This window comes from Centropristis striata, chromosome 17, assembly GCF_030273125.1.
Source record: "Centropristis striata isolate RG_2023a ecotype Rhode Island chromosome 17, C.striata_1.0, whole genome shotgun sequence".
In the NCBI taxonomy this organism is placed as follows: Eukaryota; Metazoa; Chordata; class Actinopteri; order Perciformes; family Serranidae; genus Centropristis; species Centropristis striata.
Window position 1 is genome coordinate 9,482,603 of NC_081533.1, and position 144,179 is coordinate 9,626,781.

Genomic DNA, 144,179 nt, shown 5'->3' on the forward strand with positions numbered 1-144,179 from the left:
TCAGTTTTACAGAGCTGGAGCTAGTTTTTCAATACTTTTTTTGCTACTTTATTCTTCTACTAAACTACTTTAAGAATAAACAGGAGTCTTATAACTTGAGTTTATCTTACGTAATAGCGATTAAGATGCTTGGACATTCTTTCCAGGATATTGTATTTAAAACCGATGGAAATGACATTGTTGCGGCAGCCTGGCATGAAAACAACCCGCAATATAAATCAAAGTTTATTGCTGTGTTTACTAAAGTAAATGACATGAGTGTTTCTGCTATAAATGCAAAAGCGTGATTTGTTGCTGGGATTATTGCCAAAAGGATACGCGTGGTGAAGTAACGTTATTTTCCCCAACCGTACTACGATTATAAAAAAAGAAAAAAGAAAAAAAAAATACAAGTGTGGGCTTGTCCGCTGAGGGGTTTGTTGGTAGCCCAAAGTAGGCGGGTTTTTACTCCACCTGCCAAGAAGACCGCTGGGACAAATTCCGCTCTGCTGGCCTGGAGAAACACTCAAGACTTAAAAAAAAAAAAAAAAAAGAGAGAAAAGAAAGAAGCAACAGTGGGTTTCTTCTCCGTTTGAATAGCTTGGTTGGTGTTGAAGCGTTCAGTGCTGCGTGTCAGTGATTGGCGTGAGAAGGTGGAGGAGTCGCTCTTCAGCCAGCATGGTGGCGCTGCTGCGGTCAGAGGCTTGATGCGGAGCAGAGCAAAGGGATTAATGCTGATCTTGTTGGTGGCTGAGGGAAAACTTTTTCTTTTTTGGGTCCTGCGTGGAGTCCTAAATTGCATCTTCTTAACCTGGAGAATTCAAGCAAACGGAGCGTTGTTTTGCCCGACGAAAACATGACACACAAATGATGTTTAACATTTCTATAGATGGAGGTTCATTATCTAAAAACTTGGAGGACTTTGACTCTATTCGCAGCGTTCTCCTATACAGGTCAGTAAAGTTAAAAAAAAAAAAAAAAAAAAAAGTTTTTTCTTTCTTTTACAAGTGCTGTATTTGGTCAGTTGCTGAATACCAAAGGGGATTTAACAACCTCGTGAAAGTCTACAGGGAGGTGGAGATTGTGGGGGCAACAAAATAAAAGCCCAAATTTGCATTTGATTTAAAATTCAGTAGACGCTGATAATTAATGGTCATTGCATCCTCAGTTGCACATTCTTCTGGGATCCTTTCATTGTTGTGGCAGTCAGAAGTCAACGTGGCTCCCACACATGTAACAATAATCTTATTTATTTATGTATTTTGTAGGATTTTTACAGCCTGATATTAATTATTAAATAATTCTTTATTGTCATACCAACAACACATGCATGCACCTGATGAGGCACGACATTAAGTACTGAGGCCCGGTCAAGCCAAACATACAAAATAAAAACACAACACAACACAACACAGTGAAATATGAAATCTAGTTTAAGAGAAGTGTGCGATATTTACAACTATCTGTATAAATATAGATATATAAATATAGTACACAGCAGTCAAAGCTAATCTAACCAATATTGCACCTGTCCATGAGGGGGCATGGTGTGTGATTATTGCACATGTACTTATACTAGTAAATGTTGTATATCAGCCCCAGTGTTTATTTCTAAAAGGTTAAATATGATCAGATGTTGTTGTAAATATAATATGAGCAGGTTTGTGGTGTTGTGTGTGTAGTTGCTGCATTATTGAACGGGATGAGACCACAGACTGCATATAAATAATGAGACTAGGTAAAGTGGCACACCGTCGCCAATGCCAGACAGCCAAAAAAAAAATGCTCAGAAAGCTTCTGCGTTGTCAATGGCAACTGCGCCGACCACCAATCATATTTGGCCGTTCACATCACGTGACAACACCAACCAGCACGTCGACGCTTCCAACATGGCGAGTGAACATCACCGTTTGTTTTACTAAAAAAAAAAAAAGTTCAGCTTTTAAAGACGCATTTCGCGGTTGCACGAGGGATAAAAACGGCTCGTTTGTAAAAGATGGCCCGCGAATGTACTGAAAAAAGTATTTCTCTCGGTCAAACGGAAGAAGAGGGTGCTGAGCATGACAGCGACTCCACATCATCGAGTTTCAGCGGCTCCGAATACTCTGAGTAAGAAGATCATTTGACTCTAAAACAAACAAGCCGTCTACACGTGTTGATGGCAATTTAAGACCCAGACACGCTGCTTGAAGCTGTACAAGATGGTTAAACATGCTAGTGCACAGAAAAGTTTTTAGAGGAGGAGGTGGTGTAATTCGACACTTAAACTGTCATTTCATGCTGTTTTTGCATAACGTCACCCTGTTAAAATAATCGCCTAACTCATTTTTTCAAGTTTTGCAGGAAACACAAAAAACAAAAAAGTGTAACATATGACATTTATTGATCATTTCACTCAAAAAGGACGTAACAAAGGATGGCTATTGGCGTAGTAATAACGCTGTGTGTAAATTATGTAACTTAAGAGAAATAAATGACGTAGGCAATTTTTTGAACATGCCTTTGTGACTTAAGCAAGATATGGTAACACTTTATTTTGAAGGTGTCTACATAAGAGTCACATAAGCCTGTCAGAAACATGACATGACAAGTATCATGAGCATAAATTTTACTTCAAAGTGTCATTAATGTTCATGACACATGTCATGTTTATGACACGCTCATGTCACTCTTATGTAGACACCTTCAAAATAAAGTGTTACCATATCTTGCTTAAGTCACATTTTATTTTGATTTAGGCATAACAAATCCGCTTAAGTCACACACTTGACATAGGCCATTATCTTAAAGGGGTAAAACACATGATCTGATCAACTGAGGATGTAGGTGATTTTACCATAGGTGGTCATTAGGAGATGATTTAGGCAAAAACAACAATTTTGACAAAAAAATGATTTAGGCGATTATGTTAACAGTGTGACAATAAGTAAAACGTAGGCTCAGGCTGTGGTAATTGGCTGCTTTAGATAGTTTATATACACATATAATCAAAAAATAATTGTTTGGTTAATACAAGTTCATGTAACTACATGTGCACACTCCTGGAAAGGTTACACAGCTCCTTCCCTCATTTACATAACATCATATATGTACATATCATCTCTACTGTTTATATTTTTATGTATTAAAAAAATATTTCTTGCATGTTGACCTTTTCTGTTCTGATTTTCTATCTATTAAGAGCTCGACAGATTTATTTGGTGATATTGGCCTATCAAAGGCCTATCAGTATCTGTGTATATGCTGTCTGATATTTGCCTTTAGGGGGAAAAAATAACACAATATATATTGTAGAAAACATTGCTTGGTGCATTTTAGAAATGGTTTTAGCTATTCATTTTAAATCTTTTTTTTTTTTTTCTTTTTTTTTTAAATAGTCACCAAATGACTGAAACTGAATAGAAGTTATCTTTATTTAGCTATTTATTTTATTCCTACTTATTCTTTATTTTCTCAGTTATTATTTATAGAATTGGCTGATAATGTAATTCATTGTTTGTATAATGTATAACAATGTTAAATATTATTTAATAAAGTTTTATGTTTGAGAAAGTAGCTCTCTGGGTTTAGAGTGTTAAAAAAGTCAGTGTTCAACCCACCTAAAAAAATATTCTTTACAAATAATAAAAAATTTTTTTACTATATCGGCCATCATATCTGTTATTATATGTGAACCCCCCCTCAAAAAAAAAAAATCAAATAAAAAAAAAAATCCCATATTGGTCAGCTTCTGATATTCAGGGTGCTGTTTTTGACTTGCAGTACTAGCCTTAATCTCTATTTATATTATCAGTTATAACTATTAGTAGTAGTACGTTTACTTGTATGTGAGAACCTACTTGGCAATAAAAGTGATTCTGACTCTAAATGTCAGGCAGTGGCCAGCTCTGCCAAGGAGGGAGTGTCTCCCCCAGCACACAGTTTCCATCTCTCTTCCCTCGTGCTTTTCATAGCCTTTTTCGGGAGTGTTTTCAATTTGGGAGGTAAACCTTCATTTCATAAGTAATTGTATGCTTCTTGCCATCCTCAGTAAATTTATGGATATCGCGTCAAAGCTGCCCACCACAGGTTCTTCAAAGCAGGTTTAAAATCAGAGAAACCAAGAGAAAAAATATCTCCCTTTTTACTCCCAGCCCTTTGGTCAAGCAAATGATTGTGCTTTTTAAATATAGTAGTATTTGATTTAGCTGTTCTGTTGTATTTTATTTTTTATTACAGTATAAACACAGGCAACAATTTTAAGTAAAATGTAAACAAAAACATTTATTTTGAGTCAGTATCAGGAAACAAATGCTTAAACAGCATGGATAATATTTTATTCCTCCCGCAACAGAAAAAATTAGTTATGGCATTTTTTTGTATATTTCACTCAAAAAGAAAAACTGAATTATTTTTGAACTTCAGAAATGTTAAAAATGCTTAGTTTTAGCTGTTGTTCTCATGTGTTCAGGTGTTTCCTGTATATATATATATATATATATATATATATATATATATAATTTATTTGAATATACTCCTTGAAAAAAATGGTGTTTTGGAGACACAATCATTCAAAACAAGACAAAACATACAATCAAAGATAATATCAGTGGTGTTCGTTGTTTGAATGGCTCTGTTTGTTTCCTCTCAGTGACTTGGAACCAGAATGGCTGGATCACATCCAGAAGAATGGCGAGCTCTTCTACCTGGAGCTGAGCGAGGGCGAGGAAGAGGCTGCATTGGCTCAAGCCACCGCCAATCAGGGCGGGGCCACTAATCATGTTCGCTTTAGTGAAAAGGAGGCCGAGATCTTCACGGAGCAAAACAAGAAGCACCGATGCGGCTCACAGACGAAAGGTGCGCCCACGCTTAAAAAGCTAGCCAGCATCCTGAGGAGAAAACAGCGGCCATCTCAGCACAGAGCAGGAGGAGGGAAGGACGGGAGTAAAGACGCCTCCACTCCAGCATCCATCCTGAAGAACCAGCCGGGTCAAAGCCAGGGCGTGAGGGTTCGGCAGTTGAAGGAAGTGTGCGTCTACCTCAACCCTAAACGTCTCGGAGGGTCATCAACGCCTCTCTCTGACGGTGGCGGGCTGCTGGAGGCGCTGCTGGGGGTTGTGCACCGCCCCACCTGGAGCAGAGGACAGGGAGACCCCGCAGCGGTCAGACAGAAAGAGAGACTGACTGTTCATGGATTAATACCAAACAGCCCCGCCATCAAATGTGGCCAAATCCTCATTGGTAAGACCAGAAATTCCAACAGTTTGCTGTTATTACCTATTATACAAAACAAATTTTTTCATGTCAGCATTCATATTTTCTGTACAGTTTGAAAGCGAAATGATAGATATCCTAAACTAACAATATATGGATATTCCTTATGGTACGTGTCCACAAGGGTGTTCTCAGGCACAAGGGGTTGCACCGCTTCCTAGCATTGGACGCTGGATGGGCGTGACAGTAGTCTGTAGGCCCGTTCATAGTGCGGTCCCGCAAAAGTCCCGATATATTGCCGGAAAATTTGTGCCCTCTTTTCACCATAGGGCGTTCATAGTTGTCCCGCGAAGGTGCGATATTCGTGCCCTTTCATAGTGCAGTCCGACATCGCGGAACGAGCTGCTAATAGGCTACACAGTTAGCTCTGTAGCAGTACAGTGTGTATGTGCTGCAGCAGCATGTGTTCAATTAGCAATCTCCGTTTGTTTACAACAAGCACCGGACACTGTGCACGGTTAGCGATGCCGGTTTGTTTACGATCAGCGGTGGACACCACCGGTACAGTTAGCATGCCGGTTTGTTTACGATCAGTGGTGGACACCACCTGTACAGTTAGCATGCCGGTTTGTTTACAATACGCGGAGGACGCTGAGCACAGTTAGCGACGGTGGCCGCAGTTGTTGTGCCGCTGAACATGATTCGATGACTGTCGGACCAAGTGGGAGGTATGTGTTAGACATCATGCGCGACGTCAAATATTCCGTCTGGCCGGGATGGCCCTTTCATAGTGGTCCTGCTTTCAACAGTCCCACCAATTTTCCGCATCTGTTACTTTTTCTGAAAGCGGAAATTGGTGGAATCATTTGATCCTGGCATCCCGCTTCTGTCGCTTTCATAATGCAGGCAAGACGTTACAGAGCCGTAAATGTCGTAGCAGGAAACGGCACTATGAAAGGGCATTGTGTCACAATAGATGACTGAATGATTCTCTAGTTAACTTAAACAGTAAATGAATACACAGTGGAACATTTTCTGGGCTTCATTTCAAGCATTGAAGGGATATTTATCAATTTCTCTTCCATGACTACTGACTGACTGCACCTGATTGGTTGGAAAAGTTTCACTAGTGGTCTTCCGGATGTCAAACCAGAGCAACACGGCGGCTCGTTTTTAGAACTCTCTATTAAATATCAATATTAGTTCAGTGAAATGTGTTTCTGAAAACTTTTGAGGCAAGAGATATGCAGCCATGTGGTTGCTGAATCTGTCTTAATTTTAGATAGACCAGGGTCAAATTTCCGGCTGTTTCTAGTGATGGTAAGTTGTGCTGGATGCTCCTGATTTGCATTTAGTTGCCTAGACCTCGACTTAATCAATTGAGGAGCAGAATGCTTTGCACGGCTGTTTACATAGACAGTTAATGGGGAGATTTATTCACTAAGGGATAGAAATAGAAAACCTTTATTGTTATTGTACAACAATGTACAGTGAACTTTGGAGCACTTCTCCTCATTTGGTACCTTTAAGACTCAACACCAGTGCAAAAAAATATATTTAAAGGCAGTAATATACTAAAAGCAATATAACTAACTAAAAACACATCATTTAAAAATGAAACATTCATTGAATAGCAGCAAAAGCGTGTTATCAGCCTTTTTCTGTTTATTCTAGCCTGCTAAAAAAGGTCTGGGGTTTGGCGATGACATGCACACACACCTCATTGGAGGAGGAAATAATCTGAGAAGTTTAAGAGGAACATTTTATTTGGATTAAACTAAAAAAGCCCTTTCTGTAACTGACCTTTTGTAGAAGGCAGTCTCTCCAGCCTCAAAGAGAACCAGTTGCCTTCAGGACAGGAAAAATGCAGCCATGCAGCACTTCTGATTTCAATAACAGTCATCTGTAGAGTCATGAACCAGCACTGACTCATTCATTTCCACACCACACAATGCACTGCCAAAGCATGGGCTACAATTATTACAAAACAGTCTTAGTCAGACAGAGATTTCTTGTGAAAAAGAGCCCAAAGCCAAAATAACGAGCATCATGTACAACACCCAATCAAGTCTGTGAGTGGTGGCCATGTAGCTAAAGTAGCTGGACGATGATTTGTAAAGGTAACTGGATAGGATTGTTGTTATTCTCCAGGAATATATTTCATGAACTAGCCGGCTGCATCATGTTGTCTAGATATAGCCAAGCTCTTTCAGTGTGTCCAACCATAGCAACAACTACAAACTGACACAAATCATTATCATAGTTTCAATTTTTAGCTCTGCGTTGTGAAGCCGCAAACCTCATGTTAAAAATGTCTGTAGGATGTTTAATGGCTACTTCTCATGGCCAACTCTTAGAACCAATTATACCCAGTTGTAGTGAAACTTTCAGCAGAGTTCTTTAGAGTGAATTAAACCCTAAATGCAGGTCTGGTGCTGCAGAAATCTGTTTGAAAGCCCGGCTTCTCTGAAGTGATTTGCTTCTATCAGGGCTAATGATCGGACAGCTTTTACTAGCAGACGGAGGAACGCCAGTCGTGCTTCACCACAAATGAATACCCACATGAGTTACTGTTTAGAGAAGCTTTTATGCAGCGCGGCTACATGCTTAAACAATTAGGGTGGTTAAATACCTGAAATAGCTCCGTTACTGAGCCTCCCTGCACACAAGCAGGTGAAGCTCTTTATTGGCCTTTTTACTGGGCCTGTACAGCCAAGTGCACAGGTCAGATTAATATGAGCAGTCAAAAATATTCCAAGTAGTACTCTTACTTACCATAAAAGCTGAGTTGATATGTAACCTTTTATTTCTCGCCTATTTGGCATACCCAAATGGAAAAGCTTAAAACAGAAGAACTGTGTGGCTGAAAGGCAGGTATGAGGCGTCATTTAAAAGATATATTCTTCTAGTTTTTACTTGTTTAGCATGTGGCTAAAACATAATTTAAACTACATCAATTCAAACATTTCTTTGTCATGTTTTTTTTGTAAGTTCATGACATGCTTTATGCCAGAACTGTGCAAATCACCACATAACTGTCAACCACACCTGTATAAAATTACAGACCACTCGCACTAACCTTACGGGAAACCTCTCCAAAACGAAAGTATGTATTTAAAAAACAACAACCCTGGTATGAGTAACTACATACAGTAGCAGCTCATCCTTTGTGGGCAGAGCTTAAAGCAGATCAATTATGGGTCTAAATTTTACATTAAATACTGCTTGATATTGGATAAGTCAGTATCAGCCAGATACGTTGTCTCTTTGAATAATACGCAGGCAAAGTTTGAGATGATTTATAATACTATATATGTGCAAGTAGTCACAAATGACAAGAAACATAAGCCCCTTTCACAGTGTGGTCCCTCAAATCCCGCTATATATTATATATCTATAAGTGAATTAATGTGTTTATTTCAATTATGGATCATTATAAATAAGCTGTTATAAAAGTAGCAAGTAGTCACACGGTGAGGAAAAATAAATCATGTATATAAATAAAACATATATATATATATGTATATATGTACAGTACTGTGCAAAAGTATCTTATCTTAAATCTTAGTTAATGCTGGTTTGAAGTCACAGCAAATATTGATTTAATTTTGTTAATTGATAAAAATAAACTACTAACCTTTCTATTTTTGAAAGCATTCTTATTTTACAGCAGATTTTCAACCTGCCTAAAACTTTTGTGCAGTACTGTGTATAGGTGTTTTTTTTAATTAGCATTACATATTTTACATTTTTATGTTTGGACAGCTGTGCTTCTGATAAATGTCCCTTTTCTTCGTGCTGTGTTCAGGTGATGTGCTTGTAGCGGTGGCCGATGTGGACGTGACCTCGGAAAACATCGAGAGAGTTCTGTCCTGCATCCCGGGACCAACACAGGTCAGTGTGTGTAAATCTGCCTAATAAAAGCTCAGGAACACTTTGCAATTTATTAATAGTCACCAATATTTATTAGGCCCCCCTTTAATTCGAGGCCAGACGTGAGAGTTTTGGTTTCTTTTGGTAAGGCAGCATTAATGTCTTAAAGATCCTGGCTTGTCTTGAACTGCAAACTTGGGCAGTAAATATAGACATTAAATGACTTTGAAATGCATGGGTTCCTCTGAGCTGCTAAAATGTGAGTAGAAAGCAGCAGTCAGCACCGTTTAACATCAGAAAACCCTCAATTACTGAGAAATGATCCTTTTGATCGGCAGCTTAAAAAACCCATCGTCTCAGCCCCAGTCGTGCGTTTTTTACCAAAAAGCAGACCATCAAAAAGGAGGAATTTGCAAATGACAGAGTGTACGGGTTGATGGCGAACACGGCGGATAGACGGGACTGTGGTGCGACTCTTTTTTCGGTGCCACAGGAAGCTGTTGTGGGATTGGAAGCGCAGCTGATTAGAAGATGTAGTCGGAAACTAAATTACATTGCAGGGAAAGAGCAGGGGAGATTTTTTGGAAAAACACAAGGTTCCCCGGGCACCACGATGACTCTCGAAAAACTTGAAATAGAGTTGTATTGCTGACAGAATGATTGTTTTGTGTGAGTGTGTGAGTGCTCGTGTGTGTTGGAGGATGGTTTTTCTGTTTGCCAGCCCTCCCAGTTGGACAAAGACAGTACTTATTATGTTTGGAGGAACAAATATTAGTATTAAAGTCAGTCCACCATGCCCTTAAAGCTGCACAAGCCTCAGTTACTCCTCCGTTGGTGTGTGTGTCCATCTATCCGCGAGTGCTAAATGACTGACATCAACAGACTGGAATTCCAGTGAGAGCACACTCTAGTCTAACCACATCCTTATTATTTATGATGAGAGAAAGTGCTGCAGTTAGCCCACTCGGCCTCGGCCACCTTACCCAGTGATTTCTCAAATTTAGGGTTTGCCTGTTTGAAAGTTTTCTACCGTTTGTCACATCTCAATTTCCCCTCAGCTCAATCTAATCGAAGCTATTCCTTTGTGAATCCTAAAGAACTGAGGATATCCCTTTCACGATTTATACCTTTCACTTCACAGACTGACTCAGTGAGCGAGTCACCAATTGAAAGGTATATCACATCTACTCCTCTCTTATTTAATAATACCCCTAAAATTGGCAAAAATGGGCCGTCAGCCCAGATGTAGGCGCCTGCTGGGGAGGCGGGTGGCCTGTGGTTACTGCTGACAGACCTTGGAGAGCTCTGGGAGTGATCGCTGGATTAGAAAAATACAGTTTCAACGTTTTTGACCAGGGAATATGATCTCTTTTTTTTCTTCAATATATTCGGTAGGCACCATATGATCCAGACTACCCACGATTTTGAAAAGTAATGACCGCAACACCTCATTTAGTTCTTGGAGCAGACTAAAAGGCTTTCTTTAGGTTAGCTGCAGACACAAACAATGACTGTGTTAGGAGCTGGACTTGCCTCAAGGTCTTCCATTCCCCAAACTATGTGTGTAAAACAATGTAAAGTGTTCAATAAATGGCATGTTTCACATTCTGTGTTACAGTCAAACACCAGTGTAGTTGGGGTGTGTCCAGTTAACATGTAGTGGATAAAACTTATAACTGGATCTGCAAGGTCCCCAGTGGTTTGAGGTCTCTGTGAGGAAAACTCCTCAGGCTTACTGTACTGTCTCTAAAGGATATTTGTCTCAGAAAGAAAAAGAAAGAAAACCAGCATCAAACCAAAAACCAATGATTATTATTGGTGCGTTTTTGCAGCCCAATGGATAAAAAAATGCACTTTTCAAGCCAATAAACAATGTTTTTCAATCACACATCATGTTCTACCGTTTGGCTCAGCTCAAAAGAAGTGTTTGGTCAGAATAGGCATATTTTTGTTTCTAAGCTTTTTTGTGTGTCCACCTCCTCCAGTATATATTTTTTTATTTTGTAAAAAAAAGTTTCACTTAATTTCTTTGATGGCTTAAATGTGCTGTATGCTCTTGTCGATTTTACATTTTTGACCATTTGTGAACTGCGTTAAACTTGTTCCATGCTTTATGGTTGTTGTATTTTGCTGTGTCATCACCATTCATATGTATACAACAATGTGTTCATGATTGATTGATTGATTGATTGATTGATTGATTGATTGATTGATTGATTGATTAAAGAGTATATAGTTCTTCATAGATAAAGCCTCTTAATTTTGCTCTGAAAGTCCAGAGAGGGACCAAGACCCACCCACCACAGCCTCATAAAAAACCTGTGGGAAAACACTGAAAGATCCACATTTAATACAGTTTCTACATGAATATTATAATTCAAATCAACCACTCCATTTGTATTAATTTAGTCACAGCAGGGTTGTAGAGTCAAAAGCAATCCATTGGAGGTGGAGAAAAAAATCGATACAGCATAGTATCGCGATATTTTGCGTGGCAATATTTTATCGATTCATGGCCGTAGTGGGCTCACTTTTGGAAATATACTGGAGAAACTAGTATCATATGAAACTAGATTATCATATAAGGAATCATCAGGATTGAAAATTGAGAGCCGTGAAGCTTAAAGTTTGAAAGTTTGATAAAATGCTGCAGCTGTTGTCGTGCATACATGTTTGATATCAGTTCAGTTTGACTGAATACTTTGTTGGTCAGTCTGTGGGTTTGACTCTCATTGAGGAGAAATAAAAAGGCTGAAGTCAGATGAACAGACTGAGAATTTTCTCTTATTTGACAAAATAATTCTCGACTGAATTTAATTTTGTGGACACAAAATGCAGTTAAACAGTTAAATCACAATATATTGTATCTCAATACTCACCTTATCGCAAAAATGCTTAAAATCACAATAATATCGTGAATCAAGTATCGCAATAAAATCATACTGTGGGGCCTCCTGGGATTCAAACCTCTACAATCCATGGTACATAATATTGGCTTATTTTTAGAATCGATATTGTGGGGGAAAAAGTTGTTTTGGTGCATACCTCATTTAACAAAAAAAAGAGGAGAAAACTTTGTTCTGCGTCACACCTGTCAGCCACCAAGAAAATATCAATACAACTGAATTTGACAAAGATTTTATCAGATTTGCTGAAGAGCACATGCAATTCTTGCTGCCCACTGATTCCACCCAGAGATTTTAAAAGCTCATTATTTAACCTTTAGGATCCAGCTGCTCTTTTACACATCTGGACTCTGGCTCTGATTTTCTTGAATTAAAATCAGCTCAGCTCTATAGACGGCCTCCCTTGTGCTGACAGGTTTCGGCCCCGAGTCAGCACAATGTGTGAACAGGTATGCCACCATGGCGTGTCTGCAGTGTACAATGTGAGTCTTTAAAGTGTGAGTGAACATTTAGTCTTAGAGAACTGGGTTTAAACAATATAATGCACAGATGTATTTTATGCATATGTAAGCAGAATACTAGTATATAATCACTGAATTCTGGTGTATTTATAATTTATACTATCTAAATTTAGGAGGAGTATATTTTTATCAGAAGCTGAGTGCAGATTGGCGTTCTGTACATCTTGACTGCATGTGTTTCCATGTGCGTGCTTGTTGTATTTGTTCTGTTTCCACTGTGACTTTCTATGAATGGCATTGTAAAATAGAGCACTGGGGTATGGAAAGTTAAAAAAAATAATAAAATGCATGAACAGAAGAAGATAGGCTTTCTGTTGTCTTGCCACTGTTTCCTCGTGTTGCAGAGGTCTGGTTTTCATTTTGTGAAACATTCAGAAACACACACACACACACACACCCACACACACACACACACACACACACACACACACACTGATGCCTGCTATTTGTTATGCTGTGGTTTGGTCTGGCTGTCAGTGTCACTTTCTCTCTGACAATCACCATCCCACTATTCACTTTTCAGCCTTTTCCTGTGTAATGATTGAAGTTTTTCTCCCCTTTTGGCAGAACGGCACATGTGCACACCTTTATTTTCCTACAACAGACACATGAGCACTGTTAAGATTTCTTGCCAAGTATAATCATGTGTAGCCAAAGTGGCTGATTTTTTAGAAATATATCAACTCTTGAGAGGCTGATGCAATGATATTCTAACAAAAAAAATAGTTTTAATTTTTGAGTTTTTCAAACCCACTGCTCCACGTTTTCCTGTCTCATTTCTCTTCTCTCCTCCTGCCGCCCCTCCAGGTGAGGCTGACGTTGGAGTCGGTGGCTCAGGTGGACGACAGCAGTGCACAGGCCCGTAAGGTGAAGGCTGCTCCGCCAGTCAGCCAGCTGGTGCGTCTGCTGTGGGGGGAGGACACGGTGGAACTTCAGATGTCCATAGGACACATCCCACACATTGTCCTGTACCTCTCGCTCAAACTGGACTCTGCATCACCGCAGGACGAGGTCAGTTTGAAAAAATGTATTATGGAACCTAATTCATGATGAATCATAATTAAGACCACAAGCCTTGATGAAAATAAAGACTTCAGAGTAAACTTACTTTTAAACCTCATCGTAACCAGTCTTTTAGTCCAGGAAGTCAAAGGTTTCATTGACCCTGCAAAGATCCTGCTCATTAGGTAGTTGATGTATCAAAAAGTGACATCTGGTCATAATTTTACACGCAGCTATGCAGCTATAACAATGGTGGCATTAAAAGTTATGGCTTTTTGTGGGACCCGATGTTTTTGTGCCTTACCACAACAATACAATATTGCTTTGCAACTATAAATTAGTGTTGGAAAAGAGATGTGCAGCAGAAGAGAGAGAGAGGACTTGAAAATGCCAAAATGCAGTCCAAGATCTCCTGTTTTGCTCTTTTATGGTTATCTTATTACCTTGGACTCAAAGCAAACATCTCTAAACAAAACATAGTGCTTTGTGTGGAAAAACTAAGTGCAAGGTTGTTAATTTTGTTAATGTAAACTGTTACAAAAATGTTGTAACTTATCAGCAAAGACATTTGATGCAGGAATGCAGCTTAATTAAAAAAGAAAAAGCAGACAACATTAACACTGTTGTTAGCACAAATGCAGTTTCCAAGCCTAATTCTCAAGATTAAATCATAAATACAACTGAGTAGGACCAGAGGCGTGTACCCACACTCTTCTTAGTGGCAGGCAGCGCAGTCTCTGTGGCGCAATCGGTTAGCGCGTTCGGCTGTTAACCGAAAGGTTGGTGGTTCGAGCCCACCCAGGGACGCAGACTTTTCTGTTAAAGGATTCAAGTAAACGTGCAAAAGAACAAGCTGTTGCCACGATCACAGATAAAGGACTGAGGAAGGAGAATTAATTTTAATATCCGATTTCAGTTTAGAGTTTGAAAAATAATTCAGCCTCTGCATTTCTGCTTAATGCTTCCACTTTCGAAATTAAAGATGTCCGCAAACTAGAGGATTATTTGACCAATTCGGTCTGATTACCCCCCTGCTGACTCATGTGTGTTCCAGGTCTGAGGGTTGTGTGTAGGGATGCTAACTCAAACACCTATAATGTTAACGATCAATTAATCGATTGTTTTTATACCGACCCCAATATGTATATATACAGTTGAAACCAGAAGTTTACATACACTATATAAAAAGACACATATTCTTTTTTTCTCACTGTCTGACATGAAATCACTTTTCCTGTTTTAGGTCCGTTAGGATTACCAAAATTATTTCTATTTGCTAAATTCCAGAATAATGAGAGAAGGATTTTTTTAGACAATTTTTTATTACTGTCTTCAAAGTCAGAAGTTTACATACACTAACATTATTATGCCTTGAAACAATTTGAGAAAGCCCAGATGATGCTGTCATGTCGCTTCTGATAGGTTCATTGACAACATTAGAGTTAATTCGAGACACACCTGTGGATGTATTTTAAGGCAAACCTGAAACACACTGCTTCTTTGTGTCAAGTCATGGGAAAGTCAAAAGAAATTTTCACTAAGTACTGATACGCAGTCAGAGATAAAATTAAAATTCCACGTGATCGACCAAATTCTTAACGACCATTAATCGATCATCAATTAATTATTCTAGAGATGTTCCGATACCATTTTTTCCCGCCCGATACCGATCCCGATACTTGGGAATCGGGCGATACAGAGTACCGATCCAATACCAGTATGTTATAAAAAATATATCGTACTACACCTTAATGACAGTGATAATGATTACCATTGTGGTAAGGCCTGGCTCAGGTTAAACCCTTTGTAAAACATGAATAAATACAGCAGATTCAAGCCATTTATATTTTTTTTTTTTTTTTTTAAGTATAATAAACAGTAGTACAACAGCAATCTGGGGGTCCGGGGGCATACTCCCCCAGAGAAATTTTTTGCCCTAAAAGCCTAAATTTGGTGCCTCTCACACATTCTAATGCCACTATTCCATCTTAATCATTGCATATTTAAGAGAATTATTGTAAAGCAGAATTAATGGATCTTCTATGTTTTATTTAAGGCATCTTATTTTGGACTCTGCTAACACATCCATGTGCTGTTATTTTAAAAGCTACATGTGTTTGCTTGTATTTTGAAGGAGGGTCTAACACGTTCTTATGGTAACGCCGTATGGTGTGTTTAATTTACACTCAAAGTCAGAAGTTGAAAGTCGGAACTTGGAGCTCGGAACAACGTCGAAAATTCTGACATTCATGCAGACCTTGAACGCACCATTAGCAGCCGGACTCTCTGTGCTCTACATAGAGCACATGTTCTTCTTCGCCGCTCTTTAAATAGAGCGGCGAAGAAGAACTGTGCCAGAGCTTAATGGAGCGAACCAGTAAATAGATTACTAATTTAATAAATTACGTGGTATCGGATTGTTGCTTGGACACCAGTACTCGCGGATACCGATGCCAGCATTTTCTTCATATTAATGTTACTGACTGGCTTCGAGGCTCCCTGATTTCAAATCAGATTGACCAGGAAGCATCACTGTCACATTCACGTTAGCTTTTAGCATTAGCTTGCACTGGCCCTGTTTGAAGATTTGGTTCTAGCGCTGCAAAATGTTTAAGCCATACTACTTTATGTCTTCTTATTTTAACCTGGTTCAAACAGAGCACATACAAGTGGAACCAGCTGGCCGATGCCTTGTTTGTTTTATCTGAACTCACAGTTGATAATGTGAGTTTCTGTTAGATGCCAGAAAATAACCTCTCTGAGATTTTTCAAAAGTGTGTAGGGCTGTGTGTCACCTGAATGTGTCTGGAAATCAGTTAAATCTGCCATCATGTCTGTGATATCCCATGTGTTTAAAATCTGATAAGATCTGACAATTCTTTAGGCTTCTGTAGGCTGATCAGGACTAGAAGATTGAGTCCACACCCTGAATTTCCTGCACACAGCCTGTCTCTGTGGCGCAATCGGTTAGCGCGTTCGGCTGTTAACCGAAAGGTTGGTGGTTCGAGCCCACCCAGGGACGCAGTCTTTTCTGTTTTAGTAGCCTGGTAAAGTCATGTAAATGAGTAGCCAAGCTTCCAACCTACAGGGTAAAGGGTCAGAGAAACAAGGGCAGGTTGAGTTGAGCTCCTCGGGTGGAAACTTTTATTCAAAATCAACAGGGAGAGAGCTGGGAACACAGCAAGACCTCTCTGTGACCGTCAGTGTGCAATGGGTGCTGATAGTAGACAAGCAAAGTAAATTTAACATAAACACAAAATGACAGAAGAAACCGAACATATAGGCTGTTGTTGATATCTAAACCCTGGACGACCACTTGTTTTTCCATTCCTTTGGAAAGATAATGGGTCTCGGGGAAACCTGATCATGACTTTGTGGTCTGAGCAGCCCCTATAAAAACTGGATCTGAAACACTGAACTGTACTGAAGTTTAGAGGTGTACGCTGATAATTGAGTGCTAAGAATGACCTGAGTTGAGTAGGAAATCCCAAGTCCAGGGGTGGAAAGCTTTCTCTGATGTGAGTCAGACCTTTTACAGAAAACTACTGCTCTGGACTAGTCCCAACACCTTTGGGTGCCTCTGAGAGAAAACAGAGAGGAGTTGCAGCTCCTGTCAATAAATGATCTGTCATTTCATCGCTGTAAACTTTAACGTCTTTAGTGCTCCCTTTTGGCCGAAGTGCAGCAGTCTAAACAAAATATTTCCTGTTTTTTAATTAGATCCATGCACAGGGCTCTGTTTTATATCTTTTATACGTGCATGTTGGGAAGTGTTAATCCCAGGGTGTGTGTTGTCTTGCTCTGAGAAGCAAACTACACTCATTTCCTGACCAACACCTCCTACACTGTAATCACATTTTCCCTGTGGACGACTATTGGCGGGTTGATGTTTTCTTTATGGTTGTGCTTCATGGTTCTGCAGTTCCTTTTTTTTTGTGAATCTGCAAGCCAGATTTTTTTTTCTCTCCCCTGACCTAAACAGCAGTGGAGAGCACGGGTTGTCTGGAGCCACATCAGCCAGTGGTTGATTTTCTAAATGACAGTGTCGTGCAAGAGCTTTGACTTTGATTTTTTAGGCCTTTGATTGCAGGGTAGCAGAAATTGGAGAGGTTCAGCCGTGGTATTTCTGAGCCTCAACTGTGTGATGATTTTGTGATCCGAGCATTTTTTTCGCTTGTATGTACAGGCGAGATGTAACTGAAGTGTTGTACCGTGTTGGCTCTTGTTTCTTTTTCTGGTTGGCAAGGTTATAAGAGTGTTCATTCAAGGTTTTTATCCCCTCGCCCGCCACTCTGTCCTCTTATCCTCTCAGCAACTCGGCTCTTATCCCTGTATCCTTTAAAGGTGCCAGCACGCTGTGAGGAATACTAATATCACAAACTAGACACTCGTTTCTGCTTTGTAGATTGTAAAGAAAGGTATTTTCTTGGTTTTGTAATTCTCTGATTGTACACGTATTTGTTTTTCACCCCGGGATAATCACAGTACATTTGGTTAAAACTATTTGAGACATTTCCAGATGAGAGTTTCTCTGAGCTCGGGTTGAATTCCTGCATTTCCTGAATCTGCTTCTCTTCACTCCGTAAAAAGTCAAACGTGAAATATTTGAGAAAGATTCATTTTTTTAAGTGACATTTGTGTGTTTGCTCCAAAGTTTAAAGTGGGTTGGCCAGTAAAACTGAAACCAAACTAACATTTTTGAGGTGACAGAATAATCTTCCAGCAGTTTATCTGTTCATTCTTCTTTGCTGTCTGTAAATCAGAGGCAACCTCATTTTGGTGACTTTAGCATCCAACAACATATTTCAGAAATTTATGTTACATTGTTGACTCGTGTGTGAGCCCATTTCTGTCAGTCAGTCTGTCAGTCATTATAATGAGAAACATTCTTGAAACAATGACTAAGGACATCAAAATAATGACACTTTCTCCGGATATTGACTTGATACTTCAAAATAATGATTTTCTATCTCAAAATAATGAGAAACCTTCATAAAAAATACCTCAAAATAATGAAGCTTTTTCCAGAAAATTACTTAGTACTTCAAAATAATGAAGCTTTCTCCAAATAATGACATAGTACTTCAAAATAATGAGAAACGTCCTCAAAATAATGACTAAAAACATCAAAATAATCAAGTTTATTTTTCAAATAATGACTTAGTACTTCAAAATAATGTGAAACTGCTGAAAAAAATGACTTAGTACATCAAAGTAATAAGACATTTCCACAAAATAGTGATTTATTAACTAAAAATAATAAGAAAGGTTTGCAAAAAAAAGACATAGTACCTCAAAATACTGAGAAACTTTCTTAACAAATATTGATGTAGTTCCTCGAAATAATGAAGCTTTGTCCAACGATGACTTAGTACTTTAAAATAATGTGAAACTTCTTCAGAATAATGAAAATGTTTGTGGGTAAAATTACTTAGCACCTCAAAATAATGAAACTTTCTCCAAATAATGACTTTGTGCTTTACAATAATGAGAAACTTCCTCAAAATAATGTAAACGTTTGTGGGAAATATGATTTAGTACCTCGAAAGAATGAAACCTTCTTAACAAATAGTGACTTTAAAATAGTGAGAAACTTCATCAAAATAATGATTTACTGTCTTGAAATAATGAGCAATCTGCACAAAAAAATGACATAGTACCTCAAAATAATAATGCTTTCTCAGAATTATGACTTAGTACCTGCTTGATTACACAAAGCATGTTTCTTTCTTCTGAATATGTAATTGTCACAACACAGCAACACCCCACCAGATCTTCTTGTGTGAATGTGTGTTTGTGTGTGCAGGAGGAGATCCTCTACCAGTACCCGCTGTCTGAGGCCTCCAGCCAGCTGAAAGGAGTGAGAGGGATCTTCCTCACTCTGTGTGACATGCTGGAGAACGTCACAGGAGGCCGGATACTCAGGTAGGAAAAAGACAAGGTAACACTTTACAATAACCATCATTTATAAATGGTAAACAGGTAGTTTATTAATGTTTAATCATCATTTATAAACTGTAAATAGGCCATTTAGAATGGTAAATGCATAATTTATGAATGTTTAACTAACTAAATCATTTATAAATGACAAATAGATGGTATATTAATGTAAGTTTATAGTTACTTTACCATTATCAAACAATTAAATGATCATTAATAGTTTATCGATAGTTTTAGTTGCACTCATTTTAACATTTTTAACACCATATTAAGTATGTTAATGATTTTGAAATGATTCATATACCTTTAAGAAATTGATTGAAAACATTTAAAGATGAACTATGTATAGCACATTGTAAATGGTTAATAATTGGTCTATAAACTATCTATAAACATTACTTAGTTGGTTATTGTAAAGTGTTACCAAAGACAATAATGCAACATTTTTGGGGGCGTTTTTAATCACTAATCTGTATCTGTAGTGCACTGGTCCCTACAGCTATTAGTGTATGGGACCAGTGCTCGGTGCGATTGCCCCGAGGCCCTAATAAAAGGCAAATAGTCTCATACAAAGGTTCTTTATATACAAATCATAATAAGGCATCAAAATGAATGTGCCGATGATACATTTCCAAATTGTTTTTATTGTAGCTCCTTCAAATTCCTCACTCTTCCAGTTCACCGCTGAAAGTTTTGAAAGTCAACACAGTTCAGTTTAAAACAACAACAGAGAGTCTGGAGAAAAGTTTTGCGACTGGTGGATTTTAAGAATAAAACAGTTGCGTTTTCTTGTTCTTTGCTTTTTGTATTTCACCGTCTCCTCCATCTTTTCCCCCATCAGCTCTTCTCTCCTGCTGGGGAAACATCTGGTCCATGTGGGCTACTGGAAGGAGAGCAGCAACCTGCTGGTCATCGGTCTTCCTGCTGACATGTACGCACACACACACACACACACACACACACACACGCCGCACACAGATTATCACACTGCGAGGTCTGAAACCGACAGAATAGAAGTTACGCCGCAAGTTGATTTCACATGGCAGATGTAAAAGATTTTCGGGACATTTTTAAAACCATGATACATTTTCTGAGCGTGATGTCTGCTCAAGAAATTTTTGAAGAAGAGGAAACATATTTAAGAGCAGGATCTGTTGAAACAATTTCAACGTGCACATGTGCTTCTTTTTGTCCTTTTTGTTGGCAGGATGAATACCTCTTTGAGCATGTGGTTGTTCATGACATGAGTCATATTATCCACCTTTTCTTTTTAAGCAAACCAGGTCAACTGATCACTCGTCATCTCTGCTGAGAAATAATCTCCTTCATGCTTAAAAGCACATATATTGACTTTTTAAGGAACCCCCACATGGTGTTTTTGCTCTCTGGCTCCTGGCTGTGAGTGCAAATATTTGATAAGCAGCAGATCTGCTGAAGCTGAAGTTTATTCATGTCCGTGTTTGATTTTTTCTTCTTCTCCGTTTCCCTCCAGTGTTCCACTGCTGTATCTGCAGACGGTGGTGGGAGACGTGGTCCGGACATTAAAAGTGATGTACGGCTCCTTAGACAGGTGGGCTGCTCTTTGCTTTCCTGTGGTCCTGCTGAGCGAGCTGGTTGAGACTTCCCCTCTTTGGCTGTCATTTTTAATGCATAATGCTAAATATACTGAAATAAAAACAGCATGTTTCACCAGTTCAAAGCAAAAGTAGATTTTCCAGCTGGATTTTTCACAAAGTCTTCACTGTCTCAGTCTTTTAACCCCCACCGTCAGATGACCCACTTTTGTTTATTCTCTCTTTTTTTAAAGTGAAATCATTCTTCTGTGGTACTCTGAATTACCTCTTATATATATATATACAGTCATGGAAAAAAAAATTAATTATTAGACCACCCTTTTTCTTCAGTTACTTGTTCATTTTAATGCCTGGTACAACTAAAGGTACATTTGTTTGGACAAATATAATAATAACAACAAAAATAGCTCCTAAGAGTTTAATTTAAGAGCTGATATCTAGACATTTCCATGGTTTTCTTGATAATGATTTTGGTTATTATCAAGAAAACCATGGAAAATGGTAAAAAATAATAGTAATAATAATAATAATATCTTTTCCATTTCTGTATATATATTATATATATTTTGTATAGAATTTTCCTACATTTTATTTTCCTTTTTTTAAATTTTTAATACTTTTTACTTTTACTTTTAATATTTTTTAAGATAAGATAGCAGCACAAGTACAGAGTAAAAACACATTAAGGTAATAATAATAATAATAATAATAATAATAATAATAATAATAAAAATGAAATAAAATAAAGATTTTTTTTAAATCGTATAAAATAAAAATACAAGCAAACAAGACCAAACTAAAAAACTGAACATGTAAACATTTTAAAGAGACAGTGAATTTGAGAACATATGTGCAAGTGTATAATGTTACTTTCATTGTTAATACATTTCTTATATTTCTAGTTTATACTGCTTGTCTACTTTTTATTGTTATTTTTATTGAAGCTCATCTCTATCTTGCTCTCCACTTTGCTGCTGTAATACTGGAAATGCCCTAGTTGTGGGAATAATAAAGGAAAATCTTGTCTTATATGTTTTCATGACACTCATTTGTCATCTTCACTGTGTCGTCCTCAGTGCGTTCTGTACGGCGGACCACGCTCCGAGGTTGGACCACTTCTTCTGCCTCTTCTTCCAGCAGCTCATCCAGCCGTCTCGTTTGAGGGACGTCTCCTCTTCCCCGACCCCCAAGGTCTCAGGGACACTTTTTCTCGACGGACTGCCGGCAGTCCGATGGCTCACGCTGCCTCCAGAAATCAAGGTCTGTTTATCCTCTACATCGTCACACTGTTAAAATAATCGCTTAAGTCATTTTTTTGTCAAAATTGGGGTTTCTTTTGCCTAAATCATCTCCTCATGACGCCAGCCACCTATGGTAAAATCTCCTACATCCTCAGTTGATCAGATCATGTGATTTTACCCTTTTTCTGTCTTTTTCTTTTCTCCAGTTCTTGCTTTCTGCAAGATTATTTATTTTCACGCTTTATTCCCCCTCATGTCATTCAGCCGCACACATCCACTGATTTTATGGGCAATAAACAAGCTGCTGCGGGTCTCTGGGGGCTCCGCTGTCCCCCGGCTCGTATCCAGATCACCGGCGTTGCGGTAGCGCCGGTGATTAGCGATAATAGCCCCGCTACCGGTGATCTCGCTACGAGCCGGGGGGCAGCGGAGCCGCCGAGAGACCTTTCGCCTTTCAACTTTCGCTCTAAACTAATTAAAACGCCGTCTACAGCTAAAGAGAGTTTTGCGTCTGCAGCAGCCATGTTGGATCCGTTAGAAAACTACAAGCTTCCAAGTGCCGAGTAGTACGCGTCCACGTCTTGCCGTCCCTCCCCGCTCTGTGATTGGATCCCTAAAACAGGGCTAAGAAACCTCTCTGGTTGCCAGACTGGATGGAGGTTCGAAATTAAATTTGAGCGCACAAGGCAGTCTGGGTGTACCCAAAATCACCTACATCCTCAGTTGATCAGATCATGTGATTTTACCCCTTTAAGATAACGGCCTATGTCAAGTGTGTGACTTAAGTGCATTTATTTTGCCTAAGTCAAAATAAAACGTGACTTAGGCAATTTTATTAGTTTTCCAAGTTGGAGCCTTCCATTGCACAACTAATTTCCATGATTCAGAGCGCGCCCCCAGTCGGTAAGTGATGACATTTTTAGCTATAATAAACATTTATTTCTTATTAATAAAGGCTAGGCTATGAATATTGCAAAGTTGTTTAGTCTTATTATTGAGGTTTTTTAGTCAGCTAAGTCCATAAAGCTAGCATTAGCAAGGTATGGAAAAGCTCTACAATTTGAGGCTGTTAAAATGTCAACTATTTTCTGTCTTTTCAATCATTTCTGCCACTTTGAAAATCCATGTAGCTTAATTCAACTGATCTCATTGTGACCATACACAAAGTGCTGAAATGTTTTCTTTTTCCTTTTTTGAAGATGATGACAATCAGGTCTCATCTACTGATGAAAATGTGATCAGCATTGAACCAATGCATGTAGCAATGCAAGACCCTAAGCCTTTCTACCACACTTTTTCCAAGCTTAGACCAAACAGTAAATCAACTACATCTGACATTTTGATACATTTTTCTTGGCACAATAATACATATTCAAAGTAAAATATGATTAAAATAATGATGCTTTATCCAAATAATGACTTGGTACTTCAAAATAATGAGAAATTTTAAGGAAACAATTAATTTAGTACCTCAAAATAATGCCACTTTCTCCAAATAACGACTTAGTACTTAAAAAATAATGAGAAACTTCCTCAAAATAATGAGAAACTTTAGTGAAAAAATGACTTAGTACCTCAATATTATGAAGCTTTGTCCAAATAATGACTTGGTCCTTCAAAATAATTGGATAATAATGATTTACTATCTTAAAATAATTCGAAACTTTCAAGAATAAATGACTAAGTACCTCAAAATAATGACGCATTCTCAAAATAATGACATAGTACTTAAAAAATAATGAGAAACATTTGTGGAAAAATGACATAGTACTAAAATTAATAAACTTTCTCCTAATAATGACTTAGTACCTCAAAATAATGAGAAACTTTGTCAAAATAATGATTTTCTATATTAAAATAATGAGAAACTAGCACAAAATAATTATTTGGTACCTCAAAATAATGAAGATTTCTTAAAATAATTACTTGCTACACCAGACATGTGTCTTTCTGCTGAATATATAAAAATCTTATAAGTAATTATAATTAATCAGTAATACTGATTCAAAGCAGCCACAGGTTTGTGTTTATACAGTATCTTACAACAGTTTTGAACACGGCTCAGCCAATCAATCAATCAATCAATCAAGGACTGGAACTGGATCTGTTTTATAAAGATCTATTCTAGTCTTGGAACAGAAGTAAATACAATAATAACCACTATTTGTATCTCATAGTGTCCTTGTTTTCTCAACTCTTTAAAGTGACAATGTGGTCACAGATGTAGCGATAGTGCCCTCTAGTGTTCACTGTTAAAAATGACACAATGTATCACGAGACAATATGTGGATTGGAACTAAATTAAAATTTTACAATGTCCATAAATATATTTGATCAGCACAGAAGTAAATAACACTACAGAAAACTGAACATGCTAAAGATTAAATTTATAGTATATTTGCCATACTAATAATTAAGTGATATTCATTAATGAAACCTATTAAGGTGTATAAGAGTTTAGAACATTAATGTGTTGCTATCTGAAGTTCCCATGTTCAACTATGTCCCATAAGTTGTTGCAGCAAATTTTGGGTTGATTCCATTTGTTACAAACATTTGATCCTGAATTATGCATGTTTTTCTCAAAACAAGAATGGATAAAAATGGTCAAAAACCCTCCAGAATATTACATAAATACACCAAGACCTTTGGGACAACATAGAAGAATCCATGCTGAGATTTAGGTTCAAAAACTTTGGTCATTTTGGGGATTTCTGTATTTTCAGCGAGTGGATGATGATCACTTTTGTTCTTCAAACAGCTGAGAAACCCTCTTATTGTGAATATACCTAGGAAAGATACATACATCCTCTGAATGCTCTAGGTCAGTGATTCCCAACCGGGGGGGCCCGACCCCCCCAGGGGGGCGCCAAAGATCCACGGGGGGTCGCGAAGCCCTCTTGATTTTTAGGGGTGTAATAAATCTAATGGGTTAAATATATACATCTATACCTATAAATTTGAAAAAAGTAAATCTCCCAGTGTTGCACCCATGCAATGATGACTCAAAGTCTTCTCTCTTGGCAACTTTATTTACTTAAAAGCTCGGTTCTTGTACCGGAGCATGTTGCGGACAACAGGTACGAAGATCTTCTACGATACACAAGACAGCGCACTCAAGCGTTTTCTTTAGACATTTTTTTTAAAGACCATCTATTGAGTTGTAACAGTCCGCTCTAACATTTTCTGCAAAGATCGTCAATTAAAGGAACGGTGCCACAACAAACAAACGAAAAACTACAGCCACTTTATGTCCAGCCTATAATACATGCATTTTTTCAGGGTGCAATACAAGCTCACAACACATGGCAAGGCTTCATGCAAGTTTGAATGTCTGCTTTTTCAAAGTAATTTAGCATATAAGTGTAAATTTGACCTCTTAACCCTTAATAGGGCACTCATTGAAATACTTGCAAATTCCAAATTTCAACCCTATTGGAGGATATTACATACAGCCAGAATATGTAAAAAAAAATATATATGGACCTCGAGGAGGGGGATAATATTTTGAGAAAAAAGATTAAAGTGGCAAATCTACGAGAAAAAATTTGCAGATTTATGAGATTTAAAGTGGTGAATCTGCGAGAAAAAGGGGGGGGGGGGGGGTCGCCAAAGTTTACAGTGGTAAAAATGTGGGTCCCTCAAGAAAAAGGTTGGGAATCACTGCTCTAGGTCTCTTGTTTATGGTTGTAAATGTTCATGACGCTGTTATTATCCTAGAGGTCACAGCAGCTCATTTTATACACTGAGCTCAAGACTCACTGCAATGAACTGGCTACTACTGATGACTAACATCATCCCTCATGAAGAAAACTGGGCTCATTGAATCCATAAGAGTCTCAGCTTTCCAGTGATACAGTGATACCCAGTTTATGTAATTCAAAGCCTGCTTAGGGCACAACTTTTCAAATACAGTAGGAGGAAATAGCATATTTTAAGCTTTTAAATGTTTTTTCTGTCCACAGATGGAGGTGAATTCTGTTCTTTCTGATTTTGAGTCTTCTGATTTTGGAGAAATGGTGAGAAAACACACCAGTACTGCTCAATTGTCATTAAAAGCACTGTTAAATGTGTGTTGCCTGTCACAACAAAATAGCCAATTATAAAATAAAAGGAGTTTGATTTGGCTAAAGTTTGTGTTGTGTATTGGTGCATGTTAGCTGAGACGCCATCTGTCTTCTGGCCTCAGCAGCAGAGAGGAGAAGGTTAGACTATTTTTAGAGACGTGTGTGTGTGTGTGTGTGTGTGTGTGTGTGTGTGTGTGTGTGTGTGTGTGTGTGTGTGTGTGTGTGTGTGTGTGTGTGTGTGTGTGGTCCTGGTTTGTCCTTTGTACGTGCAGCGTAACTGACTACATGAAGCTGCTTGAGGACAGAAAACAGGGGAGACAAAATCAGAGAATGGGATTATTGATGCAGCAAGTAGTGACATAATTAAATACATTTATGTTCATCTTTTAACTTGTTTTCTAATTATTATCACACCGAGCTTAAGTATAATAAGCATATTTATTTTTTATGCTCATTGTCAAGTTTTACTCCTAAAATAAGACAGAAGGCAACCAGTTGAATCATTAAAGATATTTATTTATGTCCTCTTTGATTATTCATGTTTACTAATTTATTAGGCATGTATCTATTATTCCAACATTTATTTATATGTTTATTGTTTTATTTGTGTATTTCAGCATTTATTTATTATTTTCCATATTTTTTTTACTGTTTTTATCAGTACATTTATTTGTTTATTGATACTTCAATCCTTTTTTTCTCCCTTTTTTATCCATAATGTCTCATCAGCTCTTGAAAATTTACACATTTTTCCCCATTAACAACATATTTCAATATTTGTGTATTTGCACTTTTTTGGTATTTTTATCTTTGTCTTTATTTCTTTAACAGTCCGAGGACTTTTTGGGCCTGAGGCGTCTGTATGTAATTCTTGGTTCCTGTTTGTTCTACAAGGTAAGTACACACACACACACACACACACACACACCCCTCAGTGCCAGCAGCTTTATCATATTTAGATCCTCTCCTGTTGGTCCCCCACTGTCTAGACAGCCACCCTTATATGGAGACAAAAGAAGACCATGCTAACTGAAGTTGACCTTAACACATGAAAACATAACGAGCCTGTTCTGTATCACAAATCCTCAACCTAATTACTCTGTTTAAATATTTACCAAGGCGACACAGAGGACAGAGAGCTGTAGACTGTGTTGGATCTGTTGTTACTGTGAATATGTAAGAATCAACAATCAACAATTTACAATTGACATCCGACCACAGAAAGTATTAGTATATTAGGCCTTCTGTATATTTTCTGTTATTATATGTCTTATACCACTTATACTATACTGTGTATATCCTCTGCATATATTTAGATATATTTATTAATTGATGTTCATACATGCAAAAACCTATTTAACCTATTTTTAAAAAATTCTCTAACGCAAAGTACTCTCAGGAAAACAAACAAACAAAAATGATATATATTAATAATAAATGCCAAATAGCAGCCATATAAGTAATTTATGTATATAAGGTGTATAGAATGTTTGTCCGTCTTATTTTTAATATCTTTAAAACCACAATGTTGGTGCATTTTTGAAATGCTAAAAATGACTTTATTATACGCTGTTGATACATATCAGAGCATAGTTTGTCCATAAATGACAGAAAAACACCATGGGGGGGGGGTGTCATACTATCGTCAAAAATGTCAAAAAAGTAAAAACGCCACAAAATGCTTAAAATGATCCTGCTGTATTTTTGATACTTATTATAGCACAATATATCCAAAAATGACAGAAAAACACCATATTATGGGATGTCCAAAAAGTTGGGGATAGAAAAAAAAGTCTGTCGATGTTTGCCAAAAATGGTCAAAATTTTAAATGCCTAAAACTGACTTGATTATAGTCTGTTGATATATATCAGAGCAGAGTTTGTCCGGAAATGACAGAAAAACACCATATTATGGGATGTCCAAAACAAGTTTTACTAACTGGTCCACCTTCCAGCCCTACCTGATCGCCAACCATCTGCCCAAAGAGGACCTGCTGGACGTGTGCCTGTACTGTCAGCACTACTGCCTGCTGCCGCTGGCGTCGGAGCAGCGGGTGGGTCAGCTGGTCATCTGGAGGGAAGTGTTCCCCCAGCAGAGAGCTCAGAGCAACGCCTCCGCTCTGCACTGCAGCCAGCCTCAAAGACGCCACTTCCTCCTCATCGTGGGGCTGGTGAGAAGGCGAACCAAACATCATTGCGCAATATCTATTTAAACTAAAAGTTGTTTGTCACTCACACCAATAGTATTTTCTCTGCTTGTGTTTGTTCAGAGGCACTTCATGCAGTGTGTGCTGTTGGAGGCCGGTGGCTGTGCCGCACCAGCTCTGGGCTCTCAGGGACCTGATTGTGTTTACGTAGATCAGGTAGACTTTGAAGTGAATTCCTAACATATTTGACATTCTTTCCTGCCTCGCTGTGAAGAATTACTGCTTCCTGGTGCAATAAATACTCCCCGTCGGGGAATCGAACCCCGGTCTTCCGCGTGACAGGCGGAGATACTGTCCACTATACTAACGAGGAAGGTTACAACTGGTACAACATGCTAGACATTAATACCTAACCTCTCTGGAGAGCAGACAGTAGTTGGATATGTTTTAATTGCATTACAGAGGACAAAGAGTGACATTAGTATCAATAAATAGAGACAGAAATCGAAAAATAAATGCAGAGGTTAGTACATCCTACCTTAATATATGGAAAGTTACAGAAATGTCAAAATAAATGTAAGATTCTTATTTTTATGAGATATTACAAATGTATGTCCTGTTTAATTATCAATGTTTTTATATATTTATTTTCACATTTATTAGTACTTTTATTTATTCAGTTATATTTTTCATCCATTTTATATTACTTTATTTATTATTTTTTATATTGCTTTATTTATCTCTCTAATAATCTTGTGTTTATTCCTAAATTTATATAATTATGTATTTATTTTTTCCTGTATTTATCCATCCATTTATTCATTTATTCCTGTGTTTATTGGTTCATTCATTTATATATATTTTTTGTCCTTTATAGTGACTCTCTCTTCTGTTGTGCCTCCAGGTGAAGGCCACCTTGCTGCAGCTGGAGATGTTGGAAGCAGGTATTGAGGAGCGTCTGAACGCTCCTCCTGCTCCCTGCCTGTCCTGTGCAGACTGGTTCCTTCCTGCCACCACGGCCCGCGACCGCCTGGACAGCCTGGCCTCCTCCTCCCCCGTCTTCAGCAAGCTAGCCGGGGCAGTTAAGGGCTCCTCCTCCACGGGGTCCAGGGGCCGCAGCCTGTTTGGGGAGAAGGCCCGCAGGTCCAGCCCCCAGAGGAGCCTGTCAGACAGCGGGAGTGAGGGACAGATGGATGCTGGGTCGGGGTCTGGTTCATCGGTGGCTCCAGGCCTCAGTCCACACTCCACCCCGGAGTCAGGGAGGAAGCTGGGGGGGCGACGGGACTCGCTGGGGTCTGGAGGGTCTGATGGGAGTGGAGGCAGTGGAGGCCTCTTCAAGGTACAGTTGTAGTCTTTTATTAAGTCTTGCCCTCTATTCTTCCTCTCTAATGCTGGGCTTACACCAAAAGATTTCCCCAGTCCCAGACTAAAAACTGAAAGTCTTTAGTAAATCTAGTTTTACTGGAGTCTCGGCGCTCCCCTCATCTCCATGGTTAAGTTTAAGGTAGTAATCTGCTCTGTTTCATATCAGTCTTTTCCTAGTCTTGGTTTGGATCATATCAAACATGTTTGATATTATCTCAAGTCTCAGTGACGTAACACAATCACCAACCAATAGATGAGCGAGGGAAAGGTCCCCGGTTCCAGACCGGCCAGTAAAACCACTTCCACAGGAAAAAGTAACATCATAATAATGCTAGTAAGCTCAGTCCTCAAATAAAAAATATAGTGATGTCATATATTTACCGCCAGTGGCGGTTCTAGACCAAAATTACCAGGGGGGCCGAGGTGGGCCAGTGTTTTTTCAGGGGCGCACATTTAAGGAGAAAACAGCGCAATATTTAAGCGTTCAAAATGTTTAGTTTATTTAAAATCCAAAACAAAATACATTGAGCATTAATACATTGAATGAATGAATGATTGAACTTAAAATAAAGTGTGCTCAATAAACCTTGAAACCATCATCTCTCTGAAACCAGAAAAAAATAAATTCACATACAGTGGTCTATATCACACAGTATCAACACAGTAGGCTGTAAGCAGCAGCACTTCACCGATTGTTCTTATCTCCTCTCTATTTTCTTTCACTTGTTTAGTGTGCTCCTTATTAAGGACATTTGCCAGTGTTGCATTATTTTTGACAGCCCTCTGGTAATCCCTCCATGCAATCATTGCTTGCTTGTGCCTGTCAGTGCACTGAAACCTCCCTCTCTTTCAGTTGCTTTTTTCCAGTTTTCTAAGACCCAATGGTGAGTCAAATACAGTTGCTGATCCATTTGCTGGGCTAAAATGGCGGCATGCCTAGCAAAATGCTGAGTCCATCATTACAGAATACTCAATCCAGGGGTGGGTTTCATACCAGTTGGCCCAGAAACTGCGCTTCCTGTCTCCCATCAATGTGGTAGGGAAGGTCTTTAGATGTGGCTGCACTGGAGTGTCATCCATCCTGATATCTGGAGAGAGATGAATACAGTAAACATGAGAGTGCAACTGAGAACAACATTCATTTATCATTATTAATTTAACTAGTCTACACTGCTCTCTCTCTCTCTCTCTCACACACACACACACACACACACACACACACACACCTGATGGTGCTGTACTTGACATGCATGGTGAATCTGGTTGACTTTATTATAGCCTGTTGATACATATTAGAACAGGGGTGGGCAATTAATTTTCCCAAGGGGCCACATGACCAATACCACGAAGGTTGTGGGGGCCGGACCAAAACTTGGAACTAAATTCTGCTCAATATTAATGTAATCGCTTTATAAAATATAGTAAATTATCTGGTTTTGAGCTGCTACTGATAGGAACACATGTTATAATGAGACTGTTAATGTGGAGTAAATCAAATATAGCAGTAAAGAGTAGTAAATACTCCAATCACTGTATCACTTTTCCATTTATTTTAAACACAACTGTAAATGACCTTTAGCAAGGTTCCTATTTATGTTTTTGTATTATATAGCTTGTTTTTTCATGTTTGTACATTTTCAAGGTGTTTTACAATGTTGTGATGCTTTTATTTTGAAAAGGTGTCGTCCAGTGTAAAACGGGTGCTTTAATTTTGAAAGGTAGTGACAGGAAATAACCGGTAGAACGGTTAAATGAAAAAACGAACGGTAAATAATAACGAATGCGTCGTAATTCATATAAAGTTGATATAAAGTATGAAAAGGCTTCTATAGTGGCTGACAGGACACAAGGTTTGTTAGAGTTTATTATATTCTGTCATACATATTAGTGGCTATATTTGTTGTCTTAACTATAGTAAAAGTGCTTGTTAGCTCTAGTGCTAATGATAATGTTTGCTATTTTTTTCTAAATAAAAGCACTGCGGTTATATTGATTTCTAATTTCTTGGTAACCTCATGCGGGCCGGACAAGGACAGCCAACGGGCCGGATGTGGCCCGCGGGCCGCCCAATGCCCAGGTCTGTATTAGAACATAGTTTGTTCACAAATGGCAGAAAAAACACCATATTATGGCGTCCTTTTTTATTTAGAAGCTATTTTGTTGCAATTGTATTGCTCACTTTTAGGACTTTAAATAAAATTGAAATACAATGTAAATAAATACAAATAAATAAATAAAATAAGTACTTATCCTGTGTCGCTGACTGCGTCCTGGGAAAATCAGCAGGAGGAGAATTAGATAGCTTATTATTTGCATCCATTGGGCAGCAGGGTCGTTTTTGCTTGGTATTTTGGTTTTCACCTCCATACAACTACCTACAGCTGTCGTTTTCAAACACAGCAGGCAAATCGATAATACTGTCTGCTTCGTATGGACATTATGTCCCACATTGTTTTAATATTTATTGTGATGCATTGTAATGTTCTGACACATTCCTGTTGCCCTGACTTCAGATTCCCAGGATGAAGCACCCAAACCCTTTCTACCTGGGCACCCTGAAGAAGACTCTGACTGAAAAAGAGACAGAGGAGATGTACAACACCATGAAGTGAATGATGACAAATAATCCTTCTCTTTCATTTTAACTGCATATATGATTAATGTTTGATAAAACTTGATGTCTGCTAAAAACCTAAGTTGTCTCATTGTGACAGACTGACCTCAGGTGCAGAAAACACCTTGTTCCACTACGTTCTGATGGAAACTGTTCAGGGGATCTTCATCGCTCCCACTCACAGAGAGGTGGCTCAGCTCAGCGGCTCCATCCACCCACAGCTTATCCGCAACTTCCACCACTGCTGCCTTTCCATACGAGCAGCCTTTCAGCAGAGCTTACCAGCCAGGGTGAGTCAAAGTTAGAAGAAATGCATGTAGTCACAAAAAACATGGGATAGTTACAAGAAGTGTCTAAATGGAGGCCACCCAAAAGTGCCAAGGAGGCACAAAATGACTTAATGCTACAAGAGAATGACAAAAACACTAAAAAAAACCTCTAGGAATAGATGTAAAACCACCACAAAAAGATGAATAATTAACTGTAAATAGTAAAGATTAGATTAGAACTCGCATTAATGATTGTTGTTGTACTGTAAAACCACCAGTTAAAGCTCACAGATCTCCAATGTTCACCACCTTCCTCGTTAGTATAGTGGACAGTATCTCCGCCTGTCACGCGGAAGACCGGGGTTCGATTCCCCGACGGGGAGTATTTATTGCACCAGGAAGCAGTAATTCTTCACAGCGAGGCATGAAAGAATGTCACATATGTTAGGAATTCACCTCCAGGAAGCAGTCAACAAATTTGTTTTCTGTTTCAGTGTGTTGATACAGTACATATAAAATATGTAGAATTTTAAATTTCAGTCAGAAAAACCGTGTATGATAGGATGTCCAAAAGTTGAATAAGCACCATATATTTCAGTGAAAGGTCATTACATTTTAGATTAAACAAAAAAAAAATGCCAGAAAAAAGTTCATTTTTTTAAAAGGCCACAAAATGCTAATAATGGTCCTATTATACTCTGTGGATACATATTATAGCATAATCTCTCAAAAATGGAAAAAAAACCCACCATATCATAGGATGTCCAAAAATACCAAAAAGAGTTCATCAAATTTTAAAATGGCTTGAAATCGTCTTATTATACTCTGTCGATACAAGTCATATGGTTTTTATGTTATTTTCGAACAGATTATACTATATATTGTAGGATGTCCAAAAAAATAAAAATGCCAGTCTATAGTATGGTGAAAAATGTCAAAAAGTAAAAAATAATGCAGAGCATGTCGTTTTTGTCAAAAGTGGTGACATTTTAAAATGCCTACAATGCTAAAAATGACTTTATTATAGTCTGTCCAAAATTACAGAAAAACACCATATTATGGGATGTCCAACAATTGGACATACACAAAAAAGTCATGTTGTTTTTGTCAAAAATGGTGAAATTTTAAAATGCTTAAAAATGATTTAATTATAGTCTGTTGATACATATTAGAGCATAGTTTGTCCATAAATGACAGAAAAACATTAAAGGATGTGGAAAAATGTCAAAAATGGTAAAATTTGAAAATGCCTAAAAATGCTAAAAATGACTTTTTTATAGTCTGTTGATACATATTAGAGCATACTATAGATATAGCCATATAAATGAAAGAAAAAGAATGTCCAAAGTGTTATGGAATGTCCAAAAATTGGACAAAATCAATGTCGCTTTTTGTCAAAAATTGTCAAAATTTAAAAAGCCTAAAAATGCTTCAAATGGGTCAATTATAGTCTGTTGATAGGTATTAAAGCACAATATAGCCAGAAATGACAGAAAAACACCATACTACAAAATGATTTTTGTCAAAAATGGTCAAACTCAAAAAGCCTAAAAATTGCTGTATTATAGTCTGTTGATACATATTAGAGCATAGTTTGTCCATTATGTCAAAAGAGGACAAAAAAGGTTGACCTAAAAACATTTTTAAAAATACCATTTAGTCCTTTTTTCCCCGTCGGGGCTCAAGAATCAGCTGACTGTTGGCGTGACTTTCTGCCCTGCAGGGCCGTCGGGCTGCAGACCGGCCTCAGCCCGGTGGTTGGGGTCTGGGTCCAGTGAAGGAACACGGGGTCCTGTTTCAGTGTAAACCTGAGAACTGGACCGACCAGAAGAAACCAGCTCCCACCATGACCTACTGGGTTATCGGGTACGTCGGCTTCAAATACTTTAATGGAACCTCGGCTCATTTTGGTGCAATGAAATTTGATGTTTATTTCTGTCTTTTTCTTTTCTTCAGACGGATGTTGCTGGAGCCCGTCCCTCAGGAATTCTACGTGTGTTTCCACGACTCGGTGGCAGAGGTTCCTGTCGAGATGGCCTTCAGACTCTCCTTCGGCCTGGCCCTGTGATCAATAATGGACACACAAACAACTGCAAGGTTTCTCCTTACACCAGTTCTGTCTCAGGTGTCTGAATATAACAATGTGCCTGCATTTCACGGCATAATGTGACTGTGGCCTCGCAGCAGTTTAAACCAGGTCATTTGTGCGTCAAGAAAAGCCAGTGAATACCTCAAACTCTTTGGTGCAAACCTCTCGTGAGAGCCCCAAAAAAATTCTGCTGCCACAAACTTTACTAAGCTGGACGGATAAAAACTACGCTGCTGCATGTTCACAGAGCAAATAATGTTATATTGATGTTTTCACAGATTGTTTGCATTGTTGCAAAGACATTTCATTTGTGACTTAATTTAAGATGTACAGTTTTGTATTGAATTTGAGTCATTTGTTAGAAAGAAATTGAGATTAAAGAAGCAGTTTAAAGTCTCGTTTTTTTATTCTTTCAAAACTAATTTGCTTGTCGTACTCTCTTTACATGATCTTTACATTATTCACAAAGTGAGAAGTAGTCCAAGCTGAGGTTGTCAGGAGAAATGATACTTTTTCAATGTTTAAAATTGCCTCTATGAATTATACATTCAGTCTATCAGAAGCACTGGAAAAAACAACAAAATTGTCGGGTTTACTCACTTCAGCTACATACAATTTTTCATCAAATTGAGTCAAGTAATTTGAACATAAACCAAAAGAGAATCGTTTATGTAATTAAGACAAATTAAACGGAAATAAACAGATATGTATTAGAAATGTATGTAACTACAGCTAATATAGTTGACCAATGTACTATTTACATTTATAAAGTTTATGTAATTATTGGTAAACATTCTGTTCATGTATATGACTAAGCAAAATCTTTTTATTTTTTTTAAAATAATTGGATAGAAATTTGTAATTGGAACAAATAAACATTTTTAAATAGAAAATCAATTGAAAAAATTAAATAGAATTTATAAACAGCAATTGATAAAGTTGAATAATGTTAGACTGTATACAGTATAAGCAATTTATGTAACCATAGCTAAAATAATTTACCAAATTTATTTTGATATGTTTATGTAATTACTGATAATAAATTCTATTTAATTTTGATTTGAGTAATTTAATATTCTATTTAAATGTGTTTTTGTTCCAATTGAAAAGATTTTGCTTTTTATTTGCTCGGTCACATCCATAAATATAATATATAAACAGTGATTACGTTAATTACATAAACTTTTTCATTGTAATTTAGATAAATTATATTAGCTTCAGTTACATAAATGTCTTATAATCTGTGTCAGTTTTATTTGATTTAATTAAATAAATGGTTATTTTTTGGTTTATGTTAAACTTACGTATGCAATTAATTTGAGTAAACCTGACAAAAACTATTTTGAGCGAAGGCTCCACAGATGAAACATTAGGGAAGAAAACAAACCATGTGCATGCTGTTAATTAAAAAAAATTCAACTTTGCCTAGGAATTTGTAATTAAACTGTTTAATTTTTTTTTTTTCTAAACTAGTATTATTCTATTTTAAAATGCAAGTATTATGACAACCTTAGTCAGAACTACTCTTTCTCCAAACTTATCAAAAATATTAATTTTATGTCGTCTCCAACAAATCATAAATACTGTATAATACTTGGTACACAGATCTTTAACATTTTATAATGTACATAATTGATTTGTGTACCCAGCATGGCAGCAGGGGAAAGCATTATTATTAATATGACACAACTACAAGCAAAAAAAGACAAAACGATAAAAAATAAATCCACATTCTCCGTCCCGAAAGGATTTGTTTCAAGTTCACCATCTGTGGCACCGCCAGCGTCTGTGTAGCGTAAATGTCTCACGCCGCTGTCGTTACAGATCCGTGTCCGTTTGTAAACAGTTCAGGCGCTCTGAAGCAGCAGCAGGTTCCTCTTGTAGCACTCGAGGCTGCAAAGAGGAACGCCGGTCTTTGAGCACGAGTACTTCTTGGTGTTGGTGCAGCCGCTGACCCCGCAGCTCAGCGGGGCCGCAGGCGGGGGACGGGGAGGGGCCGGGGCCGGAGGCGGGACGCCTGAGGGGAAGGAGACGGCCATGCCCTGGGCGCGGTCGCTGTACCGGATCATGGGGCACTGGTTCTGCTTGGACTTCCTCTCCCTCATGCTCTTGATCTTGGCCTTGCTGGTTTTCGTCAGCCTCTCGATGGTCTGGTTCTTGTTCTCCTCGGCCTTCTTGGCGGCCTGCAGGCGTCTCTTCCGGGCTCGTTCCTCGCGCTTCTGCATCATCTCGGCAGTCATCTCCTTCTCCTTGTAGCCCATGGGGAGCTCCAGGAGAGGCTGGCTCTGCTGCTTGTGGAGCAGGGCTTTCTGAATACAAACACACAAACAAAAACACTCAGGGACGCATGTTTACAGCTGATTTAACTCACTTTACGCCCTTAAAATAGCTGCTCTGGTGACCGGTGAGAACAAAATGTCCCTTTATCAACAGTCATAACTACCAAATATTCATTTGTTTTCAGTATGTACACCCTTTAAACACTTTTTTCTTTATATATTTACCAAAAAACAAAGCTTTGTACTGTGTCCAACTGAATGGAGGTCACAAAGCATTCGCATATCATTGAATTCTCTTCTTATTTATGTTTTGCCACAATATTCCCATTTTTTGGGTTTGGGTTTCTTGCTAAATGCTACACGGATGTCAATGATTTGACCCTTTAAAATGCCACTTTGTTTACATAATGACAATGTGGGTTTTCATGGGAAGAAAACATATATACAAACATGTAATATACTTTGGAATACTTAAATGAATGGCGATTGTTTTTATTCAGCTTTTTACATCATAATTTTAACAAAAAATATAACAGGCTGTTTTTTTACAATAATAAGTTGCCATGCAGTCATACCCATACATATAAACTACTAAACTTGCATACATATCTAAAAAGATTTTAACAAAAGACAGGCATTAAGGGGAAATATATACTATTTTTTACCTTTTCATAGTCTGGGATAAGTTCATAATGTGCTGCAATAGAGTGGAAACCAGCAAAATAGCTTGTTTATGTCCCATAGGGTGAACATGAGAAAATGGATAATCTGGTGTGAAATAGTGACATTTTGAAGCCAACGCTCTAGAACTCATGACTCTATGCTGTAATGGATACTGCATAAAGAATTGTGGTTTTAATGGGTTTCACTTCACACCGAGTGTCTATTGTGTATTTTGGCTACAAAGTTTACTATATACTTCTTGTTTGAATGATTCTAAATAAATAAACCAAAAATGTCCCTAGTGAGACATTATTTTGATGAATAGTAGACTGAAGTCCTGCTGGTCTGTCTCACCTGTCTGGCTGTGAGCAGAGACTCGTCCACCTCTTTCTTCAGCTCTCCGTTGTCGTCGAGCTCGCCCTTCTCCAGAGCGTCCAGCCACCTCTCCTCCTCGTCCACGGGCACGCCCAGCATGGAGTCAGAGTCCATGTCCGGCATCGGGGACGTCGCCAGGTTGCTGTCTTCATCTGACACAGAACAAACAAGAAAAACATGAGGAATTTATTGTCCAACCGAGGACAGAAAAGTGTCCATGAAAAATCCACTAATATGATGTTTCACCTGCGTTCACTGCAAAGGTTGTTGAGATGAATGAAAAATCACAACAGTTCAGATTTCATTAAGCACTCAGTGAAAACCCTTTAAGATACATTTGTACAAATGTTATGTAAATAGTCATATAAATGTATCATAGACAGACAACTTAAACAATTTTATGAGTGTAATAAAGTTGATACTCCTGGTTGTATTTTTCCTTCTGTTCTAGGTTGTTCTTGGTTTTCAATCATTTCTAAACAGCAGCTTTTCTCAACCTTTCAGCCTTGTTGTTGCCTTAGAATTAAATCAAGTTTAGCTGTGAACACTGAACCCCAACAAGCCGTTTCAGGTAATTTTTTTGCAGAATTTAATGTTTTTAACAGGATCTAGTTATTCCAAATGGGTTTTCTTGGTGACGTTTTCAAGACATGTGGAATAAAGTGATTTCGACACTTTCAAAAAGAACAAATGTTGACGTAATGCATAATTTTACAGTTTCTTTCTAAGAGAAACTGTATTTTTGGTGATCTTTTAAAGAAAACATGCATGTCAATCCCTCCTGCAATACATAAACCCTCAGCGACCTTCTCTAATAAGAGGATAAAACGTTTCAATTCGCTTCAGTATAACTCACCGAGCCAGGCCCGATACTGCTCCAAAGGCACAGAGGGCTCATCGTCGTCATCGTCATCATCATCTTCGTCGTCGTCGTCATCATCATCGTCAACATTATTAATGATCATCAGGGGAGTGGGAGGACAGGCCACCCCGGGGTGCACAGTGAAGGTGGGAACACTGATAGAAACAGGAAACACAAAGTCACTGAGTGGTTCAGGGGTTTTTTTGTTCACTTACAAACTGACCCCCTCCATCCATCCTGCGCCTCACCTCTTGGTGCCCAGCGTCTGTCCTCCCAGTTTGATTTTGAGTCGGAGTTGCGATGGGGGCCGAGGAACCATGATGGGCTCGGGCTCCGGGGCCTCGGCGAAGCTGTGGTGCTTCCTCTTGTGCTTCTTGTGTTTTTTGTGTTTCCGCTTGTGAACGCTGTGCAGGCTGGAGCCGCCTTCACCTGCAGAGGAAGAAAAATGCTTACCGAGTGGCTGATTGTGTATTTCAGCAGAAAGAAAGCATTACGCTGGCTATCCGACATATTCATTAAATGCTGGTAATCGTATGAACTCACCAAGAAACCTGGGGTGGATCATGTCTTTCCTTTTCCCCATTGAGACGACGACTGGGATGTAAACACCAACAACAGGACCGTCAGTCTGCAGCGCTACATGGCAGCTCCAGGGTTACCTGGAAAACTGAGCTGCTGCCTCTGCAGAAGAGAGAAACACCTCATATATCAACACAGGATTTAATGCAACATTAACAAAGGAGACAACAGCTACACTGATTTAAGTGTGTATAAATGATCTCTATTTGATGTGCAAGGTAAGCCAGGACAGCATATTTTCTTACTATTTATTTAATAAATATATCAAATAATATATCAAAATATCATTTTAAGGAGAGACAACAGGTGAAGCATAAATCATTAATTAAAAATCTAATTAATTGACCAGCCACAATTAAAAAGAATACAAATGTCATGCACTGACAGAAAGGACAAACAAAAATAACACAATTATCTCTCACTTATATGTTAAACTGTCCATCGGAGCCGTTGACAGGGTGATTTCTGATTAAAATGAGCTGAGGACCAAAATACTACTTGATTCTTGATTTTTGTTTGTGTCTTGTCTTCCTCTGTGATGCCTCTATCAATTCAATACATTTGTGCAGCTGGGAATAGGTGTTGTTAAATAAATATTGGATGCTTTGAAAGTGGTTGCTTGCTTATTTTTTGTGAAAATTGAGGACACTTCCTTCCCTATCTTTTTCTATCTTTTTGTACAGTGTCCTTGAGTGCCAAGAAAGCCACCTTCCAAATAAAATGTATTATTATTATTATTATTATTATTATTATCATCTATGTAGTGGGTCAATTTTGCCAGATTACACTAATGCTGATGTGTTTTGTTTGGACATCGTGGTGCATTTGTAGTTCTGAGCATTTCAATTCAGGTTATTTACCAGACTCATGTCCAAAAGCCACACAAGACAGGACAGATAAAAACAAACAAAACAAGACAAGCAAACAAACAAGAAAAACAAACAAAAACAAATACAAGAATTAAAATACTTAGACATTTCAGCCAATGTACTTTCAGTCTGGATGTGTACCTGGAGCAGCTCACAAAGGGATTTGAGAGCATCACCATGATACTGTTGGTGGACTCATCCAGACGCTGCATAAACTTTAAACATCAAATTTCTTAAAAGTGCTCAGTGTGCTAACTCCTACAGATACAAACATCTGACTAGCACTCCCTCCTCTGGGAACCTGCAGTAAAATTCTCAATCCCTCATTGTAGGCAACGTTTGCACATCTGTACATGAAAATGCACTTGATGCCAGTTAGTTATTGATGTATTGAGTATATTAACTGTATATTACTGTAATTAATCTTGTATTTTGCCAGATTATGGTGATTCTGGGGTCGTGATGATGGGGCCCTTGGATATTGTTGCCCAGTGTACACCAAAGTGTTAATCTGGCCCTGCATGTTATAGAAGCAAAATAACCAAAAATCTTGCAAATAAGTGAATGAAGAGCGATGTTTGTCCCTATGGTGTCCCGCTTGAGTTTGAGGCTTATTTATATACAGTCTATGGTTTGAGGTTAGCCTCATTGTAACGTTACCTTAGTTAGCCGGTAGCATCCTTTCGACGCCTAAAACAACTCCCATGGCAAAAATAGCTTCAAGTTACCAGTTTGTAAGAGAAGTATCTTGCTTTAACTGCAAACACGATTCACCCTTGACTGTAAGAATGAAGCTTAAGTTGCACAGTTTCTAAGATGTGCTTGATGGCAGCACGACCTAGCCAAACAAAACAAACCGGATGTTGCGGTGTGTCGTCATTTCCGGCCTTTCTAAGCCGTTACCGCCCTCTAACGGAGAAAAGTCACAAAACTCAACACAGATAAATAACTTTTATATATATATATATATATATATATATATATATATATATATATATATATATATTTACACATGACAACAATATATATATATATACATGACAAAAAACCTGGCAATTAAAGGGTTAATTTCCAGAAATTAATTAATAATTAGGTCAGATGTAGGTGAAAAAAAGCAGCTCAATTAAAGTAGAATATAATAATGTATACTATTTTTATAGCTTGCTTTTAAGAAGCTAATTCTTTTCACTTAGCTATATCAATGCTTGTATTTGACAATGCACAAAAATAATAATGCAAATAATCAGTACTGCTGCTAATCATTGACATGTTCCAGGCTGTAATAATTCAACCAAAAAAAAAAATGCTTTGCATGAAGCATATTGAAAATTATTCATATTTTCCGTTTTTTAAGCTAAAAACATGGTGGCATCATGACAAAAACATGGCAATTAAAGGGTTAATTTCCAGAAATTAATTAGTATTTGATATCAATAATGAGGTCAGATGTAGGTGAAAAAAATCAGCTCAATTAAAGTAGAATATAATAATGTATAATATTTTATTATTATTATTATGTTTTATATAAGTAGAATATTATAATATATGTAATACGTGTGACTTATATTAGAACCGGCCTTAAGGGTTAAAAAAATCTCAAGCGAAGTTATCGCGATACAAAATTGTGTTTTTGTTTTTATATTTTGGGAAACGTAGTTCATATAACAACCACCGCTGAAAACGGCAGTGTATAAAGAAATACATTACCCAGAAGGCCCCGGGGCGGTGAAGCCGGGATACACAAGGTCGGTTACACAGCTGAATGTGGTCGAGTTAAACCTTTAATACTGTAAAATGTTTTTATTTATTTATATGTTAAAGCGGAACATTGTTCAAAGGAGTGCACGTCCCTGTTTGCATCTGTGTTTTCTAACTTTAACATAGTTTAAAGCTGTTTTTTTATGAATCTAACGTTGCAGGGCTGCCGGTCTGAGTAACTTATACAGACATTATTGCTGTTGTGTAACATAAAACAGTAACTTAATGTCTGTACGCATGTTAACAGTGGGATTTATTATATGTTAAGTTGCCTTTGGTCACATTTACTTCATATAACATGTTACATTGTTTTACAGTAAACAAAGTAAGAAATTGCATGTCTTGATCACTGTTTTGAAGCATTGAGCAACACGTGGAAGATAAATAAATAAATCCAATGTATTTATCAGTATGTAAGTATGTTTGTTTCTATATATTCGCAGGAATCATGAATTACGCTCGGTTTCTAACAGCTGTCAGCGCAGCCAGGAAGCCCTCTGCCATCAGGATGCTGAGTAAGTTGTTTTTATTATTATTTGTATATTTATCAACTACAAGGTCTTTATATTTCATATGCACATAAGTAAAGAAAAGATCATCTAGTAAAAGTAAGTAAAAAATAAGTTCAAATAGTTAATACAATATCAAATAAAATAATTTTAATCGAACAGTAGTTGCAGCTGAGAAACTAATTTACACATGAATTAACTAAATGTACATGTGTAATATTATCACCTGTTTTTATAGAGTTATTCAGAAAAGTTTAGGTCTCTAGTGGACTGTGTTGTTTTTTTTTTTTTTGCATGGCTGGGTGAACCCTGGTGAATTTAGCAGCTGTGCTCTACTTCTCCTGTCTCAATGCAGCCTGTCATCGCCCTGGCTCCATGTTTACTGAATATTTCAAGAGATTCTTAAGGCAAAAATGTCAAATATTTACCTGTTTACCTCACTGTGTAATAGTCAACTAAATATCCTGTTGTTGACTGAATAAAATGTGCTATTTGTTACAAGTCAGTCATGTTAAAACATGTGTGAGTTACATGTTGTAGTAGTGCAGTAAAAAATAATATTTCAAATTTTATTGTAAACATAATAACCTCACCCTTCAGGTCAAAATAAAAGTAAAGAAGTAAATAAAGATAATAAAAAGAAAATATAATATGTGATTTTATGTAGGGTTAAGTGGGAGTTTAGAAAGAAAAACATCTTTTTCAATTTTGATGATTCTTTCATGCATATTGGATTTATTTCAAGCTGTAAATTATTGTAAATTTGTGTGAGAAGACAGTTTTGGTGTTTTCCGTCTCATTAGTATTAGATGTCTTAGTGACGTTGAGCCAATAATTGTAACAAAGCTGTCAGATCTCCTATGAGCCCAAGCAAAGGCTAAAATGTGCAATTTGATGACATCACCCTGGGCTTTAGGACATAGTGATGACATTTTATAAACAAAACAATCAAGTAATTCTGGGGGGAAAAAATGGCACAACTGTTGATTGCAACCCATTAATAAACACACACATTTATAAATCTGCTTGTTACTACAATATGAACTAAAATAATTTGTCTTAAAACCAAATTTTGGCAGATCTTGGAAGACTTGGTACCTTCAGAATTTGAAGATAGAGCACCATGTCAGTGTCAGTGGATGTGAGGCTTTAGTGATGCATATTTTTCTAACAGATGTCAAATATTTAGCACAAACTAGTCGACTCTCAGCAGCAAAAACTGGGCCAAAGTAGGGCTGGGCAATATATCGATATAAAAGATATATTGATATATTTTTTAATTTAGAATTAGACCATATCGTACATATCGATATTATTTAAAAAAAAAAAAAAAAAAGTATTTCTTCATATATTAATGCTGCCCTACTAGGGTTCGTCATATTTAGTTCTCTTTTAATGTTCATAATTTTTTTCTCATATAAATATATTTATTTCAGAAAAAGATTGATTTAAAAAAAGGTTCTCCAGTTGTTATACAGTATTTATGTTCACTTAAATAAACGGTTTGAATAAAACTACTTGTGACATGTCGTATTTGGCTTTGGCTTTGACTGAACATTTGCTTTGACTTTGTGATAAAAATATTGGGATATATATCGTATATATATCAATATTCAGCCTAAATATATTGAGATATGACTTTTGTTCCATATCGCCCAGCCCCAGGCCAAAGTGTTAAAAAGTGCATTTAAGTCACAATTTTTCTGTGTCCCTTCTATTAACCTGTCCTTACACAGATATATAGACAGATAAATGCTGCTAAAATACAATTCATATTCATATAAAGTGGGAAAAACTAAAACGGCAAGCCTTTTTTGAGCCTAAAAATGCATCCGTCTCATCTGTTTCTCCCCCGTATGAAGCTGAGCTGCAGCAGCGCTCACCTCCCTCCCTGATCTCTTTGGCCGGAGGAGCGCCCAACCCCAACACCTTCCCCTTCCAGTCGGCGAGCATCACGGTGAAGAACGGACAGACGGTCACCTTCGATGAGACGGCCATGAAGAGGGCTCTGCAGTACTCTGCCTCCAGCGGGTGAGAGAACAAGAGACTTAAATAACACCGGGGAAGTGTGCAGCAGCACATGGAGGTTATCTTTACATCAGCACCTCTGAGAAGTCGCTCCTCCTGCAGATTACTGTGGTTTTGTGGCTGAATGGTTGAGTAAACAGGGTTTACAGATTATTTATTTGGGCCTGCCAATTTCTATCCTTTTTTTCCTGTTACCTTTAGTATTAGTTTTTAGTTAAGTCTTTAGTTTACCTATCTGATAAACAGAGGTGTCAAAAGTACTCACATTCATTCCTCAAGTAGAAGTATAGATACTAGGGTTTAAAAAGACTTTTGTAGAAGTTGAAGTATCAACTCAAGCTTTTTACTCAACTAAAAGTATAAAAGTACTGGTTTCAAAACTACTTAAAGTATAAAAGTAATGTAAGGGGAAAAAATGCCATTAAGGACAAAAGCTTAGGTCACGGGGCCTATTAGTGCACTACCCCACCTCCCCAAAAAAAACATAATAACTATTATGTTATATTAAAATGTTAATATTGAAACATTTGGGATGCACCTGTTTTAGCTCCATTTATGCCTGTTGAAAATGAACATATTTTAGTACAGTGCAAAAACATTAAAGAACCATATATGGGTACTACTTTAGCATTAACATGTGTTTCATGGAGTGGAAGATATAATGACAAGTTGCCTTTCAGTATTGTAATGGTGCAAAAAGTCAAACTTCAGAGCCATGTTATCATGTTATCAAGCTGAGCTGCAGGAATCTGTGAGGGCAACAGAGTATGTCCTGGTGAGATTGTGTTGGATATTTACCTGGATACAACAATGCTATTTTATAATTGGATCATGTGTCGGTCTGTTATTTTTTAGATTGGCTGGTGGCTGGTTGATCTTATTGACCGGTCATGTCAAGCTCCTGTTGAGTTACGATGCTCAGAGCATCTTGCTACATGTTCCACTGCATAAATACCAGTTTAACTTGGTGTACGTTACACAATACATTTTAATGCGTGAGAAATACAATGTGTGGCGGGAGTGTTTGACAAAAGACCAAAATGAGTGACTGTCACACCTAATGGCACTTGAGAGCCTTGTCTCTACCACGGACGTCTTGTTGCTAGGCTACATACGCCTGCTTTCCCTGCTGGAGTGTGATGTGTGTCATGTGCAGGTACAATAGATGGCGTACAAACCAATAAGGTGTCAGAATGGTATATGTTTATTCTTCTCATCCAACCACAACTACAGTCACTCTATCTGGATGGAGCGATTTATCTGGACAGGGGTTTTTGTGTGTTTTATGAACGATGAAAATCCATAATGAAAACAAGCCGAAATGAAATAGGAGTAACGATCTTTAAAATGTTAGAAATAGAAAGTACAGATAATTGCTTGAAAATGTAAGGAGTAGAAGTAAAAAGTAAGCCGAAAAATAATTACTCCAGTAAAGTATAGATACCCAAAATGTCTACTTAAGTAAGGACACTTCTGCTGATAAATGCATAAAATTCTCAAAAATAATAACACAACAAGGACAAGTCATACACCTACATGCTAATGTTTTCATCTCAACAAATCACCAGTCAGTCAATCAAACAGTGTGGGCAGTGATGTCTTGTTTCTGGAATTTGGTGTTGCTGAAATTTACATTTTTGTAGATTCAATCCTGTTATTCTAAAATGTATTGTAGTATTTTTTCGGCATCATAAAGCAGCACTGTTTTAGCTTTTAGGTGAAGTTTTTTTAAATTGAGCATGTTTAGCAGTCAAGAAAGGAGGAGAAAGATGAGATGAACTCCACAAAGCTACACATTTTTAGACTAATCAGAAGACATGTCTTATTTTTATACATTCCTTTAATGACAGTTGTTAGATTTTTCTGCATTTACTGCAGTCAGAGGCATTCAATTTTCTTCATTTTTCTGTCTAAATTACTCTTTCTATTTATTCCAAACATTTTTTTCCAGAAAACCTACCCAGCAACAGTGCCTTAAAAAAGCATTGTGCAGTAAGTCTAATTTCAGTCTCTGTGCAGAATACCAGAGCTGCTGACGTGGATGAAGAACCTGCAGAAAAACCTCCACAATCCTCCGACCGCCAGCTACACTCCTGAGAAGGGCCAGATGGACATGTGCGTGACCACGGGGAGCCAGGAGGGGCTCTGTAAGGTACTGACACCAGCAGCTGCAGCCACGCTTTCTACCCTCACTCAAGCTGTTTGTCAGGCTCCCTAAGGGTCTTTAAATATCCGATCATCTGGATTTAAGGCCTTAAAATGTCTTAACTATTAGAGGTGTGAATCAGCAGAGGCCCCACGATATGATTTTATCCCAATACTTGAGTCATGATAAGATATTATTGCAATTTTTTTTTATGATTCAACTTTTATTTTTTACAAGACCAAACAAAAAAAACTGTAAAAAAAAAAAGAAAAAAAAAAAGCCAAAATTAAGATACACAATCTTATGACAATAAAACATAAAAGTAAAAACAATAAAATAAAAATAAGTACATAAGAAGTTAGGTAAATTTAATCCATGCTCAATATGTTAAACTGTCTTAACAGGAGACAACCAACACACTATGGCATGTCTATTCATTGTCCCATGTGAAATTCACTGTCTACAGGTAGTCGATATTATTGCCATTTTAAGCATTTTGCGATATGGTGAGTATTGCGATACAATATATTGCGTTTTAACTGTTTAACTGCATTTTGTTTCCACAAAATTAAATTCAATCAAGAATTGTTTTATCAAATAAGATAAAATTTTCGGTCTATTCATCTCACTTCAGTCTTTTTATTTCTCCTCAATGAGAGTCTTATTTTTTCAACAACTTCCCGACACGATATCCTGTCTATAGATTCCTTAGATCTTCTAGTTTCATATGATGCAGGATCTCCAGTATATTCCTAAAAGTGAGCCCGCTATGGCCTCTGAAAAAAACAAAAACGGTGAAAATACTGACAGTTGCATTTTAAAAATAGCACACACATACGTGCACGGTTTTAAATAAGGCTGCAGTTTCTGTGGATTTATGTTGTAAAACCACTGACATAGGTTCAGGGCAAAAAACTGCCTGGTAAGGTGTTTAAACAGTAAACAGTTTAAACAGTAAATAAATGTACGTAAATGCCAGAAGTGAAGTAGTTACAAGTGCTCACGTGACTACCGCAAGTTACGTAAAAAACGTAAGTTAGGTTCAAAAACGTGTTTCACGTAACTTATGTAAACAACGTAACTTAAGTAAAAAATTGTTTACTTTTGTTTTCACATGCGACTTGAACCCCGCTCTCCTTAGTGAAAGTCCACCATTTGATCGACCCATTAACTAACCAAGCCTCTAACCAAACACAGAAATCTGCCTATTTAACTTTGCTTCGCCATCAATCTCTACTACGTCAGCAAAATGGTAAAATATGTCAATATCACTCGTTTTCGCTGCATGTACACACAACCTATAAAGACGTTTTTGACGGGAGAACAGTCTGGTTCTAGAGTAACTAGATTTATTAGGTGGTCCTTTTTTAGGTGTTCCTACTCCTGCCTGCTTCTTCTGTCGGTAATAGACTATAGATAAATAATCCATATCATAATAATTTGTTTAGCTCACCCTGTAGAATAAGGTGGATAAACATGGTTTTGAAGTGACAACAGATATTTTTGTGTTTTAGGTGTTTGAGATGCTGGTAAACCCTGGAGACAACGTTCTGCTGGATGCACCAACGTATTCAGGCACACTGGCAGCGGTGAGAACACTTTCTCTATAATAGATCACATATCGCTGCCCGACGCAGACCTTGTATCTATTTTTTACCATTAATGAACAAATCAAAACAAAACTTAATATTTTGACAAAATTTTAGATTGTGTATTGATCAGTGTCACTATTAAATCGCTACTTTGTTAATAAACCCTTAAAATGGAGTTACGTGTGTCCTGAGCTAGCGTTGGACATACGAGTATTGTTATTAAGGATTCTAATGAGCCGCGCTGCACGTCTATCCTAGCGTGATTATTTTCTTTAATACTCCACTTGTTGATCAGTTTAAAAATATACTTTTATAATGTATAGTAACCTTTTGAAGTAACCTTTTTACTCGTATTCTTCTACATTTCCCCTACTCACCTTCATTCACACCAGAGGAATGCACAGCGCATTGCTGTGGGACTTTTAATATTCCGTGAGATCACCATGACGCCATGAACATCATCCATGAATGTGCGTTGCTAGTGTTGCGTTAACGAGTTAACGTAATGCTAGCTAGCTACTCAAGGAGACTGTGGCACCACTCGCCAATTCCTCCCGTACAGTTATTATTATATATATCACAATATAACTACCTTTGTTAAAACTAACATTACTCAAGTTAGCTTACCTCAAATTCAGTAACCAAATCAGCGACAAGAGTGACACGGCAATAGGGGTGTTCCCATTACAGTCCAATACCCGGAATGAGGCGGGTCTCACTCGCCTAAACACCCTTAATTTGAATATGAGCAGTCCTGATCGGTCATTTGACCAGACTTTTTTAAGCCCTGTCAAAGAGCAGGGCCGTTTTTCTCCCCTGGTTGCTGATTGGACAGAACGCTAAGCAGGATGTGACGTATTACTCGACGCCACAACAACACACCATTTCTAAAAGCCGGCGAAGTAGCGAGTTGTCTCAAGCGACATAAGCCTCTTTCATAGTGTGGTCCTGCAAATCCCCGCTATATTATTGGAAAGATCTGTGCCAGCTCTTCGTCTTAGGTTCATAGTGATCCCGCAAAGGCAAAGAGATTTTCTGCCCTTTCATAGTGCAGTCCGGCGTCTCGGAACGAGGTGCGCAGTAGCACAGTGCTAACAGGCTAACAGTTAGCTCTGTAGCAGTACAGTGTGTATGTGCTGCTGCTGCAGGAGGTGTTCACTTAGAGATCTCTGTTTGTTGACAAAAAGCAGCGGACACTCTGTGCACAGTTTGCGATGCCGGTTAATTCACAATCAGTGGTGGACACTTTGTGTACAGTTAGAGATGCTGGTTTGTTTATGATCAGCGGAGATGCTGTGCATAATTAGCCATGTTGGTTTGTTTATGATCAGCAGCTGATGTTGTGCACAGTTAGCGACGGCGGCCACAGTTGCATCTCCTGACTTTGTTTTGGACAAATACTATAATGATTAATGGAATATACATCATGTTTTTTTGTTTTTGTTTCGGTCTCTCTTCTTACCCTGTGTTTATTCTGGATTTCTGTTTTGGTATTGATGTTTGTCTGCTTTTGTGTGTGTGTATTTTTCTGTAACCCCCTGGCATGAATAATGTGTATATTGAAATTTGTTATGAAAAAAAAAAGGGTAGAAACGGTCGAAACTGTCGCTAAGCGATTACGCGACGATCGAAAGCCATATGTCTCGTAAATCCCTCTGGGGCCTTTTTTGTAATGGCGACACGCTGTGTGAGCGTCCATTAGAGAGGGCGTGGCCTGAGACTTTCCCAGCGGCCACTCTTTCCCCTAATGGAACCACGGCTAACAACAGTGAGTTTTTCTACCATTCCAAGGCGGTGAAAATGGAGATACGAGGATTTGGCGGACAGGTATTGACCTCAGTGGAGATAAGGGTTTTGGTTTCATCCAGTTTAAACACATTTCACTTGACCAAAGTACCTGAAACTTTACCTGGTTATTTTTGGGTACCCACTAAGTCAATTTATGATTGAAATTAATGATTTGTGAAGCCCTCTGACATTCTTTGTTCCCCTCTAGCTCCAGCCGCTCGGTTGCAATTTAATCAACGTTCCCAGCGATCAGCACGGTATGATCCCTGCGGCCCTGAAGGAGGTTCTATCTCGGTGGGACCCCTCAGAAGTTCACGAGCCCGGAAGCACCGCTCCGAAGATCCTCTACACCATCCCCAACGGAGGGAACCCCACCGGGGCCTCCATGACGGCTCAGAGGAAGCAGGAGGTGTACGAGGTTTGTCTCTCCTGCTTTCACAAAAAAGGACTCTTTCAGTCTTAAATATCTGCACACAGTGCAGACGGTTTATGAGTCACTCTACGATTTATGCAGAGCAGTCAGTGAAGTGCTGACTCTGCCACTTAGAGCTTGATGTGAAAATTATTTCCCTGCAGATTCACTCTGTCCTTTCCTATTAACGGTGTGTTTGACAGCTGGCCAGGCAGTACGACATGCTGATCATCGAGGACGACCCGTACTACTTCCTGCAGTTTGACAAGGTAAAATGAGTTCATCCACCTCATCTTTTTTGTAAAAGAACCTTATTTTCTATCGTTTATAAAGGTGAAGTCTGGAGGGACGGTGCGTGTTCCCTTGTTAGCAAAATGGCCGACATGCGTGCCCCTCGTTAACCTGCCGACCATCTCCTGAGAGAGCAGGGAGGAGCTTCAGTCTAGTCTAGTCTGCCTGCTCATTTAGCTGACTGAGGTTTGTTTGAATCTATGGCCTATGTATCTATGTATAGATAACAGTGTTTCCCCTATGTTTACAGCTTTGGGGTGGGAGGTGGGGGGCACATATTTTCCAACGTGTATGCCCCCTCATTTAAAAAGTCTCCAAAAATAAAGCGTTGGTAATAACTAGATCCTGTTAAAAACATTAAATTCTGCTCCTCAGCGACACTGTGAAGCCATGATTGATTCTCCTGAGGTGAACGGTCACGTGACAAATATTCACTGAAAATCTGTTTACACAGAGCTGAGAGGAGAGCTCAATATGTACAACATGTGGAGACTCAAAATTTTCTCCCAACATTCAAGACACTTGTGGGCACTTGGAAAAGTGTTGTATATATAAATTACATTTTATTCTAATCAAAAAATAATTAGTATTTTATGGATGTAAGCGCTTGTAGAAGACATATTTGTTATTGCAACATATTTGATCTGTAATATTCCCTGAACCATAAAACTTTAACTATAAAACTTTATAGTTCAGATGGGAACAAAACAAACCAGGTCCATCCCCCCTGTTTAATAAACAAATCACCTACTGGGTAAAATAGTTAATTTTCTTGTTATTTTGTGATCTTAGCACTTTAACTTTGTAAAACCATGAATCAGTTCTCACAGTAATGTCTGATTTATTTGACAGCCGTGGGCTCCCACGTTTCTCTCCATGGATGTTGACGGGAGGATCATCAGGACAGACTCCTTCTCTAAGATCCTGTCTTCAGGGTGAGTGTGTGAATCTGTTTGTGTGTTTAAAACTAGTGCATGTGAAGCTCAGCTGGAACCATTTAAGATTTTTTATTTACTCTGCTGCAGCACAGTTTGTGCTTTTCTCTTAACGAGTCAGGACGTGATGTGTAAACAGGGCGTGTTTCTCTCTGAGTCCACAGTATCGTGCAGTTTAATTTGCTTGTGTAATTGCCCCGTGGCCACATCTGATTGTTTGCAGGAAAGAAAACATCCAAAAGTATGTTAGTTCCAGTTCCAGTTAAGGTAAATTGTAATACTGCAGCACACAATGATCTGTAGGTACAATCGTGTGCTTTAAACGGTGTGTGCTGTAATGTAGTTTTACACCTAATGCTCCCTATACATCAGAAGACTTTGAAAAGATTTGGAAAAGATTCCTGGAAAACTGTCAGCTCACACCTGCTCACATCTAAAGACAAGTGTTTAGAGTTTTTAGTCTCATACTGAGATTTTAGACAGACTGTGATTCTTGCAGGTTAACTATTTACAAGACTACAACTACATTCTTTTAGCATTTTTTCCAGTCATGCATTTTTTTCCTCATCATGCTCTTAGTAGAAACTTACAAAATGGAGGAGAAGCAGCTGCTCTAGTGTGTGCAGTTGTTTGTGTTGAAAAAAACAACAACAACAAAAAGAAGAGGAGAAGATGCCACTAAATGCCCTCTCACAAAGCTGAAAAGGGGTTTCTGTTTTTATCACATGAAAAGTTGACTATTTTACAAAAAAAAATAGATCTAAGGAAGAATAAAGGAAAGGAACATTTAGACATGAATTCATGATATACATTCCTGTCCTATTTAATTATAACGTGTTCAATTTAATAAGTATATTCATCAGTTCTAAAAACTTTCATTTAGTTAATCATACATTAATCATCGATTATTTATTACTTATTTATGTATACATTTATTTATAAATTTTAACTGGGTCTCCTTACTGTTCTCTTCACTAAGAAGCAGTGTCCCCAAAAATCCGGCTTGTGGCTGTAAATATGACTATATGGAACCCGCTCATCTATTGGTTGGTGATTGTGTTACGTCACTGCCACTTACAATAATATCAAACATGTTTGTCAGGAGTTTCTGGTCTACCGATGCCTCAATCGATTAGTTTATTTGTGTTATTGTGTGACTTTAGTGTTTCAAAGGATACGTTTTGATTCCCCGAAGTCACATAATAACACAAATAAACTAACTGATAGAGGCAGCTGCAGACCAGCAACTCTTAATTAAATTACTGTTTTTGTCAAAGGAGTCTGGTGGCTTCGTAGAGAGCAGAGATGGATATAACTGGTTCAGTTCCCGGTTGTAAAGGGCTGTCTGATGGCGAGGTAGAGCCCGGAAAATATTCTATTTAGCTTACACTTCAACTGATATTGTTAAGTGTCTAAAATACGTGTAGTTGCTGCAGGACACTGCTGAGCTTCCTGTCTGCTACTCCAGGAGGTAATACACTGACTATGGATAAATACCTCATATGGCCTCAATCAATCAATCCAAACTATCTCCATAACCTGCCACGATCATAGTTATTTCATCTCTTACATACTCTGTTAGTTCTACTGTCAAGTAAGTAATTCTGCATTGAAGAGAGACTGTTGGCTTTTTAAAACTCACAATTTAAAAAATGAATAAATCGTATAATCAAAACAAAGACAAAGATCCATATTTTTTGTTTTAAACACATTGTACAAACTTTCAAAATACTGTAAAATCATCTTAAACTATAATATCACACTCTTAATTTCCCAGTTCCTTCTTAAAAAATCTTAAAATATCTGATGCTTGACATTATCATAATACCTCTGACTAGTCTGAGGCTTAGTCATGAGGCAGCAGATTTAAACCCACACAGATTAGGACAATGTGTGCTGACTGTTTGTCATTATAAAATTAAGGATGCTTTACTTTGAAAGACCAGGCAAGATCAATACAAACAGAAGTTACAGAGCAGGAACATGCAGCAGATAATAGCAGGCAATACAAGGAGGTTTTATGTTCATGTGGACCAGGAGGACCAGTTTTTAGATTAAGGGATTCATATTTGAAGCAATATGAGTTAAATATTAAACATTTCTCTGTGTGGTGGATGTTTTAAGCATGTTTCTGTCTCTGACTGCCTGAAGACAGAACCAATGCAAATAAAATGTTTAATAAAAGTAAAGTAATATAAATAAATAGATATTAGTAAAATAAGCTACTCTATGAAAACTAGGTAAATAATAAGACAGAACAGAAAACAAAGACAATCCATGATAATAATAAATATTAATAGATAAATATTATTAAAATACAAATTATATACATTAAAAAATAAAAGCTAGACTATAAAATAATGGATAAAAAGACAGAACCAAAGGCAAATAAAATATATATTAATAATAAAATAATAATTCATACATGTAAATAAAATACAAATTATATAAAGTAAAAAATAAAAGCTAGAGTATAAAAAATAGATTAAAAAAGACAGAACCAAAGGCAAATAAAATCAGTAATAATAATAAACAATATATATCAATAAAATTTAAATAATCTTAAATAAAAAATAGACTTTACAAGGTTGATAAAATAAATAATAATGCAAATAAAATGTATAATAATAGTAAAATAATATTAATAAATAAAATAATATTAGTAAAATACTAATTATATACAATACAAAATAAAAGCTAGACTTTAAAAACTTGATAAAAAGACAGAACCAAAGGCAAATAAAATGTATATTAATAATAAAATTATAATAATTCATACATGTCAATAAAATACTAATTAAATTAACTAAATTAATTAAATTAAATTAAAAACAAATATGGTAGATAAAATGTGAGGTCAGGAGTTGGAAATATCAACTCCTGACCTCACACAAAGAGGATGAATGGATGTTTCACTCTGTCTCTCTCACCTGACCTTGGATTCATGTAAAGGTGTGTGTCTGTGTGTGTGTGTGTGTGTGTGTGTGTGTGTTTCAGGCTGAGAATCGGTTTTGTAACGGGTCCCAAGCCTCTGGTGGACCGGGTGGTGCTGCACATCCAGGCCTCCACCATGCACACCAGCACCTTCACACAGGTGAGTGGAAGCTTAATTTAACACAGAGACATCATCAACATTGTTGCACGGCTGGTTTGACTGTAAACAGATTCCTGCTTTCAGCCGTGTGGAGAAACTAAATCATTTAATAATTTATATTTATTCTACAGGGACGGGTTTAAACAAAGCACAGATAAAAATCCATTCAAAAAAACTGTACAGGAAATATATTTTTTGGAGTTATATGGATGAGAAATGGTGGTGTTAAAGTTGTTTTTGTTTCTATTTTTATTTTTTTTAGAACGATAAGTTTTTACCTGCACTGTAATTATATATGTACTGTATATATGTATGTATGTATTATATATATTTTTTGGAATACTTAAATTATTTTTATTCTCAGAAGTATCTGAACAGGGTGATGTTTGCTTTTTTTCCCTTAATAATCACAAAATATCAAAACATACATCAAGGTAAATAAGGTATCAGAAAAACAAATAGAAATACGGAATGGACAAAACAAAATTTAAATTAAACAAATAATCACATTACCAAACAACAGAATTAAGAAAAATTAAAATAAGTAAATTATTTAAAATAAATAAATGATAAACTGTATAAATATCATACCATAACCAATAGTAATTCCATCTATTTGACAAAAAACAACAATAAAAAAAACACTCAACCAACCAAATCCCACCTCCCATTCGCCCCTTAACTACCCCATCTATTACTACTCATCATATTTATTTGGGTTGTAAATAAATTGATAGTTTCGGAAGAGGATAAGGGCCAGGTAGGAGACAACAAGAAATCATTATTAAGTTCAAGAAAAAAGTTGAAATGGCGAAAATAAAGTTGAAATACAATGTCGAGAGAGTATGTATATAATATATAATATAATACAGTATGTCAAAAAAAATCACATAAATTACACAAAAGCAGATTTCCCCAAAACAATAGTTATGATAGCCTAGTACCAAGAATAGCAATATTTATTTTTATGGGGATTTTAGTATCACTACACTCTAAGATATTGAGGTTATTCAACTTAATTCTCCACATTCCAATTTTATTCTCGTCATTTCGACTTTTTTCTAAAACTGCATAATGAAAAAAAAAAATCCTCCCCTCATTATTTTTTCCTCCTACCTGGGCCCAGTCCTCTTCCGTAGATAGTTGTTTGCATATCGTTGGTAATTACATTTGGGAATTTCTTGAAATAATGTAAATACATTTGTGAATTTATGAGTTAATAGAGGAGATAAGAAGAGGGTAGGAAAAGAGAACTTTTACTTCTACCTATTCTTTGTTCGGACACTGTTACATTTATTAACTTGGTTGGCTTGAGTCTTTGATGCTTCCTGTGTGGGAACCTGTGTGTATTTATTTGGCATTAAAAGACACAATATAAAACAGGAGGATGCTGTTTGAAGCTGACAGTCACAACGCTTTCCCCTGCAGCAGTAAGCACACATCAGGATTGTTCTGAGTCAAACCACAGACTCGTCCTCACTGCCAGCTCTCGTCCCCGCCCTTCAGGCACGCCAAATTTGCACAACCTCCCAGCGAGATGGGGCGTGTTGACACGCCACAGCTGAAGCCGAACGAGACGCTGTGGTGGATCAGCAGCAGCTGCAGAAGAGGCTTTAATAAGAAAGAAGAGGGAGATTAATTAGGATCTGCTGTCAGCCTCCTCTGATTCAGTCCTGCCTCCGCTTTTCCATCTAATCTGAACTAGAAATGTTGGCCGTGTAAAACTGGAGACATGAACAGCACAAAACAAACGTTCAAAGGCTCTATTGTGATAGAAAAAGAAGGTGTGTCAGGCTTCAAATGCAGATCTGCAGGTTCCATACAGGCCTGTTGTTAATCATGACGTAATATAAACTGTTTCTTTCAGCTCATGGTGTCTCAGTGGTTGCACAGCTGGGGCCGGGATGGTTTCCCCCTTTATTCATGACATATAAATTCCATTTTATTCCATTTTTTTTTTAAAATCACCAAAACAAAAGGAAGTTTAAAATTGTGATATTTCTGTCAAAATCTCATTGATGTCTACATCTCTACATGTCTCATTTAAAAAAAAAAAAAATGTTGTAATAACTAGTTCCTGTTAAAAACATTAAATTCTGCTCCTCGGAGACACTGTGAAGCCATGATTGATTCTGCTGAGACGAACGGTCATGTGACGAATATTCACTGAAAACCTGTTTACACAGACCTGAGGGGAGAGGACAGGAGAGTCTGGAAAAATGTGAATAGTTCAATATGTATAGCATGTGGAGACACAATATTCATGAAATTTGGAAAAGTGTTATATATATAAAATTCGTTTTAATCCAATTTTTAAAAAATAGAGAAATTCAACGTATTTTAGTTTTTTTTATGATTTATGTCATTATAACTGTGTTTTTCTGCACAAAAGACATTTTTGAATTGTTCTCACTTCTAGCCATGATTGTGCTGATTCCATAGAGCTGCATGACTTACATATATTTTATATGTATTTCATATATTGCATTGAAATATAAGGCCACAGTGAGTAAATGTAAAAAGAGCAAAAATATGCCCTGAAATGACTTTGGGTTCAGCTTTAACAGACAAAAGCAAGACCAAATTAGGGTAAAATGAATACAAAAAAGAAGACAAAATATTCATCAAAAAGAACCAAAACACACAAACACAAATACGCAAATAAATACCGATAGGTAGGAGCAATATAGACAATAAAAAGATAAGTGACAAAAAAAGACCATAAAACACAAACCCAGGCTTTTCTTTTTTCTTCTTATATATATCTTCTGTGTGTGTATGTGTGTGTGTGTGTGTGTGTGTGTGTGTGTGTCAGGCTTCAAGTGCAGATCTGCAGGCTCCACAAAGGCCTGTTGTTAATCATGACATAATATAAACTGTTTTTTTCAGCTCATGGTGTCTCAGTTGTTGCACAGCTGGGGCCAGGACGGTTTCCTCCAGCACATAGACAGGTACGTATGCTCCTTGTGGCTGGTTTGACTGGTTAAGAAAATGATTTATTGCTATATAATGACACCTGCAGTGGCATTGAAATAAGTCAGTGAAGTATGACACAGTTTTCTTTCCTCTTGCAGGGTGATTGAGTTTTACAGGAAACAGCGTGATGCAATGATCAGCTCTGCAGACAAGTGGCTCAAAGGTTTGTGAGAAAAAAATACAGAATTATTTGCACAGTTTGAAAGGTCCTTTAGTTTGGCAAGCAACATGCAATCTACTTACATTCTACACTGATATCTCTGACACTCTGCAACTCACACCACAACAATCTAGATTGCTGAAATAGTGCTACAGTTAAGAGAGAAAATCAACTTTTTTATTTGGGTTGAATTCTTCAATGGAAGTAATTAAGATTTCCCTTTATTATTCCCACAACGAGGAATTTTCAAGTATTACAGCAGCAAAGTGGAGAGCAAGATAGAGAGGAGCTTCAATAAGAATAAGAATTAATAGTAAAGAAGCAGTATAAACTAGAAATATAAGAGAGGTATTAACAATTAAACAAGTAAAAAATATAAAAAAGGTATTAACAATTTACAATTTTAACAAGTAGAAATATAAAAAGTATTAACAATTTAGACATGTAAAAATATTAAAAATATATTAATTATTAGACATGTAGAAATATATAAAATTATTAACAATTTAGACATGAAGAAATATAAAAAATTAACAATTTAGAAATGAAGAAATATAAAAAGTATTAACAATACAGACATGTAGAAATATTTAAACAAAAGGAACAGAGTCAACAGTTGAAGATGCAACCATTGCACGGAGAATATTGTACATATGAATTAAATTAAAAGTAACCTGAGTGAAATATTGTACAATGTTTATAGTGCAGTGATTGTTAATGTTCGGTGCATGTGGTCTACTGGGGAGCAAACGTGCCGGAAAACCAAGTAACCAAAATTTCGGAATTGTTATTGTTATATTAGTTTACTTGTAATAACTACATAGTCTGACTTCACAGTGCTTAATTTTTGTATTTTTTTGTTTGTTTGACCTGTGAGTTAAGGTGCGTGTGTTGTAAAACTAAAGAACAAAGATGAACAATGCAACTGAGACACGCATCAGAGGAAGTGAAATCAGCTGCTCACACCTTTTACTTGTGGAAACAAATGGAAATTGATGAGAAAAGTTATCTGAGTTACATCAGTTTAGCTTCAGTATAGCTTTTTTTGGAGCTGCCACCTAGTGGCCATTTGAGGAAATACATATTGAGCCATTTTGGTTGATGGCTCTTGTATTAATAATCACTACGTTAGCGAAAGTACAACAACTTAAATAGACTGTGTGTAGTCTAGATTTACCTGGAGACGTAATTATAATAAATATTTATATCGCACCAACCTGCTGAACCCCAAATTTATGTTTTCTTTGAAATATCACCAAAACCCAAACTGTTAATTGAAGAAAGAAACTGCACTTTCTGACAGTCCTTGCATGGATCATAGGTTACGAAAGATTTCGCTCTAAATTGTGATATTTCAAAATCACTTTATTCTACATCTATTTTATTCAAAGCGTTGCCAAAAATAAGGCGCTTAGAATAACTACATCCTGTTAAAAAGTCACGTGACAAATATTCACTGAAAATCTGTTTACACAGAGCTGAGGGGAGAGGACAGAAGAGGCTGGAAAAAATACAAATAGTTCAATATTTATAGCATGTGGAAACTAATTTTCCCCTCCCCAAATATTCATGACATAAATTCCATTTTATCCTATTAAAAAAAAGTCACCAAAACAAAAAAAATTAAAATTGTGATCTTTCTGTCAAAATCAGTTTATTTTCAATTTTTTAAAATCACCAAAAATAAAGCATTTGTAATAACTAGATCCTGTTAAAAACATTAAATTCTGCTCCTCAGCAACACTGTGAAGCCATGATTGATGCTGCTGGGACAAACGGTCACATGACAAATATTTACTGAAAATCTGTTTACACAGAGCTGAGAGGAGAGGACAGGAGAGGCTGTAAACATGCAAATAGTTCAATATTTATAGCATGTGGAGACACTATTTTTTAAACATTCATGACACTTTGAAATGTGTTATTTATATACATTTCATTTCATTATATTCTATACATTGAAGTGAAATACAAAGCCATAATGAGTAAATATAAAAATAGCAAAAAACGCCCTGAAATTACTTTGGGTTCAGAGTTCAACAGTGTTTACAAAGTGCTTTAACAAACAAAAGCAAGACAAAATTAGGGTTAAATTAATAAAACAAAAGTCAAAATATTTATAAGAAAGAAATAAAACACCCAAACACAAATACTCCATAAATTATCAGGAGCAATATAGACAATAAAAAGATGATGAAGTGACAAAAAAAACCATAAAAGCACAAAACCAGGCTTTTCTTTTTTCTCCTAATGTATATCTGTGTGTGTGTGTGTGTGTGTGTGTGTGTGTGTGTGTGTGTAGATGTAGCAGAGTGGCACAGCCCGGCAGCAGGCATGTTCCTGTGGATGAAGCTGAAGGGCGTCGCTGACACCCAGCAGCTCATTATGGAGAAAGCCTTGGAGAAAGAGGTCAGCACACAACTTGTATTCCAGATTAAACCCTCACGTTTTAATCTCTTTGTGACAATTATTACAGAACAAAATCCAATTAACTCTGTCCACTGAAGGTTAACACCAACCTGCAGTGCTCTAATGTGCTAAAAGCAGGTACCCATAATGCATTTCAGCGCTTTATTCCTCTGTGTTTGTGAGCAAATACTTTGCACCAGGCAGGTTCTGTGTGAATAGAGTGTAGGACGGTGAATGTAAAGCAGCCATTGTCAGCTCTGTGAGTGGGTTTAGAAACTGAGTGTTTCCCCTCCCACACACACACACACACACACACACACACACACAGAGTATAAATCCCTGCTAGCGAATAGCTGATGAGCTGCGTATAAACAAGAGTGGGTACAATCAGGCTTTTCCAAAGACTGCACCCAGGATATTTAAAACTCCCTCACAGCAGAGAGGAAAGACTCCTCAGTCTCTGTCTCCTCTGCTAACGGAGGAGAAAAAACACACTGTTCAGATGTGAAGAGACTCCCTGACACTGCTTTGTCTTTCCCATGAGTCATAGCTGCTATAACTGCTGATCTGCAGCAGTCAGGGGTTTTTAGGTTGCAGTTTTTCCAACAGAGATTAAGATTGATACCAGACGACCAGATATGGAGCTACAGCCAGCAGCAGGTTAGCTTAGCTTAGCATAAACACTGGAAGCAGGGGGAAACAGCTAGCGTGGTGACCACAAAATATATATCAATAAAATGCAAATAATATTAAATAACAGACAAAAACTAGATAAAACCTGAATAAAATAGATAAAAAAGACAGAACAAAGACAATAAAAATAAAAGTAATAATAGAATAATACTAATAAATAGATATCAATAAAATGTAAATAATATTAAATTAATTAAAAGATTAGAGCTATACTACAAAAGGTAGATAAAATAAATAAGGCAGAACCAAAGACAAATAAGTCAATAACAATAAATAGCAATAAAATACAAACTATTTAAAATAAGAAAATAAAAGCTAGTCTATAAAAACTAGATACAATATATAAGATACGATAAAATTAAATCAGTAATTTATATCAACATAATTCAAAATAAAAAATAAAATTCAAATAATATTAAATAAAAGATTTTTATGATTTTTATACTTTATGCCAGCGAACTATACTAATGCCTTGACCGCGTCACCTGCGCCTGCATAAAGACTGATAAATAGGTGTGCGTACAGACACGTGTATTGCGAGTACACCTGATAATGAAGGGGTGACGGGTGAAAATTGTCATGCCACGTGCGAACGTGTACGAAGCAAAGGGGCTGTTAAACTCAAAATTTGTCATCATGAAGGAAATAATTATTTGTACATTTAGACGAGCGTGCGCACAGGTGTCCGCTACGTTCGCTCGTGGCACGAATGACCCATCCTATTTGATTTCCACAAACACTACACAGCGTGTGCCTGTACGCTCATGTAGAATTGTACTTAACAGTCACGCGGGTCTTCATGTCACGTATTTGAGGCGTAGTTCACCCGTCACGCCTACGTGATGCTCGTCTGTCCATTGAAAGCAGATGGAATTTACACGCGCACGTTTGAGGTTTGATGTCATCGCATAGGCGCTGTACATGCGTTTTAGTAAAGTGTGCTGGCATAAAATACCCCTGTGTGTGTGTGTGTGTGTGTGTGTGTGTGTGTGTGTGTTAGCTGTGAAAAAACAAAGTCTGGTCACATGAATCATGTGTTTGTATGTGTTTTTAAAGGTGCTGCTGGTTCCTGGAGGCGTCTTCATGATCAACAGTAGCGAGCCCTGTCCCTACGTCAGAGCAGCCTTTTCTCTGTCCACACCAGAGCAGATTGATGAGGTACACACACACACACACACACACACACACACACACACACGCACACGCACACGCACACACACACACACTGCAGAAACACAAACACCTTCCCCATAATGACTCTAATCTCTCTATTATTATTATTATTTCGACAGGCTTTCAGAAGACTCTCCTCTCTCATCAAAGAGGCTTTGTGATCTATTTTTCCTGTATTTTCTAAGTTATTGTTTGAAGGCTGTTATGTTCAAATGTATTTTGAGGTTTGAATATATTTTAATATTGTGTAACCTCTTCTCAGAAGAAGACACTCAGAATGCATGTACTTGGTGCTTGGTGACTTCATCATTTGGAGCAATGAAGGTAGATTTAAAAACAAAGAGAAACACAGTTGTTACCTGATAATTTGTTGCTCTGTCGTTGCACTACACGGTGAAGATGCCTTTATGTTTTTACTGTACAAATAAAGTAAAAAAATAGCTTTTTATCATTCTGTCGTTTGAGTCTGTATGGTTTTCGACTTTTTTCTCCACTAAAACATTTAAATACAGTTACAAAACATTTCTCACCCCAATAACAGAGAGGGTTTTTTTAATCTTACATTAAACTACATAGCTTTTAAACCGAGAATACAGCAGTTACACCACTTGGTATATCTGTTTCATGGCTGAGTTGAATGTATGTAGTATGTCTGTGGTTTAGTCAATCAATCAATCAATCAATCAATCAATCAAACTCTATTTGTATAGAACCGTTCATACAGGTCGTGAGTTTAAAGTGACTCACAAGTCAATGATATAAACAGAAAATATCATATAAAACAAAAACTCAGTGAACAATAAGGGACCAGTGCATGCAAGACAATAGATTAGAATGGAACTAAGGATAGAATAACTATTAAAAAAAGATTTAAGTTTAAAAGTTATATTTAAAATGAAATAATAATAATGCTATATATAAACCAATAATTATAATATATAAATAAAATATATAAAATAAAAGATAAAAGCTGGACTATAAAAACTAATAAAAAAAACTTAAATTAGACAACAACAAAAAACAGAACCGAAGACAAAGAAAATGAATAATAATAAATAAATATCTAAAAAAAATAATTTTCTAAAATAAAAGATAAAAGCTAGACTCTAAAAATGGACAAAATAGATAGAAAGGCAGAACTGAATAAAATAAATATCAATAAAATACAAAGTATATGAAATAAAAGATACAAGCTAGGCTATAAAATGTAGATTAAAAAAAGACAAATGGGAACCAAATTTGACAAATACTCCATCTATAAATACAGTCTAACTTTACAGCACCTCTTTTTTTTTCTCACCTTTTTGCATAATATGACGCATTCAGTGTCACAAGTAGTAAAACATAAACTCCCCTTGGTTTTCCTCGGTTTTTAAAAGTGAGTTAGTTTGGGACGTCAGCAGAGGTGATGCCTGGACGGGGAGCAGGAGCTGCTACTGAGCAAATGTACCTGAACTAGTTCCTTTTTTTGAAACTGCAAATTTGTTCAAACATTAATATTATAAAGTTAAATTTAAATTGTGAACTGAACTTTGAGCTTGTGAAGTGTGAACTTGCACAACAAACCCAGGCACAAACAAAAGCCACAAGTCAGAACTAAAGTAAAACTACACTAAAGTGTTGCAGGCGGTTTGACACTGTTTCCCCTTTTCTGTGCACAGTAGGTTAAAAGTAGGTAAAATTGTGCCAGAAACTGTGACTCTACTTCTGTTTTTGTCTTTGCTTGTATAAAGTATGACAAGTGGTGGCTTACCTGGAAATTACCTCATAAATTAACTATCAAAAATAAAAAAACAACAACAAACATTCAGAAACTATGCTGGTTTCTAGACACCTGAGGGAAGAATTGGGTCGTGCATTTGAAGAACTATCTTCCTTTTGGACAGGTTAAAGAAACATATTGGTGTTAAAATAGTTATAAACGGACTTATGATTGAAGTCAACATGCAGCTGGTGCAGCAGGGTGCTGGGTTCAACCCTCGTTGTTTCCCGACGACCTGAAGAAACACAACAGTACCTGCTGACAGCAACAGGGCCTGTGTGTTTTCTTTTCCCTTTGTACAGACTTTCTCCCTGCTGTGTTAATATGTAGCACTTTGTGCCCGATGAAGCAGAAACATTCATCCAGGATCAGAGGGTCGGCTTAAAAATGGAGGATTTTGCAACTAGAGGCTGGCTAATATTTGATTTTTGGGACTGTTATCGCTTTTAGAGGGAGAAAGTTGAGGATATTTGAGCTGGAAATAAAATTCATGTTTTTTTTTCTGACTATACAAAGGCACTCAGAAGGCTACCTTCTTAAACAAATTACTATTAAAGAATATTTTAAATTATTATACAAAACAATGTATTTTAATTTGTATTGCCAACCTCTTCAAGGAATGAAAACTGAGAAAATAAAGCTTAATTCAAATAAAATAAAAATAAATACATAAAAAACATCTGTAATGTATTTTCAGTATCAATCAATTACTGACCATTTGAATAAATAAATAAAAATAAAATAAATGGCTAAACCACCCCAAGCATCGTTTTCTAAATTGTGTTTTTTATAAGAAAAAAACAACAAAGTGGGTAGATTTGTTGGCAAGTGAAAAAATAATTTAAATACATAAAATCACACATTTAGGTCTGTTGTGTCTCTGTTATCATATTTTTCTATAAAGCTTCTGGTTTGAACATTTCCTGACCTGAGTGAACAGTGAATGCAAATAAACCACACACACATTCCTCTAAATGCCCATATTTCTACAAATAGTCGGAGCACTATTGACTTATTATTGACTGTTTGCTGAGGCCTTGGCACAGAGTGTCCATTTCAGACTTGTGGCTTCAAGGTCAGTTAGTTATCAACTCCAGCACACAAACAAACAGCCCAGATGACCCGGACTGAGTCTTTATTTAGACGTGCTTTTGTCCTGACTTTACTTCTTCCAGGAATTGTTTTGTTTCAGTGGCAGGGTTGCTGTTTCCTGCCGCTTCTTATGCCTCTGATCTTATTGTTGTGCAGCTTTAACTGAAATGTGTTCTCCCTACAGTCCATTTACCTGTGACTGTAAGCCATGTCTTATAGCACAAAGGTCTACTTCCTCCACCACAAAATTAAAAGCACTTAACCTTCATGTGAGAAAGCTTTTCTCTTCCATCAGTCTTTGTAGTGGTTGATGGAAAACTGGGAAGCTGTCCAGATCTGCTGCTGTCTCCTCCAGGGAGCGTCAGGTCCAGGCTGCACAAACACACAGCAGGAATACAGATGGCTGGAGAACTACAGGACAAAGCAACATGAGGTGTTATAGTAAGCCTCAGTCTTTGGCTTCGCAGTTAAATATTTACTGTTGAGATTTGGTGACTTTGGTGACAGTAGTAGTTAAGTACAGGAAATTATCATGCAACTCTTCAGTTTTCTTCATTTTTTTTGCCCAAAACTCTCAGATGAAGCAGAAACATTCATCAGTAAAGTATGACATGCTCAGAGGGTCGGCTTAAAAATTAAACTTTTGCAACTGGAGGCTGGCTAATATTTGATTTTTAAGAATATTTTAGACCAGAAAGTTAAGAATATTTGATTTATTTGCACCAATATGACTATGCAAAGGCACTCAGAAGGCTACCTTCTTAAACAAATACTATTTTACTTTTACTTTACTTCATATTTTAATATAAAGAATATTTAGCATTATTATAGGATCAGGAGTTGGTTAAGACCAAAACAGAGTTAAAACATTTTTTAAAAGAGAGTGAATATTGGACTTACAGTCGTCAGGTGGCCGGAAACATGACTCTAAATGAATATGTAATTTTAATCGATTGATTTGCTGTCTTCTCATGCCATGCATACAAAGTGCCCAGCCTTCATGGGTTTATAAAGTACCAAAATAAATTACAAATTGTTTAAAACTAATGAGAAGTTCAACTTATTAGCCCAGGGATGAGCATATGACATTACCCAATTAAACACCTTTTAATGGAATCTGTGATGTTGGAAGGATTGACATGAGGTCTATATGAAGGATGAATCAGATATTTCACTGCATTTAATAGCTGCAACTGCTGGTTGAAAATGCTTTAGTTATATTTGATATGTGAGTTTATACTAGAGTTGGACCGATGGACGATGTGATCATCCATAAGTTTGCAATGGTGCTAATGACATTTATCATGTGTTTCAAAAAGTAATAATTCTGATTCCTCAACGGTGCAGATTGATTTCACAAGTGCAACTGAGGGTGGACACTTGTGCTGCCACTTTCCCCCAAAATAAAGTTGGAACAAATCGAAAGTAAAAGAGAATTTAGTAAGAAACTAATTTGAAATGTAGAGCAAAAAGAGGGAATATTGATTAGTTAAATCTGTTAAAATTATAGTACTTTTGTAGAAGTAGCCCATAAGATGGACCTCCCAACAACTGCCAATTTAGTAGACATCTCCCAACCCTGGTTTATGCAACATGAAACATACCTTTTTTTCTAATGTTGGAATGAATCATAAACATAAAACCATAAACCTATATTGGACCTCTGTCTGGGTGTTCTGAAGGGTTCTCTCTCTTTTTTTAATTGACAAGCTCTATTTTGATGCTTTTTAATACACCTACATCCCATTTAAATCAATGCATTTTCACTGTGAATCCAAAAATAGTGTTATGTGTTAGCACCCCCTCCAATTTATGTCCGTGTGTATGGTATATATATATATATATATATATATATGTATATATATATATATATATATGTATATATATATATGTATATATGTATATATATATATATATATATATATATATATATATATATGTATATATATATATATGTATATATGTATATACCATACACACGGACGTATATATGTATATATATATATATATATATATATATAACTAACTTTATTGACAGATAGGGTGTGTTTACAGCTTTTTCGGCTGCCCCCTAGTGGCCAAAAAATCTAATCAAATAATGCAGCTTTAAACCTTGTTGAGGGTGATAGGGAAGACTGTAACAACATCAACAATCACTTATTACATGTTACCTACCTGTTCAAAAGATCCTTTTAGAATAATTTCAGTATTCTTAGTCTTAATGCCATTTTTTTCACGTTATTGCCCCACCTGCTCTGACATCTACTGGACGATGTTGCCTCCCATCTAGCTGCTGGTGTAGCGGACTAGCGGCGGTAGGGGGAGGATGGAGATGCAGGCTAACCACGGATCATCCACTCTGGTATTTCCCACTGATCGTTAACAGCGACGGACCATGATGTGAGTATGAAAACTGTCACTTATGAACCGGAAAATGTGACATTTAATAGGTTTTAGTCAACGTCTGAGCCGCTAAACGTCGACGCTGAGTTGGCCGTTTGTTGGACCGTTGGTGAGGAGGTAACGTTACTGCATTTCTCGGCATAAATTCATCGCTTTATACGCTCTCCATCGATGATTCCGACTATTATCCGCGGTGATATGTATCTGTAACCATAGCTACACGGTAGATTACCATCCTCCTGGTAACTAAGGACGGCCTGCCGGCTCACAGCCGTTTGCAGCGGCTCAGTTCTAGAAGGGTCCCGTGATATAAAACCGCCGTCCAGGACATAGCCGTGTCCCACGCCCTTGTTTTTGTCATGACTCGCGTTTTAAAACGGCGACGAAATCTTGATAGCACCCTAACATATAACTAATACACATGATAAACTATTATAACGGTACGACGTATTCATTTACTCATTCGAAGTAGAAAAAAAATGACATCTTCGGTGGCTGTATATGTGGCAACGAATCAAACTAGGAAGTAGACGGAACCCACACAGCTCCGTTATATTGTAGTGTGGCTTTGTTTTCACAGCAGAAGACTAGTTATCTACCGCTTATTGGCGTCAAAAATGATTGTGCCATTATTCGAAGTTATTCACATCCGTATATTTTTTATAACAAATAAACAAAAACAAAACAAAACATCAGCTCAGATTCGTATAAATAATACTTTGGGTTACAGTAATAATGTGTAGTATGAGCAGTCAAGAAAATCCCTGCAGCATAATATTAGAGACATCAGGCTCTACACAGTTAAATATGGTTCCCACACTTTATAGAATTGGTCTGTTTTTCAATAAAATGTTATTATGTTTGGATGTTAAGTGTTAGGCTTGGGAGACCCAGTATGAGATATAACTGCTTTTAGCTGTGAACACCTATTAGCTAGGGTTGCCTGACTAAATGCTGGTGTTTTGTGTTAAATAACTATTAATGAATATGATTACCGTGTTAGTAAAATGGTGCAGGCTTTTTTTTTTTTTACAGCAAGCTTTTTTTCCCCCCTTCCAGTGCTGGCTAAGACTTGAGGGATTTTGCGTCAAATATAAGCTGTTTTTTTTGAGTGGTACTCTTGTATAACCCTGCAAGACTCAAGATAGCAGTGTCCAAAAGTACAGTATTTATTTCTTTAATTATAAAAAACTGAAAGGCAAGACACTTAAGGCATTTGCGAAGTTGCAAACATAATATATATATATATATATATATATATATATATATATATATTTTTTTTTTTTGGATTGATAATTAAGTCATTTGTAATCAACAATAACACAAGTTAAGGACTCTAAGGACTTACTGCTTTTATCTGTTCTATATTTTTGTAAATTAATTATCTTTGGACTGACATTTGAAGAAAACAAGCAGTTTTCACTTAACCTTAGGTTCAGGAGAAACATAAGAGGTATTTTCTCTCTATTTGCTGATGTTTTATTATGGAAAATATTCATTAGTTTCAGCTGTACTTATGTTAGTTTTAAAATCCAGCCTCCTTATCAGTTTGTTCCAGCTGCTGAGCATCATATCCTGAACAGGCACAGGTTGTTTTGTCCTGCACTGTCTCTAATTAATACATGCCAATCACTTTCTTGTTTTCTAGTGCGAAGTTTCAAGTCACAGACCTGAATACCAAATTGCCTTCAACTACCAAGAGATAGCCAGTCTACTGGATGGAGACCCAGGAGGAATGACAGAGTCTTTTCCCCTTGGGTGACACACCGACAGTTGGAGAAAATGCACTGGGCCTGTGGATACGTTTCTGTGGTCCTGGCTTCCCTTATCGCCTCTTACACCGCCAGGGCCTTATCAGTGGACACGGATGAAAACCGTACAGAAAACAGCAATGTGACAGACGGCGGATTTGTCCCAGTTGTGTTCACAAAAGTGAACCAGATAATTGCTCGTGAGGGGAGCTGCGCGCTGATTGATTGTAATGTCACCGGAGAGCCGGTCCCCAGTGTTCAGTGGTTCAACTCCCATGGAGAGCGTCTGGACACGGAGATGAACGGTGAGACAGATTGTACTGATACTCTAAACCTGGTCTCCTGTTCTCTTTGTCACCAGCACTGCTGGTCACTCTCTTATAATTTAATCAGCAGCAAATGCACAAGTGTGTCAGGTTTATTTTAGATATTGAAATGCATTTCTTAATTGGTTAGTAGGTTTCCCCCGAAGAAATGATGTCACCATGGTAAATAATAAAGGGAAATTCTGCATTAAAACACAATTACTGTGTATAACCAGATTAAAAGATTCACCTCTAGATTTTGTTGGTTGCACACGGTTCACATGCTGTACTAAATATGTTCAAGAGTTACTCCGGAGGCAATTTTAAGATGTGGGCCCACTATATAAAAATAGCCACACATCCATCTTATCAGCTCCTGCAGGTAGTTTTGGCCCGCTGCTTCCTCCGTGACATTTCCAGGTGTCGTAGATGGAGCCAACAGTTTGTGGTGCAGAAATGAACCTGAAAGCCTGGGGTTTGGGGGATTGGCTTAAAGAATCTGCTGAATATTCTGTAGAAGTATGTCCAGTGTGGATGCAATCTTCTTTCACTATATATATATATATATATATATATATATATATGTTGCTGGACCTGACGCTGCCAGATGGTTTGTCACACAAAACCACTTTCAAAATATTACCGGTGATTGCATGAACGTCTATCAATCACCACATTCTTCTCCGGCGCCCTCATTGTTCTCAATGTTGCCTTGTGTCGTGACTGGTCAGCACAAACATCTAAAGCACACTTGTAGCTGCAAGTAGCTCCTCAAAGCACACTAATTGGCATAACAAGATGGATTTGAGATCTCATTATCCCACAATTCTTGCATGATATTGGAAGTATTCAGCTGCAGTGCAAGGATCCTAGCCTAGCTCATGTTCCCTGTTCGTGGGTGAACAATCCAACGCTTGCTTCACAATGATTGGAAGAGCCAACGTTAAAGGATTGGAAACCAATTTATACATTGTTAATAAATAAAATAACCAGACCATAAAGCTATATAAACGGGTATATATTTATCGTTAAAACTGTATAAAAATGTCTATCATATTTATTCTTCTTTATCCCATTTATCTAAAATCAGCAGCTGAAATGCTTTATGGCAGTATTCACGTCATTTGGACGACAATTTATGTGCTGATTAGTGAAGCTAGAGCGAATCATAAATACAGTGTTTTGCTTTTATGGAGTGTACAAAAATAGGCTTTACCATGTGGTTATTCCATATAGACTATTTATATGTTGGATAACCATGAAACAAACTCACGTAAATAAAAATACGTAGATACTCACGTAAATGTGCAAAATGTCTGTGCGTCTCTGGGGGTGTTTACTGTTTTACAGTGTATCCTGATGCTTTGATGCTTTGCACATGAAAACACGGACAGTGCATGAGCTTACATGGAAAAAACAGATGTTGTTGCAGGTGTTTTAGTGCACATCACAAGCCACAGGTGTGCTCCCTCCACCTGACATACAAAAGAAGAAATGTTGATTTATGATTGAGTATGATTGAGTATATTCAAGGGCATTTGGATATTTGGATGCTAATGGCGAGTAATGCTATTTAAACAGAAAAAAAGGAAGTGAGACTGAAGTAAAAAGACTAGACAGGAACCCAGGACCTTGTGTAGAGTGTTTGTGATTTTGTCTGATAAGCTGCAGATGTTTCTCTATGAGTTTGAGTCCTTCAGCTCCTGAGGGAAATGTGGCTCAATTATTGCACATTTTGTCTGGCAGCAGTGATTATTTGGCTGCTGTGATGCCTCAATTAGATTTGTGTAATCATTTAGAAAGTTTTTCGTGATTTTCATTCAAGCCGAGCCTCTGTAGTCTGTGCTTGAACACTGACTCCCCCGAAGCGAGGCAGCACAGAGTGAAGAGCCGTTTTGAAGCTCGTCCTGAGCCGGCCTGTTGAAACTTGCCGTCAGAGAGAAGAGGCAGCATTGTTATTATGACCCACAAACCCAGAGCAGCGTCTGTAGCGTCACAGAGCTTCTCCCCTGGGCTACACACAGGAATATAATTAGGGAGGGGTAGACTTTCACCACAGCCGGCAGTGCTTCACTCAATAATAAACAGTTACTTACTGCAGATGTCTGTCTATTACTCTGCGTTTCTTTTCCTGCTTTTAGTATCGAGCTGCACATCAGTCACATCACATGACTGGTGGTGGTGGCGGTGGTGGAGGTAAAATTAGAAATCTCTCCGTCATGAAAAGGCGGATAGGCGGGACACTGTTGTCGGCCAGGCTGCATTTCCTGACCGACCATTCATCTCCTCCAGAGGAAACCAGTGTGGGAAAATGATCGTGCTAGCAGCGCAGAAATGTTTTTATGGCCTCCTCCAGACTTCAGACTGCACATTTACAGACACCTTCTGTGATGTCAGTCCATCTTTACTCCCACACGGCAGAGATAGTGAGTAGTCAAGGAGGAGTTGCTGTTATATTCACTAAAACGTTGCTGCTTCTGGATAAAATGTTGCCCTGGGAGTCGTCCTTGAAGGCCTCGTTCAGGACAAAGACGTTTTTCTAAAGAGCTGTGTTTAACCACAGGTAGAAAACACACGTAGCTGTCAACAGCAGGGCTGCATAATATTGCAATGTGTGCATGTTGCAAGCAATGTCAAGATTAACACAGACATGAAATGCTGCAACGTTTTTGCTGCTTGGGACAAAAGGATGGTTTTACTTTTTTTTTGCCATGTCATCACCCCTCATATCTATTAAGTGTTTATGATTACAACAGCACAGAGTTCTAAAATAGATCCAGCTTCTTAATTTTGCTGTCAAAGTGGTGCTGCAAGATTTGGAAAAAGTACATAATTGCAATTATTTTAAGTGAAATTGCAATACGATTAATGATATTGGAGGGAATGATCATTTTCCTCCATCATTCTACTAATTATTATTTTCATTAAGGAATATATAATTATCAGGATATGATCTCTACTAAATAAAATATTTATTTCTTCTAAATGATTTGTAAGCCGGACAGGACAACAATAATTCATTCAGAAGGTATTTTGACACATATTTTGCCTTAAGATTAATTAATAATAATAATTAAGGTTTCCTTTATTAGTCCCACAACGGGGACATTTCCACAGTTATAGAAAAAAACAATAAATAGTAAAGAGCAGTATAAACTAGAAATATAAGAAAGTTATTCGCAAATTAACAAGTAAAAATATTTTTTAAATGATTTACATTTTACAATATAAACAAGTAGAAATATAAAAAGTATTAACAATTAAAATAAAAACTTTAGGAACATTTTATACAATGTTAGAGTCAGCAGTTGGATATGGACCGTTGCACAGAGAATATTAAAATAATATTAAAATCGCACTAGGTTAATGTATTTAACTTCAAAACAAAAAAACACAAACATTTCTTCTTGAGGAGCATTATGTCTGGTGTCCATAGAGAATAAAAATCTCTAATAAGCTATTTTTTCTAATCATGCAGTCCAAGTTGACAGTACAATCCAGCCAGCAAACCCTGTAACCTTAGCTTAGCATAAAGACTAAAACAAGGGGATCAACTAGCCTGGTTCTGTTTTAAGCTGAGAGTATGAGCATGCCAGCACCTCTAAAGCTCACTAATTAACCAATTTTATCTCTTATTTATTCAATACATAAACCAAAGCATAAAATGGACTATCTGCAGTTTCATAGGTGTTTTGCATCAGTCTGTTTCTTGGCTTTGAAAGCCAAAATGTTTTCAGCCTTTGTGCTAAGCTAAGCTAATCATCTGCTCACCTCAGCTTTATATTTAACAGACAGACATTAAAGTGGTGTCAACCTTCTCATCCAACTCTCCACCAGAAAGCAAATAATTGCAGAAATGTCAAACTATTTCTTTAACCTGCACAAAGGCGGTCGCATCATCACAGAGGTCGATCAGTTTATCTTTTTAGTTAAGTACCTCGTCACTCTGATAAGAACTGATAACCAGAGCAAACAATGGATTCTCACCGAACATACAATACTATAGCCAGGCTGCACAAACACGCATATATAAACTTTACTCATTATCAGATTGGTACTAGCATTTTCCAAAGGACAGATGTGCCACTGCACAGTTATGACATAAATCATAAAAAAAGAAAAAACGCAAGTTCAATTTCTCTTTAAAAAAAAAAAATATTTACAACACTTTTCCAAGTGTCATGCATACGACTATCTGCATATTGACTATTGCATTTTTACAACCTCAACTTTCAACCTCTCCTGTCCTCTCCTCTCAGCTCTGTGTAAACAGATTTTCAGTGAATATTTGTCCACGTGACGATGACACACAAACCGTGTGAGACATTTAAAACGACCAGTCACACAAATATCACAATTTTAAGCTTCATTGCTACTACTACTTTTTCTAGTGGAAACTTTTGGAACTAATGATCTGTTCAGAAATGTCACATTTCAACAATTATGCCTGTTTTTACAGTTTCTTTCTACAGTACGGTGTATTTTTGGCATCTTTTAAAGACAACATACATTCAATCCCACCGGAGAGTTCAGAGGGTTAATATTTGATAAAAATGTGATCTGACAGTTGATGTGAATAGATTGTAAATAGATCATACTTGTTATGATTGCTCAAACCTCAGCACACAGAGCAGCCACACCACCTGTTTAAATATTAAAGGTATGGCAGGAATAATAAGGTCACCGCTGCTCTGCTCTCCCGACTGAACTCAGTCTCATACACTAACACGGCACATACTAAACATAAGGTGGATTCACATTTCCGAGCCAAAGGTGGAGATAAGGGCAGATGAAGGCTCATACATGAGATTACAGAGCACGCTGCTGCTTTCAGGATTTTATGTACATTAACAAACTACACCGGGCTTACTGTTTTTTTCACTGATTTATAAAAATGTTCCAAAACAGTTTGTTCTTTTGAGCTTTCAGGCTCCATAAAAAGAGTCAGAACAGCGCAAAAAACCCAATGTAAGCACATCTGAGTAAGCAAGTTCCTCTTAGAAAGCAGCAAACATCAGCTGCAGGAACGCTGCAGAACAGAGTGTGCTGGTGAATCACACGGCAGAGGAACAGATGCATTAAGAGGATTTTCAGGGTTTAAACTTCGACCTCGGAGGGAGTTGGTGGGCAAACTGCATATTTAGTGGGTTATTTAGTGTCACTGAATCGTGATGTTTTAAAAAGCAGCACAGCAAGGTCCAATTTTTTCACCACATGTTACCACGGCTGCACTTCTAAACACAAATAAAAGTTAGTTATCCCCTGCAGTTAAAGGAAGACTAAATGTGTCAATTGCGGAAAAACACGAGACAGAAAGACCATCATAGATGTTTTAAACAGGAGAAGAAGAGCTAGAAAAAAATCCAGCAGTGTTGTACACACAAGGGTTTGCTCAGAGTTTAGTTCACACATTCAAATTAACTAGTTCACAGTCATTTGTTTGGCTTGGCTGATGCTCTATTTTGCATGTGGAATTTGCATAAAATGCCTTCAAATATTCACATGAACACAGGTGGTTTGATTTAAAAAGTGACCTTGTTAACTGGTGAATATCAGCCCAATCCATCCACGGTTGGCATCGATAATAAACACAGATGAGCATGTATTTAAAACGTATTAAGAAATAAAAATGTAGCAGTAACACTTACTTGTTCTGTGAGCTGCTGTCACATCGCGCATTCGGCTTAGAGTCACCAGTTAACACGGTCACTCTTAAAAGTGAAACACCGGTAGCGGCATTGTCTGTTGTATTAGAAATACTGGTGTTGTGTAACAGATTGTTTCCCTGTTTCTGTTCACCTAAATCTGAAGCAAACCTTATCCCTAACCCCAACCACTGAGTGGGACACTATGGGAAATACTATTTAAAGGGGGAACGGTCTTTGACACAACACCGGCAGGCTGGGTGCCATAAAGGTGCTTCAAAACACAATGTTTAAGTGTTAGCTGACGCAAGAGTTATACCCCTGTTCTACTAAGGCAGTTGAAGTTTTTTTTACTTACGTCAGGGATCAGATTATCGTGTCCAACAACATGACCAACTAAAACGTTGTGACTGCCATTTTTAAAACACAGAGCTTCACTATGGACGCAAAATGGCTTTTATCCTTGAAGTTGGTGCTGGCGTTTCTAGGAAAGTGGAGACGTTTACAGTGATGTAATGACTCAAGCCTGTTGGAAGCAAACCGGTTCTGAAAAGGTTGAACCACCTGTGATCCAGCACCAGCACTGGAACTAAGTTTGCTTTGGTCAAAAAGGGGAAAAGCGAACCTTGTGTTTGCGTTCAGATACGTTTAGATCAATGAATGCACTCTTCACACATGCCAATTGATTTATCCGGTGGTTTGTTCTGACTCAGTGTTTTTCTCCGTCTCTTCCTGTAGGGGACAAGTGGTGGCTGGTGGACACCGGCGTCCTCAACATCACCAGCATCGAGTTTGCCGATCGTGGAAAGTACACCTGCATGGCGTCCAACGTGCACGGCAGCTCCAACTGCACGGTGACGCTGCGCGTGGTCTTCACTAACGGGGACATGGGCGTGTACTACATGGTGGTGTGTCTGGTTACCTTCACCATCATCATGGCCCTGAACGTCACACGCCTCTGCATGATGAGCAGCCACCTGAAGAAGACGGAGAAAGCCATCAACGAATTCTTCCGCACCGAGGGTGCCGAGAAGCTGCAGAAGGCCTTCGAGATCGCCAAGCGGATCCCCATCATCACCTCGGCCAAGACGCTGGAGCTCGCCAAGGTGACGCAGTTCAAGACCATGGAGTTTGCGCGCTACATCGAGGAGCTGGCCCGCAGCATCCCGCTGCCGCCGCTCATCATGAACTGCCGCACCTTCATGGAGGAGATCCTGGAGGTGGTGGGGGTGGAGGAGATGAGGCACACCTTCGTCAGGCAGGCGCCCGAGGGATGCCGCGAGCCGGTGAGCAGGGCCATCGGGGCGAGGGACGTCTTCACCATCCTGCAGGAGAGGGAGAGGGAGCGAGGGCGGGAGAGAGATCGGGAACGGGAGCGCAGCGAGTCTCCCGCCGCCGACTCGGACAACTCCTCCGTTCACGACCAGCCGCAGCACATCGCCATCCAGGTGTCGGTCCACCCGCAGCTCGCCATCGGCGGTTACTGCAGCATTGAAGCTCCACCTCAGCCGGAGGCCGCGCCCTCCTCGCCTCCCCCGTCCTCCCCGCCACCACTCCCTCCTCTGGAGCCCGAGGAGCAGCCCGAGGTGGAGGGCAAGCAGGACCAGGCTGCGCCCGAACCATCAGACGCAAACACGCCCGCTCCCTGCCAGGTGTTTTACGAGAGCCACGTGTGACGAAACCACCTGGTGGAGCGACGAGTTAGCCTGCTATGCATTACCACTTGAAGACAAATAAAAAATAAAAAAAAAGGTCAAAAACATTTTTACTTTCACATTTTTGGAGAAAAACAATCACGTTTTTATTTATCTTTTCTGGACGGAACAATCTTAGAACCATTGTAGGCTGTTCTACTGAGAATAAATTATGATGTTTTAGAAACGTTTGTTCTCACTCTGGATTTTCATGCTTGAATGTACACGGGAGGGGTAATCAATACTGTCATTAATGTAAGAAGCAGCGAATTGTAAAGGGACATTTCCTGTGTTGAGATTTTCATAGCTCTGACTATTATTATTTAAAGGTTAAGGGTACTTCACTGTCTCCGGGGGGATGATTTTTCAGTTTTTAGTTTCTTACAGTGCTAGGGTTTTTACGACTAACTCCAGAAATCTGCCTCAAGCTGCTCTTCATGCCGCTTTCTCAAAACCATGAACGGTGAGCTTCTTTCATCCACTCAAGAATCCACATCCAGCTACTGTTACAGCTGATCCGCTGTTATTGTACAACGTCCTGCTCACCTAGAGATGCATGCTGGACTTAACGAGTTTGGTCACCATTTTCATGATTGTACGGCCTACTGTATTTCTAAAAACAAAACAAAAGTAAGCCAGGTAAATCGATGTGTGTACAGTATATTTCCTGAGTGGCTCACACACACCTCTGGGTAGTTTTTGTCTGTTTCTTTTGAAATATTTTAAGAGTATTATTATTATTAATATTACCCATTGTGGTGTGATTTTGTTTCTTTAAAAAAAAAGTATTTCTCTCTCCGCAGTAGAGAAGAGTAGCTTCATTTCCTTCACGTGCTGTTTTAAAAGTTTTTTTTATTTAATTCCCGGCCTGATCTCAGCATCGTCTTGCTTCTGCAGAGGCTTTACAGTACAGTTGCATTTCTGCTGCATGTGAAACGTGGACGGTGGGACTTAAAAAAAAAGGACTCTTTTCTTTCTTTCTTTGCTTGGCTGACGACGGTCCAGTCTGTGGCGCGGAGATGAACTGGATGCTGTTCTGCTTTTACTGGTGCTCTTGAGATGGCTCTTTTTTTGTAGTGGAATAAAATGAAAGTGCTGTGTATAAAAAAAATTAAGAAAATTTCTTTCCACATTTTTTTCATATATCAGTCTCACGCACATGACTTTAAAACCTGTTCACAACTGTCTGCTATACCAGCCTTCATTTAAATGTCTTATTATTTTAGTTAGCAATTGTAGCCAAGGTTATTATAGTTCATGAAAACTAGTGTAGATGGAGATCTAGAACAAGTCTAGATGAACCGCACCACTATATAATATAACACACAATGTTGTTTAAAGTGATTTTTACGGAAGAGGATTAGGGCCAGGTAGGAGAAAGAAATTAATTATTAAGTTCGAGAAAAAAGTCAAAATGACGAGAATAAAGTCGAAATACACTGTTGAAAAACATACAATGTATGTCTTCAAAAAAATCACATAAATGACATAAAAGTAGATTTCCCCCCAAACAATAGTAGCTACCAAGAACAGCTCATTTGTGTGTCGGAGGGTTTTAGAACTACTACACCCTTAAGTATTGGGCTTATTGCTCATTTTATGACATTGATGAATGTCAAATCATCAATGTAAAACTGTTCAGCGAAGAGATGTGCCGTTTCTTCTGAAAACAATGCTACTCTAATGACGAATCTGTGAATATCTTCCCAACTTTACAGAACACAAAAACAAAAAACTTGTTTCCTCAGAACCGTATTTCAATTTTATTTTTGACATATCAACTTTATTCTCGTCATTACTTTTTTCTCAAACTGCATAATAAAAAAAATCCTCCTCTCATAATTTTTTTTTCTCACATCTGGCCGCAATCCTCTTCCGTAGATTTTAAATGATTAACTGGGGATTTCCACCGGGCGCGTTACAGCAGCAGCACGTCAGTTTAGCGAGCCGGCCGTATACACGCGAGATAACGAGATCACGCGATAATCCTGACCATACGGGAGACCGCAAGATCCCGTGATAAACTTTAAACTCTATTTATACAGTCTATGGATAAACTGTGTGTATGAAGTAAACAACAACAACAAAAACCAACTTACTTTGCTTCTCTGAGGTGAAAGATCTGTTGATCTGACCATCTATCCTTATAAAAACAATATATTATGTCATAAATGATTGTATGATGTTCCACTTCAACAATCAGTCTCTTGTCTTCCGTGTCGCCGATCCTCTGAGACCCTTTGATTGATTGATTGATTGCTGATCTGGTGCCCCGGTCATAACATAATGTTGATGTGAAGTAGTTTTAGGCTGCATGAACTGCGTATTGTGTTTTATTTTGAAAGGGGCGGAAGTGTTTTACGCTGATTCTGAGTCGGACTTCCTGTCTGGTGCGATCTGCTCTGTTGAGATTCACGCGAGTTGGCAGCGTCTCGCGGAGAAATAGAAGTCCTACCTAATACTCGCGTAGAGACGCTGACGTGACGCTGCAGTAACGTTACGCTACGCGCCCGGTAGAAATGCTCTCATTGATTAGAGTGTTACCTATTTGCAACGTCATACGCGACGCTGACGTGACGCTGCAGTAACGCGCCCGGTGGAAAGGCTTGATGTCATATGGACTGGTGTGAGATTCTGGCTCGTCAGAGGTTTCCTGACGCCAGCAGCAGGTGAACACAAAAACAAAAGTGTCAGGTTCAGACAGCCATGAATGATAGATGTTCTGTAAGGGGACACGAGGAGCGGTCCGGCTCAGCAGCTGCTCTCAAACTCAAGTTTTTATTTTACAAAGGCTGGTCTGTGTTTGGAGAAATGTCAGGCTCTCATCACCTCCCCCACACAGCCCGACCCGCCCAGAATCCACAGTACAGCCACTGTTAATGCTGCTGATGCTGCAGACAGACTCACTGTTGAGCTTTGTGAGAATGAAGACGAGAACAAGACCACAGAGTGTGTTTATGAGCAGTAAACACCACATGAAACACACGTCCTGCAGGAGACTTCATAACGTATTTCCTTTGTTTTAAACTGAAAACCAACAGGAAGTAGTTCAGTTTTGATTTGAAAGAGGAGTTTTGTTGCTCCTGATTTAAGGGAAACTGGCAGATTGGCAGAATAGAAAAAGACTGGGCAGGAGAACCAGTTCCACTCACTTTTAGTCTCATAATCAAACAAAACTTTCTTTAAAAAAAAACTGGTAATAAAATCCAAAAATACTGAATCCTACCAATTCTAAAAGACTTGGGACTGAATTAAACAAAATGCAATAATTTGTTCATCTTATGTGACATATATTCAACTGAAAACTGGACAAAGATAATAAATGTAAGGTTTAAACTGATAAACTTTCATTATTGTGAATATACCCTTTACGTCCATTTTATACAGCGTCCCTTTTCTGGAATTGGGGTTTTATTAGCTGATCTCTTTCAAACTTAAAAAAAAAATAAAGAATCAGTTTCATCTTTAAAACCTCAATATTTTGTCTAATAAATATGTTTGTAGCAGCAGGAATCAAAACCTGCCAAAGCTCTTAGTCATGTTTATGGACTTTATGGAGAATATATTTAAAGAAATAAAAAATACAGCTGTATTTAACAATAATACTAATTCTGACTTTTTTTTTGTTATGGAACAGCTGATTATTGGATTTTGTCTTTTATATGGTCCCAAAACGGATTCCCTAATTTATTAAAAGTGCTTTTTAATCATTTTTTTTCACCAACTTAGGAAAGTACAAGATGACAGTCGGTTTGGTGGAAATAGTTTTGACAAAAGAGATAAAAAAAGAAGATTAAATTCCTCCTGTTATGTTACTTTTTTTAGGAACCTGGGGCATGTTTAATTATCCAAAAGTGTCAGAAACTAAAAAATCCCAAAAAACATTGTTTATATTTCATTAATAACTCCATGACTAACAATCAACTTCAATCAATATTTACTGCAGTGGTGTTCTTTACCTCTCACAGATCATGGTTCAATGAGGATAATTCACTCGTTTTTCATAAAAAATGCACATTAAAACTTTTTTAAATGACCTACACATAAAATACAATAGTTTTACATGACTATTTTTTTTTAAATTTACATTTATAGTTTTTTTTTCTTTTTATAAAATAAAATACTTTTAACTATTTACTTTTTGATTTTTAAACTTTGAAATGGGTGATCACTTTGATAGTTGTTGTTTTTTTAAAACATCGATATATATTATAAAATGTTATTACTTAACCATAACCTGCCATTTTTAAAAGTGAAAGGATCCAAAGTGAAGCTGTGGAGAAAATGAAAAAATAAACCACCCAGACCACCACCGTGTGCAACTTGAATCTTTTTGTTCCTTTTTAATTTAAAACAAAATTTAATCTTTACATATTTTGTTTTAAATGTACAATCAAACAATCAATGTAATCATACATAAAATTCTTCATAATAATGCACAACTCTATCGACACTACCCATAAATAAAAAGAAAAAAAATTATAAAGAAAGAAAAGAAAAAGAAAAAAAAAGGAGAAAAACATCGAGATCAGTATGAAATACAATGTTAGGCAACACCACTGGTTAACAAAGACGAGGCTCCGCTCAGCTGGAGCGCCGCGGCAACAGAAACAAGTACACAGGATGAACCCGACCTTCCTCACACACACACACACACACACACACACACACACACACAATCTCTCTCTCACACACACACTGCCGCCACTCCACAGGTAAAGTGCTTCTGTTCGTCCCCGCTTCACCGTCTCTCATCACTTCGTTTCCCTTCATCGTTAAAAGCATCACGACTCGTTAGATGTTGAGGACAAAGAGGGAGAGGCTGATGGGAGCAGCAGGTGTTTTTCTTTTTGGGTTTTTGGGGATAAAATACGGGATGAAAAGCCAAAAAAAAAAGGTTGGCAGTGAGACTGGGAAAGCGATATTAATAAAGCACAACCTGCTGTAACTGAAAGCAGCGAGTCAGCGGTTCTTGAGATGATTTACAGGTTTAAAACAGTTCCTTTTTTTTTTACAGAACATTAACTCTTTTTTTAGTAGTTTATCAGTGTTTCTCTCTGCTCATGTTTGATCTGCAGCCGTGCACGAGAAAGTATCACGTTTGGAGGAAAGAAGGTGTTAAAACTGTTCGATGATCAATCATTTTTGTTATTTATAGAGCTGATATTTGTTGGTTCCAGCTAATAAAATGTGAGGATGTAATAAAAAAATTAAATGTTTGTGTTTTGCACGGGTAGTGGGACAAAACAAGTAATTTAGAGACCAAATTTTGGCAAAATGTGTCTGGAGTCATTAAAAAGAACAACTTATAATTGTTAGTTGTTTGGAGATCTTGATCTTGGTTTTGATTTCCTGTATTTTTTCATTTTAAAGCGTGTTAAAGAGGCTATAACTATCTATAAATCTCTAAATCTCTCTAAAAATATTAACTGATCTGATGTGATGTCTCCACTTCCACCCACCTGGCATAATTTTTTATGAACATATCTGCACGTGGAAGCAGAATCTGTAGGCAACGGGACAAGATTTTGATCTGGTTTGTAGTCAGATGGTCGTCCAAATAGTGTCGACCAATCAGGTTTAAGCTTTGGTTCCAGGCATGTGATCAATGGAACAAAACAGGCGAAATGCACTGCAATTACACCTCAAAACCGATCAGATAATGACAATAATTTGGCTTTTTTGTCATCCAAATGTCTCTGCATTCATATAGAACACAGGGTTAATATCAAACACTATTCACTGTTGGAAAATACTATTTAATTTAATCAAAGTGTGACTGTGAAAATGTGCCAGATGGATAAAATATCGCTTCACATTTTGACAGTTTTTTGTGTCTTTTTTTTCATTAGGTCCATGCTAACAAGGATGGATGGAGTGTTTAACAGTATGTTTTCTCTGATAAGCTAAGGGAGAATAACATACAAGTAAAAAATATGAAATATAGTAGAGATGGGAATTGTGGGTCCAAATTGTCCAATCTGTTCCAAATATATCCAATATCACAGAGATTATCACAGTACATACAGTCATGGAAAAAATTATTAGACCACCCTTGTCTTCTTCGCTTTTGTTCATTTTAATGCCTGGTACAACTAAAGGTACATTTGTTTGGACAAATATAATGAGAACAACAAAAAAAGCTCACAAGAGTTTAATTTAAGAGCTGATATTTAGAAATTTTCCATGGTTTTCTTGATGATGATTTTGGTTATTATCTAGAAAACCATGGAAAATGTCTAGAGATCAGCTCTTAAATTAAACTCTTGTGAGCTTTTTTTGTTGTTATCATTATATTTGTCCAAACAAATGTACCTTTAGTTGTACCAGGCATTAAAATGAACAACACATTGAAGAAAACAATGGTCTAATAATTTTTTCCATGACTGTATAAAGCCCTCTACATACTCCACAAGAACAGAGAAATTATTTTGGTTTTTTTTCTTGAAGTGGCAAGAACAAAAGCTCTTCTCACAGGGCCCTCCCACTGCAGCACACGTCTCATTCAAATTAACATTTCTGACCAATCACATAATAGTTATTTGACTACACACAAGAACAAAGTTCTGCTCAGTGGATGTGTCAAGAACAGAGAAATTTGTTCTCTCTCTCTCTCTCTCCCTCCCTCCCTCCCAGGGCTGCAAGAACAAAATGACATCATTCTGTTCCTGCAGCCCTGGGAGAGAGAACACATTTCTCTCTTCTTGTGGAGTATATATTAGTCTTAACAGTGCTGCTTCTAAGTCTGGAAAAGGACATTTTCAAGTAACAATGGACCTGCAACATGCTGAAACATGTTTTTACTCAACGTGGGCTTAAATTCCTGAAATGCTTCTCCTTCCTATTCGTTAGTCAGGGTAAATATTCAGTGATGACATTTGATTTTGTCCAATAGGAAAACCTAAATGAAACCAAATGCTGTACAGAGTCTGATAATAAAACAGCTGTTTACTGACCGTGTTTTGCACGGGTAGTTGGAGAAAACAAGTAATTTAGAGACCACATTTTCACAAAATTTGGCTGGAGTTTTTTTTTCAATAAAAAACAACAACTAATAACTGTTAGTCATTTGGAGATCTTTATCTTGGTTTTGATTTCCTGTATTTTGTCATTTTAAAGCGTGTTAAAGAGGCTGTAACTATCTATTAACCACTAAAAAATATTAACTGATTTTGTCCAATAGGAAAACCTAAATGTAACCAAATGCTTTACATTTGTACATCTGTAGTCTGAGATAGTGAAACAGCTTTTGGCAGACTGAGAAACATTAATGAATCAATAAGGACTAAAGAACAGGACCAATAATCAGAATCAATAATTGGTTTCAATGAAATCTTATCAATTCCCATCTCTAAAAATGTGACATTATTAACCAAAGATGTGGGCTGATTTCAGAAAAAGAGGACAAGACATCCTCCACAAGAACACTAACCAAACCCTTATCACACAGTGCAGATTTCCAGTTTTTCGTTTTGCTTCAAGTCATTAAAAAACGTAAATGATTCATAGCGAGATCAAAAATCTAAAAGCGAGAGTAACAAACAGTGTGAGAAGAAATTTAAAGAAATTTGATAATATTTCTTGTAACAGAGCTCACAGAAGAACTCAACGTTGACACTTTACGTTGCTTTTTTGTTGCCTTTCACGCACATACTCGACCTCTCTTCATACTCACACACACACACACACACACACACACACAGCTGAAGCTGGCTCAGAAAAGAAAAATACGCTCACAAAGGTCTTACTTTTTCCACTTTTCTCCTTCTGAAAGGGAACATTTTTGTTCTTGAAATACAGTGCCCATCTATATCTGCCCACGCACGCACACACACACACACACACACACACACACACACCCTTGTTAAAGCCATCTCATTTAAACCCACAAGGAGCAGGTGCAGGTCCTCTAAGTTCCCATGGCTGGAATGTAGGGGGTACACACACACACACACACACACACACACACACACACACACACGCACACGATTCACAGGTAAACAGTGTATTTCTCTGCAGGACGGACAGGTCTGGTGTGTGTGTGTGTGTGTGTGGGAGGGAGGTTGAGGAAGGTGAGTCTATTTGAACATAAGCCTGGAGGGGTTCAAGGTCCCTCATCGCGTCCCTCTTCGGCGGTTCATTCCGACCTTTGACCCCTGCCTGGCGACGTCTAGCGCAACCTCGGAGCGGAGACGGGACGAAGACGGGGCGAGGCACGTGACGAGTGCAAATGGGCGTGTCTTTACAGGTTAGGTGAGGAGAGAGCATGCATGTTGGAGGTGTCTGCAAGTGCAAAAGTGTGTTGTTTTTGTGATTGTGTAAAAAGTGCATTCCTCGTGTGTGTGTGTGTGTGTGTTTGTGTATGTGTGTCTGTGTGTGTGTGTGCCTTCAACCTCCGCGTGTCCTCAGCAGCCAGAACGATAACAAAGTCTTTTACCGTTCGCCCTCTCGTGGCCGTTAAAGTCCCTGGGGGGCCACAGTCAGTCAGTAAGTCCGTGAGGTTCAGGGTCTACAAAGCTGAGAACTAAAAAAAAAAAAAAATCCAAATGTCAGAGATTGGAGCCGTCCAGGAGGTGCACCTCCTCCTCCTCGTCCTCGCTGCCGTCTCCCCCCCGGCCGTCCTGGAAGGAGCGGATCAGTTGAACATGATGGACTCGGGATCTTGGTTTGCCATTTGAGCCATGTGACGCAGGATATCTTTTTTTGTGATAATACCAAGAAGCCGCCTGCAGAGGGAGACAGAGGAGGAGAAGTTCAGAGGAGGTGAGGAGGTGCTGGGGGCAAAGGAGAGAAGACAACTTCATGTTCTTGTTGGCAAGTTTGGTTCAAATCAGAGATTTAAATTTAAAATTTGAGTTTCCAGACACTGGTTTGGTTGCAACGCCAACAAAAACATGAGTCCCTGAGGAAGCAAAAGTCATCAGGAGGAGAGGAGCAGGAGGTGAGTAACCAGAGAGCAGGGCGGCGTTTCAGAAGCTGCCTTTAATGTTTTTCAGTCTAAAAACCTGGTGAGAAGGAGAAACTGGATCCTACAAGGAGACAGGAAGCAGTGAAAACCTCAGTGGTGAAGAAGCAGGAGAAGACGCCCTCGTCACAGAGTCAGAAATAATTTTGGCTGATCTTATTAATCTCCTCCTTGTGATTTTTGTGTCTTGTCACACAGCTGCCAGCGAACCTGTCCTGATAGGGGTGCACCGATCGATCGGCGCCGATTTCCTTAATTTTGCTGGATCGGCCGATTCTTTTACGTCAAACCGATCTTATCAAACGCATCTTATCTACCTCGATAATAACCCCCACTGGCGAAGCAGTGCTCCCAACTTTGCTGCTAAATTTAGCAACTTTTCAGACCCCCTTAGCAACTATTTTTCAAGAAAGCGACTGGAGACAAATTCAGCTACTCCTTTTTACTCTTCTGAACGAGCCGCTAACGAGCCGGAGGCTCGTTAAGAAGAGCCGCCTTTAGCGGCAGTTAGCTCTGTAGCAGTACAGTGTGTATGTGCTGCTGCTGCAGGAGGTGTTCACTTAGCGATCTCTGTTTGTTTACAACAATAGACTGTACAAAATGCACCGACGCTCTGTTTCTTCTTCTACAGTTTGGCATTTAGCCGCCACACTGTATCATCAAATGCTACGCTGCCCCCGTGTGGAAGGCACCAGTAATACAACGTTTTTTCCTTCCAGATATGATGAACTATTCGATTTTTTTTATTTAATGACTATTCGAATATTCGAAAAAATAGATGCCCATCCCTAGTTGTATGTATGTTGTACTATAACAAAACCAACCAACACTTTATTTATGGTTGCAGTTCATTTGTTAATTTGTCCTGTAAATTGTTGCTATTTATTTTAAGTTCAATATTTTATTAACTACCTCAGGCATTGTGATTTCCTTTATTTGTTAAAGAAAAATACCGCTGTGTTATTGTTTTTCAATAAAATAAGATTCAAACATTGAAGGTTCAGCTGTGAGTTATAAAAAAATCGGTATTGGCCGAAATCGGAATCGGCAGGTCAGGCTTTTAAAAAATCGGTGATTGGCCAGAAAATTGCAATTGGTGCACCCCTAAATAGCATAATAAACTGGTTGAAAAGGACTTTTATAAACATCACCTGCTCCAACATTTTTACATGTTAAAAATGTATTCTTAGAAACTTTAATGTGAAACTTGTATCTTTAAAGAGAAACTTCACTTCTTTTTCTTTTTTTACATGGATCTTGTTTTCCAAGTTTTTGTGTCTGGGTGACTTTCGGGGACAACAATTCTTCAAATTGGTCGAGTTTTGAGCGAGAAATATATATATAAAATCTCTAGAAGTGGGAACAACTCAATAATGTCTTTTGTGCAGAATAACATCGTTATAATGACATAAATCATAAAAATCCAAAAACAAGAGTTTCTCTGATAAATTATTTTGTAAAAATGGAATAAATTATATTTATATATTTATTCATATAAACAATCTGAGTGTGTCCATTCTGCATAACGAGTACTTTTACTTTTGATACTTTAAGTACATTTTGATGCTGAAACTTATGTATTTTTACTTCAGTAAGTTTTGACTGCAGGACTTTCACTTGCAGTGGAGTCATTTCACAGTATTTCATAGTACGTTTATGGGATCTGAATACATCTTTAATGTCTAATGTTATATTGAAGTTGCAGGGTTGCACCAAAAGATTACAGTGCAGCCTGTTTCCTGCAGCTGTCTGACTCCATATTGCACATATTAAAAATGTTGTCCCCTGTTAGACACTTGGACACAAAAATGTAGGAAAATAGACTCCAGGTTAAAAGGGTTTTTGTTTAACAAGCAGTCTTATGTACATTTATTGGTTATTTTTCTCTCAGAGCAGTAGAGGCCGCTGAGATTGTTCCCAGAGCACTTTCTGACTCGTGTGACGGAGCTGCCTCCTCCTCCTTCTTCTCCCTCTGCTATAGAGCACATTTACCTGACCGACCCCACTAACAGAGCTGGGTCTCTACATACTGAGTTAGTCGAATAGTTCTGCTGATTCAAGAGCACATCGCAGGCTGATTTAAGGTTAAACGGCTCTGATTCGCCGGCTCTTTAAACACGGTGCCTGTGCTCTTGAATTCAGCCGTGAGAGTAATCTGAGGAGAAGTGAGGAGAAGCCAGAAGCCTGTAGCAGCGAGGAGAAGCTGTCCAGCTGCTGCAGAGCAGAGCTGGGTCCAAAAAAGAGCTCAGGAGGTTTGGTTTCAATGCTCTCAGGGAGTTCATGTGTCGACTCTTCAGCTTCATTTGAACCCTGAAAAGGCAAATAAAGTGCAACCAGACAAACATTTGAACCCAGGTCTGAGTGAGAGGAGTTGAGATGATCTATAGAGGGGTTAGAGCTACAGCGGAGCAGCAGGAGGTGTGAAACACTGGTCAGGCCTGCTGACATCTACAACTGTCTCATTCATTTTAAAACCAGGGAAATAAACAAACACAGTGGTAGACGCTCGGGGTGCCAAAGTGTCTGAAGGGTCAGAGGGCTGAGCAATGTTCCCCGTCAGCCAGCAGAGTCCAGGTGGAGAAAGATTACATCATTAGATTTAGTGTTGAAACTGTCACATTTAAGACATATTAAATGCATTATTAAATCCCAAATGAAATGCTACCTAAAACTGAGTTTATTATCGTATTTTTAAGACCTGTTTGAAGTTTGCTTCCACTAAAACCAACTACCAGCTTCTACTGCAGCTACATTTTCCTACATTTCCCAAAATAACTCAGAAAACATCAGAAAACAGGTAGAAGGCTGAATTCAGTAGAAGCTGGTTGAAGGATAACCGTTTTCATTGTGGCAACCAAGAGAGAATACAATAAAAACAAATATGCTAAATATTGCTTATAGAGTGATGAAATACCAAAAATATATTCATAGAATATAGAATAAAATACATATTTATATTTCTGAGAGTTTACTGAAAACACTTGGTGCCACATTGTCGGTTTTGCCAGTTTAAAAACATAAAAACTGGAATATACCACTAAATTGTTATGTAGCTTATGTTTTTTTTTCTATTTAATTCGTATATGTTTCTAATTATTTAAAAAAATCTAATTCTTAAAACAATTCTAATTCTTAAAAAAAGAATTAACCTTTAAACAAACAAAATACATAAATAAATAATATATATAATATGTATTATTTTAATATCAATTTTATATTATTATAATTATTACTAAAAAATATAAAGATACATAATATTAAGAAACAAAAGAGATATTAAAAAATAATGTATTTTTATTATTTAATTTATAAATTAATAAAAAAATATATAAATCACTAATAAACTAATAATAATAATAATAATATAAAATAAATACGTAATATTCTTTACTTATTTTCCTTTCTTTTCTTGATATTTTCTGTTTACGTCTCTTAAGTTGAATGTAAATGGCGTTTCCTCTCTGGGAGAGGACCGGACACAGCTGGCTGAGAGGAAACATTGGCAGGTTAAATCTCGGGGATTAGTAATTACAAGGTCATTTTATCACCACACGCTAACTAGCCAGGTCACTACAGCACTAGCAGCACCAACCAACACCACAACGTCACTGCACCACAGCGCTCTCTACCACTACAGGACGATGAGGGACATGTGGGGATGAATCGTTCCCTCCCTCCTCATGACAAACACCACCCTCTAAAAATATTAAAACTATGGATGTCTGCTTTCCCAAGGCGGCTAGCTACTCGCCAAGTGGTCTTTAAGGCGACGGGTCAGACGTCGTCAATCAATCTGGAGACCCGCGAGGCGAAACGGTGGGTTTTAAAAAACAAAAAGAAGAAAAAGCAGTCGTTATGAAGGTAGAATATGATGGGTGGATAAACTTTTAGAATGAGATGATCGACTACTGTTGTGAGAGGAAGATGGAGAACACACAACAGGATCATGGCTACATGACTGCAGAGTCTCAGTTATACACAGTAAATAATGGGAATGATACCAGAACACTTCTAAACTATGTACTTACTATAAACAAGATAAAGCTTTATGAACATCTTATTATAAAGGGATAGTTTGGATTTATTGAAGTGGAGTCATAAGAGGTGCTATCCATAGTCAGTGTTTTACCTACACTAGAAAAATCAATATCAGTTTAAGTGTACGCTATATTTAGAATATTTTCACAACTTCACCTTGCTGTTGGGCAACCCTGTCCCTCTAAACCCCCAAAATGGTATGTTTTCTTTAAAATTTTGCCAGAAATACAGTTTATTGTAGAAAGAAACTGTAAAAATCGGCATTATCGTTGAAACTTGAACTTTCCGACAGTCCTTAAATGGATCATCGGTTACAAAAGTTTCTGTTAGGAAAAGTGACCAAAACAAAGCTTAAACATTGGGATATTTCTGTCTAAATCACTTGATTCTACATTATTTCCCATAAATAAATCATATGTAAATTCAGCTTTTTTTTTAAAGTTTATTTCTTAACCGCTTGAACCCCAAGTATATGTACCCAAAAGTGGGTTTCTTTGAAAAATTGCCTAAAATACATCTTTTTTGTGTGAAGGAAACCACAGACATCATCTTTAGGGTTAGGGTTAATAACCAAAACACAGCTTAAGAGTGTTTCTACAAAATAAAATGTTAAAAATAAAGCGTTAGGAATAACTAGATCCTGTTACATGTGTCACATGACACATATTCACTGAAAATCTGTTTACACAGAGCTGAGAGGAGAGGACAGGAGAGGCTGTAAGTAGAGTTATATCTTCTCATCAAAGGCACCAGACTCTATTGACCAAAACAGTCATTTTTAACTTTCAGAACACAGGAGTTGCTGCTCTACAGCTGCCTCGACCAGTAAGTTTGTTTGTGTAATTGTGTGACTTTGGTGAATCCAAACTAAGACTTTAAAACACGAAAGTCGCACAAAAACATAAACAAACAAAAAGATGGAGGCAGCGGTAGACCAGCAACTCCTGTGTTCTGCAAAGTAAAATTACTGTTTTTTTCATGAGTCTGGTGGCTTCGAAGAGAGCATCGATAACAGCTTCAGTTCCCCGTCTTAAAGGGCCGTCTGACAGCAAATTATAAATATAGCGTACACTTTATCTGATATTACTTTTTTTTTAAATTATGTTTTGGTGCTGCCCCGGTCCACAGCAGTACATTGTTTAGCTTCTGTGCCAAGAACAAAAGTGTCAGTGCTCCTTCGTGCTTCTCCAAACTGGGAGCATGTTGACTGTAATCTACTGTTGGTAATAAACTGAATGTGGATAATAACCTCATACAACCCCACTTCAAAACATCCAAACTGTCCCCTGAAGGTGCTAGCATGACGCAGCTGACACTAAGCAGAGCTACAGAAGGAACAAATGCAGTTTGATGGGGATGAGATGCAAAGCTGCACTTTGGGAATCTACTGAGCCCTTTTCAGACATGGAGACAAGTCACAGCGCTGGATTCACCCATCTGTTAAACTAATGTTTGTTTGTTTGTTTTTTACAATCAATAGGATTTTAAGGATCTGAAATGATGTTCAGGAAAAAAAAGGTTATCTATTACCTTTCGTTAACTTGCAGAAAATGTTTGTGATCGTGTAAAAAACCTGCAAATGTTTAGATAAAATTTGTAAACAACATATAACAGATCTGCGAACTACAAAACACCCGTATGTGTGGTTATGGCTGGTATTGACAAACAACCTATTTTGTAGAGGTGGGGGACAAAATCAGCATAGTATCACAATATTTTGCGTGGCAATATTCTACCGCTAAATATCGATACTTAGTGCTTCGACGGCCAGTCAGTATTTTGTTCACTTTTAGGAATAAGATGAACAGACTGAGAATTTTCTCTTATTTAACAAAATAATTCTTGATTGAATTTAATTTTGTGGACACAAAATGCAGTTCAACAGTTAAATCACAATATATTGGTTCGCAATACTCACCATATCGCAAAATTTAGTAAGTATTGGGATAAAATCGTATCGTGGGGCCTCTGGGGATTCACACCTCTATTAGTTCAGTTGCTCAGACTCTCTCCATCTTTATATTTTTAACATCTATCACAGTTCTCATTTTAATGAGCATGATTGTAGAAAAAAATTGTTACATTCCACCAAAATGTAGCTACTAGTCCTTAAGGATGTGACGTGAAATTATAGTAGATGTAGCAGTTTTTATGTCTGTGTGCTACTACCAAGGTTATAATAGTTTTGGATTTTTCATTAGTTTTAATTTTGTAGTGAATTTTCACTACAAATTCGGTTCATTTTAATTAGTTTTAAGAGTGAGTTTGCAAGTTGGAAATGCTTAGTTTTAGTCAAGTTTTTATTTGTTTTAGTGTTAGTTTCAGTTATTTTGTAATGGGGTATTTGTTGGGTGCGAGATTTCAAAAGGTCACAATTTAATTTTGTGGACACAAAATGCAGTCGCAATATATTGTATCTCAATACTCACCATATCGCAAAATGCTTAAAATCACAATGACATTGTATTGTGACTCAAGTATCGGGATAAAATCGTATCGTGGGGCCTCTGGTGGGGATTCCTACCTCTAATATTCTGTTGTTTTGGTTGGAGGTCTTCTTGTACCCCCCCCTAAAAAGAGCATGAACTTTTATATAACAATGTTTACCAAAAACGTATTGAAAAGTGAGGCTAAAGTTGATTTATGAAGGTAATGTAAACTTTATAATCTCATAGATTTTTAAGACCTTACAAAATTGGATGTAAGACATTTTGAGGCCTTATATTTAGACCTTATATTTTTACTGCATGGGTCCTTAAACAGTCTTAACATCAACGTGTTAAATTGCCAGCATGCTCCTGTAATGAAGCACATGTCTGAAAGGGGCTCCGGACTGATGTGGCTGACAGTTCCCATAGAGGTCCAACATTACAGGACCCAGAAAAACACAACAAAGCACTTCTGTATAATCCACTGACTCCAAAACTGCCACCGGCGATGGAGATGGAGGTCAGAGGTCAGAGGTAATCTACGTTAGAGGTGAATCCACACCAAACCAACCCACAAACAACAGAGTGCCGACAGTCAGTGGGAGAAGAAGAAGACGAAGAAGAAGAGGAGCAAGGCTTCATTTTCAGCCGGGAACTGTCAACAGTTTTTCACACCAAGTTTCATGCAGCCTCCCGTAAAGAGGCGGAGCCTAAGAGACAGGTGTGAAAAGTAAGGGAGGGTCACATGAGTAAAGGGGCGGGGCTAGTCACCAGGGGCTCCGTGTGCTGCTTGAGCTCCTCCAGATGCTCTAATATATTCTTCTTTGTGATGATGCCCAACACAATCCTGAAACACACACCTGTTACTCGGAAAACTGCCCAAAAACAACAACAACAACAACAACAACAACAACAACAACAACAACAACAACAACAACAACAACAAATAAACAACAACAGAAGAGAGACAGAGAGAGAACAAACAGCAGCAGCACAAAAACATACATAACAGGGTGCAACTTAAAATATTAAACATCAACAGAAAATGTCAAAATTTGTCAAAAAAAATGTCAAACTCAAAATTACACAACTCAATTAACACAAAACTTAAACATTAACTTTAAGTGTTATTATGAACAGTATGGAACTTTTCTATTCAACTATCATGTAGGTATGACTATTACCATCATCTTTGGTCATATTTACAGCAGCAGGAAGGTGTATATGAGAATAACTTAAAATAAACTACAGTTCCCATGTTTATTATAATGATGCCACAGTGTGTTTTTCAAGAAGCAGAAACAGTTTATTACTCTGTCAATATACACATATACAGAAAACAAATAAAAATTAATTCAATTCTAAAAAATACATATGAAAATATATGAATATTATTTAAAAAATATATATAAATTATACAAAAATATTTTTATATTTATTATAGTTTTAAGTTTGAGGTTTTGTTGATGCACCCGACTCCAAATATTTTCAAAACATCTGCATTTTATTTGGCTGATTTTCAGGAAATTCTGTTAAAATTTGTCCTGAATTTCGATGGAAATGTTGCAACTATAACAAAAACATACAATAAAATAAACAAAACCAACAATTAAAAATATAATATATTATAATATATAATATTAAGATAAAGCTTATTTCTCTTGAACTTTATTGTTGTCGATTCATTTTGTCATTTTTCTAAAATATATTTTTATTATTTTTAAATATTTCTTATAATATTTATATATTTTCATATGTATTTTTTTAATTTAATTTATTTTTGATTTTTTTGATCTGTGTATATTGACAAGAGTAATAAACTGTTTCTGCTTCTTGAAAAAAAAAATTAAAAACACATCAATACATTGGGAATTGCTAGATTTAGTGAAAACATATTTTCAAATACATATTTATTATTTTTATATTTTTTATAATATTTATATATTTTCATATGTATATAAATTAAATGTGTTTTTATTTGTTTTCTGTATCTGTGTATATTGACAGTTTAATTAACTGTTTCTGCTTCTTAAAAAACAAAATATTATTGCATTATGGCATGGGAAATGTAATTTATTTTAAGTCATTCTCATATATATTCCTTCCTGCTGCTGTAAATACTCACTAGAGCACAAAATGTGTATTAATCCACAAGAAAATAGTCCCAAAAGTAAAAACCACAGTGTCCAGCTGATTAAGGAAATTACTTTTAAAAGAAATATAAATCTTTGTATTTGTGAGCTGTTTTTAGAGATTTAATTATTGAAAAGGAGGCTCAATCCCACAGAGTACTGAGGGATGAACTCACATTTTTCACACTTGTTTGTTGTATTTTTATCTTTGCTGTTATATACTTCATATTACTTATATTTTATACTTAAATTGCCTAAATTGTGTATTTTTTATCTTTGATATTTAATCACTTTCTTTGATATAATTTTCTCTATAAACGTGTGAAAACTTTAATTACAAGGCACCATTTGAAGCAGACAATTAAACTTTAATTGTGTTTGAATAATCATAATAAAACAATATATTGTACCGAAAATAAAATAATAGAAAATAATAAAAGTTCTTGAACCTTTTGGTCTTTTCATGAGAATGGTTGGCAGTTAGAAAATATATAAAATAACGCCAGCCTTATCTTTTAAAATATAGATAAAAATACTTAAAAATAAAGATTAAAATAAATAAAAAACACTGCTGCACAGCTCCTCTCTGGTGATTTTCACAGCAAACAGAGAAATATTAAACAATCTGTTTTGTAATTCCTACAATTCACCAGCAGGTGGCACTCTATAAAACCTAGACTGGAACTCCTGATTCTGACCCAACATGAGGCTTTTATTTCACTGAAATAAACAGATTAAAAGCTGAAAATAACACTCTCATATGTTTCTTTTTCACTTCTACCTATTATGTAGCTGTAGTTAGTTTCTGCAGGTGAGGATACTCTGTTATTGCTCATTAGAGGGGTAAAGGAGGTGCAGCACAGCGGTTAGGCCAGGCCATGCAGGTCACAGGGTCAACCAGGGGTTTTAGAGCCCATGCAACACCGGACAGTGTGTACATGTGTCGCCCTCAGACGGGTGAGTCAATCACATCACCACCAGATAAATACAGTACAGGTACATCTCAAAAAATTAGAATATCATAAAAAACTTCAATATTTTTGTCAATCATTTCAGAAAGTTAAACTCGTATATTATATAGATTCATAACACAGAGTGAACTATTTCAAGCCTGTTTTTCTTGTAATTTTGATGATTCTGGCTTAGAGATAATGAAAACACAAAACTCAGTGTCTCAGAATATTAGAATATTGTCAAACAGTTCAATATGATGGTCTTGGGTCAGTGGTGGTTTGGGGCCATGTCCTCTGCTGCTGTTGGTCCACTGTGTTTTCTGAAGTCCACAGTCAACATAGCAGCCATCTAGCAGGACATTTAGAGTCTTCATGCTTCCACAAGCTCTTTGGAGATGCTGCTTTCATTTTCCAGCAGGACTTGGCACCTGCCCACACTGGAAAAGGTACCAAAAGCTGCTTCAGTGACCATGGTGTTACTGGGCTGGACTGAACCCCATAGGAGTCTATGGGCTGTTGTCAAGAGGAGGTCAGAGACACCAGATGACCTGAAGGCTGCTATCAGAGCAACATGGTGCTGTAGGCTGATCTCCTCCATGCCGCCAAGTATTAATGCAGTAATTAATGCAAAAGGAGCCCAACCAAGTACTGAGTGTATAGAAATGAAGAAACTTTTCAGAAGCCTGACATTTGTTTAAAATATCCTTTTTCTTTATTGATCTTATGTAATATTCTTATATTCTGAGACAGTGAGTTTTGTGTTTTCATTATCTGTAAGCCATAATCATCAAAATTACAAGAAATAATACAGGCTTAAAATATTTCACTCTATGTGTAATGAATCTGTATAATGTATGAGTTTCACTTCCGGAAATGATTGACAAAAAATATTGACTTTTTCACAATATTCTAATTTTTTGACATGTACCTGTTCATCCTCCTCCTAAGTTTAAACCGTCCTACTCACCCGTTGTGAGTGACCAGGCACTGGCGCAGCCCGAGCTTCCTGAAGATGTCCACCACGATCTCCATGGGCGTGTGGTCGGTGACGGTGAAGGGGCTCATGTCGAGGATGGAGCGCAGTTTGAGGGGGCGGGGGCTGTCGGCGGGCAGGGTGGGAGCGTGCTGAGTGAAGTAAACCCGGGAGTTCAACATGATGCCCTCCTGCTTACGGCGAGCGTTTTCTGATGAGAAATGATCAAAGATAAACAGTGATCCAAAAGGTCAAGACAAATCATCCACTGCTTGTATATATTGTTTATAGCGTCACAATGTGTATATGTACATTTCTGGTTAGTATTTATTTATGCATTTTTTCTGTAACTTATTGCTCAGTTTATTCTGCGTTTAACTGAACACTGTAAAAATGGAGTCAAATTCCTGAGAGAGAGACAAGAGAGTGATTGTCTTGATTTATTTAGCAGATGTTTTTTCCCAAGGTGACTTAACGAGCAATTTTATTACTCATGTAATGAAATATATCAGTATTTGTCATTTTGGTGATTTAGTGTTTTGTGTTCCTTCTCCTCACCCCGCCTGACCAATAAGTAATTATTTATTAATTTATTTGTTGCTTATTATTAATAAATAAATATTTAGACAAGAAATTAACCCCCAGAAGCCCAACAAGCCATAGGCCAGTGTCATTTTTTGCTCTTTTAACATTTTACTTACATAATTACTGTGGCCTTGTATTTCACTGCAACATATATAATATATATAAAATCTATAGCAGCTCTGTGGAATCAGCACAATCATGGCTAGAATTGGAAACAACTCGAACATGTCTTTTGTGCAGAATAACACAGTTATAATGACATAAATCATAAAAAAAAGAAAAAAAACGCAAGTTGAATTTAAAATTACTTTTTAAATTGGATTAAAATACAATTTATATATATAAAACACTTTTCCAAGTGCCCACAAGTGTCATGAATAATGGAGAAAATAATTTATAAAAAATAATTGGGTCTTCACATTTTATACATATTGAACCATTTACAATGTTACGATCTTTCCTGTCCTCTCCTCTCAGCTCTGTGTAAAAAGATTTTCAGTGAATATTTGTCACGTTTGTCAGGTTCGTCTCAGCAGAATCAATCATGGCTTCACAGTGTCGCTGGGGAGCAGAATTTAATGTTTTTAACAGTTAACAATTTAGTTATTACAAATGGTTAATTTTTGGCAACGTTCTATTTTGTAGAAATATCACAAATTTAATCTGTATTTGGTTACTTTTTCTAATGAAAAAGTTCTTAACCAAAGATACGTTCAAGGACCGTACTCTGATGTTGATGCCGGTTGTATTTTTCTATGATAAACAGTGTATTTTTGGCAATTTGTTAAATACACACTTTTAGGAACATTGACAGGGTTCAGAGGTTTAAGAAATAAACTTGTTATTTAAAACACTACATTCCCATATATATGGATTAACAGTCAGCCAACAATCTCAGTTTGATGTCATACCGATAGCGATAGTGATGTCCCTGCGCAGAGCGAAGCCCACCAGCCTCTGGGACTCCTTGGACACTATCACAGGGAAACCATTATAACTGGTTTCGTTGATGGTGCTCTGCAGTTCCTCCACCGTCAGGTCGTCCTGCGTCAGCACCGCTAGCGGCGCGTCGCTGCGCCGAGGCCTCATCACCTCCCGGGCCAGCGTGGTGTGTGTGAACTCCTCCTTGGCGTCCAGGAAGGGGTACCCGTTCAGACGGATGTGGGCCTCGTAGATTCCCTCGCGGCCGAAGGCGTCACCCACCCACTTGCTGGTCATGACGGCGGCCATGAGCGGGACGATGTACTCCAGCCCGCCGGTCAGCTCGAAGACGATGACGACCAGAGAGACGGTCATACGGGTCACACCGCCTGGAGAGACCAGAGAGGAGGAATACACAAAAACACACACAAATATCGTCATAGAAACAAAGATTAGTAAGTGAATAATAAATATATGTTGTAAATAAAATTAAATAAAAATATATAATTTGGACAGTATGAAGGCAGATATAAAATTATATAAAAAAATATAATATAATGGAAAATAATTTCCATTTGATTTTCACATTTATTTTTGTATATTTCACATATATATATATATATAATTAATTATTATTTTATGTCTATATATATATATATATATAAATATTTTTATAAAAATATTTAAAAAACAAACATTTCAGTATATTTAAAAATATTCTTTTTTACAATTTATTTATTTTAAAATTTCTGTGCCAGGATGACAATCAACTGACTTCAGGCAGTCCTTCTTTTTTCTGCTTCTTTCTCAGAATTAATTTTTCTTTTAAATATATTTATAATATATATATATATTATATATATAATTGTTTGTTTTATATAATGTATATAATAATATATAAATGATCTTCATATTTCCACATTTATTATTCATTTCAAAGATTTTATTGAAATAAATTTCTATTTTTATGTAACAGAATGAACATTAAGACATAAAATATCCAAACTGTTAAATACCAGAGATAAATTTGCCTTAAAAAATATAAAAACAAAAAAAAAGGTGCAAAAACATATTTCTTCAAAGTCATTAGGTCTATTAAAAAACCTTATTATCCACCACTTTAGTTACATAATTTTACTCGTTACATTTGTCAGTTTTCTTTTTATCAAGTAACAATAATATGATGCAAGGTTTTTATCTTTAGGACATTTTTGTTTCTTCTTGTTCAGTTTGAACATGCACAATTTTTTTTGTTTTTATTGGGTTTTTTTTTTAGGTACAAGCTCAAATATTATTGCTCATATACTTTATATGCATATCTGCCATGAAATAAAAAAAATAAAAAATAAAAAAAGTACAAATGGTAAACTTTTTGTGTCATATATGTTACATGTTGCAAATGCACTGTAATTTTAGAATAATTTTTAATTAAAAATAAAAATAAAAAACCTGATCAGGATGTTGTTTTTTGTCTACTGTAGTGAATTAAATACCTGCAACAACATCATATCCCAAGATTTCTCTATATCCTATAAACCAATCCTGCTCATGAAAAAGCATAAATACCCAAAACGCTCCAACTCAATCAAATGTTAAAGAACATTATCTAAGTGTTCCATCGATACTCGATCATTGTGACGCCTGCAGACTCACCCAGACACGCGGCGGCGCCCACCATGGCGTAGAGCCCCGGGGTGATGCAGTCTGCTCCCACCTCGCACCACTCTTTGAACAGGAACCAGTCGTGGTGATAATACGCCAGCTGCTCCACGGCGATGCCAACGATCCGCCCGGCGATCGCCCCGATGGCCATGCTGGGGATGAACAAACCCGACGGAACCTGAGGGTCAGAAACAAGAAGCAGTTTTAGTGATCTGTGTCTGTAATCTGTGAAAGAATAAGAAAATAAATGAGAAAAGAAGAATAATAAAATAAAAAAGAAGTAAATTAAATATGTAGAAATGTAGATAAATAAACAAAGGAACTATAATGAATAAAAAAGTGGAAAAATAAATAGAAATAAAGTAGATTTTATAAAATAGAATAGTAAGAGAACAACAAATATATAATGTAAAGACAAATAAATAAAATATATACATTGGAAACTATGAAGACAAATAAATAAATAATAAATATTCTCATTTGATATTCACATTTATTTGTTCATTTAGTTTTGTATGTTTATTTATATATATTAAAAAAATATATGAATACAAATAAATAAAAATATATACATTAGAAAGTATGAAGAAACATATAAACAAAATATAATAGAGTAAAAAATAATTTACATTTGATTTTCACATCTACTTTTGGATATATTTATTGATATATTGAAAATATATATATTTTAAAATATATATTATAATATTTAAATCCAAATTTTCCATTTATTAAAAAAATATTAATTTATTCAATATAATTTTAATTCATTTATTTCATCCTTTTATTCATATATTTCTCTATTTTTTCATTCTTTCTCCTGTTGCTTTCTTTTGCTATTCTTTGAAGTGCCAATCTGACAATCAACAGACTTTTTTCTCTGAAAGAAAATAAGAACCAGGGCGGACCTTGAGTCCGAAGGTGAATATGGTCATGATGATCTTGAAGATGAGCGCCAGGCAGAGCTGCCACATGGCGGCGTAGACGCCGGGCCCCGCCGGTCGGTTGGGGTTGTCGGTGAAGGCCTTGCTGCCGTTCATCTGGGCGCGGTACTGGCAGAGCTGCGAGGACTCCAGCGGGCCGCAGTCGGTGAACAGCTCCTTGATCAGCTCGCTGGTGTTCTGACGAGTGTACGGGTTCGGGAAGGCGACCACGGCGGTGATGGCCGCCACCAAGATGACCTCCAACACCGGGTACTTTCCTGAACGGAGAGAAACATGTCAGGATGTGAGCACTCATCCTCATTCGCCTCCTTTACATACAGAGCTATTTATTCTATAGTCAGTATTTTTTGCCATTCAATTATTTATTCTTGCTGTCATATTTTATAATTTTTATACCTCTATACCTTATTGTCCTTAAGTGTTTGCGTGTTGTTGTTCTATATTTGTTTTATTCATTATGGGAGTTGCACTCCAATTTCGTTGTGCTATTATTCTATTATTCTATTCTATCCAGCATCTCAAATTAACTACTGATGCAGATTTATGAGATCCCTTCTGAACCAACACAGGACTTTAACCTGTGAATAAAACTGTTAATTTAGATAAAAAACACTCCATATGTCAGTCGTAGGAGTGCCATAAAAACAATTAAATCTGTAAAAGAATAAGAATAAGTAAAATAATAAAGAAATAAATTAAATATTCTACAATATCATTTAGCAAAATATGTAGAAATAGAGTAATAAGTAAGAACAAATAATACATTTAAAAAAAAGAAAAAAAGAAATAATAAGAAAAAGAAATAACAGAGTAGTAAGTGAATAATAAATACATATTGTAAATAAAAATATATATGATTTGGAAAATATGTAGACAAATATAAACAAAATAAAACTGAATGAATAAAGAAGTTTCATTATTTTGTATATATTTAATGATATATTTCAAATATATAAAAAAATGATTTATATAGAATTTTTCAGTTTTTTTAAATAATGCAATTTATTTATTTATCCCTTTTATTTATTTATTTGTCACTTTTTTTATTCTCCTAAGTGCCAAGCTGAAAATCTTTCGATGCTTTCCACTTTCTTTTCCGAAAATGTCTTTTAAATATATAAAGAAATAAATCAATAAATGTTTTATATATATATTCACTATTTCATTGTTTTTTTTTTATTCTTCTTTATATTTCGACAACTATCTTTTTTCTAGCACATCTGTGACTCATCATTAGTCATTCACCTTTGCTCCATAATGCTCGTAACATTAAAGATGACAGAAACGATAAAGCCGTCATCCTGAAACATTAAACTTGTGTAGTTATCCGACTTCACTGGCAGCGATCTTCCAGACAGACCCATCAGCTCCCACAGCTCCCTCCACCTTCACGCCTGGAGACGAGAGCGTACTCACCGAAGCGTGTCGACTTGCGCCGCCTGCACCAAGCGATGTTGGCTCGGATGAAGAAGGCGCCCCAGAGTCCTCCGAAGACTCCCAGCAGGATGAACGGGATGAGCTCGAACAGGTACCAGGGGGTGTGGTACTCCACGTAGAAGAGCACCAGGCGGCTGTTCCCGAACGGGTTGATGGAGCGCAGCACGAAGGCCGCCACCAGGGCGGCGAAGAAGGAGCGCCACAGTGTTTTCAGAGGAAAGTAGTAGCTCACCTGGAGAAGACAGAGGAGATGTTCACTATAATGCGTTATCCTGAGGTATGTTGTGATTTCAGAGCATGAAAGTGAAGCCGCCGTACCTCCTCCAAGCTGAAGAGAACTCCTCCGATCGGGGCTCCAAACGCAACGGACACGCCGGCCGCTGACGCAGCAGAAAGTACCTGAGAGGAAAACAAAAACTGATGAGATGGGCCTGAAACTAGGGATGGGAAAATATAATCGCTGAATGATTAATGGTCTTTAAGAATTTGGTCGTTGACGTGGAATTTTTAATCGATTTGTGTATTGTTTCATTTTAATTTTTTCTATGAGGGGGCAGGCTTTCGTAGCCAAGCAACCAGGGCCAGGTGGCGGCCACCAATCAGAGCTGAGCAATCAACTGCAATCAACTGCTCCTGTGACATTTGATGCCACTGAGAGAGACAGAAAAACAGCTAAAAAGTGCCCCTCGAACAGAAAGCAGTTTTGGCCAAACCGTAGTTCCTATCATTGAACCGACTTCACTTTAAGCATCCTGAATTCTTCCTGAACGTCTACATGTGTGTTTTGTGAAGAAAAATGAAGAAACTATTTTTTTTACAGCGATCGGAAGAAACTTGTACCTCTGCTTTCTTCCAGAAATTTTCCTGCCTGTTTACCATGGCAGTCTATGAGGCTGTGGATGCGTGTTGGTGGCGCATCTGTGTGTCCTACGGCCAAACTATAACTCAGACAGTTAGCAGACGAATGTGAGTGAGAAGACAAATTTTCCTATGTTTCTATGTATAAATTATTTCTGTAGAGTGGCATCTGCGTCCTCGAGTGCAGTTTCCAAATTTATCTTTTGATAATTTTCTCTCTCTGTGCACTCTAGCTATGATGTTATTCACTCTAGCCTCTCCATAAGATAACATTGGGGGGATTTAATTGGGCAGAATCATTTTAAAACCGTTTGCCGAAGCCCTTAGAAAAGTAACATCATACTTGTCATGGCTGAGCCGAAATTTTTGATACCTTTTTAGTGAATGTGCAACCAAAACTCTGGGAAGAGTAGTCGACCGAAAAAAACACAGAAATCTAGGATTAGGCCTGGTGAATAGTATAGTTTAGTAATAGTCGAGTGTTGAGAGTTGAGTGTGCTCTTTCAAGCACACTCAACTAGAAAACACACAGAAATACAAGAGTATTAATTTGAGCAAAACTAGCTTACTGTATCAAACCTTGCTAGCATGACTAGGTTTAATTTTATCCAAAACTTATTTAAACACAAAACACATTTAAATATGAAGATTACTGTGAAAACTAACCATCGGGGGCTAAAACATAAAACATTGAACCTAAACCTTGACGTTATCTGTACAGTTTAATGTCAAGCGAGTTAGTTTAACGAGTAATTTTCTTGATAATAACCAAAATCACTATCAAGAAAACCATGGAAAATGTCTAGATATCCGCTCTTACATTAAACTTTTATTTGTCCAAACAAATGTACCTTCAGTTGTACCAGGCATTAAAATGAACAAGAAATTTAAACAATGGTCTAATAATTTTTTCCATGACTGTATATTTTATTTTGCCCATGTATGCATGCAGCATTTAATCGATTGATCGATTAATCGATCATTAACGTTATAGATGCTGGAGTTGGCAGGTTTCTCCCAAACGCCCATCCCTACCAGAAACACAGTCAAACAGGTATAACAGGGGATTATTTGTTCTCCCACCTCTCGTTTCTTGGCCTCGTTCTTGCTGTACTTGGGGAAAAGGTAGGAGAAGATGTTCCCGCAGCAGCAGGCCACGTGGACCAGCGGGCCCTCCTTCCCCAGGCTGAGGCCAGACGCCACCGCCAGCACCAGAGTGATGGTCTTGATCATCAGGGTCCACTTGCCCAGGTAGCCGCGGATGATGAACCCACTCAGGATGGTCTTGATCTGTGGAGAGAGGAGATTAAACTTGAAGTGGAGCTACAAGTAGGCCTGGCACAGTAACACATTTTTTAGGACGATATATTTTCCCAGAAACTATCAGGATAAACGATAGTATTGTTGTATCAATGTTGTTTTAGTTTTATAACGATATTAGAGCATAATAAGTACATCCTTTTCCACAGCAATGGATTTTTAAATCTAAAGAATATTAAACATTGGAATTGAAACGTGGAAAAAAATATTAAAATATCATAGACTTTCAGGCTCCGTTAACAAAACATTGCAATGAGATAATCATTACGTATTATATTATTTTATTATTAAAATAATATAAACAGAAGGAATGGCTGCTTGGGAAAAGCACAAAAAGTCACACATGTAAACGACAATATATTAAGTCCAGAAAAAACTATCGTGTCCATTTGTATATATCGAACGAAAAAATAAAAATAGTGTGCAAGTAATTATCAATCAATTATTCTACTCAAATTTTTTTTGATTTATTTTGTAAAGCCCCAGAACTCACTTCCTTGTGAAAATGTTATTTTTTTTATGAATGCAATAGGTCAATTTAACCCTCTGAACCCAAGACAATCAGGGTGTTTTTGCTCTTTTTACATTTTACTCACTGTGGCCTTGTATTTCACTGCAATACATAAAATAAATATATATAATCTTTGCTGCAGGACTTATAGATTTCATATATATTTTATATATTGCAGTGAAATACAAGGCCACAGTGAGTAAAATGTGACAGGAGTGAAACTGCTTCAGGATCCGGAGGGTTAAAGAAATCCACTCAGGTTTTTCTTCAGCTGCATCTCTCTCTGTTTCCATGTCGTCATGTTCAAAGCTGCCATCTATAACACTCTTTGCTCTGCAATGCAGTCCCAGCTCTCTTGCTCCGATGGCAACAAAAGGAGCATTTTTTGGAAAACTCAGCCCACAAACTGACTTTTTTCAGCCCCGTCTCATCTCCTGGCTGCCCACTGATGCAACAACTTTAATCCACTTGAAGACATTAAAGGGAAACCCCCCGTAAGCATGAAAACACGCTGCGAGGATCTCACTGAGTGCACATAACTAATTAGATCACTTTCATGCAGGGTTAGAGGCAGCTGCGGAGATTTATTGGCTCTCTGTTTTATGTGCCGCTTCCAGTTTCTGACACCCAGAGCAAATTGATCGGGCACAAGAGAAAATGAGAGAGTCGAGGGATGAAAAGGAACATCAATAAACTGCAGGAATCCTGCAAAATCTCTGAGACACAGAGAGAGAGGAGAGGCACTCAGCCTGCTCACCTCATTAGTCTGATAAAACTGATAGTGGCAAAAAGAATGAAAGCTGGAGTTTTCTCACAAGAACTGGAGGTTTCAAAATGATCCCTGCATGCAGCCGCACGCCTGTTTTAACCAGCGGTGGAATGTAACTAAGTACATTTACTCAAGTACTGTACTTAAGTACACTTTTAAGGCACTTTATACTTCTACTACACTACATTTTGAGGCAATATTTGTACTTTTTACTCCTCTACTTTTAGCTGACAGCTTTAGTTACTTTACAAATTGAGATTTAACATAAAAAAACATGGTAAATTTGAAGTGATTAGACTTTTTATTTATTTATTAAACCTCATAACTGTATATTAAGTAGTTAAAATGAGCCCTACGCTGAGAAAATGAAAGCACTATTTACATAAATGCATCAATACAAATAATCCAATAGTGTATTTAGAATATATAAAACAACCTGAGTGGGGTCATTCTTTATGAAGAGTACTTTTGATACTTAAAGTATATTTTGATGCTGATACTTTTGTACTTTTACTTAAGTATGAATTTTACTTGTGGAGTAATTTCAGTATGTGTTAATACTGTTACTTAAGTTGATATAATATGTAATGATAAATGATACATTTAAAGTGATTAGACTTTTTTCTTTTATTTGATTTAACCTCATCAACAGTACACTAAGTATTTAAATTAGCCATACATTGAGAACATTTAGGTTTAGGTTTATTTAGGTTTAGGTTTATTTATTTGCACATTTAGAATTACATAAAATGACAAAGATAACAAATAGTGTAAAGTGCAGGGAGAGGCAGAAAGCCGAGATGGGCTTATTAAAGCCTCCACCTAAAATTTCATAGTTAAAAGAAAGTAATAACAAACTGATAATAGAAAAAAACATATGCATAACATCATCAACAAGTTATAATGACAATAACAAAAATAACAATATAAAAACAAAAATATGAACATGATATAAAAGTGTATTTGTGTGTGAATTAAAACAGCCGTTAAATGGGCTTCAAATTGATTAAAATACTGCTGATATAAATGCATCAATACAACTAATTTAATAATATATTTAGAATATATGAAACAATCTGAGACGGTCCATTCTCTATAACAAGTACTTTTACTTTTGATACTTTAAGTACATTTTGATGCTGATACTTTCATACTTTTACTTCAGTGGGTTTTGAATGCAGGACTTTTACTCGTAGTGGAGTAATTTCACAGTGTGGTATTAGAACTTTTACTGAAGTAAGAGATCTGAACACTTTTTCCACCACTGGTTTTAGGTGCACCTGACAAGGGTTTAACTGTACAAGAATTTGACTTTTTTTCCTCACCTCAGGGATCCCCGAGCCGCAGGCGTACGGAGCGAACACTTTCACCAGACAGACGGCCAGGAAGGCGAAGGACAGAGCCCAGTAGATGTACATGAAGTAGTTCATGATGTACGAGCCGGGCCCCTGCAGGGAGGAGAGGAAGGAGAAGTCAACACCTTTAAACTCACTGGAACCAAAAATGATATATACAGGTGCATCTCAATACGTTACAACAGCTATTCTCAACCTTGGGGTCAGGACCCCAATTGGGGTCGCGAGATGGTTTCTGGGGGTCGCCAAATCATTTTGGAAGTCAGCTCTGTCTCCACTGTGTTAAAGTGTTCATGTGTTAATGTGTTTTAGTCTTTTTGGTCACTTAATGTCTTTTTTGGGTTATTTTGTGTGTTTTTTGGTCATTTTGTGTGTTTTTTTGGTAATTTTGTGTCTTTTTTTGATCATTTTGTGTCTTTTTTGGTAATGTTGTCTTTTTTTAGTAATTTGTGTCTTTTTTTGGTCATTTTGTGGTCAATTTGTGACTTTATTCAACTTATTACAACCCTGTTAAACTCACTGCAACACATTGTATGATGTATTTCAGTCAACCAGGTTTCTACATCTGATTATACAATAATATGAAATAATGCAATAATGTCTTTTTTTGTCATTTTTCATCTTTTTCGGTAATTTGGTTTCCTTTTTTTGGTCATTTTGTGTCTTCTTTGGTCATTTTGTTTCCTTTTTTAGGTCATTTTTTCTTTTTTGGGTGATCTGAACTGTGCGTGTGAGATTCTGTTCAGTGAGCGGGGGTCGCGGACAACATGCATGTTAAATTGGGGGTCGCGACTCAAAAAGGTTGAGAACTACTGCGTTAGAATATGATGGAAAAGTCCATTTCCAGTAGTTCAAGTCAAATAACTCCAAGCAAGTATTGAGTCATATAGATGGACATACTTTTCCATATAAAAAAACATTCATTTTAAAATTGGTCTTTTGTAATAGTCGTTTTTTTTGAGACACTGAATTTTATGTCTTCATTAAATGTAAGTCATGATCATTATAATTAGAAGAAATTAAATAAATTAAGACATGAAATGTTTCATTCTGTGTGTAATGGACCTATATTATGTGTTATTTCCACTTTTTTGACTTGAATTACTGACATAACTAAACTTTTCTATGATATTATAATTTGTTGAGATGCACCTGTATAACATGCAGATATGTGTGTGTAATTTATCGGTTTATTTCTCCACTGATCCATTCATTATTTCCACTTTCTTTCCTTTTTGGTACCGCTGCTAAGCTACGTGTGGGAAATTAACAGTATAGTAAGTGAATAACAAATATAAAGATCAAATAAAAATAAATAAAATAATATATGAATTGAAAATGTGAAAACAAATATGTAATCAAAAAATAATTTTCATTTAATTTTTACATTTGGTTGCTTAATTTAGTTTTGTACATATTTATTTATATATTTTAAATTCTTCAAATATATAATGTAAAAAGAAATATTTAAATTTGAAAGTATGAAGACAAATATGGATAAAAAATGTAATATAAAAAATAATTTGATGCTCGCATTTATTTTTGTATATATTTATTGATATATTTAAAATACATATATATTAAAAAAATAGTTTTTTTCTATTTATTTAAAAAATATGAATTCATTCAATATAATGCAATTGAATCCCAATACTTCCTGCATATATTTCAAATTAAAAGCCTGCCAAGAAAGCAAATATTATGCCCTTTGTGCTGCTGGTGGGCTTAAATTAATTAAACATATACAAGGGAAAGTAAATGATTGCATAACTATTCAACCCCTTTAAAGTAACTGAGTTGCAGTCATATAACTTACCTTATACATCTTAAATTAATTTACATTATTTTGTAAAAATCTGTTTTTACTTTGATATTAAAGAGGTTTTTTTTTTTGCAAATTCTTGTCAAAAAAGCCAAATTATATCAACCATGATTTCATGTGTAAAAGCAACAAAAGGGGGGCGAACACTTTTTATATGCATTGTAAATATGCTATTTACTGAGCGTATCAGGACAACAGGAAACGATGGAGGACGTGTTGAGTTTGCATTAGCAGCAGTGATGTCCCAGCATGTGTTAGTCTACCTCAGCCTGCCCCAGTATTAGCTCAGCCCAGCTCTTCCACTGAGGACACTTGTCCCGCTCAGCGAAGGTGGTCTCATTGGACGTCCAGCAGCACTGCTCGTGGTTGAACCACATGGCGCTCAGACAAATGCCCTCCTTCAGGTCGTTCATCCAATCAGCAGCAATGTCAATCAGGCCAGCCAAAGCACCTGGCGGGAGGAGGAGGAGGAAGAGGAGGAGGAAGGAAAAGAGGGGCGGAGAGGTGGAGGCAGGGAGGAGAGAGGAAGAGGAAGGAGAGGCAGAGGCAGTTAGCATGCTCGTTCTGCTACCAGTGTGTTCATACGAGCCTCTTTTCACTTATTTTTTAATAAGTATGTATGTGAAGCTCTAGAGGCCTCACAAAACGATAATAGTCATTTGAAACGTTATGCAATATGCTGAGTATTGCATAATCTCTCAAACTCACTGATTTTGAATGTGTTAGTGGTTGAACGTCTGAAATAAGGTCTGTGGTTAACACAAGCTGAAGAGATGTTCCCGTTTTGTTGTACGACATAAAACACGCTAGTACAGGTGCATCTCAATAAATTAGAATATCATAGAAAAGTTTATTTATGTCAGTAATTCAATTCAAAAAGTGGAGATAACACATTATATAGATCCATTACACACACAATGAAACATTTCATGTCTTCATTTATTTAATTTCTTCTAATTATAATGATTATGGCGTACATTTAATGAAGACATAAAATTCAGTGCCTCAACAAAATGTTAATATTACAAAAGACCAATTTTAAAAAGTATGTTTAATATGGAAATGTTGGCCTCTGAAAAGTATGTCCATCTATATGACTCAATACTTGGTTGGGGCTATTTGACTTGAACTACTGGAAATGGACATTTCCATTATATTCTAATCTCTTGAGATGCACCTGTACATACAGCTCTGGAAAAAAATAAGAGACCATTCTCACAAATGTTTCATAAATCAGCATCTTTACATCTACAGCAGCCAATCCATTCCAACACAAGCCTCCTCATTCTCCTTAATGAGACCCTGATCAGGTGATCCCCTGAACCAAATTCTATGAGGAAGATTATAAAAACCACTGCTGTGATTAAAGATTGAGATTATCCCACCAATAATGATTTCTAAACTCTTCCTAAATTAAAATATTAGTGTTGTATTATTTAAAAATGGATATGAACATGTTTTCTTTGCATTATACGCAGTCTGAAAACACTGCATCCATTTTTCTTATTTTGACCAGTTGTCATTTTCATTTATAGAATGAAACACAAAATGTTCTTTTTACTCAAACGCATACCTATAAATAGTAAAACCAACAAAACATAATTTTGCAGTAGTCTCTTTATTTTTCAAGAGCTGTATATTGCAATAGTGCACCACTGGAATGAGTTCTTAAACCTGGAAGTCAGTTAGCATGTTAGCTCCCTGGGCTAACCTCTCAAACTCAATGAGGACTTTGAATGTGTTGGTGGTTAAATGCCTGAAATAAGGTCTGTGGTGAACACAAGCTGAAGAGATTTTGTTGTACGACATAAAACACGTTGGTAATTCCCCCCACTTGTGAATTTTGAAGTTTTTACTTGTTCTTAAAAGGCGGTTGCTAACAAGTGGCTAAATGCGACTACAGTGGTTGTCGAGGACATTAAACGCCTCACTAGTCCGCCTCACAGCCTCTAGTCTTGTTTTTCAGAGCTCTTTCAAACTCTTGTAGATTATAAATTATGTTAATAAACAATTTATTAGGATACGGTTTCAATAGCTTGTCAAGCTGGTTAGCTTGTCGGAGAGCATCTAAAGCTAACGGTAGCATAACGTTAGCTTCTAACGTCTGTCGGCTGCACTTCAAACATAATAAAAGTGGTGTTTATTTGTGAATATTATCCTGCTGAACAAAACGTGTAAGCATCAGAAATGTGTGTTTACCACAGAGTTTATTTTCTGCAATGATCCAAAATCCAATGCAAAAATCCCATAGGAGAATTCTCAACAGAGGAGATGCTACTTCCAGGCCGGCCTACAAAAATATTCTTTGCTCTCTATATATTACATATTTTTTCAGCTGCACATTATGTCACCAAAGGAAAACTTTGTCAACATGTCTTATCTAATCAGATAAACTTTTCAGTTTTTCAGTTCTCACTTTAATCATTTTATTGCATCAAAGTGGGATTATGTAAATATACCAACACGGTCATAAACACCTCTGATAAATGTTGCAGACATGTGTGGAGTACTGTGCAGGTATTTGATCAATGCAACTACAACAAAGTTCGGCGGTTTCTTCAGCAACTGGAGAATTGAAGAGAAATCTTAATTCGGATGGATATTGCTGCAAGAAGCTACACTTTTTTTTTAAATGGAGATGTTTCACACGTATATTTAACCCATTAGCTCAGAAGATCTGTACAGTCATCGAACGAGGGCACCTAAAGTTAGTGTCAAAATTCAATAAAATCCAAATCCGACCAAAATATCAGTCAGAAAAGAGTGTTTTTTCAAAATATGATGATGTCACAGTGAAGTATCTCCTATTTGATGTTAAAGTTTTGTCATTATTATTGTATAAATTATCCAGTTATGGTTGAAAAAAGACCTTTTACCACCCGAATCTAATCAGTTTCACCTTTCAAGTGGACATTTGTTCCAGTTTTGATGGAAATCCAGAATTGTGTGTATATTCCCCCCAAAAATAGAACAGTTTGTAGAATAAATATAGTGTCTTTGTACAGTTTTTACTTGAATAAATGTCAGTAAAAATTAAGTAATGATCACATTCTGCTTTATTTAGACAACACCCAAACTTTTTTTCCGTTTTGCACCTCTGAGGAAATATTGTTCATATTGTAATATAATGATTCAAAAAACAATTGAAATCCTTAATTTCATGTTTTTTCTTTTCTGTTTTACACTAATATATCACCTATGTTACCAATATCGTTGTACTATTAGCCTTTTTCCCCTTTAACCTGAAAAACAAAAAAAATTACAAAAAGGAAAACTTAATTTTACATTTTAGCTTTTATATCATCTTGATCTGTATTAATATTTTTCCTTTTTCATTCAAATTACTACTTTTTTGTAATTTATATTCACAACTTTCACAATCTCATCTAATCTAATATTCCAGGTCAACTGAGTATCTATCAGTTGTCTCATTGGCTCATTTAGGCAGAAAAAACAATCCAATCCAAACCTTTTGACCTTTGATGATTTTTAAATAAAAATCCATGATATTTTGTGTTTTATTCCCCTCCCTTTGTAACCCAGATCTTGGAGAAGCTTTCCCCCATAAACAAAGGGACAAACGCTTGTTGATTTCTTTCTTTTTATCACAGAAATATAAACTATTTGTGTATATTACTGCTGTCCTCTGAGGCTCTATGCAGGGAAAAGAAAAAGCTTCAGTTTGATGTTAAATAAGAGCAACAGAAAGAGAGAGACCAAGATAAAAGAGTGAGCGTGAGCTGCCTGAGGCCAAGCATGTGAGAGTCACCAGCAGAGAGATAACGGCAGCCTGCGTTTGTTTGTATTGTGTGTGTGTGTGTGTGTGTGTGTGTGTGTGTGTGTGTGTGTGTGTGTTACCTGAGGCCAAGCCGGTGAGCGTCACCACCAGCCAGCCGGACCAGGCGTCGTACAGGCTCTTTGTGAACTCCCATGCTGACTCCTTTTTCTTACTGTTGATCTGAAAACACACAACATTAATTATATAAGTAACTGAATTAATAAGTTACATAATCTGGTGCTGGTGTAAAGGTTTATAACTGATCCCCAGTGGTTCTGCTGCAGTGGCAGAATTTCCATAAAACGGTTGGTGGCAGTGTTTACTGTGAGGCAGGTCAGAGCAGGTTATAAGATAAATGTTTGACAAAGGATTCAGATAATATTCAAATTCCCAGAGTCATCATTTCCAGGAGTCCTGCTCTAAATCACTTCTGGAAAGCGGCCGTGACGACGCTGTGTCAATATTTGATCAAAGTGTTGACAGAGAGGTTGTTTCTAAGATGGAAGCCGACAGTCTGTCGTCTGAGGACATCCACGCGGCTTCATTCATGAGTTTGTGTCTTTAACCTGCATTCTCTCTAATGGCCAGCAGGGGGCGACTCCACTGGCTGGGAAAGAAGTCTGCTCTCCTTTCTTTCTTCTCCTTCTTCCAACTTTATTATTATTTTGTTGACTTTATTGTTTATTCTGAGTTTATAATGATGAGTTATCCACTATAAAACAGACATTTTGCAGGAATGCTACAAGTACAAAGAATACGATTTGTAAACAAATGTAAATGTCTATTAAATTCTGCAACAAAAAAAAAAAAGAGACTGTTGTATAGATGTCAATGAGGAAAAAAGTCTACTTCTCACAAGATTTTTTACCTCAGTAAACATTTTCTTAATGAGTTTATGGCCTCAATCGCTACACTATGTGTGTGTGTATGTGTGTGTGTGTGTGTGTGTGTGTATATATATATATATTTATATATACATAGTGTGTCCATTCTGCATAACAAGTACTTTTACTTTTGATACTTTAAGTACATTTTGATGCTGAAATGTTTGTATTTTTACTTCAGTAAGTTTTGACTGCAGGACTTTTACTTGTAGTGGAGTACATAGTACATATACTTTTTTTTAAATCATAAAATGTAAAGAAAAAGTCTGGCATCAATAGTTGCGGAACACTTACTATTAAATAACAGTAAACAACCGTAAAATATTTAATTCAATATAATATTTAGATAATTTCTAAATTATCTAAATCATAATCATCTAAAAATATGGATAAAATATAGCATATATTTTTTTTTTACACTAATTTTTCATTTAAACATTTTTAAAAAACAACAACAGGAAGTTGCCTAAATTTTACATCCAGCAATATGATGTGTGTTTTTTGTATTTTTTTTTTTTACATAGAATTCACTGTAATGTAACATTCAACACCATTAAGCAACTGAATAATACTGTAAAAAATCCATAATGTCACATTTTATTTATTCACAGATTTCAACTTGCATGTTATGGTAAATAGTAGTAATAAAAGTGACTTGTAGTTGATAAACTATTGAACCATTTCCCCTCTCTGTTGATCCACTGAGGCTGAAACTGCTGACTCCTGAACGCCTCACTACCCAGTTCTTCTTTTGTGTGACCCAAACAAAGTGTTGCTGCACAGGAAGTCGTGTCTTACTGACTTCCTGTGCAGCAGAGGATTTTTTCGCTGACTCCAGCTAATGTGGCTTTGATAAAAGCTGAGTATCAGATTTCTTCTACAAACTCACTGTGAGCAGAATAAAAACACTTTGATGTTCTGTCAAAGTTTACCGGCTTCAGTCTAAACTTCTCCTGTCCACTCCTCTCTGATCTGTGTCAAATCTGCAAAGTACATTTAATCAAGTACTGTGCTTAAGTACAATTTTATGTAACTTTATACTTCTATTTCACTTCATTTTAGAGACGCATATTCTACGTTTTACTCCACTACATTTAGCTGCCAGCTTTAAGTTACTTTTTCAGGTCGAGATTTAACATAAAAAACGATAACTTTAAAGTGGTTAGACATTTTTTTATTATTATTTAACCTCTTAACTGTATATTAAGTAGTTAAAATGAGCCCTACCTGGAGAAAATTAAAACACTGTTTACATAAATACATCAATAATAATAATAATCCAATAATATATTTAGAATATATAAAACAATCTGAGAACTTTTGATACTTTAAGTACATTTTGATGTGAATACTTTTGTACTTTTACTTAAGTAGGATTTTTTACTTTAGTAATTTTTTCAGTGAATATTTGTCACATGACCGTTCGTCTCAGCAGAATCAATCATGTCACTGAGGAGCAGAATTTAATGTTTTTCACAGGATCTAGTTATTACAAACAGTTTATTTTTGGAGACATTTTAAATGTAGAAATGTTTAAATGTATCTAAATGGTGCATCTCAATACATTAGAAAAGTTTATTTATGTCAGTAATTCAATTGACAAAGTGGAAATACCACATTATATAGACCTATTACACAAAGAATGAAACATTTCATGTCTTAATTTATTTAATTACTTCTCATGATAATGATTATGGCTTACATTTAACCCTTTAGCATTTCTGCAAATTAACCTTAAAACACCTTAAAAAAAACACTGAAAATGTAAATTGAAAGCTGTTAGTATTAGTATGATAGTTTGGAGTAAATCTGATTTTGGTCACATTTGAAAGGTAACACTCTGGAGTTTATCCCCAAAGAGTCAGAATGACTGTAAGTGCTCCTATTATTGAGTGATGGAAGTTGAAACACAGTGAAAAAATAGTTTTTTGTTGTCCACCTGAATATTTTTTGGTAAATACAGTTCTGCAGATCGTTAAGCTGGGACTTTTTAGCAAAAAAACCCAAAATTTTGTACATAAGTGTAACAGTGTAGTAACACCCCTATGTCCCATATACTGGTCAAGGAACGCTAACAGGTTAATGAAGACCTAAAATCCAGAGTCTCAAATTTTTTTTTAATATTACAAAAGACCAATTCTAAAAAGTATGTTTGATATTTTCCATCATATTCTAAGTTATTGAGATGCACCTGCAGTCACTTTTTCTAACGGAAACTTTCGTAAACGATGATGCGTTCAAGGACTGTCGGAAAGTTCATATGTCTGCAGTAGACCACCACCTACTGCCTTTTGATAATTCCCTCATGCAGCCACAGTTCAAGCTCTCCTCACCTTTCTGTGCCTCTCGCGGTCCTTGCATTTCTCACGGACCCAGTCGATGGTGTGGAAGTCGTCGTAGGTCCCGACCCCGGGGATGGGCTCCTCTAGGAAGTCCAGCAGGTGGGTGGTGCTGCTGGGCGCCCCGCCCCCGTTAGACATGGCGTAGTTAGACCCTGAAGAGCAAAAAGTAGAAAGAGAGAGTAATTAGTGTGAGTTCAGGACTCATTACAGCTTTACAAGACAAGTTGCGGTACACTTGTTCTTTATTTACCTTGAATTCAATATTTTACTCTTCTAATGAATAAAAAGCATCTTGGATATGCAAGTGAATTTAGTGTTCAGGGCAACAAATGCTGGATTCAAGAAGATGAATGAGATTAAAAATCATGTCAACAGAAACCCATCTGAGCTCCAGTCAGGTCCGTCTCTGCCACTTGAATCAGGAAAAAACAAACGCAAATGTAAATACAAAAACAAGTAAAAAAGGAAAAGCTTAGGCCATGCTGCTCTCATCTGATCGTTATAAATGCTCCTGAAAAGAAGAGAGATCCATCACGGCGCTGCCTGCCTGCTGCCGGCTGCACATTACAGCTTGATTATCCGGCCCATCAGAAACACTGCAGAGCTAAACACACAGTCACCACTGAGAGATAATGACACAGCTACTCTCTGAGAAAATACCCTGAAAAGCCCGCAGTCCATCAACTCATCTGGAACAACAATAAAAAGGGAGTGGAGTTTATCTGCAGATGGAAACATTTGCGATGAGTAAATTCTGTGGAAATACCTGGAGGTAATGTTTAATCCACATGTAGTCACACCCTCTGAACCCCAACGAGCTGTTTCAGGGCGTTTTTGCCCTGCTGTGGCCTTGTATTTCAATGCAATATATAATATATATAATATATATATAATCTATAAGTCATGCAGCTCTATGGAATCAGCACAATCATGGCTAGAAGTGGGAACAACTCAACAATGTCTTTTGTGCAGAATAACACAGTTATAATGACGGAAATCATAAAAAAAGAAAAAACACAAGTTGAATTTTCTTAATAAATTCTTTAAAAAAAAAATTGGAATAAAATTAAATTTATATATGCAACACTTTTCCAAGTGCCCACAAGTGTCATGCACATTGTAAAAATAAAATTGTGTCTCCACATGTTATACATATTGGCCTATTTCCATTTTCCAGCCTCTCCTGTCCTCTCCTCTCAGCTCTGTGTAAACAGATTTTCAGTGAATATTTGTCACGTGACCGTTGGTCTCAGCAGAATCAATCATGGCTTCACAGTGTCTCTGAGGAGCAGAATTTAATGTTTTTAACAGGAACTAGTTATTACAAACAGTTTATTTTGGGCAAAATTTTAAATAAATAAATAAATTTCCCTTCTCTGGTGGTGCTTTATATTCCTAAAATCAAAGATTTCAATCTCTATACAAGTTAGACTAAGTAAAGGACATTTAAATTATATTTAAAAGCTTTAACAGATGCCTTGTTGGCTTTTTCTTAAAGCCTGAAAAATCCCTGTTCTTTTAATCGTGTAATCTCTCAGACAATGTGACTGCCTATAAATCATGAAACAGTCTGCTCAGTAAATGATTAGTCACAGCATTAATTAATTAATGGTTTACCAACAGAGAAATACAACGTAAACATTGTCCGCTGCCCTTTAGAAGATTGTGCTGACACTATAAATAGATTATTACTGTGATGTAACTCAGAACAACGAGACGAGACTCTGAATGTCACTGCTAATGTCTGATTCTATCTGTCTGGACGCACAGATTCAATAAGTGAGGCAGACAGAACATGAACATGTGATATAACAGAGCGAGGAGAAGTAGCTGCGAGGGTTAATTCTCTCTGCCTGCTATGAGTGATGAGAAAATCCTTTCATAAAAGAAAAGGAAGTTCTGGGATAGTAAAAAGTATATCTAGTCAAAATGTTCTTTGAATGACAGCTCCCTTTTTGCATCATGTAAAAATAATGCATGAAGAAATAAAATAATAAAAAAATATTAGGTAAATAAATGTGAAAATTAATAAATTAATTTATAAAATAATTAATACATGTAAAAATTCTAGAAAATAAATATAAAAACAATAATTAAAAACTCAAATTAATATAAATAAATGAATGAAAGGGGGAATTTAAAAGGAAAGAAAACAAATAGGGGAATTAATACAAAGGTAAAAAAAAAAGTAAAGAAGCTAATTAAAACAGAAATAACTATGTACGTCACATTTTATGAATTTATTCAATTTACTTAATTTTTATTTATTTATTTATTTAATTTTCAATATTGTTTTTTGGTATATTTGAAGTAATTTGTTGTTTTATATTATTTTATATAATAATTTTTATGCATATCTTTATTACATTTTTATTCTATAAAAAGACTACAAAAACTGTAATAATGTTCAATAAATTTTAATAATTAAAAAAACAACTTCAAAATGTTCTTTGAATGACCGCTCTCTATTTTGGATAATAAAAAATAAAAGTATAAAGAAAATAAAGAAATAACTACATTTGGGAAGAGTTGGAAACTGCGAAGGGCAAAACAATAAATAATAAATACATTCGAAATAAATAGGGGAGTTAACACCAAAATAAATAAGGAAAGGAGAAAATGAAAACAGAAATGTCAATTTATATCACATTTTATGAATAAATAATTACTTTTTAATATTGTTTTTGGTATATTTAAAGGCATCATTTATTTTCCAGGTAATTTATTTATCATTTCCTTATTTTTTTCATTTTGGCCGTTTCGATCCTCCATATCCTGGCTGCGTCATAAGAAACACTTTTAATCAAAGAAAGTGAAAACTGTAATATTTTATAAAGTTCTGAGTCAACAATGGGATCATGATTAATCTTTATAATCTTACTTCTCTTCACTAAGTCGATATTGAGGTATAAGAGAAGCATCTCATCAGCTTTAAAAGTCCGAACACACCTTTAATCCGACACAAATGACTGAGGGAGTTTTCATCCTCTGACATCAGTAACGTGTCAGAGACGCTGAGGCTCAACTCCCACGGTGACGACGCAAATATGTGAGATTGTTTGTCTGGGATACAAAGGCCGTTCAGTGTAACAAGACAAAAGGAGACACGCAGAAACTTCAGAGCAACAAAGAAACATAATAACTTGTTTCTCCTGTCTGTGGACATTCAGCAATATCAGATGAATCAATATGGAAATAGATGTAATTACTGTGGGTGCGTTCACTGTAAATCTGACCGCGCCAAGTTAAACACAACACGAGCCAAACGATGACACATGACAAACAGCTCCAGTCTCAAAGGGAAGAATCCAGCCTCACTCACAGCTGATCTCCTTTAATTACAACCAAAAATTATGAAAACTAGATGACTGAGATGAAACAATTGTGCTGCATTCTGTTTTATGACACTTTTGTTTTTTCCTGTGTTATTAAGCTTCGTGCTTTTGTCCATTTTCACTCAGTTACTGTGTATGTTGAATATAGTTTACCAGATTAAGTCAGTTTTTGGCAGTGCAATATAATATATTTGGTCTTATTTAAGTTGGTCCAGTTTTTAAATGAATTATTTTTAGATTTTCAATATATATATTTGTGAGTATATGCGTTTTTTTTAAATGTACTTTTCAGTGGAATATAAAACTGGCCTAACATTAGAGTCATCATAGTTGATCTTATTAATATTGATCTAATTTATTTCTATTTATTATTTTCTATTATTAAAAAAAATTCAAATCTTTTATATTGTTTGTAATTTTTTATTGTTTTATTCACGACATTTCTTACATTTATCTTTTAAATTTTCAGTTCAGAATTATAAATGATAAATAATCAATTTACAACACAAATATCAATTTATCTCACACGATCTCTTTTATTTAAACCTTTTTTTCTTTTTAAAGACATATTCATTTATTTGCCAAGTCCTTTGTTTTTGGGGGGATTTTGGCAGTTTCCGTCCTCCACATACTGGCTGCATTATGGGAAATTTCTTACATTAAAGAAAAGAAAGTGAAAACTGTATATTATACAATATTTTATAATAGATTTAAATCAACAATGGGATCATGAAAAAATGTTCCTAATCTTACTTCACATCGTCCTCCGACATTCAAATAAAAAGATAAAAAGATAAAAATGAAAAGACAATTATTCAAAAGTATATAATATTAAATATGTAATTTTATTTGTCCCTTTTTTCACATTTTTCATTTTAATTATACTTAAGTGCAACAAAATCTACTGCTGAAAGGTTAATCCTAAATTGCTATAATAGTTTTTATTTTTTATTTTCAAGTTCAATAAACCTATGATCAGTCCAAAGTCAGTAATAATCAGGTAAGAGTAGTGAGTGTAAGAGTAATCACACAATTATGATTTTTGCCATAATCAAACAGCCCTGGTCTTATTAATATGGCTGAAAGTACTTTATAAGGAGAAACTGTGGTGAAATGGCATTTAGAGCAGCCCTAAAAAATAAAAATACACACACAGGTTACAATTTGGAGAGAGAAGGCGGAGGATAAGATCAAATTTTGACCTTTTTTAATGAGATAATTGGACAATACCAAGCCAAGGAGTCCCGTTTTACTGAACATTTCTGTTTAAAATATTCAAGGGACGCAGCTGAAAACTTCAACCACCAGAGTTCAGACTAATTACTTTTATAACAACGCCATTTCTAAATCTTTAAAGACAAACAAATGTTGTTTCCCTTCAGTAAGGCACCACATTTCCATTTAAAAACAACCAGGAAGATTCATTTATACGGTCAGTTTGTCACAGTTCATCTCCACGTCCCTCACCATGACCACTCACTCATTAATCCATTCAGTCACACATCAGTCAGGCTTGTTGCTGCGATAAGACTCAGTAGAGGATGTTACTGAGGGCAGAAATTATACTTTTCTTTCCAATTTACCTTTAGATTAAAAGGAAAGTTAACTTCCCGTCCTGTGTGTCATTTAGTGACTGTGTGATCTGCAACAATATGGACCAGAAGAACGTCATCGTGCTTTTATTCAGTGGCTCTCACACTGCTGAAGATAAAACGTGTGGATGCAGAAATGTGGGCGAGAACAATGCCAGGGAAAGGACACAGCACACTACAGTTAATACTAAACCTTGTGGCCATCTGAACAGCAAACATTCCTGTTCACACAATACATTTTTAATCTCCTGAGAGTAACTACAACTGGGGCAGGGTCATGACTCTTAAACAAGCCTTTCTCATAGCTGCTGCTGCTGCTGCGATCTGCACTGAACATAAAAAGAGCCAGGACTATAAAACTGATCATAAAAAGGCATCAAACCATCAGGATCCTGTCCAAGTGTTACTACACAGCAGCTCAATACAAAGGTATCAGAATAATTCATAGACATGGGTACCTAACTCAGTACTTTTAAGAAATGCAGACCAAATTAAAAATTATGTAAAAATGATGTTTTATTATTATGTGTTTTTTTATGTGTTTTTGTGCCCTTTAGTGAAGGGATTTGGCAAAAATATTTAAATAAAAAATAAAAAAATATATAAAACATGTTCTCTGAATAAAAGCTCCCTTTTTTGAATAATGAAAAACAAATGTAAAAAAGAAATAGTAATAATAGTAAGTAGTAATAAAGTTTTGGGAAACAAATAGGGTGATAAAGACACATGTTTAATATTAATTATGAATGAATCAATACATTTTAAAATGAATACAAAATATATTTAAAAAAAATGTATATATATACATACATACATATATATATATAAAGGAAAATTAGATAGGAAAGAAAATAAATAGGAGAATTAATACAAAAATAATTAAGTAAAACAGAAACATCACTTTATCACATTTTATAAATTAACTAATGCCTATATATTTTTTAAATATTATTTTCGGTATATTTAAAGGCATAATTTATTTGTTATATTATTATGTGTTTTTTCTGTCTATAATGTATAAAGAAAATTACTTATATATATATATATATATACACATATACACATACATTTAAAAATGAATTCATACATTTAAAAATAAATCTAACACAAAATAAATAAATAAATAAAAATACATTAATAAAAAGGAAAATTAGATAAGAAAGAAAATAGATGGGAGAATAAATACAAATATAAAGAGAACCCAATTAAAACCGAAATATCAACTTATGTCACATTTTATGAATTAACTTATGGCTATATTTATTTTTAATAACATTTTTGGTATATTTAAAAGCATAATTTATTTTCCAAGTCATTCATATATTGTTTTATTATTCTTCATTTTTTTGGCAGTGTCCATCCTTCACATCCTGGCTGTCAAATCATGAGTATTTCTTTCATAAAAGAAAGTGAAAAGTGATATATGTTATACTGCTTCTGAGTCAACAATGGGAGCAAAAAAAATCTTCATAATCTTATTTCTCAACCCCTTATTCACCATATAACCATCTCATCAACTTCAAAATGCACCAACACAAATGTAAGTAGGTACTGTTGTAGTACAAAAATTTTAAATGAATTGAGCTTCACATATCGATGCACCAAGAGGCAAGAAATATTATAAACAGAGAGAATCTGTGATGCTTTGTATCAAATTAGATTAATCTCACTTTGTAATAAATCTCCTGCACACTCCTGACATGTTTTCACCCCCACTAACTGAGACAGAAGCAGAAGATAAATCCAGTTTCCCACATTATAAATGCAGGCCGTGACAGCCTTCAAAAAAAAGTGCAGCTCATTAGATAATATCACTGCCTTTGATGTTTTTCCCGGAGTGCAGGAGAGCAGAAATGAAAAACCTTTTGGTGAAAATGTCTTTAAGAAGCAGAGACAAAATGTCCAAGTGACCAGTGGACACACATCGTGTTCAGAGAGAGAAGAGAGTGTGTAAGAGTGTCAGGCCTGGCAGGGAGACTGATGCTATCACGCTCCATTTTGATTCAGAGTGACGGTTATGGTCTGGACTGTACAGAGATAGTGTGTGTGTACGTTGGAAGATTCAGAGTGTCTGATTTGTTGGACAGTATTGAGATACAGACCTGAAAGTGTGTAAAAAGACGGTTTTAAAGGAAATGTTTACGTGGTTATACGATCAACTTTCCTTTGAGTCATCAGTTTGCACCTCTGCATAGTAATCACAAGAGAGACGTACAACCGGTTTCTTTCACTGTATCGTAATAAATCTGGGCTGTGAATGGACGGGACGACCTGTTCCAGTGGGAGTCAAGAGACAAAACGTTTCCTGAATATTAACAGGGACTGATATGGACTCAAGTATTGATTCCTTAAAAGGCCTTAACGTTTAGTGAGATGGTGACGGTAAAGACACTGTGGTGCGTCTCGCTGCTCCTTCAGGTGAGTGGAACAAATCCCACAATGGACAATAAAACCTCATTTTACCTGAGCATCTTGATGTCGACTTCTAACAATTTACAAATGACATTGTTGTTGACATTAGCCCTTGGAATTCCCGAGAGCATTTCTTGAGTCTCAACCTAACTGTGTAAAACGAGCTGCTGTGACCTCTAGGATAATCACAGTCTTGTGAAACTTTACAACCTCAAACTAGAGACCTAGAGCATTCAGAGGAGGTGCAGCTTCCCTAGGCACATTGATAGTAAGAGGGTTCCTCAGCAGTTTCAAGAACAGGAGTGCTCGTCATCAAATCGCCGAAAATACAGAAATCTCCAAATGTCCAAAGTCTAAAAGGTGTTGGTGTATTAATGTGCCATTATGGAAGACTTTTGACTATTTTTATTCATTCTAAAGTTTGAAAAAAGGCCCAATTCAGCACCAAATGTGTGCAACAAATGGTATCAACCTGAAAAAAACTGTAACTGTAATAACTTATGGGCCGTAGTTGAGCTGGAAATACACGTCAGAAAGCCAAACATGAATGTTCTGAACCATTGCACAGCTTAATCGGTTTAATTATTAATTTAGTTAGCCATTTAATTACAGATTTATGACCAGAACAGCTTGACACAAAGTGCTGAGCTGCATCTCAAATTAATATTCAGGTTCCAGCTTTCAGATGATGTTCACTACTTCTATGTGGCATTTATTGTTGACCTTCTATCTCCCCCTGAACATCCACTGACCCAATTCTCAATAAAAGGGGCGCAGAGTGATAAGGAGAGAAGTTATCCAATTTTGGCCAATTATCTGTGGCCACCAATCAACAAAAAGAATCTAGATCTGTATATTTTTGTGTCCTGGGTCAGAAAAGTGTGATGAAATAACTATCTAATTTGGCTATTTTTAGCGAGGACATGGTGATTTTCAAAGCAGCCCCCTGACCTCTGTCCTCAAGGTGTATGGATGAAAATGGACTCTATGGGTACCTACAAGTCTTTTCTCTACATACATGCCGACTGTATTCTGAGAACATGCAGTTTGAGGGAAAAACCACAGTTTTTCCTCATGCATGCATGCACGCCTACTGTATTTGAATATTTCTGCATCCTGGGGTCCTAAACAGTCTTGGAAGTCCATCAATTTGGTATCACTGGAAAGCTGAGTCTCTTCTCTATGGCATCTACTGATGCTGACCTGCTATCTCCCCCTAAAAGTTCACTGCCATCCACCCCCAATTCTATGAACAATTGGGCCGAATGACAAGGGCTTAAATGAAGACAAAAAATAAGGTAAATGTCAGTAGGATTTCAAAATTTCAAAACCAACAGAATATTGACTCAGAGGCACACTACGCATACATTAGTAGCAGAAATGCTGAGCACAAATGCACACAAAATGGTGCAAAACATTTAAAGTATGCAACTCCTGCAAGTCTGCTGCCAGTATCCAGCAGTGAAAATATACTGTATGATTCAGCAAATGTAATAATGTCATTATTTCAGACTAAAATGCAGATAAAGGGGGCAAAAACTGTTTGGTTGGAAAAGATTTTCAGTTCAACGGCCCAGCAGTGTCAGTATATGAAGACTGCGGCTCCACACTGCAGTAACTACAGTGCTGCAACATTTCCACAGCAGACTGGATGTGGCTTATTCAGGAGGGAACATTTCCAACTTCCAGTCAGAAAACAAGAGGATTTTTACTGATGAGACCTCCTGACGATGCAGCACTACTGGCACCAACATTTGGATCAGGAGCACGCAAGCTGAGCGAGGGTGACGCCATGGAAAACAGAAACCAAGGGGACTGGGAGCATCACGCTCCAACGGCTCAGTGAGCATGTACACAAAAGACACATTAAAATAACGCTTCGGTTTCTTTCCCTTGTGCACGAGTACAGTGACACAGCCGTTCTATCAGCTCAGTCTGCATCGGGGATAAACGCCACGTCACTGCACAGGCAGGCAGTCAATTATGTCGCTTCTCTGAATGATTGCGGTCATCCCGTGTGATCAATGAGGTGGGAAATGACCACAAGACATCTGCCTCTTCAGAGGTTTCTGTGTGGAGAAATTCCAGGTTTGAATTCCCCCTATGAGGCCTACTCTACTAGTGCTGAGTAAATCAGATCAGAGAGGTTTACAGGCAGCTGGCTAGGACACCCTGGATCAGGCCGGTCGGACTAGGGTTAGTCTGCTCAGCCATCATGTGATCAGCATCACAAACTGACCCCGACAACCTCCTTACAGGCTGAGAAGAAGCCGTGTTGTGGGCCGACGCCAGCCTGATGACCAGACTGGTGGAATCCCCGGCCGATAGATAAACGGATAAACACAGTCCGAAAGACCACGAGACTTGGACACAATGTTGGAAGGTTAATGACCTTAAACAAGACCTTGTGTGTTCTGCAAAAATAGCAGTCAAAGCACTATATATATATATCCGGATTTACAGGTTATTAAAGCAGCGGAAATACTTATGTAGATTATAATTCCTGGTATTATGAGATGGAAAACTGCCAGAAGATGCATGGCAGAGTTGGGACCAAGTACAGCTGGACAAAAGCGCCAAAACTCCTTATCCATATCTCTATAACAATACAGCATGTTTTCTAGTAATTCAATAAACAAATAGTTAATATAACAATACGCTGTGTTAGCAAAACAGCCCCTATACAGCTCAATCAGAACAAGGGAGGATTTGAATGTAAATCGGCCTCAGAATACCGTAAATATTGCCGAAATACAGTTCAGCTGCTGGTTTTAAGATATCCCAATAGAAACAATATATAAAAAAATATCTACAATAGACATTTTTCATATTGTTTCAGTGACATATATATCGTCAAATTGCTGAGCCCTAGACAAAGATTTGTAAGTTACTAGTGTTTACATTCAAGTCCCAAGTCAAGTCCTGGTCCTGAACTTTGTGTTTTGAGTCGTAAACAGGTCATGAGGTGCTGTTCACCAAATGTAAAGACAAATAACATATTAAATTTACAAATACGAATGAATGTTATATAATACTTCTTCTTGGTTCCCTCCTGAAACCTGATTGGATGCTGTTGCATCGGTTAAAAAAAAAAGTTCTAGTTCTAGTGCTGGTGCTGGTTTCAGAACCCTTTTCTTTACCACAGGCTCGAGAGCCACTTAATAACGTCTGTATACGTCTGGAAACGCCTGGAAACTTCCGCTCTCCGTAAGTAAAATAACAACAGTGGCTGACTTCATCGTCTCTTTACAAATCTTGCTCCTGGCTTTACGAGCCTACATTGGTATCAATGCTAATGCTAACCTGATATCTCCCCCTAAAAGTCCATTGCCATCCACCCCCAATTCTGTAAACAATTGGAACGGAAAGACAAGCCTACATTGGCATCCAAACACGACTGGTATCTGCTCGACTTGATCGCTATGGACCGCAATTAAGTTCTTATTAACACCGAACGTAAGATGTTAATGTTGGTCAGGTAACCCCGCCCCCAGCCCCTGACGTAAGCAGTTTGTGGTTGAAGACCAGCAAAGAGTTGGTGCAGCTCTGGAACCAGTTTTTCTGGCTCAGAGAAGGTTCTTTGGTGGTCAAAATGCAAATAAATGGTTAAAGATTAGGCACCAGCTCCGAACTGCCCTGGTGGAAGAGGGGTATGAGTGTTGATTTGATGGGAATGAATGACGTTAACGGTAGCTGATTTAGGAAATAAAGGATAGTACATTTTTGATGGAACACTTTTTTAATAATATTTTGTTATATTTGGATAATTATAAGAAGGCTGATAGCTCAGATAATTTGCTCCACTGTAGCCTTCCTCTTTCCTACAGACCTGTGAGAGTACAGTTTATGTTCCCACAGAAGCAAGATGTGACTACCAGCTGTATTTTATCTTGTTTAGGCTTTGCAATTCATAGATATGCGCCTGAAGAAGAACTCATACACACACATTGTGTATCATAATCATCTAACGAGACTTTTCATTGGTAACTGGCCGATAGAACTCTGTTGCGTGTAAGTCAAACTTCTGCAGAAGATGAAATATGAATTATTACAGAAGTCAGGGCTCATTCTGGGACTGGGATCCTGCTAGATGTCAGTCTGAGTCCAGCACTGCATAACTTTACCTGTGACCTAAGTAAAGCTTGCATTGAGACTAGTCTCCGGCTGTGTTTACTCTTGGGCTTCCAATCAACGAAGCTGAAACCTTTACAATACATTGAATTCTTTGGACTTGGGGGAAGGTATCAAGGATTTTCAAGTCAACGGCTCAAGTCTAAGTGAAGTTACGAGTGATTGGTGTTGAAGTCTAAATCGAACTTCTAGTCTTTATAGATTTTTTTTCTCAAGTCTGCTCTGAAGTCTTCTAGTGAAGGGCTGACAAAATGAGAATGAAGAATATCAGCTGGCCTGAAAACTAAGAAAAAGAAGGAACGAAAAAAATAAAAGCTTGGATATAAAGACGTTACTTTGCAGGAGAGGACGTAGGCCGTCCTAAACTCACTAGAGGCCTTTTGTCTCTGCTCGCTCACCGTAATAATCTAACAAGGCCTGGAGGAACCGACGCACACACACGCAACTGAGAGAAAAACTCCCCAAAGGGCCACACAGCAGTCAGGAAGACAAAAACAGTGTCAATTTGTCTTAGGAAAACACACAATTTGCCTGCACGCCTTGAGGGACTCCGTTATGATGCATGATGTGATGTGAGGTGACGTGTGGCCAACAGGTGTCCTCACGCTGCAGGAACATCTCTCCAACCACACACAGCCTGCATCTCTAAACATCCAGGTCACATATGTGATCGCCAAATCCCGGCTGTGCCCCTGTGAGGGAAATTAAAATGGATGCCCGTGATGTTTAGTCGCCGCTGTTGCTGTTGCTGCTGCTGCTGCTTACAGGCCCAAAGCCTTCACATGAACTGCACTGCCTCTTTATCTCATTATCTCTGGCTGACGTGCACTTCACACACTGCTGGTTGATCATCAACAGAGAGAGGTGAATGGTGAAATGAGGCAGGCGGGCCGAGCTGTTTTCTCCCACAGAACATGCATTCAATAGCTTCAAATCCACAACAGATAGAAAGCTGCTTTTGCTTGCTTAACCTGCCGCCGTGTGTGTCTGGCTGCCATATGGCAACATGCACTCACTGTACAAGGAGAAGGAGGAGAAGGAGGGTGGCCTCTGTCATCACAGCAGCGTGAGAAAAGGAGGGAATCGGAGGGGGAAAATGAGACGAGGGGACGTGGCGTACCTCTTTTAGGGATCTCCTGCAGGGGGATGGTGTCCCCTCCCCCGTCGTAGGGCAAATAAGGGTCGGCCGCCGCGTCCTCCTCCTCCATGTTGACAGCTGAGACGAGGCTAAGCTAAGCTACAGGCTTCACTACGCACTGCTCACTGTGCTCTGCTGCCATGTTTACCAGAGGAAGGAGGCTGTGTGTGTGTTTGAGTAAAAAAAGAGTGTGTGTGTGTCCTCTCTCTCTCTCTCTCTCACTGTGTCTCTCACTCCCTCCCCCGCCCTTCCTTCCCTCTCTCGCTCTCCCTCCACTGCAGCAGCTGACTGCTAGAGCTGATGATGTCACCACACACACACACACACATTCAAAGCGAAAGACGATCACACCAGGCCGGTCAGCCTTGCCTGCTTGGTTGCGAGGGGAGATCAGTGAGCTCTGCCTGTATGGGAGAGACCATGGTGCCGGGTCACATGGGTGTGTGTGTGTATGTGTGTGAGAGAGGGTGAGCTGTAAAATGGAATAGTCCATTCTGAGTCTGTGCAGGGGGGTTAGAGGAAAGAGTACTGGGAGTCCTGATAGCAGGCAGAGGATCAGAGTTCCTGTCAGGTGGATAATGATAATTAAGCTGAAAACATGAATCAATTCGTTGATTAAAAAAAATAAAAAATGTCAATAATTTAGATTATCAATTCATTGTAAAAGTAATTTTTCTAGCAAAAAATATGTTGCTGGATCTTATCCTATTAATTCAAGGCTATAAGGTTCTTTTAGTGGACACTGAAATGCAAGTTGTTGTTCCTTTATGCTACAAAAGAAAAAACAAAACAGAAACTATTTTTAGCTGAATGCTGAGGTCAGCCCGACACATCGGTGTGTATGTGACTGACTCATTGAATGAGCGGTCCTTTTCATACTGTGTTCCTGCAAAAGTGCTGTAACATGCTGTCATTACGCCGTAGAGCAGTCATACGGATTCCAAAACGGCGTAATATTGGCGCCCATTCACATTGTAATAGGGAATTGCAGAACGAAGTGTGTGGAGACAGTAGTGTTGTGTAACAGCGTAGCAGCAGTACGTGTACAATAAGTGTCAGCAGCAGCAGCGAGTGCATTCAAAACAATGATAGCTGGAGGACCGCCCATCACACCGTGTCTCTCTGTAGAGATTCTACAGACTCAAGCGTTCATAGTGTGCGCCTATTTTCAAATATGTTGTTATGAGGTGGCTCATTATGTCATGAGGACAGTTTTGCTTTAACTTCACTCATTTCATTGTAAAAGGTTATTATTAGGGCCCAAGCACAGAGTGTTGCAAAAGCGCGATTGTTCCTCTAAGTTTTATCATTTCACTAAACATATTAATACTTGTTTGCATTAATTGGACAAAACCAATCTAACTTTTAATATCCAAAACATTCACATCATAGACTCTACCATTAACTATTACTGTAACACACTGCCGACAAAATCTCATTGAGCAAACACAGTCAGCCATATACTAGGTTTTAAACTAGGTTATTTTATGAATGAACGCGGCGGATGAGTTGAGGAGCTACAACATAATTAAAGATTTGCTTGATGTTCGGTTCAGCGCACAAGTGACTCGGTGTTAGAGGAAGTTGCGAAGGACAGAGCAGGTAAGTAGAGTTTTATAAACTATTTTTGTAGTTGCCAGCAATGAAGGTGGATCTTTAAATGTGGCTACGTGCTCCCCGATATGCCCACTTGATTGGAAACGTGGAAACTTGATTTGCTTGATGCCGTGAAGAGCGTTGAAAATAATGGGTTTCAGATTCTTGGTGGAAAGAAGCTGTTTGTAGTCTGGCGGTACGGCAGCAGATGCTCATGAACTGCTTGCAAGACAGCAGCAGGTTTGACAGACTGCTGCTGGGGCGGGGATTACTTTCTAATATCTATTGGCTTTGAAAAGGCAGCTCACCTCACCGATATCACTGATGCTTGGTGGATGGTAGTGATGGTGTTCTGGGTGTTTTTAATGAGCCGCTCATGTTCTGGCCCATACACACCACATGTCATGTTTGTCGTTCCAGTCTTGAATCCTTTTTAATGCTCCTCTACAAAATTTTGCACAAAAACTTTTGCCTTCTTCAGTCTCCTTAAAAACACAGCCGTTTCTGAATTAACAATTGACTGAATTAACATATTCTGCCAATTCAACTCAAAATCATTTTGCCCATTCATAGATGAAATGAAAGAAAGCTTTGTGATAGCACAAACAAAAATAACTACATGGCCATGGGGAGTTATTTGCCGATCTGCCTTGTTATTCTGGTCATTACCTCATTGCCAAGGATGTTCTGTGTTCAGCTTGTCTGTTCATCAGCAAGATTAATGAAAAACTAACAGCCCGATTCTCAGGAAACCTGGTAGAAGGCTGTAGCTCGAGCCAAGGAAGAATCCATTCAATTATGGAGCGGATCCAAGAATTCATTTTCACTTTCATGAACAGTGCAAGAAAGGGCCTTAGTGCTGCATTAATGTGGTGATGAAATAATCAGAAAAGAGTTTCCCGATCATATTTCATGGCTCACCTGATCTGTGAAGGTTGCTTTTTGTTGTCAGCAGCTATTAACATGTTTTATGAACACTCTGAGCAATGAAATGCAACACTTCTGTGTAGCGTCCATGTGGTTGCCCAATTATAACTTAAAGGTCATGGAAAAACTCAGGGAAAAGGACCATCTGAGGACCACTTGAATGCACCGCAGGCCTTGGCAGAGGTCTTCAATCTCTGGGTGCCATTATAGTTTTTAAATTAATTTTTCTGTTGCTTTTCTCTCCTTAGAAAATGAAATACTGCTTGGGGGTTTGTAAGCAGTGGTGGAATGTAGCGAAGTACATTTTTGAGGAAATTGTACTTTACTTGAGTATTTCCATTTTATGTTACTTTATACTTCTACTCCACTACATTTTGAGGCAAATATTGTACTTTTACTCCTCTATATTCAACCGACAGCTTTAGTTACTTTTCTGGTTGAGTTTTAACATAAAAAACATGATCAATCAATCAATCTTAATGCATTAAATAAGTGCCTTTTTTCATATAGAAAATAAGCATTCAAACTGTGATCTGCAATGAGTGTTAAAAGTCATTGCTAGGAACATTTCTTTGCAGATAGTCATCATATGAAACAAGCTCGCTTTTTCAATGCATGAAAATCAATAAGTAACAAAGGTGAATAACTAATAAAAGTGAAGACAAAAATTAACCATGACATTCTAAATTCAACCTCATTAAAGTATATTAACCAGTCCCACCTGGACAATAACAGGTGCCTTTGACTTTTGATACTTTAAGTACATTTTGATGCTGATACTTTTGCAGGACTTTTACTTGTAGTGGAGTCATTTCACAGTGTGGTATTAATACTTTTACTGAAGTGAGGGATCATTTTTGACCACTACTTGAAGGAGAAACTGCAGTAAGAGAGAACAAACAAAAAGTGACTTCAATGTCATACACGCAGCAGTTGCTCAATCTTCCTCGGCTGCGTTCACTCTACGGAGCGGATATGAAACATGAGATATCATCTGGACTCAGCTGTGCCATAATGCAAAACAGACTTTACTCTAATTCAGAGAAACTCTTTCTGCTCTCCAACATGTAGAGCTGCAAGAAAATGTATGTGAACCCTTGGAAATGACCCAGTTTACTGCATTTATTTGTCATGGCACTATGAAAGATTACTGGATGTGTTTAATAAAGATGTGAAATAGTATTTATTAACCTTTATTTAACCTGAATGATTAAGAACCTCTTTTTCAAGGGAGACCTGGCCCTGATAGGCAGCAGCAAATACAACACAGCTACAAAATGACACTTTAAAACTAGGGTTGCAAAATCCCGGGATTTTTCAAAACTGGAAACTTTCCATGGTATTTGACAGGAATTTATGGGAATAAACTGGAATTTATTGGAATTAACAGACATATATGGGAATAAACAGGAATGTATGTGAATTAACTGGAATTTATTGGAATTAACGGTAATTTATGGGAATTAACAGGAATTTATTGGAATAAACCGGAATAAACCAGGAATTTACAAAATGTATTTATAGTAATTTTACTTAATTTTATGACTGGGTGGGGCTGGGGGGGGGATGAGTAATATTTAACTCAACATTCATGTTTTTGTTTTTCAATTAAATAATTAATTGTTCAATAATTAAAACTTAAAATGAATAAAGAACTTACCACTAAATCTGTTAAAAATGTTTTTATTGTTTTATTTTGTATGGATGTTTGCTTATGACAAAAACAAAATGTTTATATTTTTGATTTTGAGTTTGTTTAAATTACCCAAAATTTCCAGTTAATTCACATAAATTCCCATTAATTTCCATAAGTCCCATGGAAAGCTTCAGATTTGGAAAATTTCCAAATTCCCCATCTTAACTTCCCATGGAAAGTCTCTTCCTCCAATTTACCGCAACCCTAGTTTAAACACAAACCAAAGATTAAAAAAAAAAAAAAATTTACAAGCAGTTTGCCTCTTGTTCTCTCAGTTTGTATGTAAAAGCGCTCAATGAAATTAACTGTTAGTTTCCAGTCATTCTGCAACATATTCCATGCTAAAGGTGCAGAGGGGACAAAAGCCCTTTGACCCAATTCAGTACGGAGATCGGGACAGAAAGCAACAAATCTCTGTGAACGGAAAGAGAAAAGAGCAGCACTTCTCTGTGCAATGAGGGTACAAACGTAGGAACCTTTATATATCTTAAAGTAAAGCAGTGACCGATAAGGTTAAGTACATTGTTTGTCTGTACTTGGGACTTTTTATGACATGTTTAAGCAGAAAACTATGTCATTTCAAAGGGTTCACACACTGTTTCTTGTCACTGTGCAGTAGATTTGGTGGATTTTAAGCTTAAAATCCAACAACAATCACAAACAGTTGTCACAGTTTTAAGACTGAAGCTGTTTTGTAAACTCAGTGTTATGACATGAAACAATGCAGCTAAAGTCAAGTTCCCAGGCCTCAACAATGGCTCCCTGACATTTCACACGTTGTCACTCTGTTTACACCGTTTATCACATAAAGACCTTACCTTCCAGCAGGGCTCCTGTTGCTAGGCAGCGACACAGGTGATGTCAGCCATAGTTTGTTACCTCCCTGCTGTCGAAACCACAGCATGAAGTTTAAAACACAAGAAGAAACCCAGCGTCTCTGTAATCCAGCCGGTTAAAAGCAAACAGAGAAATTCTTTTCAGTTCAAGGAGCCAGTTTCCCCAAACACTGCTCCATTTATCTCAGTCACTTCTTCTTCCAAGAGAACAAAAAGTTTCTCTGCAGAGGGCGAGCCGGCCCCTCCGCTCTCTCTCTGCTCAGAGCCCACCCCTCACTACACCACGTAAAAATAGCTCACAGGCAGCAGCACACAGGCTTCAAGCAACAACAGACATCCAGAGATTTCCTCAAACTGAAAGCGAGCTCACGCCGGCTGGCAGCCAAACTGGTTCATGGGAATGTCTCCTGGCTGTCAGATCCCGACCGGAGGGAGAGGGGGCGGAGCCAACAGCCAGGAATTACAAGGCGGTCCGAAACAAGACGGGCAGGGCACAGAGAAGTTATGAATGATTGACTAAAAATGACGTTAAACTACTGGACTTTATATCATGTCAGCACATTTACACGGCCATTTATTATAATTCATTGTCACCTGCTTACTTGTGCAATAAAAGTTTGTCTCTGTATATTATTTTGAGTCTATATTTTTGATTTAACTTTGTATATTTTCTTAAGTTTAAAAAAAAAATAATTGACTTTGTATATTTTAAAAGTTTGTATATTATTTTAAACTTTTGTATTTTTTAATGTGGTATATTTTTCTTAAATGTGTTAAAAACTATATTTTTTAGGTGTGTATATTTTTTTAACTTTGTATATATTTATTATGTCTGTATTTTTTTAAACTTTGTATATTTTTTTAAGTCTATACTTTTTTAAGTCTGTATATATTTTAAGTCTATACTTTTTTAAGTCTGCATTTTTTTTAAGTCTGTTTATTTTTTAAGCCTACACTCTTTTTTTTAAGTCTGTATATTTCTTTGGTCTGTATTATTTATAAGTCTGTTTTTTTTTTAAGTCTGTATATTATTTTTAACTGTATTTTTTTAAGTCTGTATATTTTTTAAGTTTGCATATTTTCTTAGATTCTGTATATCTTATAACTATTGGAGTAACTGGAGTGACACCAGATTTCCCTCTGGGGAAGACAAAGTGTTCCTGATTCTGTTTGCTCGCCTTTTTTATAACCTTTTAATACAACAATGGTTATCAGATTCCTTCAGTAACTGAAAGGAACGTATCAGTTGGTGTTGTTGCAACATTTCGCCTGTATTGAAAACTTGAATTCCATTTTATTACAATACAAAAATATATATATTTAACAGGAAATTTCAACTTGCATTTTTTTCTGTGATTTCTGTCATAACTGTGTTATTCTGCACAAAAGACATATTTAAATTGTTCCCACTTCTAGCCATGATTGTGCTGATTCCATTTTTAAAATGATTTTATAACATTTTTAACTTTTTAATACTGATTTTGACATTGTTCTCTTTTAGATAATGCTTTTATGTCGTTTTTAACTTTTTCATACTGATTTTATGACATTTTTCACTTTTTAATACTGATTTTATGAATATCTTTTACTTTTGATTTTGATTTTGAATTTTTTTACATTTTTCACTTTTTAATACGGATTTTTTAACTATTTCTTTTTAATTACTGATTTTATGACATTTTTCACTTTTTTAATAGTGATTTTATGACATTTTTTACTTTTTAATAGAGTTTTTATGACATTTTCACATTGTTATACAAATGTATGATTTTTTTTACATAAGATGCTGATTTTATGACATTTTCTAGCTTTTTAATACTGATTTTTTTTTTTTTACATTTTTCAGTTATATATGTTATATACATTTTTTATATATTTCAGTGAAATACAAGGTCACAGTGAGTAAAATGTAAAAAGGGCAAAAAAAAATGATAGAATATCTTTTTTGATTTAGATTGTACAGAACATTGCCTCTGCGGTTGTTCTGTACAATGTGTGTGCATCCTGCTGCAGTAACACAGTGAACTCATCCATGTGTGTCCTCCTGAACAGCCTGGTCACCCACAGGCTGCTTTTAATAATAAATAGTCCGAGTCTAGACTCCAGAGCCATTATACCACAGCTTCTACACGCAGAAATCATACAAGGCAGCCAGTCAAACTTACATATAAAATATAATACTGCAGTCATTATCTGTGGCTGATGCTGCTGCACACAGTGAATTCCTGCAGAAAGTAAAAGCTCATGGTGTTCAAAATAGATAAAACTTTCTCCATAAGAGCTTTAGTGCACACTGTAACCTTAGAAACAGTCTTATTTTAGAGTCTTTCTTTGGAGAATCATAGCAACCTTCTCACTTTTACATAGCAACACTGAATACAAGAGAACAAGAACAAGCTTCTGGGCATTTTATACCAACCATAGAACGACCACAGGTCCTATAGAGGTTGATACAGACAGTTGCAACAGAGCGTTTGTTACGAAATCAAGAAAAACAGAAAAAAGCTGTGGTCCGATTTAATCTGAAGAACGTTGCACCACAGAGTCGAACAAGAGTGTAGGTTTTACTCCTCGTCGTCAAACCTACCAACACTTTAAAAATAAAGGAGCTTTTAAATAGCTTTGCACTTGCTCTGTGCTGCACTTTTTGATTTTCATTTTATGAAATTTTCACTTTTTAATACTGATTTTATGAATTTCATTTACTTTTAATTCAGATTTTATGACTTTTTTTTTTTTTTTTACCTTTTATTCTGATTTCATGACATTTTTCTCCTTTTAATACTGATTTTTTAACTATTTTATTTTACTGATTTTATGACATTTTAAACTTTTTTAATAGTGATTATGTGACATTTTTCACTTCTTAATATTGATTTTATGACATTGTTCTCTCTTTTAATACAGATTTTATGAAATTTTTCACATTGTTATACTAATTTTATGTTTTTCACATAAAATGCTCATTTTATGACATTTTTCACTATATAATACTGATTTTATGATGTTTTTCACTTTTTAAAAAACTGATATTATAGTTATAGTTTCATTTTTTATAGTGGCGACCTTCTGACCGTTCAGAAGTCTAAACTGAAAACCAAAGGTGACCGGGCTTTCTCCACCAGAGCGCCACGACTTTAGAACCAGCTGCCTGAGGAGATGAGGCGCGCAGAGTCACTAACTTCTTCTAAATCACTTCTTAAAACCCACTTTTATAGATTTGCTTTCTTTGCTTTGAGATGCTCTCTATTTCACCACTCATTTTACTTCTTTTTACTCCTTGTTTTTACTCCCTTTTACCTTTTATTTTCTGTGTATCTGAGAATGTCTTGTGGTTCTTCCTTCTCCGTCTCTTATTGTTTTTCTTTTAATTTAACAATTGTTTTTAGCCTTTATGGCATCATTCTCTGTGTAATTAACTGTTCTCTGTTGAAGCACTTTGTAAACTGCTTTGTAAAGGTGCTATATACATAAAGTTGTTATTATTATTATTATAATTATTTACACAACGCACAAACACACGACAGCAGTCTGCTAACTTGCATACTCTCTCTGCATCCAAAGAGCTCATGCATTTCAAAACCAAACCAGCAGATTTCCCATTTAGCTGTGTTTACATTCTGATTAAATACCAGCCGTTCATATTTGCAGAGCTGAGCTCAGCCGACACCTCTGACAATCCCCCCCTCCCCTCAGCGTGTGTGTTTGATCAGCTGCAAGTCAAAAAGTGAAGAGAGGAAGCAGCGATTTCACTCAGACAAGGAAGAACAAACAGGATGCAGCAGATTGGATGTTGATGGAACATGATAGATATCAGTCAGGAGCTTCTGAATGATGACAAACAGGTGACAGGTGCATGATAAACACAGCCCAACCTTTAATGATCTAAAACCACAGACTCTTCTATATTTAGCCAGCCAGTGACGCAGTTATGAATAGACAAAACGCTGCCACGTGTCTGTGTTATTACTCACAGCAGCTGTCTGTCACAGCTACCTGACAGGAAACAACCATCCAGGTAAAAACCACAAGACAAGACAAGACAGAGGAGGGAGAGGGAGCGGAGCCAGCGCACACATTAAAGAGACCGCAAAACAAGCTGCAGGAAGCAGGAAGGAGGAGTGTTAAAGAGGTGACAAGGTCAATATGGTGGATGGGAACAGGAGAACACAAAGAACAGGAACCAGGAAATACCACAACAGACAATTATTACTGGGAAAATAAGATGTGGAAGACAACCAGACAAAAAAAAACAAGAGTCCCTGAAAAGCCTCACAGATGGTTATAAAGCTATTAATTAATTGATGTTTAATTAGGCAACTAAAGAGGGATTAAAGGGTTGTTTTTTTGCAAATTAATTAATTAATTAATTAGAAAATAACTCAAATTGCAAACTAATTTGTAAAAAATGGGGATGCAACATATTGTAAAAAAGTTCTGGGTCGATACCAATGTAAAGTTATGTTAAAAACAATTTGGCCCGTAGCCTATGACATTGTTATATTGTTTTTGTTTATATTGACAACATCTTCTAAATAACTATATAAAAAATAAAATCTTAAATGACTACTTATATAACTTAGGAAAATATTTTGATTAATTTAAGGCTTATAAATTCATGAAAAAAAAAGCATTTTAATTGGGGAATCAAATGCGTTCTGTTTGCCTTATTAATAAGCTGCTCACCTTTAGAATTTGTTGAAAGGTCTGAAAACATCTAGTATGTTTCCTTGAGTTGAGTTTACTTAGTTACAGATGTTAAAAAAAGTCTTTGACCTCAATGTACTAGCTCTGCCAAGGAGGTTATGTTTTCAGTTTGTCTGTTTGTCAGCACAACAACAAGGAAAAACTACTGGCCTGATTTTAATGAAACTTTAATGAACGCATGTAGTATGAGCCTTAAATTTTAGAGTAGATCTGAATCACAGAGCAGATATACAAAATTAGAGACATCAGGGTCTCACTATTTAATATGCTATACTATACTATATCACAGTTACAATGAAAAATCATTAAAAAAAAGAAAAAACTCCAGTTGAATTTCTTCGATAAACTATTTTTTAAAAATTGGAATAAAATGGAATTTATATATACTTATTTACACTTTTCCAAGTGCCAACAAGTGTCGTGAATATTGGAAAAATAATATTATTTCTCCACATGCTACACATATTGAACTATTTGCATGTTTACAGCCTCTCCTGTCCTCTCCCCTCAGCTCTGTGTAAACAGATTTTCAGTGAATATTTGTCACGTGACTGTTCGTCTCAGCAGAATCAATCATGGCTTCACAGTGTCTCTGAGGAGCAGAATTTAATGTTTTTAACAGGATCTAGTGATTAAAAAAAATTATTTTTGGCGACGTTTTAAATGAGACATGTAGAATAAAGTGATTTTGACAGAAATATCAAAATTTCAAGCTTTGTTTTGGTCACATTTTCTAACAGAAACTTTGGTAAACCTATTACACGTTCAAGGACTGTCGGAAAGTTCAAATTCCGACGATAATGCCTGTTTTTACAGTTTCCGATGATAAACGGTGTATTTTTGGTGATCTGTCAGAGAAAACATACGTTTCAGAGGGTTAAATATTAATTAATAGTTTTAGAACATTTGTGAGGCTGCTGAAGTGAAACACTGGAGGGTTAGGATGCTGGATGGATGATGGATGGATGGATGGATGGATGGATGGATGGATGAATGGATGGATGGATGGATGGATGGATGGATGGATGGATGGATGGATGGATGGATGGATGGATGGATGGATGGATGGATGGATGGATGGATGGATGAATGGATGGATGGATGGATGGATGGATGGATGGATGGATGGATGGATGGATGGATGGATGGATGGATGCGGGGCGGCAGGCGTCTGTAAGGTGAGACAGCACGGAGCAGCTGATGGGTGTGGATGGAGATGAGGAGGGGGCAGGTGGCGGAGCGACTGCGCCACGGGACAGCAACACACACTTGATGCGTCTTGACATTAGCAGCAGAGGAGGGGGGGGGGGGGGGGGGGGGGGGGTGACTCACAACCACAGCGGATGCTTAGTCAGGAGGGAAACTTGATTTTGGGGGCTTGAAGACGCAGCGACAGAGAGAATGGGGAAGCTGAAGGGAATGTGATTGGAGGGTCGGGGGGGTCATCGGAGCAGCTCAGGACCAATCACACAGCTCGGGGGGAGGTCTCCCGTTCTCCCTACCTGGGGAGGCAGCGTCCCCATCCAGCAGGTTGTCGTCCTCGGTGGTGTGGAAGTCCATGATGACGCCGGCTCCATCCAGCAGCTCCTCGTCGCTGCTGGCGCTGGCGATGCTGTTGTAGCTGTTCCTGCAGTAGCCTCTGTGGTACAGCTGCTCCGACTCCATTTAGCAGCGCGCCGGTGCCCTGGGTAGGTGATAAGGAGGGAGGAAAGGAAGGAAGGAAGGAAGGAAGGAAGGAGGGGGAGTGGTGTAGATATAAAGGTACATCTCAAAAAATTAGAATATCGTGAAAAAGTTCAATAATTTTTGTCAGTTATTTCACAAAGTGGAACTCTTATATTATATAGATTCATTACACTGAGTGAAATATTTCAAGCCTGTTTTTCTTGTATTTTTGATGATTATGGCTTACAGATAATGAAAACTAAAAAAATAATTCAGTGTCTCAGAAAATCTGAATATTACATAAGATCAATAAAAAAAGAGGATATTTTGAACACAAATGTCAGGCTTCTGAAAAGTATCTTCATTTCTATACACTCAGTACTTGGTTGGGCTCCTTTTGCATGAATTACCGTATTACTACGGCGTGGCATGTAAGCCCAGTAACACCATGGTCACTGAAGCAGCTTTTGGTACCTTTGCCAGTGTGGGCAGGTGCCAAGTCCTGCTGGAAAATGAAAGCAGCATCTCCAAAGAGCTTGTTGAAGCATGAAGACTCTAAATGTCCTGCTAGATGGCTGCTATGTTGACTGTGGACTTCAGAAAACACAGTGGACCAACAGCAGCAGAGGACATGGCCCCAAACCACCACTGACCCAGGACTCACATATGGAACTTTTTCACAATATTCTAATTATCTGAGTTTTGTGTTTTCAGTATCTCTAAGCCAGAATCATCAAAATTACAAGAAAAACAGGCTTGAAATATTTCACTCTACGCATAATGAATCTACAGTATGTATGAGTTACACTTTCTGAAATGATGGACAAAAAATATTGAACTTTTTCATGATATCCTAATTTTTTTAGATGTACCTGTACACACCGTGTTGTGAGGACGCTAGATTATAGAGTCTACAAGGTGAAGGGGGTCTGTCAGAGACACATGTTAGTGATGGGGGATGTTAGAAGTGCATTTGACTGACAGGAGAACAGGAAAGACAGATGAGGCCATAGAATGTGTAGTCCAGGAGGATATCTAACGGCATGACACATCCAGTTTCCACAGCTTGTTCTCAGACAAACGACAACAATCTGAGCCAGTCATCTGCTCACACGTTCATTCTTTTATCTCATTTCTGCCCAGTGGCACAAAAGAGCAAATTTCATGCAAACCAACAAGATCCTGTAAAAAACATAAAAATTCTGAACTCCTCAGAACAACTGGAGAGCTATGAATGATTCGGCTGTCACGTGACCAAAAATTCAGGGAAACTTTGACTGTTTACACAGATCAGAGAGGAGAGGACAAGACAGGTTGTAAAATGTAAATAATTCAATATGTATAGCATGTGGAAACCCAATTAATTCTAATATTGGTAACACTTGTGGGCACTTTGAAAAATGTTGCATATATTGATTCTATTTTATTACAATTTTTGTGAAATAATTATTAAAGATATTCAATTTGCATTTGTGGCATTTTAACGGTTTTAATACAGCACAACATGCCCAGAAACTGCTTGGAGTTCAGAGCGTTAAAAAGTAAATTGTATGTGTTTTCTGTGTATTATTTAATATCTCCAGTGTTGCGGTCAAGGTAAATGTCTGTTCATGTCTCAGAAAAGTAAACAACGCTGATAAAACTGGCAACACAGACTTTCACCTTCTCAAGGTGCAGGTATCCTTGAGAGATTAGAGAGACGGTCTGACTGCTGGAGCGCTCAGTGACAGACGATTAGATAAAACAAAAAGAGAATGAGGTGTGGGAGAAATGAGAGGAGGAGAGCCAGGAGAGCCATTACAGGTCAGGATTGATGTGGAGTGTCAGAGAGGGCCGGCCGGGCCAGCGGTGAGGGGAAATGATGGAGAACAAATATTTAAACTACTTGACCAGAGATGCAGGAAGAAGAAGAATACATTTAACCTGTGACTGCAGATTTAAACCATTAATAAAAAATGTGTAAAATCAATATCTAACCTATGAAACGGGCTCTTTTGTTTTTCTGCAACACAATTTCTGAATTTATTTCCAAACTATTCCATAAAAGAAGTATGTTATTTGGTACAAGTTAATTAATTCCATGTTACTGTAGCATCACCTTGATATGGAAAATGTTTAAATTGTCTACAGGAAAGAACATAATTTAATTTATAATCCCTAATTTAAGTATTAATCCCTATTTTCACTATAATGAGTACTAAGTGTAGTAGCCTTTTAACTCGAATTTTGTGTTTTTTATTTCAAATCAGTTCACAATGGCACTTTAAAAACAGAATTTTGGTTTTATACTGCCCATCTTATCATCTCTTGTTTATTGTTGTCTTTTGTTTTATATTGTGAAATAATTTTTTAATTTTATATCATTTTTGTAAACAGGATTATTACATTACTCAGACTGTGAACTTGTAAATTAAAGCAGTGTATTCGATTACTTGTCCATTAAAAAGGTACCGTTGATTCATATTTTTTAATTGTGGAATTTATTTCTAATTAATATTATTTTTGCAAACAGGATCTCATCATATTACCCAGACTGTGTATTTAATAATAAATACTTATAAATAAATTAGTAAAAGAAAAAAATAAAAGAAAAAAATAAGCCTTCCTAGGAAATTATTGGAAAATTAGGGACCAATAAAATAAAACAGTATTTCCTATTATTTTTGCAAACAGGAATATTACATTACTCGCACTGGGTTCTTAAAAAGAAGAAAAAATTGTGGAATTAATTTTTTACATCATTTTTGGAAACAGAATAATAATTTTACTGATATGATGTAAAAAATAAAAAAATAAAAAATTTGTTTAAAAAATGTCAAAATATTTCTGGGAAATTATTAGAAAATGTTGTACCTATGTAATAGTGCATTACTCTCTTTTACTTATATATTAAAGGTTCCATGGATTCAGATGTTAAAACATGTTTTTTAAATGTACAATGGACATGGACAGGACTTAATGTTGCTTTGAGGAAAGGTAAAACAGTAAAATGAGAGATCTCTCACTGGCTGGTGACATCAGATTATCTTAATTTAAAAAATGTAAACCACAAGTTGCAAAAATGGTCTGGACTCAGATGCTATAAAGTTACATTTAGGCATTACAAACAAATCTGAAAATAAATCAATTCCTCAAAAGGGTCTCCTTTAAAACTAGATAACACTTTGGTAATACGGTCTAGAGAAAAATACTGAATCTTCCTCCTTTTTCACTTTCTGGTTTCTTATTAATTTCCTTCAGATAAAACTTGAAGTGATGTCATAATGTTCTGTTGGCTGCGGATCCCATCGGTGTATTTATAGACCGAGGGATTAAAACCACACAGGAACATCGTCCCTACAATAAGAGGATGATTATCATAATAAAACAGCCGGAGCAAAGGGAGCAGAGCAGCATCAACACACACAGCACGCCACCTTCGCTCAAACCCCGCCCCCCGGTGGACGAAGTGGGAACGGCACCCGAGTCTGCAAACGTGACGGACGTGACCTAAAAGGATCCCCGCCACAATGACAGTCCAATGACTCATGACAATTAGAAGATAACCTGAAGATATTTATAGGAATATCAGCCTCAAGGTATGATTCGTCACAAAGTAATAAAGAAAAAGAAGACCAGGAGAGAGATAGACTCACTAATCCTTCTCAGTCTGACATATTCCTCTGGATCTCTGTGACAAAAGACTGAGCCTAATAGATTTTTAAGCTCCCTTCAGATCGACTTGAATGGATTTGACTTTAATTTTTCTCTCCAGCTGCACGCGTGCTTGGAAAAGTGACATTCAGGATAAAAAAGGCCACAGTGAAAAAAAGGAAGTGAAGAAAATGAAAAATTCGAGTCAGCTCGATTGACTCAGGAAGTGGATTTATATAAAAATGTAAAAAGAGGCTTAGGAACAAAACGATCAGAGAGTGAATGTCAAGGAGTAATTATATGCTTCTTATAATACTGATGTAGTTCACAACCTGTAATTTATGCACGTCTGAGGGTAAGAAAGGATCAGATGCACTGACTTGGATGATTCAATATTACATAGCTGATATGAGAATGTTTTATTCCCTAATATTGGCATTTTTAGGTGTATATTATTTTTGCAAACAGGATCTCATTATATTACTGAGACTGTGTACTTAATAATAAATAATTTAGTAAAAAAAAAGAAAGAAAGAAAGAAAAAGCCTTCCTATGAAACTATGGACCAATAAATTAAAGCAGTATGTTCTATTACTTATATATTAAAATGTACCGTTAATTCTTTTTTTTTTAAATAAAACTTTTTTTTATTTTAAATTATTTTTTGCAAACAGGATCATCATATTACTTGTATGTACTTAATAATAAATACAAAATAAATAAATTAGTAAAAAATTTGTTTTATGGGTTATGTTTGATAACATATGTTACCATGGATTTTTTTATTTAATTTGTGAATCCTTTTTTTAA

The 144,179-nt window shown here is 37.0% G+C and overlaps 5 protein-coding genes, 1 long non-coding RNA gene and 4 other non-coding genes across 21 annotated transcripts in view; 6 read left to right on the top strand and 4 right to left on the bottom strand.

Annotated features, from left to right (window-relative positions):
- The first annotated feature begins 1,881 nt into the window (after window positions 1–1,881).
- intu (inturned planar cell polarity protein) lies at window positions 1,882–35,368 on the top strand. The gene is made up of 17 exons (XM_059355412.1): window positions 1,882–2,088; window positions 4,610–5,199; window positions 8,981–9,066; window positions 13,280–13,483; window positions 19,281–19,399; window positions 20,256–20,345; window positions 20,907–20,984; window positions 22,065–22,248; window positions 26,195–26,248; window positions 27,128–27,190; window positions 28,252–28,467; window positions 28,567–28,659; window positions 29,348–29,782; window positions 32,322–32,416; window positions 32,523–32,712; window positions 34,415–34,557; window positions 34,648–35,368. The coding sequence occupies exons 1-17, from the start codon at window positions 1,976–1,978 to the stop codon at window positions 34,757–34,759; spliced, it is 2,865 nt and encodes a 954-aa protein (XP_059211395.1). The 5' UTR covers window positions 1,882–1,975; the 3' UTR covers window positions 34,760–35,368.
- On the top strand, window positions 14,208–14,281 carry trnan-guu (transfer RNA asparagine (anticodon GUU)). The gene has a single exon. It is a non-coding gene; the product is annotated as a tRNA-Asn (tRNA).
- Window positions 16,423–16,496, top strand: trnan-guu (transfer RNA asparagine (anticodon GUU)). The gene has a single exon. It is a non-coding gene; the product is annotated as a tRNA-Asn (tRNA).
- Window positions 28,745–28,816, bottom strand: trnad-guc (transfer RNA aspartic acid (anticodon GUC)). Its single transcript has one exon. It is a non-coding gene; the product is annotated as a tRNA-Asp (tRNA).
- On the top strand, window positions 33,003–33,074 carry trnad-guc (transfer RNA aspartic acid (anticodon GUC)). Its single transcript has one exon. It is a non-coding gene; the product is annotated as a tRNA-Asp (tRNA).
- A 419-nt stretch (window positions 35,369–35,787) lies between the features above and the next one.
- On the bottom strand, window positions 35,788–41,261 carry ino80b (INO80 complex subunit B). Its single transcript, XM_059355413.1, has 6 exons — window positions 41,068–41,261; window positions 39,503–39,640; window positions 39,208–39,388; window positions 38,954–39,114; window positions 38,077–38,249; window positions 35,788–37,089 (listed from the first exon to the last, which is right to left on the bottom strand). The coding sequence occupies exons 2-6, from the start codon at window positions 39,540–39,542 to the stop codon at window positions 36,628–36,630; spliced, it is 1,017 nt and encodes a 338-aa protein (XP_059211396.1). The 5' UTR covers window positions 39,543–39,640; window positions 41,068–41,261; the 3' UTR covers window positions 35,788–36,627.
- An 854-nt stretch (window positions 41,262–42,115) lies between these two features.
- Window positions 42,116–62,819, top strand: aadat (aminoadipate aminotransferase). Of its 4 annotated transcripts, none has more exons than XM_059354696.1 (14): window positions 42,116–42,152; window positions 42,609–42,680; window positions 44,537–44,705; window positions 46,722–46,854; window positions 48,363–48,437; window positions 50,437–50,646; window positions 50,844–50,909; window positions 51,784–51,866; window positions 54,864–54,960; window positions 57,850–57,911; window positions 58,035–58,099; window positions 60,399–60,505; window positions 62,255–62,356; window positions 62,491–62,819. In XM_059354696.1, exons 2-14 carry the CDS (start codon window positions 42,614–42,616, stop codon window positions 62,530–62,532), a joined length of 1,278 nt encoding a protein of 425 aa, XP_059210679.1. In that variant the 5' UTR covers window positions 42,116–42,152; window positions 42,609–42,613; the 3' UTR covers window positions 62,533–62,819. The 4 variants fall into 4 exon arrangements, with proteins under 4 accessions (XP_059210679.1, XP_059210681.1, XP_059210678.1 ...); XM_059354698.1 differs by lacking the exon at window positions 42,116–42,152 and adding an exon at window positions 42,155–42,174; XM_059354695.1 differs by lacking the exon at window positions 42,116–42,152 and adding an exon at window positions 42,181–42,490.
- Window positions 55,798–68,061, bottom strand: LOC131989469 (uncharacterized). 2 transcript variants are annotated; one of them, XR_009395956.1, is made up of 3 exons: window positions 67,476–68,061; window positions 65,489–65,597; window positions 55,798–56,571 (listed from the first exon to the last, which is right to left on the bottom strand). It is a non-coding gene; the product is annotated as an uncharacterized LOC131989469 (long non-coding RNA). The 2 variants fall into 2 exon arrangements; XR_009395955.1 differs by lacking the exon at window positions 67,476–68,061 and adding an exon at window positions 67,401–67,449.
- Window positions 67,443–78,134, top strand: mfap3l (microfibril associated protein 3 like). 2 transcript variants are annotated; one of them, XM_059354700.1, is made up of 3 exons: window positions 67,443–67,625; window positions 69,277–69,684; window positions 76,068–78,134. In XM_059354700.1, the coding sequence occupies exons 2-3, from the start codon at window positions 69,411–69,413 to the stop codon at window positions 77,003–77,005; spliced, it is 1,212 nt and encodes a 403-aa protein (XP_059210683.1). In that variant the 5' UTR covers window positions 67,443–67,625; window positions 69,277–69,410; the 3' UTR covers window positions 77,006–78,134. The 2 variants fall into 2 exon arrangements, with proteins under 2 accessions (XP_059210683.1, XP_059210684.1); XM_059354701.1 differs by having other exon boundaries at window positions 67,612–67,745.
- A 6,239-nt stretch (window positions 78,135–84,373) lies between these two features.
- clcn3 (chloride channel 3) overlaps window positions 84,374–144,179 on the bottom strand; it is a 69,073-nt gene continuing 9,267 nt past the window's right edge. Inside the window, exons 2-16 of one of the 7 annotated variants that reach the window (XM_059354186.1) lie at window positions 139,574–139,755; window positions 115,693–115,853; window positions 112,556–112,655; window positions 108,961–109,148; window positions 106,846–106,968; window positions 104,004–104,210; window positions 102,381–102,461; window positions 102,042–102,294; window positions 100,590–100,882; window positions 99,673–99,859; window positions 98,010–98,408; window positions 96,508–96,724; window positions 93,227–93,302; window positions 89,740–89,781; window positions 85,733–85,749 (exon numbers count right to left, since the gene is read on the bottom strand). In XM_059354186.1, coding sequence (XP_059210169.1) covers window positions 89,773–89,781; window positions 93,227–93,302; window positions 96,508–96,724; window positions 98,010–98,408; window positions 99,673–99,859; window positions 100,590–100,882; window positions 102,042–102,294; window positions 102,381–102,461; window positions 104,004–104,210; window positions 106,846–106,968; window positions 108,961–109,148; window positions 112,556–112,655; window positions 115,693–115,853; window positions 139,574–139,736 — 2,457 coding nt within the window. In that variant the 5' untranslated portion in view covers window positions 139,737–139,755 and the 3' untranslated portion in view covers window positions 85,733–85,749; window positions 89,740–89,772. Of the gene's footprint in view, window positions 85,750–89,739; window positions 89,782–93,226; window positions 93,303–96,507; window positions 96,725–98,009; window positions 98,409–99,672; window positions 99,860–100,589; window positions 100,883–102,041; window positions 102,295–102,380; window positions 102,462–104,003; window positions 104,211–106,845; window positions 106,969–108,960; window positions 109,149–112,555; window positions 112,656–115,692; window positions 115,854–128,291; window positions 128,534–133,346; window positions 134,016–139,573; window positions 139,756–144,179 lie in introns of those variants that run through there. The other 6 variants (XM_059354183.1, XM_059354187.1, XM_059354184.1 and 3 more) reach the window with 6 other exon arrangements.

Excerpts from the sequence above, each read along its gene's own strand:
- intu (XM_059355412.1), top strand. The coding sequence starts at position 1,976 with ATGGCCCGCGAATGTACTGAAAAAAGTATTTCTCTCGGTCAAACGGAA. Across the intron at positions 19,400-20,255 it reads ACAGGAGGCCGGATACTCAG|CTCTTCTCTCCTGCTGGGGA; the intron begins GTAGGAAAAAGA and ends TTCCCCCATCAG. Across the intron at positions 34,558-34,647 it reads ATGACCTACTGGGTTATCGG|ACGGATGTTGCTGGAGCCCG; the intron begins GTACGTCGGCTT and ends TCTTTTCTTCAG.
- ino80b (XM_059355413.1), bottom strand. The coding sequence starts at position 39,542 with ATGGGGAAAAGGAAAGACATGATCCACCCCAGGTTTCTTG. Across the intron at positions 39,115-39,207 it reads CAGACGCTGGGCACCAAGAG|TGTTCCCACCTTCACTGTGC; the intron begins GTGAGGCGCAGG and ends TGTTTCTATCAG. Across the intron at positions 37,090-38,076 it reads CTCTGCTCACAGCCAGACAG|AAAGCCCTGCTCCACAAGCA; the intron begins GTGAGACAGACC and ends GTTTGTATTCAG.
- aadat (XM_059354696.1), top strand. The coding sequence starts at position 42,614 with ATGAATTACGCTCGGTTTCTAACAGCTGTCAGCGCAGCCAGGAAGCCC. Across the intron at positions 44,706-46,721 it reads CAGTACTCTGCCTCCAGCGG|AATACCAGAGCTGCTGACGT; the intron begins GTGAGAGAACAA and ends GTCTCTGTGCAG. Across the intron at positions 48,438-50,436 it reads ATTCAGGCACACTGGCAGCG|CTCCAGCCGCTCGGTTGCAA; the intron begins GTGAGAACACTT and ends GTTCCCCTCTAG.
- mfap3l (XM_059354700.1), top strand. The coding sequence starts at position 69,411 with ATGCACTGGGCCTGTGGATACGTTTCTGTGGTCCTGGCTTCCCTTATC. Across the intron at positions 69,685-76,067 it reads TCTGGACACGGAGATGAACG|GGGACAAGTGGTGGCTGGTG; the intron begins GTGAGACAGATT and ends CTCTTCCTGTAG.